The sequence below is a fragment of the Homalodisca vitripennis genome, chromosome 5 (assembly GCF_021130785.1).
Source record: "Homalodisca vitripennis isolate AUS2020 chromosome 5, UT_GWSS_2.1, whole genome shotgun sequence".
Lineage (NCBI taxonomy): Eukaryota > Metazoa > Arthropoda > Insecta > Hemiptera > Cicadellidae > Homalodisca > Homalodisca vitripennis.
The window spans coordinates 58612251-58715920 of NC_060211.1; the positions used below are offsets into that span (position 1 = coordinate 58612251).

General features: G+C 33.2%; 3 protein-coding genes across 6 annotated transcripts in view; 1 reads left to right on the forward strand and 2 right to left on the reverse strand.

Moving 5' to 3' along the window:
• Positions 1 to 72, forward strand: part of LOC124362268 (GILT-like protein 1) — a 23743-nt gene extending 23671 nt beyond the window's left edge. For both annotated transcript variants that reach the window (XM_046816621.1, XM_046816620.1), the window contains one exon: positions 1 to 72. This exon is cut by the window's left edge and continues 57 nt beyond it. In XM_046816621.1, coding sequence (XP_046672577.1) covers positions 1 to 42 — 42 coding nt within the window. In that variant the 3' untranslated portion in view covers positions 43 to 72.
• Positions 73 to 29722: 29650 nt separating this feature from the next.
• LOC124362269 (guanine nucleotide-binding protein G(I)/G(S)/G(T) subunit beta-1) lies at positions 29723 to 97716 on the reverse strand. 3 transcript variants are annotated; one of them, XM_046816622.1, is made up of 9 exons: positions 97481 to 97716; positions 58847 to 58935; positions 46948 to 47093; positions 45879 to 46055; positions 43381 to 43503; positions 40445 to 40574; positions 39184 to 39255; positions 36559 to 36775; positions 29723 to 32090 (listed from the first exon to the last, which is right to left on the reverse strand). In XM_046816622.1, the coding sequence occupies exons 2-9, from the start codon at positions 58901 to 58903 to the stop codon at positions 31984 to 31986; spliced, it is 1029 nt and encodes a 342-aa protein (XP_046672578.1). In that variant the 5' UTR covers positions 58904 to 58935; positions 97481 to 97716; the 3' UTR covers positions 29723 to 31983. The 3 variants fall into 3 exon arrangements, with proteins under 3 accessions (XP_046672578.1, XP_046672580.1, XP_046672579.1); XM_046816624.1 differs by having other exon boundaries at positions 45879 to 46049; positions 97481 to 97715; XM_046816623.1 differs by lacking the exon at positions 97481 to 97716 and adding an exon at positions 80432 to 80686.
• Positions 71964 to 72707, reverse strand: LOC124363482 (elongator complex protein 6). The gene has a single exon (XM_046818730.1). The coding sequence runs from the start codon at positions 72705 to 72707 to the stop codon at positions 71964 to 71966; it is 744 nt and encodes a 247-aa protein (XP_046674686.1).
• Positions 97717 to 103670: the final 5954 nt, after the last annotated feature.

Genomic DNA, 103670 nt, shown 5'->3' on the forward strand with positions numbered 1-103670 from the left:
TGCAGATATACAAGCAGTTCTGACATATGTTCACTTGTGTGATTTATAAAAATAAATTGTGTTTTTGTTTTACATGTGTATATTTATATAATCGTTCATCCAACCAAAGGCAGCTGCTGTTAAGTTGCAAGTTTGCACAACCACCTTAAAGGAAAAGGCAGAATGTTGGTATTAATAAAGCAATAGTGTGAAGAAAAAGTAATATAAAGCAGTTTACCCTTTTTATTTGGTGATTCTGCCCAACGCATGAAGTACTAAGTTTTAAAAAGTGCGCCTAAGGCATGATTGCAAAGCTTCTGCAACTTCCTATGACGTAATACTAATGAAGAAATTACATTGGAATGGTGAGGGCCTAAGTCATTCTTGACGCTATGGCTACCCAAAGTGATTGAAGTAGGAACAATGATGTTGCATCATGGTACTGCTCTTGCTTATGACACCTTCTGAGAGTATATATATATATATATATATATATATATATATATATATATATATATATATATATAGATTATCCTTACGGGGCGAATGTGAACAGCCTGTTTTACTGACTAAAATCATTTTAAAAATATTGACTCTGTTAAATGTTGACAAATGACGTATTTTCTAATATTTTACGTACATTATTACTGTCTCGACTTGTCTTGTTTTGTCTTACATTGTATATTGTCTTGTATGTAGATAGAACTTATATATTTCCTGTACATTGGTTTGTTTTCACTGTACTGTTAGTCTTAGGTCTTATATAGTTTATGTTTATTGCCTTTTATTATTTATATCATTACTACAAATATATTTGCTCCGAAAATCTCGTCGGTATCTTTCGCTTGTGTTAACGAGATATAAGTTTCAATCAAAAGTTAGTAAATACATATACTATTTATTTGGATTAAATAAGATAAAATAGACGTGTTTAAACCCTTAGTCCAAGATTTCTTGTATGCATGCTTACAACAAACAAACTTTGGCTATGCAGCTGTTGCTAATATTATACATTTTACAACTTACTGTTTGGAAAGGTTAAGTAAGACCCGCAATAAAATTAATATTCTAGAATTAAGCCTACAAAAATCTCAGGTGGATAGAAAACAATTAAAGAATTAGTTGTCAAAAGAAAAACAAAATTATGAGTTAATGCTTAAAAGTGCACTCGAGAAAGAAAAGCAAAGCAACAGTTTAAATTTAAAAAATATGTTAAAATATGAAATATATTCAAAACTCGAAAATGAAACCTATCCTAAATTCGCCCTTAATACTTGCTAGGTTGCATTGTTTCAGAATCTACAAATCCTGTCAGCTAAAATTGTGCAACTTTACATCTCAACCTTGGTTTGATGTAAGAAGAAATCAGGTAAACGCTATTGACATTTAAAAAAGGGGGCAAGAGTACAGTATTAAAAGACAATTCATATTGAAACTAGCAATGTTTCGTGTTTTAAGTCAGTTGTGCGAAAGGTGATATAGTCGATTCATAAAAATAATAGTGTTACACGACGGCACTCCAGCCGAACGTACAAAGAAATCCACTTGTGACCAAACAAAAACTAGCAAGACGTATCCTTTGTCACCCTTGATTTGCATGACCCTTGCTTTTCTAACCACAAGTTCTTTTTGCTATACATTGTCTGCCCAACTTATTATACAATAACAAGTATAAAGAAACCATATTATTTAGACGTGAATTAATTCAGAAAACACAAGAAACTTTGCGACAAATTTAATTCTGAGATTACACGATTTAAAAATAAACTATGAAAATGTTTTAGATCATTTACATTATTGTTTACAGAGTTTTTTCCAATGAAATCAGTCAAGGTGATGAGATCTACTTTGACAATGTCCTGGATGACTGTGAGGATTTAAAAAAAAACCTCTTTTAAACAGATGTTATGACACCCACCGAGCCTTAAACTGTCCTGAGTTCCCAGTCTATTATGAAAGATATTGTACATCCTTGAAAAATAATTCAAGTTGCTAAACGAAAGGCAAGTGACGTGTGTTTCGGGTGCGAGGAACAAGTCCAAGGTTACATGGGAGGTTGAACGCTGAGAAACGGTAATGTAGGCTATCTATCAAGTTGGCCTGATTATATCACCCTTAAAGTTATGTAATAAGGAAACTATCTCTGAACCTGTGGATGTTGCAAATAGATTTAATCACTTTTCATCAATGTAGCCACTGATCTAAAAGCAGATGACACTTCTTCAATACATGTTTTAAATAAAGTCGATCCGTCATATCCACAACAACGTTCTGTTACCAGTGTGTTCTCTCGTGGTATATCGCACAATGTTAAGTTACGAGTATAATAACACAAATTCAGTTGGTTGGGAAGGTAATTAAAGCAACATTGTAATGCAATAAAGCATTGGTTGTAATGTTGGCATTATCCAACATAATCAACCAATCATTAGGATAAGAATTTTTGCACAACTCAAACACTCCATAGTAAAGCCGCTTTTTATGGAAAATTACCTATAAAAATGGCAAACTATAGGCCAATATCCCATTTACCTGGTTTTGAAAAAATCATACATCATGTAGATAAATACAGTGTATTATATAGAAGTCAATTTGGTTTTAGGAAAGGAATGTCCACTATATTTCAGCAGTGCATGAATTAGGTGGAGCTGTAATAGCGTCAGTTGATAAGAAAAAAGAATAGGGACCATAGTTTGCGATATTTCAAAAGCTTTCTATTATATTGACCATAATTTACTTTCACAAAAAGAACTCTTACGGTCTACGTGGTCATGTGAGTAAGATTTGAAAAAGTATTATTTATTTCAGATAAAACACACAAACTTTTATGGATACCATTCATTTATTCCACACAATTCATCATGGGAATTAACCTCACGAGGTGTAGCTCAAGGTTCAGAGTTGGGACTACTATTATTTTTAATTTATGTTAATTACCACCCGTGTGGTCTAACAGAATCATTTGCAGTTTTATTCACAGACGGTACAAGTGTAAAAATTCAAAATCTTCAGCAATAAAATAATGCACTAAATGTAACACTGAATGAGGCAAACCGATGGTTCACTTCAAATGGCCTTATATTAAATGCTGCTGTATTAATTTGGCGACAGTCGACAAGAGGGATATGGAACTGAAATTATCCATGGATTTTTTTGGTCCAGATTTATAGATGGGGATGGATTTTTAAGCTTTAAAAGAGCTGGGGAATTTCCGAACACGAACACTCATGTTTATAGAGCTCCTACCGAGTAACAGGCTGCAGCTCAACTGTACCAGAGGCGTGGTCGGCATCCTCCATCTTTCGCAGGGCCCACTAGTAACCACTAGACGCATAATGCATGACGTTAAAGGCATTAGAAAGTTCTTTGGTTGCAGAAGGACTTACACCGTGCCTTGCCTATATTTATAATTTTTTTAAATCAATACAGGTGTTACTATCGGAACGTGTGACCCGCTCAATACAGGACACAAAGCCCTTTTACAAAAATTGTCGTTCTTAATTATTTAGATTCCGAGAAAACGAAGTTTTGGAGACATTGGAAGGACTTTTGGGCTTAAATGGTCGGTAAATTCTCCCACCCGATTGACACCGTCATCGGAAACAACTACTGACAATGTCTTTACAAACATTTTTAACACACGGCGTTCTTTGATCACGACGCGCAGGAAGCCACTATTGGGGATTGCCTCCTGGATAGAGAGCCTCCGGTCTTTTAAATAACAAGGGACTTATTTTACCATCTCGCAAAAGACATGTGGAACTAGTGGGGCTCATAGTTTGTGGGCGAAAGTTTTCAAAAATTGTTTACCACTTTAACATTTTATCTTGATATATGTTGTCCACTGTGAAAAAGTAAAGTTCTTAACGATCCCGGAAAATGTCAATAGGTCACACGTGGAATTCTTGTATCTTGCGAGAAATTCCAAGTGTATTCAATCATTTATAAAGAAACTGTCGATACTTTTTTTATAAAAATAGTATGGTAGCTTATAAGCTCAAAGGTTTATGCCATTTCGAAAACAATCAAAAGTTCAAATCATATTTCAAAAACTGTTTGGAAAACAGTCAATTGTAAAAAATGTTAGAACCATTAAATACAATCAAGCTTAAAATAATTAACGATGAATTCATTGGCGACTCTGAAGCGGTGGTTGAATTTAATACATTTTTTCTAATAAGTAGCGGAGGAAGGACGTCTTAACATTACAGCTCATACCATAAATATTCGAGGTCTGGTGGGCTCCATGTTCTTGGCTCCAGTCACCGAGGCGAGGAAGCCCGTGTAATCGAACAGCTTCCTTTTAAACTGGCCAATGATTCAAATTGAATCACGTTGTAGTTGATAAAGAGGTGCTTACATCATATTCTTCGTCTATTGACGGAGATTGTCAATGATTTGTTCCGTACCGGAAAGTTCTTTCGCCTCTAAAGCAGTAAAGGATATCCTATATAATCTATAAAACGGATGACATTCATTCCTTCACAAATTTTCGGCCGGTTTCAATTCTTCCGGTGCTGAGCAAACTATCTGAGAAACTTAGCTGTCAAGCTTTTTTTAGAAAGCATAGCAATCTCTTAGATGAATAACTTGGCTTCAGGCATGGACTGTCTATAACGGACGTGGTAATTAGTCTTATTTATGAGGTTGTTGAGGCCATTGAGGACAAACAAAAAAACGCTTTGTGTCTTTCTAGATGTTTCGAAGGCTTTCGACTGCGTAGATCACATTATTCTCCTTAATAAGCTCGAAATTACAGAGTTCGGGGAGTATATCTGCCATGGCCTCGAATCTGGATAACAGATCACAGTCTGTCTAAATATAAAAATCGGGCTGGCTTTTATCAAAAATTAAACTAAAGTTTGGTGTCACGCAGGGATTAATACTAAGCCCCTTGCTATTGCTAATTCAGGTGAACAAGGCTGATTCATCGCTACAGTACACAAACCTCGTGCGATAATAAGACTTTCCTTTTTAAGTCTCCGTAAATGGATTCTTTAGAGAAGCTGACGTTCATTCAACATTTTAATTAATTAAATTTTAAAATTAACAAAACCAAATAAAAACGTTTTAAACTCCGACTTAGATTGAATTTCCTCGTAATGATAGACGACACTATTCTCGATTAAATCGACTCAGGTAAGTTCCTTGGTACTCACCCTGGAGGGTTGATTTGGAACGACCATGTGGACAGTGTTTATTAAAAAACTTCGACGGTTATATACGTCTTGAGGAAGCTCTCCAAGTTCCTCTCAGACAAATAGTTTTAGCCGCTTATTTTGGGCTTATTTATACCTACCTGACATACGTAATTCCACTTTGGGGAGGCTTTTCAGACACTGCATTCGCAAGGATATTTAGACTGCAAAAAAGGATCATGGAAGCCGGCTTTCAGAAAGCTAGAACTGAGTTGACCTTATCCTGCCCCCACATACTTATAAGTACTCTATAATGTATGACTGAAGGCAGTTTCATATGAGTGGAAGGCGTACACATTCACGCTACTGTGAATTGGACAATACAAGAAGTTTACTTTGTATATGCTTGCTCTCTCAGGCCGGTGATGTCCTAATCAACAATCTCCCTAACTAACTGTGAAGATAGCATCGAAGGCGTTCAAAGCTCGGTTAAAAGGTAAATTAGCTTCTGCAGCTTTCTACTCGGTGGAGGAATTCCTTGCTAATAACTGGGAGACTGTTAATATATCTCCCGTTTGATTAGGGGAGTGAGGGATCGAATATAACATATATGTTGTCACAGTAATACGGAAGACTGACTGCCTCTCCATGTAGGACGTTGAGGCATTCGTCATCCACCGAGTTTGGGACATTATTCAAAATATCGGATTTAATTTCATTGGTGAAATTATATAGAAGATTACTTCTCTATTATCGGAGTAATATTAATTGCAATTGAAATCGGAAGGCTGGAGTTGGAGCTACGGTTAACTGCGAGTAATTCACATGTAGTCTCGACCCAGTCAAAGGTCAATGATATGCTCATGGTTACCCCGCCCAGCAATAGTAGGCTACAAGACAGTGATTGACCATAATCACTGCGAGTTAAGCAATGAGGAGACACATGAGCCAACATATTAGCCAAGGGAAAAGTGTTGGCTTAAGTCTGGCAGAATGATACCAAGCATCTCAATTTTTTTATTGACAAATAAGTGATACGAATATTGATTGGGTTTAGATCCATTTAACTTTCAGCTTAGTGCAGCATCAGAAATCTGCCAATTGTGCATTTGACGAGACAATGAGAATTAATACCTCCTCATCTAGACTACACTGGATAGCTGTTAGGTAACCAGACTGAGCTTCTTTGTAGCCTAGGTTCTCTGATGTCGTACGATTCAAGGGGTTCGTTTTGAACGTCGCGTCGTCTCTAACCTTTTGTGGATCTATTCAAACAGACGTGGACTCCAGATTCCAGGAGTCAATCTGCACCAGTGTAAGATTCACACGCTGCACTAACCGGAAAGTGAAATGAAGCTTAATTCAATATCCACATTGAATCAACCCTTCCTTCCATTGCTGATACATTTTAATCATTAGATTAAAGTGATTCGTACTCTTTTGATATGGATAATCACACTTTACTAATTGACAAATCAATCTGAACAGAACATTTATTGTCATAAACAAGGAACTGTATGGGTAAACAGTTATAAGTAATTTACATTTACAAAATAATTTACACATAACATCGCACTATGGCAATGAACAATACATTATTTCGGTAAAATTATTATAACTTAAACTAACATCTAAAAATATACCACAAACATATTTCTAATGATTGTTAAAATTTATGGACATTGTGAAAAGAACCATCAACGAGGAACATCTTTAATTTCTTCTGGAAAGTTTGTAACGGTAATTCAACATTCAAGCAAAATGTTAAAGAGTTGATCATGGTTATGCAGTTGTAAAAATATGTTTCGTTTTTGAAAGAATGCTGTTGTGTTAAAGAATTGCAACGTTATGACGAGAGCATAGTGAATAGACTGAAGAAATTTTGTTACAGTGAAAACATCACATTTCTTCAAAACAAACATCATTGACTTATAAATATAATGTTGAGAAATATAAGTACGTATGTTAGCTGCAAGAAACATTGCTTTACAAGACTGTCTTCTATTTAGTCCGTAAACCGTTCGAAGAGCTTCCTTCTGGAGACGGAAAGTATAACATGTCTGAGTACTGCCAAAATAGGAACAACACACTCCAAATAGGTATAGAAATAGCCGCAATAAAGGGTCAAAAGAATAACCGAGTTAGAATACTGAGCAAGATTATGCAGATTAAACAGGCAAAAACTAAGTTAAGCTATTACCTTTCCACTACCATTGTTAAACTGAGAATAAGGATTCAATTCAAGAAATTTGACTGACTCGAAACAACTTATCAGTGGTTTCCGAAAAATACAATGCAAAACATCACACAAGCTATCTCTAATATTAAATAATGGAAGTTGTGTGTTTTTTCTATGTTTACAACAAAATCCTGCATTTTATTCAGTACTTATGTTTATTCATAGGTCTGAGATATTATGTTAAAACGCAATTGCATAACACAGATATTTTTGTTTAAAAACCTACTTGATATTTTTATTTGATTTTTATTACAAAATGATTGGTATATATTTTATAAATGTTTACATTTACTGTTGGAGTTTGTTTTTCTTTTCTCACTACGGTCTTGATTTTAAATTTGTTATGCTGTTATTTGTTGAATTAAGACTTGTTATATTTATAGCTTATATAATATTTACTTTTTGCACTTTGGAAAAATATTCAGTATTATACATTTGTTATTAAATAATATGTTACTTTGTTAATAATACTGCCTTAGCAAAACATTGTTGTTGACCTTGATTTTATTTTATTGGCCTTGGTTTGTGAACTTTGAGGAAACACATGAATCAAAATGTATGCTACAGCAAACATTGGCTTGAGCAAACAAGTATAACATGTCTGAGTACTGCCAAAATAGGAACAACACACTCCAAATAGGTATAGAAATAGCCGCAATAAAGGGTCAAAAGAATAACCGAGTTAGAATACTGAGCAAGATTATGCAGATTAAACAGGCAAAAACTAAGTTAAGCTATTACCTTTCCACTACCATTGTTAAACTGAGAATAAGGATTCAATTCAAGAAATTTGACTGACTCGAAACAACTTATCAGTGGTTTCCGAAACATACAATGCAAAACATCACACAAGCTATCTCTAATATTAAATAATGGAAGTTGTGTTTTTTCTATGTTTACAACAAAATCCTGCATTTTATTCAGTACTTATGTTTATTCATAGGTCTGAGATATTATGTTAAAACGCAATTGCATAACACAGATATTTTTGTTTAAAAACCTACTTGATATTTTTATTTGATTTTTATTACAAAATGATTGGTATATATTTTATAAATGTTTACATTTACTGTTGGAGTTTGTTTTTCTTTTCTCACTACGGTCTTGATTTTAAATTTGTTATGCTGTTATTTGTTGAATTAAGACTTGTTATATTTATAGCTTATATAATATTTACTTTTTGCACTTTGGAAAAATATTCAGTATTATACATTTGTTATTAAATATGTTACTTTGTTAATAATACTGCCTTAGCAAAACATTGTTGTTGACCTTGATTTTATTTTATTGGCCTTGGTTTGTGAACTTTGAGGAAACACATGAATCAAAATGTATGCTACAGCAAACATTGGCTTGAGCCTAACACCATGTCACCAAGAGTTTCCATTTGCATATTTACATTTAATTTATCTTAATATGTAACATTTTTATTTAAAACGTCGCACACAAGCAGCTCAATGTATGAGCACATATTACTTCGGAAGTTGAGTGTCATGTATCAATACTACCTTGGCTGTAGTAGAGAACGTTAGGGGCCGTCCCTTAATTACGTAACGCTAAAATCGAACTTTTTAAACCCCCTCTCCCTTTGTAACGGTAACACTAGCCACCCCTCAATAATTACGTAACGCTGCCACCAATACCTTTCCATAATTTATATTACTCTAAAAATTGTAATATAATTAAGACAATTTTAAACTCCAGAATAAAGCGTGATTTCTTAACATAAAACTGGCATCCCTCAAGTGCAGATCATTATTTTGAAATTTTTGCTGTTTAATATTTAAGATTAACGATTGTTTTCCCTGTCTACGAGTGTTTTTTTAGGCAGACCGAACGCTCATCCAATTTTGTTTTTAAGTCACTATCAAAATGAATGAGGAAGAGATCGTTTTTGTATTGCATTTGCTGAGCTGTCTACACGATGTGATGGAGTTTCGATTTGTATAACTTCAGGCCAATATCTGCCCTTTTATTTATATAACTTACAATTTATCTGAATATTTGAACTTTTTTATAGTCTCTTATAATTTTAATAATTTGTTAACAGTAATTTTACTGTTAACAAACTATTAAAATTATAAGAGACTATAACAGTAATTGTTATACAATAAATATTAACAGTAATGTTACTGTTAACAAACTATTAAAATTATAAATAATACATAAATAAAATAAAGAAATAATATTTATTATGTGTTATGACTATGTTCCAAAGATTGTAATCTGTACAATAAAGTATTTATTTATTGTATTTTTATTATTATACTAGATAACACCCACGGCTTCGCCCTCGATTTCTATACAACATAACCCCCATGTATTTGAATAGCTCGAACGATTTCAGTAACACTTGAACAATTTTAGACCAATGTATAGGAATTCCTGAGTCAAAATTCTTAGCTTACTTAATAACAGCACTTATGATGTAACACGATAGGGTCCTGTGACATTTTTAAATGGAATTAGTTGTCATTAGTACATTAAGAACCCATTTTTCAGTGATCACGGTTAAGAAGATCAGAGATTAAGCGAAATGGTGGGTAGTTCTTATTTCAGGTTTTGCGCTTTTAAGAGCGCAACTGGTTTAAATTAATTATATTTCCGACGTCAAATTGGAGTTTGCTATTTTACCCCGAGAAACAATACTTATAAATCTATATATAATTTTATAGTGAGTCTAAATTTTACTGATTTAGGTATTGTTATTGAAAATTTAAAAATTATAACTAATAAATAAATAAAAATGTCTTTATTGGTCGAGAGTTCATCAAAGTACAAACTCTGCTTTTCATGACAACTCCTGTCAAAGTGTACCAAATGCATTACACATAGAACACACAATAATAAAATTACGAGTAACATTTATTACTTAAATATGCCTGTAACACATTTCTTAAATTTTAAGAGGCTGATGTTCTTTATATTGCAGTGGGCAGAGCATTATATTTTTTTTGGTCCAAAGCGTCTAAATGCCTTTTCCCTGTCTCTAAACTTGTCCTTGGTAGGTTTAATAGACCATCCTGTCGAGTACAGCGCTGACTCACCTCGTGCCTAAAAACCAGCTTTCTCCTAAGATATTCTGGCCTTCCCGTCTGAAGAACCTTATGAATCAGCTTAACGGTTTGAAGATGGGAGCAACCCTCTACCGACATCACCCCAGCACTTAATCGGTACTCGCTTATGTGATTAAACTTCCTCAAACCGTAAACAAATCTCAATGCCCTATCCTGTAAGCGGGTGAGAATCATCACATTTTCCCGTGTTAAACAAAAAGCAAAGGTTGGAAGGGCATGTGTTATTAATAGGAAAATTGTTGATCTTATAATTTCTAATTTAGAAGAGACTGGCAGTATTGTGCTTAGCTTAGATATAAATTTCAACTTGGTTCTAACATTTTTACATATGGAGTTCACGTGGTAAGAAAGTCGAGTTGGCAATCAAGAGTAACGCCAAGAACCTTTAAAGTTTTAAATGAAGTCAAAGGCTTGCCATCTACATGGATACAACCTTCAGCACTGCACTTTACATCGGCCATTCAAAGATGAGCCATTTACTGACAAAACAGAACATTTATCGGAGTTTAGCCGAAGACCATGACTATCTGACCACCTCTTCACTCTCTCCAAGTCATTGTTGACTTTACGTGCAGCTTCAGCCGACTCACCGGTTCGATAAGACAACAGCAGCTGTGAATCATCAGCATAAGAACTTAGCGAACAGTATATCAACTGATCCTTCAGATCTGCGGTATATATGAGGAAGAGAATGGGTCCCAGGCAACTGTCTTGAGGAACTCCCAACAGATCTAGGAATTGCTGATGACAATTTCCCGTCAACCTTTGTGCTCTGCGTTCGCCCAATTAAATAAGATGAGAACCATCTAACCGAAGTTTCATCAAATCGATAGAAAGCCAGCTTTGCCAGCATCAACTCAAAGTTTACCGAGTCAAAGGCCTGTGAGAAGTCCAATGCAGTCAGCAAACTCTCCAAACCGCCATCCTTAGCTGAAAGCATGTCATCCACTAGATTGATGAGTGCCGAGCATGTACTAAAACCTTTCCGAAATCCTGACTGAGACTCCGGAAGCCTGCTCCATGTCAGGGTCTGTCACTGTCTACAAGAAGCCGGTCGGCCCGCCGCAGTGCTACCTGTGCCAAGGTTTTGGCTACGGCTCCGGCAACTGCGGGAGGCCGAGAAAATGCGTCCGCTGTGGGGAAAATCATGTGAAGATGAACTGCCCCAAAGTCTCGACGGAGAAGGGTCACTGCTGCAACTGTGGCGGCGATCACAACGCCAACTATCGTGGGTGTCCAGCCTATAAGGAGGCCAGAGCGGCAGCTGTCCAGTTAGGCCGCAAGTCCCGGCCAACCAAACCAGCGGCGAGGCGACCAATGCGGGACGAGTCACCAGCGGACTCCGTATCGGAGAGTGAAGCTGAGGACGACATGCCGCAGAAGAAGAAGCGCCGGAGGAAACCCCGGAACCCAGCCAACCGACTTCCTCGCCCGCCGGCATCTGTGGCTGACCTTCCGGTCACACAGAGGCCCAGGGCGACTCCCAGGCAGAAACTAGAGTGGCCACCTACACCAGCCACTCCGCCGCAACAAACGGAGGTGCCAGCAGCTGATGCAGCAGCAGAAGCAGCCGCCCCCGCCCAGCGTAGCCTACAAGCCGTTTTGGCCGAAATAGCTGCGCAGCTGACCGCCCTCACCCGGCTCTTCAATGAAGCAGTGGACCTCAGTGGCACACCGACCAGCTGCTAGACTGCTGCAGGAGCAAATTGTTCCAGTTGACAGGCAAGTCATTGAGCTCAACTGCTCAGATACTGCCCACAGACCAGGAGGAGCGCTCAGAGGCCATCCTAGCGACCCGACTTGAAATTGGACAGTTTAAATTAGCGACCACTTCGTTCAAATTCGTCTTGGGGACGTAAAATGGCTGCTTAGAATTAAGTCACGACGTTGATTTTAGTGTCATTAAACTGTAGACGTGTATATAATTATCGAAAAAAATATAAAAAATCACTTTCGGTCGGAAAATATACTTAAAAAGCTCTACTGATAACAAGTTCCGACTACTTTGGATTTCACTGACTGAGGTATTATTTCATTTTCCTTAGTATATTCCGATCGGAAGTGATTATTTTTGTTTTTTTTCCCGATAGTTATAGGTATATTTATTAGTCGGCGTTGAATTAATACCTAAAATCAATGTCCTAACAAAATTATAAGTACCACTTTTACCTCAACCACTCAACCAGTGAAATCCAAAATCGTCAAAAGTTGAATCTGTAGAGAGCTTTTCTTCGGTATTTACCGACCGAAAGTGATTTTTTGTCGATAATTATATAGGTAGTCGAATACAGTTTAATGATAACAAAAAATCGTCGTCCTAACTCGATAAAAAATACCACGTTTACCTCAATAACTAAAGTCCGAAGTAGTTGATACAATTATACAAAAAATCGTCATTATAACTCATTCATAAATACCTCAATCAGTGAAATCCAAAGTAGCCGAACTTCTAATCAGTAGAGTTTTCCGGTGCATTTTCCGACCGTTAGTTTGATCTGTACCCGAGCAACGCTCGAAAATTGCCTTCCTTTTCCAAAGGGTTTTCGGCCGTCAGTGGCCCAATGTTCCCGAAGGGGTATTTCATTTTTTCCACAGAATATAGTTGTATCAATTATACGCTTGAGTGAAGCTCTGTTTTGTTCTTTTTCTTTCTTATCCAGTGAATCCAACATCACTTTGATGCCTTATACTCGGCCAGAATCGAACTTCGTAAAGTTTCTGTAGCTATACAAGAAAATTTGTGGTACTAGAGTTGCTGTGAGAGTTGAATTTGCCTATTACATCTTTCCACTTTCTATAAGGCGTAGTTACTAAAGCCCATATTTTTGGTATTTACCTTTTACCAGTGAACTCATTGGTAAATAACACACAAAACGTCCCCCGGATCCCCCGGTTTCGGACCCCCCCCCCCCCCCGAACGAAATTTCTGGCTACGCTACTGGCAAGAGCATTGCGTTATCCCAAGGAATACTAGAGGCAATATTTATAAACTTCTCACAATCAAAATCACTACATTTTCTATATGAAATAAACCTGGTCTTTGGCTTAGGTTTATCAAAAGGCACATCACAGAACACGAGCATGTGGTCGGTGATGCGCCTCCCACTGGGATTTATGATATTGGAAGTATCTACCAGTCCAACCTGAAATTTCTGGGTTTTGTCAACGATGATATTGTCTAACAGAGAGGATGAGCTTTCAGTGATGCGTGTTGGCTCTTTAACGATCTGTGCAAGGCCCAAGGACTGAAGAATTTTCTCAAAGTATTTAACATCTGCCTTTTTTGGGTCTAAAAGATTGACATTTAAATCACCCAACAAAATCACTGCATCAACATTTGGTGACTCGTCAATAAACAGAGCGTGGATCAAGGAACTTAAGCTGGAATACAAGACATCAGGTGGCGTGTAAGCAATACAGACGAGCAAGCTCTAAGATTGGCAATGCTGCTGATGTACACGATACGATCATTAACACTGAGGAGAGAAATACGATTAATCTCGCTATTTACATAAAGAGCGACACCACCGCCACCCTTCCCAAGTTCAATGGGTCTGTCACAACAATGAAGTGAAAAAGAATGTACATTGAAAATATGAGAGGGAGTCTTTGGAGTGAGCCATGATTCTGTAATTCGTATTACGTCAAACTGGAAATCACTTATCACCGAACACAATTCCTCAAAACCTGTATTCAGCGATCTGATATTCACATGTGCTACCCTACAACTGCCGGCAGCTTGTCGGTGTCGTTTCCCGACTGGTTATTACTTGAAGAACACAATACTGAACCATTTAAATGCGTCAACTGATGACTGGGACCCACAATATTTTGCCCAGCTGACGACTGATTACTGAGACACTCAACATTCTGCTCGGCAGGTGACTGAAGACTGGGACACCCAACATTTTTCTAAGCTGAAAACTGAAGACTGGGATACACATTATTTTTACATTTCACATCATCAATAATAATAACACATTTCAAAACTTATATTGTGACAGTTGTCATCCATTGCATACTACGATGGAGTCCTTTAAGTTATGAAATAAAGTATATCAGTGTTCAAGGTAACAGGAGAAACAATAATAATAATAAAGAATGAATATCATAAAGATTAAATTTGTCACAGCTACGTTATACATTAGGCATATATTGGTGTTAAAATAATTTCACTGAATGTCAAACTGATTTCAAGATAATTTATGGACAAACATATATACACACACGCACATAAGACCTGAACTTTTTAAACTGGTCCAATTTACTAGTAATATTTACGATTAGTTTAATTCCCTAAAAGGAAATATATGCTCTCTTTGTGGGCCACCCAGCCTGTCGACTTTTTAATCCTCAGTATTCGTTTTTCGAAAGAATGAACATCTCTAAACTCGATACCTACGTAAAGTACATGTTATGCTTCCCAATCCGTGTTCACTATATCATACTATTTCCTTGGTTCAGTCTAGGAATGTTTAGCAGTTATTAATTCAGTATATTATAATAACATGTAACTATTAAAAAATGACAGCTTATAAGTTATATTAGATTAAAATTAGAAATTATTACATATTTGAACATATAACATAGTATTTTTGTAATAAATGTCTGATTTCAAGCCGATAAAGGGCGAAATTATTAACCACTGTATTAGGAAACTAGAATGTTTAGCAGTTAACATTATCAATCTTATGAAAAATTGGTTAATTCAGTATATTAGAATAACATGTAACTATTAATAAAAGACAGCTTGTAATTTATATTACATTAAAATTTAAATATTGTTACATGTGATCATATTACATAGTATTTTTGTAATTAATATCTGATTTCAACCCGATAAAGGGTGAAATTTATATCCACTGTATTAGAAATGTATGATGAATAGCAGTTAGCTTGATCAAATGTATGATATTTTTAATATTATTTTGTTCCATAAGTGATTATAGCTCTATGTTTGAATATTTTCTTTTCCACAATTGTGTATTATGTTATATAAATGTTATTATTTAGCCTAAATCTCAAAGTATAATCGTAATAACGGGCATTTTTAAACACTTTAATGTCGAAAAAGATCTCTGATGTATCAGGAAGGCAAAATGTTTACCAATCTACATTATCAAACCTATGAAAAATTATGTCATAACATGTTATAGAATAACATGTAACTATTAATAAACGATAGCTTGTAATTTGTATTACTTTAAAATTTAAAAATTATTACATATTTAAACATATCAAAGTCTGACTTCAAGCCGATAAAGGACGAAATTAATATCCACTGTATTAGGAGAGTAGAATGTTTAGTAGTTAATATTATCAATCTTATGAAATATTAGGTAATACAGTATATTAGAATAACATGTAAGTACTAATAAAAGACAGCTTGTAATTTTATATTACATTAAAATATACAAATTATTACATATTTGAACATATTACATAGTAATTTTGTAATAAATGTCTGAATTCAAGCCGATAAAGGGCGAAATTAAATATCCACTGTAATTAGGAAAGTAGAATGTTTAGCAGTTAACATTATTAATCTTATGAAAAATTAGGTAATACATATTATTAGAATAACATGTAAATATTAATAAAAGACAGCTTGTAATTTTATATTACATTAAAATATACAAATTATTACATATTTGAACATATTACATAGTAATTTTGTAATAAATGTCTGAATTCAAGCCGATAAAGGGCGAAATAAATATCCACTGTAATACGAAGGTAGAATGTTTAGCAGTTAAAATTATCAATCTTATGAAAAATTAGGTAATACAGTATATTAGAATAACATGTAAGTATTAATAAATGACGATTTGTAATATATATTACATTAAAATATACAAATTATTACATATTTAAAACATATAACATAATATTTTCGTAATAAATGTCTGATTTCAAGCTGATAAAGGGCGAAATTAATGTCCACTTTATTAGGAAAGTAGAATGTTTAGCAGTTAACATTATCAATCTTTTGAAAAATTAGGTAATAAATTATTTTATAATAACATGTAAATAATTATAAAAAATAGCTTGTAATTTATATTACATTACAATTACAAATTATTACATATTTGAACATATACCATAGTATTTTTGTAATAAACGTCCGATTTCAAGCCGATAAAGGGCGAAATAAATATCCACTGTAATAGGAAGGTAGAATGTTTAGCAGTTAAAATTATCAATCTTATGAAAAATTAGGTAATACAGTATATTAGAATAACATGTAAGTATTAATAAATGACGATTTGTAATATATATTACATTAAAATATACAAATTATTACATATTAAAACATATAACATAATATTTTCGTAATAAATGTCTGATTTCAAGCTGATAAAGGGCGAAATTAATGTCCACTTTATTAGGAAAGTAGAATGTTTAGCAGTTAACATTATCAATCTTTTGAAAAATTAGGTAATAAATTATTTTATAATAACATGTAAATAATTACAAAAAATAGCTTGTAATTTATATTACATTACAATCACAAATTATTACATATTTGAACATATACCATAGTATTTTTGTAATAAATGTCTGATTTCAAGCTGATAAAGGGCGAAATTAATATCCACTGTATTAGGAAAGTAGAATGTTTAGCAGTTAACATTATCAAATCTTTTGAAAAATTAGGTAATAAATTATTTTATAATAACATGTAAATAATTATAAAAAATAGCTTGTAATTTATATTAAATTACAATCACGAATTATTACATATTTGAACATATACCATAGTATTTTTGTAATAAATGTCTGATTTAAAGCCGATAAAAGGCGAAATTATTGTCCACTCTATTAGGAAAGTATGATGTATAGCAGTTAGCTTGAAAAAATTTGTGGTATTTTTTAACTATATGTTGTTGTATAACCGATTATATCTCTCTGTTTGAATATGTTCTTTCACAGAATTGTGTATTAAGTTATTAAATTTGATTTAGCTAAATTACAAAGTATAATCGTAATAAAGGAGATTTTTATGCAGTTTAAGGGCAAAAAATGTCTCTGCTGTAACAGAGAGGCAGAATGTTTAGCAGTCTACATTATCAAACCTATAAAAAAATTATGTCATAACGTGTTATAGAATAACATGTAACTATTAAAAAACGATAGCTTATAATTTGTATTACTTTAAAATTTAAAAATTGTTACATATTTAAACATATTTGAGAGTATTTTTGTAATAAATTTCTGATTTTAAGCCAATAAAGTGCGAAATAAATATCTACTGTATAAGGAAAGTAGAATGTTTAGCAGTTAACATTATTAATCTTATCAAAAATTAGGTAATACATATAAGAATAACATGTAAATATTAATAAAAGACAGCTTGTAATTTATATTACATTACAATATACAAATTATTACATATTTGAACATATAACATAGTAATTTTGTAATAAATGTCTGAATTCAAGCAGATAAAGGGCGAAATTAATATCCACTGTATTAGGAAAGTAGAAAGTTTAGCAGTTAACATTATCAATCTTTTGAAAAATTAGGTAATAAATTATTTTATAATAACATGTAAATAATTATAAAAAATAGCTTGTAATTTATATTACATTACAATCACAAATTTTTACATATTTGAAACATGTTACATAGTATATTTGTAATAAATGTCTGATTTAAAGCCGATAAAAGGCGAAATTATTGTCCACTCTATTAGGAAAGTATGATGTATAGCAGTTAGCTTGAAAAAATTTGTGGTATTTTTTAATTATATGTTGTTGTATAACCGATTATATCTCTCTGTTTGAATATGTTCTTTCACAGAATTGTGTATTAAGTTATTAAATTTTATGATTTAGCTAAATTACAAAGTATAATCGTAATAAAGGAGATTTTTATGCAGTTTAAAGGCAAAAAATGTCTCTGCTGTAACAGAGAGGCAGAATGTTTAGCAGTCTACATTATCAAACCCATAAAAAATTATGTCATAACGTGTTATAGAATAACATTTAACTATTAAAAAACGATAGCTTATAATTTGTATTACTTTAAAATTTAAAAATTATTACTTATTTAAACATATTTGAGAGTATTTTTGTAATAAATTTCTGATTTTAAGCCAATAAAGTGCGAAATAAATATCTACTGCATAAGGAAAGTAGAATGTTTAGCAGTTAACATTATAATTCTTATCAAAAATTAGGTAATACAGTATATCATAATAACATGTAAACTATTAATAAAAGACAGCTTGTAATTTATATTACATTAAAATTTGTAAATTTTTACATATTTAATAGTAATTTTGTATTAAAAGTCTGATTACATAACGATAAAGGGCGAAATAAATATCCACTGTATTAGGAAAGTATGATGTATAGCAGTTAACATTATCAATCTTATGAAAAATTAGGTAAATCGGTATATTAGAATAACATTTAACTATTAATAAAAGACAGCATGCTTTTAATTTATATTACATTAAAAGTTATAAAATTTTACATATTTGAAACATGTTACATAGTATATTTGTAATAAATGTCTGATTTAAAGCCGATAAAAGGCGAAATTATTGTCCACTCTATTAGGAAAGTATGATGTATAGCAGTTAGCTTGATCAATTGTGTGGTATTTTTTAACTGTATGTTGTTGTATAACCGATGATATCTCTATGTTTGAATATTTTCTTTTACAAAAATGTGTATTAAGTTATTAAATTTTATGATTTAGCTAAATTACAAAGTATAATCGTCATAAATGGGATTTTTATGCAGTTTAAGGGCAAAAAAAGTCTCTGCTGTATCAGAGAGGCAGAATGTGTAGCAGTCTACATTACGAAACCTATAAACATTATGTCATACCGTGTTATAGAATAACATGTAACTATTAAAAAACGATAGCTTGTAATTTGTATTACTTTAAAATTTAAAAATTATTACATATTTAAACATATTTGATAGTATTTTTGTAGTAAACGTCCGATTTCAAGCCGATAAATAGAGAAATAAATATTCACCCTATCAGGAAGGTAGAATGTTTAGCAGTTACCATGATCTATCTTATGAAAAATTAGTTAATACAGTATATTAGTATAAAATGTAACTATTAATAAAAGACAGCTTGTAATTTTATATTACATTAAAATATACAAATTATTACATAATAGAACATATAACATAGTAATTTTGTAATAAATGTCTGAATTCATGCTGATAAACGGCGAAATTAATATCCACTGTATTAGGAAAGTAGAATGTTAAGCAGTTAACATTATCAATCTTATGAAAAATTAGGTAATACATTATATTATTATAATAACATGTAAATATTAATTAAAAACAGCTTGTAATTTATATTATATTACAATCACAAATTATTACATATTTGAACATATACCATAGTATTTTTGTAATAAACGTCCGATTTCAAGCCGATAAAGGGCAAAATAAATATCCACTGTAACAGGAAGGTAGAATGTTTAGCAGTTAAATTTATCAATCTCATGAAAGATTAGGTAATACATTATATTAGAATAACATGTAAACTATTAATAAAAGACAGCTTGTAGTTTATATTACATTAAAATTTACTATTTCATATTTAAAAATATTACATAATTTTTTTGTGTATAAATGTCTGATTTCAAGCCGATAAAGGGCAAAATTAATATCCACTGTATTAGGAAAGTAGAATGTTTAGCAGTTACCATAATCCATCTTATGAAAAATTAGTTAATACAGTACAATAGAATAAAATGTAACTATTAATAAAAGTCAGCTTGTAATTTTATATTACATTAAAATATACAAATTATTACATAATAGAACATATAACATAGTAATTTTGTAATAAACGTCCGATTTCATGCCGATAAAGGGCGAAATAAATATCCACCGTAACAGGAAGGTAGAATAATTAGCAGTTAAAATTATCAATCTTATGAAAAATTAGGCAATACAGTATATTAGTATAACATGTAACTATTAATAAAAGACAGCTTGTAATTTTATATTACATTAAAATATACAAATTATTACATAATAGAACATATAACATAGTAATTTTGTAATAAATGTCTGAATTCAAGCCGATAAAGGGCGAAATTAATATCCACTGTATTAGGAAAGTAGAATGTTTAGCAGTTAACATTATCAATCTTATGAAAAATTAGGTAATAAATTATATTACAATAACATGTAAATATTAATAAAAGACAGCTTGTAATTTTATATTACATTACAATCACAAATTATTACATATTTGAACATATACCATAGTATTTTTGTAATAAATGTCTAATTTCAAGCCGATAAAGGGCGAAATTAATATCCACTGTATTAAGAAAGTATGATGTTTAGCAGTTAACATTAAAAATCTTATGAAAAATTAGGTAAATCGGTATATATTACAATAACATGTAACTATTAATAAAAGACAGCTTGTAATTTATATTACATTACAATCACAAATTATTACATATTTGAACATATACCATAGTATTTTTGTAATAAATGTCTAATTTCAAGCCGATAAAGGGCAAATTAATATCCACTGTATTAGGAAAGTATGATGTATAGCAGTTAACATTATCAATCTTATGAAAAATTAGGTAAATCAGTATATTAGAATAACATTTAACTATTAATAAAAGACAGCATGCTTTTAATTTATATTACATTAAAATTTATACATTTTTACATATTTGAAACATGTTACATAGTATATTTGTAATAAATGTCTGATTTAAAGCCGATAAAAGGGGAAATTATTGTCCACTTTATTAGGAAAGTATGATGTATAGCAGTTAGCTTGATCAATTGTGTGGTATTTTTTAACTGTATGTTGTTGTATAACCGATGATATATCTATGTTTGAATATTTTCTTTTACAAAAATGTGTATTAAGTTATTAAATTTTATGATTTAGCTAAATTACAAAGTATAATCGTCATAAATGGGACTTTTATGCAGTTTAAGGGCAAAAATGTCTCTGCTGTATCAGAGAGGCAGAATGTGTAGCAATCTACATTACCAAACCTATAAACATTATGTCATACCGTGTTATAGAATAACATGTAACTATTAAAAAACGATAGCTTGTAATTTGTATTACTTTAAAATTTAAAAATTATTACATAATAGAACATATAACATGTTAATTTTGTAATAAATGTCTGAATTCAAGCCGATAAAGGGCGAAATTAATATCCACTGTATTAGGAAAGTAGAATGTTTAGCAGTTAACATTATCAATCTTATGGAAAATTAGGTAATAAATTATATTATAATAACATGTAAATAATAATAAAAAACAGCTTGTAATTTATATTACATTACAATCACAAATTATTACATATTTGAACATATACCATAGTATTTTTGTAATAAATGTCTGATTTCAAGCCGATAAAGGGCAAATTAATATCCACTGTATTAGGAAAGTATGATGTATAGCAGTTAACATTATCAATCTTATGAAAAATTAGGTAAATCGGTATATTACAATAACATGTAACTATTAATAAAAGACAGCTTGTAATTTATATTACATTAAAATTTATAACTTTTTACATATTTGAAACATGATACATAGTATTTGTAATAAATGTCTGATTTAAAGCCGATAAAAGGGGAAATTATTGTCCACTCTATTAGGAAAGTATGATGTATAGCAGTTAGCTTGAACAAATTTGTGGAATTTTTTAACTATATGTTGTTGTATAACCGATTATATCTCTATGTTTGAATATTTTCTTTTACAGAATTGTGTATTAAATTATTAAATTATATGATTTAGCTAAATTACAAAGTATAATCGTAATAAAGGAGATTTTTATGCAGTTTAAGGGCAAAAAATGTCTCTGCTGTAACAGAGAGGCAGAATGTTTAGCAGTCTACATTATCAAACCTATAAAAAATTACGTAATAATGTGTTATAGAATAACATGTAACTATTAATAAAAGATAGGTTGTAGTTTATATTACATTAAAATTTACTAACTATTTCATATATTAAAAATATTACATAATATTTTTGTGTATAAATGTCTGATTTCAAGCCGATAAAGGGCAAAATTAATATCCAATGTATTAGGAAAGTAGAATGTTTAGCAGTTATGATAATCTATCTTATGAAAAATTAGTTAATACAGTACAATAGAATAAAATGTAACTATTAATAAAAGTCAGCTTGTAATTTTATATTACATTAAAATTACAAATTATTACATATTTAAATATATTAGATAGTATTTTTGTAATAAATTTCTGATTTTAAGCCAATAAAGTGCGAAATAAATATCCACTGTATTAGGAAAGTAGAATGTTTAGCAGTTAACATTACAATCTTATCAAAAATTAGGTAATACAGTATATTATAATAACATGTAAACTATTAATAAAAGACAGCTTGTAGTTTATATTACATTAAAATTTACTAACTATTATTACATAGTTGAAAATATTACATAATAGTTTTTGTATAAATTTCTGATTTCAAGCCTATAAAAGGCAAAATTAATGTCCTCTGTATAAGGAAATTATGATGTATAGCAGATAGCTTGATCATTGTATGGTATTTTTTTAACTACATTTTGTTCTATAACTGAATATATGTATGTTCGAATATTTTCTTTTACAAAATATTAAGTTATTACATTTCATTATTTAGCCTAAATTACAAAGTAAAATCGTAATAAAGGGGATTTTTAGGCAGTTTAATGCAGTAATACAGTATATTAGAATAACATGTAAGTATTAATAAATGACGGCTTGTAATTTATATTACATAAAAATATACAAATTATTACATATTAGAACATATAACATAGTATTTTTAGAGATGTAGCCTCAAAAAGTGTTTTATAATAATTAACATAATATAAATAAACTTTTAACACTTTTTAACTTTTTATTTTTATTACACTATGTACATTTCGGAATCATTAATTCCATCTTCGTACCTGAAGATGGAATCAATGATTCCAAAATGTACATAGTGTAATAAAAATAAAAAGTTAAAAAGTGTTAAAAGTTTATTTATATTATGTTAATAGTATTTTTGTAATAAATGTCTGATTTAAAGCCGATAAAGGGCAAAATAAATATCCACCGTATTAGGAAAATAGAATGTTTAGCAGTTAACATTATCAATCTTTGAAAAATTAGTTAATACAATATATTACAATAACATGTAACTATTTATAATAGACAGCTTGTAGTTTATATTACATTACAATTTACTAACTATTACATATTTAAAAATATTACATAATATTTTTGTGTATAAATGTCTGATTTCAAGCCGATAAAGGGCGAAAGTAATGTCCTCCGTATTGGTAAAGTATGATGTATAGCAGTTAGCTTGATCAATTGTATGGTATTTTTTAACTATATTTTGTTCTATAACTGAATATATCTGTATGTTCGAATATTTTCTTTCACAAAATTGTGTATTAAGTTATGATTTAGCCTAAATTACAAAGTATCATCGTAATAAAGGGGATTTTTAAGCAGTTTAAGGGCAAAAAATGTCTCTGCTGTATCAGGGAGTTAGAATGTTTAGCAGTCTACATTATCAAACCTATGAAAAATTACGTAATAACGTGTTCTCTTCATCAGGAAGAATCCAACTTTATTCGTTAATTCAGCAAAACCACTTTCCTAACTATAGTACATGACACACTAATCTTCTCTAGTACTTAATTACTGTACAAATAAATTCTAAAATTCCCCAATATTCTGTTATTAGACTATAAAGCAAAAATTCTGAACATTTTGTCATTATTTATTATTCTCTTAAAGAGAAGTATTTAACTACTTCCTGCACTGGTATTTCTATTTTGTCATTGAATATCTTGTGAACATGTAATTACTTAACATATTTGCTACCAACTCCAAAATTAGACTTTAAAATATACCGACATCATATATTTGCGATGCATATACCGGCATCACATGTGTGATGCTCTAGGTGCAATTACAGCCCAACATCAAATATATGTGACACACCTATTCTGTTACCAAATGTTCTCTGGTTACCAGTTGGTCTATTTTTCACCCATTCATTACATGTCAGTCTATGGGAACGATCATCATATATACAAATAAGTCCCTTGGTCTCAGAGTGGGAATTTTTTGTTGTTGCAGAAATCATATCGGCAAACTTGGTTTTCTAGTCTAATAGTTCCATTCCTGCTATGTTGTCTTACCTATAATAAAGGAAGATTTTTTTATCTGCTTTTGTGGCTAACTGTATTGGTTTGTGTTTTATTGTGTGATGGATGAAAGGAAAAGACCTTTTATGTCTGTGAGTAAAATTGATGGATATGAATGAAGATGACAGTGATAAATCATTATTTAATTCTGATGGTGCCTCCAAGTATGTTCTTGACTCTGACATTATAGGTTCATCTAGTGATTGAAGGTGAGCATTAACAACCAATAAATATGTATTTTGGCTAAATAAAAATAGCCCTCTAGCAAATGGCATAGAGGTTCAATTCGAAGAAGTACATGATCTAGTGGATCTTGAAAACATTTCTAATGATCCAAACGTGATGTGTAAAATATCCAAGATGATTATCAGGTGTTCAAGATGGTCAACGAGGTGTTTAGACAGATAGAAAGAGCGATTTACTAGATGAGAACAGATACATATTCAATTGACAGACTCTGTTGTAACCTTTTGCAATACAATTTGATGGAGATCTTTAGAAGAAAATTGTAGCTTGAATAAGTATTTGTGCCTTATTTATCCAGGGAACTCAATACAACCAACCAACCATTCAAGTACGCGCTGGTGGGAAGCCTGTAAATTTAGATGGTCAAGAATTTTTTGGCCTCTGCATGCTGTTGGGAAAATATTGCACTTCCCTTCCATGAAGCACTGCTGGTCAACTTGCGACTACCTAATTTGGTAAAACCACCTTCAGAAATAGATATGAGCAATTCTTAGATGTTCATGTTTTTAACCCTGAAACATCTTTTGATCAATTTCACAAGAGCCTACAACCCTGAAAGAATTTGTAGCTTGATGAGGCTGTGGTGTTATGACAGGGAAGATTGTCTTTAGACAATACATAGAAACAAGCACCACATATATGGTATCACGCTCTTTGATCTTTGTACTCCATATGGATATACTGTCTTATTCTGTTTGATAAGATCCTCGCACAGCTCAGTGGCCCATGAGGATGGGCAGAATAAGGCTTAAAAGGTGGGATCAGCTTCTCCTTTAAAAAAAAAAAATATTTGGAATATTCTTGTGTACACATGTAAAAGTACTACATCACATCCCATAAAGGGTTTTTTTTAAATCTGTCACTCCCTTGATGCAGGTAAGTAAAGGCCATGCGTTGTTCCTAGACAACTTTTACAACAGCGTGGACCTTACAGAGCACTTGTAGTGTAAAACCAATGTTTGTGGGATTTTGCAAACAAGCCGAACAGAAAATCCACAGCATCTCATCACCACAAAACTGAAGAAGGGTATATGTACGAGCTGTATAAGCCGTAAGAAAGGAAATATAACAATAATTATGAAATGGAAGGAAAAGAATTATATTTTGACAATTTCCACAACCCTTAGTCCTGGACTAAAGAGGTGAAACCACAACTAAAATATTTTGTTCCTGAACTGTCCTCTATTTTAACACACCTCTTTAATGTTTTTTTATGTGAGGGCATATTTTCCTCTGATTTAAAGATTTTTTAAATTTTTACCTATACCCAAAAATTTTAAATCTGATCCAGATTCCTTTAGAACAATTGCCATCATTCAAACCATTGTTTGAATGATTTCCGAAAAAATCATTCAGTAAAACCTTTACAAATTTTAAGATGAAAGTTCTTACTACAGTATGAGTTGGCCTTTTCTGCAATCCAAGTAAAGCATTTGATTTAGAGAATAACGGACAATGAAAAAAAGGTTTGTATATTTCAAAGTGTACATGTAATAATGGGATGAAGGGTAAATTAAACATTCAAGAATTTACTTATTTTTTAACTTACAAAATATTGATATGAATTCAAATTTTAAAGGAATGCAGGACTTTATTTTAGAAATATTAATAATATTTATTATAACTGATTAAGTTTATATTACTTTCTTTATTCTCAAATTAAAGTATCCAGATTTCTCCTTCTTAAAATTATATTTTTATGTTAAAATTTGTTTCTTAAAAGAGTTAAATGATGTTGGAAAATTTGCATTTAAATATACAGAAGAAAATAAAAAATATATATAATTTTGAAGATATTAAAAAGAAAAGATTTTAAATTGTTTTTGATGATAATTGAAGAAATTAGTAAAAAAGGTTATTTCTATTTGATTGTTGATGGAAAAATGAGTATGAGGGAAAAAATATTCAGATAATTTTGAAGAATAAAGATATTTTATTATTTTATTCCAGTTTCATAGATTTTACATTGTTTTTATTAAACATTTTTTTATTCTAAGCAGAATTTTTAGTTGTTCTCTACAGATATTATATTTATTTTTTTCAAATAATGTTCATGATGCTGTTTTAAGACATTGCAATAATCTTTTGTAAAAATATATAAACCTCTTTTTAAATTACCCTTTTTCCCAGTCAAAAATGTCCGATTCTCTAGTCCATTTTCAAACCAAATATAAATAACTATAATGCTGTACAATTAACACTTACATGAGTGTACCGGTGACGGTTTCTCGTCACCAGCTGTATTTGCAGGAAATGCCATGAAGTTGCGGTGACCTAGTAAATTTTGTCATTGGTGGTATATGCGACAAATTCAGAGGCGATTTATTGCTACCACCCATTTTAAGCTCCTTTATTTATATCTGTTTTCAATTTTTTGACATAACTTTGTGTATACTAATAATTTTCCTTTCTGTGATGTTTGGAAAATGCATTTATCCAATTCGAAAAAATAAAGAGAACAAAGAATTACTAACCAGTGCTAACGTGGGACAGAAAATCTAGTATTACGGTTCAGTGCTATGCGGTGCACAAACTTTCGGTATGAGATCCCAATTTCGCTAGTACACATGATCAGTTCGGTATAACCAAATAACTTTCTTCTGAACTCTACTTTTAACTTTATCTTTTTTGGGAAAAGCAGCTACTGCTAATAGATACAGCAGACTCACAATAAATATAGAAAATATGAATTGTAACAAAAATATTGCATGTTAAACTACGGAAATTTGTTAATTTGTTTATATATCTAAGTGTTTTTATAGATATATTACAACATTAACACGCGTTTTCAATGAGTAATTTGAATACTAATGATTTACTGTTATCCGCAAATAGACAATTTGGATCCGTTGATTCGCTCTCTGTACAATAAGTACACACCGGTACCGAACAGTAACCTCGACAGTTACTGGCAAAAATATATTGTGCTTGATAACACAAGAAAAGGAATCACACCATCATGGAAACAAAACTACAAAAAAAAAAAAAAAATACATGACAGGCTGTAGTTCAAGTTACTGTGTTCATTATATTGTAGTTATGGACTATGAAACAACACAATGTATGGCTCCTCACGTAACATTTGGTTTGAACAGTAAGAACTGTCAGACCGATTGTTAAATCTGCGGGGAAGTTGTTCAGATGATTAGTTGATTGGAAACTGGTGGGATTTCCAATAGCTGTCGCCAAGCAATGCAGCTGAAGAAAAAATCTTATGTGTGAGGAGAATTCAACCGGCCGTTCGTCTGCTGACTGGTGACAATATTAGTTCAGATGAAGTTTGGAAATGACTGTGATATTAAATCATAACCTCACCTTCTTAGTTTTAATGTATATAATCTTACGACCAATCAGGCCATGGTGGTGCAATTCTCTCTCTTTCTGAACCTTTCCCAGGCAAAACTGAGATGATCGATCATCCGAATTTAATTGTCTAATGGATCATTGTGTGTATGGGAGCTTACGTGACATAGGGGTAGAACTAACCTAGATCAACTCCACTTCTCTGGTGAAAAGCCTTTTGGATTGACCGGCGTCAGGTGGGGCTCATGAACACATCGATGATCACACACTGACACTGAACAATTCGATGACATCATCACCCACATGTCGTCGATCTTCATTCACAGTTTTACGGATCACATAACATAAAATACCAATGTTTTGGATTTAAATCAACTCCTGATTCAAAGTATTATTGAATTATTTCTTGATTTCATAACAGACAGATACGTTTTTGACATTTTCCCGGTCTGCAGAGAGACTCCCGTCTAATTTCTGTTTGGGTGGCTACCCCATATGTACAGTTTGAGCAATAAAGAGTATAACATTTTCTGTTTCCACAGATTTATTTATTGATACTGAACAGAGATTATACATTAACTTTTGAGTGCCTCTAAAAGTATTCCAGAAGCACCATATTATAATCTACTTACATATCTATAGTTATTTCCAATTTGTCTGAAAGAGCAGAAACTACAAAATACATAAATTTAATGACAAGTGTTTTTTAAGAATTAACCGTTTTGATTATAAGAAAAAATCAAATGGTATTTCTATTGAGAACATAATTGTACCAAAGAAATACTAAAGATATATAAACCGTAATACAAATAATTTGTTCAGACACCTTTACAAAATCTATTGAATGTACATAACTCAACTTTATATAAATTTTCACCACTAATTGGGCTATATGTTTATTTTTTATTATTTTTATTATGTGGACACATAATTTGAAGCTCTATCCCGGACGGCACTATTTATCACATTACTTCATATATCACCTCACATTAACAAGCCCTGGGATGAGACACTGATCACTTACTACCAATAACAACAAAATTGGCAGCAATATACTGCCAATGCTAATCAACTTATTGTAATCAACTTCAGATATAGAAAGTGAAAAATAAGAATAAGTACATTGGCACAAAATGTATTTATATTTCTATAGTTTTTTAAAATTTAAATAACAAAAGTCCGAATACAAGGTCAATTTACAATATCTACAACAGTATTTGCCTCACCTGAATCTAGTTATTTCACTGGATGCCTACCCAAATCAATTTCGTGTATTAACATCAGAATGAACTTCGATCTAATGTTTTAATGAAAGATTGCCTTCAACAAAAATTTGTTAAGATTTGGAATTTGGATGTGTTTTGAAACTATATGCTAAACTCTGTTGCTTTTCAAATTGTCTGTATAACATTAAGAGGTTTCAGATGTCTAAATTCATTTATTGAAAATTAACACACAAAATAATACAAACGTATTGTCCAAGTCAAAACGTATTAAATACTATAAAATTAAAGATATATACAAGGAAGAAAATGAAACACTGTTGTAAAGACAAGTAGCTTTATTGGACAAGTGAGATTTTTTATAGTTTACTTTACAAGACGAATCACAATAAAACAGTCATTCATAAGCTAAACAGCATCTTGCATAATTTTGTAATCGAATGTTGTTTGTTCTTTTTTTTATTTTTATCAATCAATATACAAAAATATAACACAAAACTACACAAAGACAAGAAGTTACCACGGAATATATCCAACTATAGACGTGGTAACCCCGATTGTCCACGGGTGTGATGGTAGAGCGATGTTCTCGGTGCACATCACTTCCTGGTTCGGTTCAAGCAAATAAAACGGGCAGTCGACAGAAACTCAAGCGTCCTTTATTTGCCACAGGAACAAAATCACTTTTTAAGCAGCCCACAATGTATTAAATGACAAAAAGAAGAGAACACTCATATACAAACTTCATGTTTTGCAATAGATAGAAACAGCCGAAGACTCAGCAAATCTGTGGACAATTTGCTGAGCCTTATTATATTGTACAATGATACAAATGTCCTCACAATGGGGCAAAGGGATAACACTCTGGCCCACCTGGGAATGTTTCAAAGCTTTGGGCAGCAAACAGCGCTCATGTCGATACACCTACTTCCAAGCCTTTTTATTCTGTGATATGCCATTCGCTTACAAGAGGTGGGCTTTGAATTTTGAAGGTTTACGTGTAAAAAGACCCTGAGCCCATACGTCAAATTCGGATTATCCTGCCAAACTTGACGTATCTGATTTTTTTACACCTAAACACCGTGAGCATTTCTGCCTGCGGTAGCCCTTTTTAAAGGAGCCCAAAGATTTGAAAAAATTTTTTACATCCACACGAACTAAGGGGGAATGGGAAATGTCCATGATACAATTGTGTCACTGAAATTTAACCTAGTAAATCATTCGTACTCCCAGACAATAATATTAATGGTACGGTACACACATTAAACTCTAAACCTAAAACTCATTCTTACAAAGAAAATTACGGTAATACAGTTAGTTGAAATGTCGCAAAACGACGCACAATCGTATGTGCCTCACCCTCCACATTCACACTGTTTTTACAAACCCCAGATCTAGACTAATGCGCAATCACAAAGCTAAAGAAACTGCTCTGGCCAAATCACATCACAGGAATAAATAAGTGAATGTCCATTAAAAAAGTAAAATATTTGAAAGCCACACGTCTTGTTGTTAGTAAATATTCCATAGATATACAAAAAGGGTTTCTACGCCAGGTCGATACCTGGGGAGGGGGGATATCTAAACGATCACTTCAATAATAATTATAGTATATGTATTATTTTCTTCTCAAAATCTAGTGCGATGAAATTTGTAATAGTACACATATTTATCCTATAAGTCTCACCCACAACATGTTTATAAGCAAATGGCAGTAATTACTCATTCATGATTTCTACTTATATAAGATAAAGCACTCAGTAGGTACGGTATCACGTCCCGTGCTAACAGACAAGTTTTATCATAGAAATTAGAGATAATAATTGTTGCCCCTTTGTATCTGGTCCCTGTACAAATAGGTATGTTACTCGAGGTATGACTAGAAACATCCCCTCCAACGGAATATAAAACATCATAAATGCAGAAAGTAAACTCGGTGGTCAATAATATTGTAAACAAGTCCAAGTTTAAAATCATATGTTAAAATAAAATGTGATATAATTGTGCGGATACAAGATTTGTACGATGCCAGAAAAGTTAAAGCTAAAATTTGTTTTGTAAAGAAAATGGGAGTAAGGTCGCGCGACAATCTACTAAGAGAGTACCGTGTGCTTAAATAATCACTGGAGGCTAACAAAATATTCTTGAGTGTAAAATGTGCGTTGCGCTATTATTGTTGAAATGTAACACTGTTTTAACATAAATAAAATAATAAATACCACCGTCAAAATCTTAACAAACAAATTACATACGTAGGAGATAATAAGTAATTTTTAAAAATATATTACGATAATAATAACAATAATATTACAGTAGAACCCCAGGGTATAGCAAGCAACGTATTGGGGTTGAGTATATTGTATATATACTGAAGTAAGAAATGATCATGTGTGACCCCACTCTCTGCAGATGCAGAACTTGTACACAATTTCTCGTATTAAATCCCTCAAAAACTGGAAGACGGGGTCACGGAAGCGGGTTCTACTGTAGTGAAAACTGTGTTTCATATAATGTTAATTCATGATGCTCCAATTCTGCCTTCTGTAGGAAACGTTTTCTGTAGATTTTTTTAAAATAATGATATTTAGTTCCAGATTCGTAGGAAACTATCCCAGGATCCCGTTGCTACAGCCATTCCATCTTCTGTGACTCCTAGACAGCTCACTCGATTGTCGTGACCCGCAAGAATGCCTGAAACAGAACATGCATTGCAGGATGAAAAGGGTTAACTATTTAAAATGTTGAAAAAAAGCAGCAACAAGAATAATGTAGCCGTTCTTTTCAAACACAAATCTTACAATATAAATATATAATTTATTACAAAGCTACATTAAATTACAAAAATAAACAAATTAAAGGTATATGTTTTCCGCATTTTCTACTTTAAAGTTAATACACATCATTGCTTGTGGTTAAGCAAGAATTTCTGTTCTTTATAACAGGAGATTTTTATAACTGATAGCTCTTCAAGTAAATCGAGTTTATGTTCAAGAATTTTGAAGATTTCTGTATCAGCATATAAGGTTGTAAATTCAAATAGGTACGATTAAAGTTAGATTAAAGTTACAAGGTAAAAGAACAGCTTTCAGTGTAACGAAACAGTAGGGCATGACAGCGGTAGTGTATCTAATTAGGCCTAGTGTAAAATCTCAGTGCCCCACTGAAACTAGGTTTAGTTTCTAAACATTTTTGTAAATAAATTTTTATACAAAAACTAATGAATTCAATATTTTTTAAATGACAAACATAATATTAAAATAATTTTATGAAATAAATATTGTATCAAGGAGGAAAATAAATATTTTCTACATAAGTTGAACAATTTCCAACTGTTAGTTTAGCCTACAATCAGGAGGATCTTGTGTTTTAATTTATCATTCTATTGAGCTCTTTGTAAGAAATGGCCTTGTTTCAACAAGAAGTTTTCTTTTGAAGATTCTTATGTGGAAATTTAGTCCCTTAAGTTAGTTATTATTCTTTTAATATATAAAATTCCAGGCTATAACATATGAAAAAAACTTTTAAAAACTGTTAAGTATTTATTGTTTCACTTTTCTTAGAGATTACAAAGAAATATTATCAGATTTTCTTTGATTAATTCTACAATATTGACAAAAATATCAGTCAGTTGTATTGATAATATTCTTAACTAATATATTTGTACGACCAGCAGATCTTGTTAACATTTGTAGAAGTTATATCTGATCATAATATTCTTATTTTGTCACTGCTTTCTTCCATTAATTTTACCAATGATTTACATAAATCCAATATATACTAAAAATAAATCTATATCCATGGCACTATTTAGTAATATTTTACAAAACTACGAAATGGATGGGTCATTAGACAGCAATCATAATAGATTTTTTAATGTATAATAAATTGCATAAATGAAATATTAGTGATAATAATCAATTAATTACAAATTCTGTTGGTTAGGATGAAATTCCAAAAATATTAATACAATTTTCTGTGGAATTAACCAATAATGTAGGATGTTCCTGACAATTGAAATATTCAGAAATCAGACATATCTCGGGCATGGAACAGGGTTAACTAACTACAATCCCACTTTTGTAATTTCTCTAAAATATTTGAAAGACATTCATAGTTTATTCAATAAGATTTAGTTTATTACCTTAAAATTAATGAAATGCTGTGTTCCTCACAGCATGGTTTTAGAAAATCTATGGATTCTGGTAAGGCTTTGGTCAATTTTATAACTAAAATTACTGATGCCTTGAATATATCACAAAATGCAGTTGGAGTCTGGAGTTTGGAGCCTATCCAAGGCTTTTTACTGTTTTGTCATAGGTTCCTAAGTCAAGAACTTCAAGAACTCCTGTCAGTAAGACTTCAAAATAAAACTTCTGACTTGAGAGTTTCATTACTATTCATTGTACTGTAAATATAGAATTATTCTAATTAAAAACAATGCTAAATATTAATCAGATTGGTTGGTAATGAAATACGAAGTTCCAAAACGGCCATTCATTGATCCTATTTAGTTTCTTGTATTTATTAATGATGCTAAGATTAAACCTATCTTTAAAGAGTGGAGGTACAAAATATTTGAAAAACTAGCATCCAATTTCATTATCATCATTAGTTTTAAAATATTTGAGAAAATAATATCCATTCAATTACACAAATATTTTGAAACCAATAAACTTCTTGCTACAGAACAGCACGCTTTCGTGCAAACAGATCTGTGGTTACAGCTGCAGTAGATTATATTGAATCAATTATAAATTCCATGGAACGGGACGTTAGGCAACTGTTGGAATCTTTATGGACATGTCTAAGGCTTTTGATAGTGTATCTTACTACAAGTACTGGCTAATTTTGGTCTAGATGGTGCTTATCTTCGTTTCACTCATACCTAGCTGACAGAAAACAGTTTGTAGGAATTGATTATTTTAATAAATATTAAAAAAGTAACTTTTCAGACTACTCAGAGAAAAATAAAATAGCATTCCACAGGGATCCATATTGTGGCCATTGTTCTTTAATGTTTATTGAATTGGTTGCCAAGGTTATACACCAGTCAGCTTAAATCAATGTCTATACTGATGATATAAGTGTTCAATTATCCAGTAACGATTTAAGAAAACTCTGAATATCATAATTTACATGTTTATCGGAAATACATCAGTACCTGAATGTCAATCATTCTATTAATTAGTTTTAATAAAACCAATTACATTCACTTTTCAACTATGCACAGTAATCAAAAAAGCATCTTAAATATTGCAATTAATAAATCACATATTAGAAGAAGAACAGATCACAAAAATTCTTTGGAGTTAATATTGATAGTTCTCAAAATAATCCTCATAACACAGACATTTGTAAAAAAAATAAAATCTAGACTGTATGCAACGAGACAGATGTCAAAAATATGTAGTCAAAAACCTTATAATATAATTTTTGTTACACTCACATATAACTTTTGGACTTATTGTCTTGGGCACAACATCACACAGTAATTTAAATAAAATACTGGTAATTTTTAAAAGGGCTGTCAGAATTATCCTTAATTTACATTAGTTAGATTCTGCAAAGGACCATTCTACAGAATTAGGGATTTTATCTGTTTTTAGTCTGTACGAGTATGAAACAGTACTTGTAAAAAGATTATCAAACAACTACCTACTCTTGGTTTAACTCATCAATATAATACCAGAAGCCGGGATAAACATGATTTCTCTACTATCATAGGTTGGAACTGTTTAAAAAAAACTCCATAATATGGAGTAATTAAATTCTTTCAACAGATCACTAGTAATAATATACAAAATTATATAAATTTTAAGAAATTTAAAACAAATTTAAAAGAGGACCTAATGGATATACCATTATACTCATTTGATGAATGTTTTGTAACATAATCTGCAGGATGAAAATTGCAGATCATTTTGTCATATGTTTCAAATAGTCACTAAAAAATGTTTTAAATATGTTTCTTAGTTAGAATACTACATTTTTTCATATTTAATAAATCCTGACACCATTCATATTGTATGTAACCTACATAATATTGAATAAATAAATGCTTGATTGATGTAAGTATAAATGAACTCTCAAACAAGCTTGTATGTTCTGACAATATAACAGTTCTAGTAACAAATAACTGTTTGATCGATTTAGCTCATTTACTCCAAATTCCCTTACTCGACTTACAGAATGGTTGACAAATAATGGATTGCTGTTAAACAGTACCGATAACCTCATAAATGATATAGACAACTAAAAACCTTAATGTGGTAGATTCCCATACATTCTTTAAAAATTCACTTCAATGAGTTCCTAAAATGGGAGTGTCATGTAAAAAGCAGAGTTAATTAAGCTTTAGATATGCTATGAGTATTATTAAAGAATCTAAATTATTTGAAACTTACAATATTTTATATCATGCATAGGCTACATTGAATCAATACTTAGGTACAGAACTGTTCTATGTGAAAAAAAATAGACGGAACAAGTTTTCTTGGCTTAAAAAAGTATTTTTAGAGTTCTTGCAATTAAACATAAAAGAGAATGTCTTCTATTCTCTAGAAATTTTAATATTTTAACTGTTACATGATTACCTATATATAATGTCATGTATTGGAGAGAGATTTTTGACAATAATAATTTTACTCACACCCATAATTTATCAGTAATTCCTAAACACAGATTGAAGACATATAAACACACCTCTCATTACATGGTAGTGAAATTATTTAAGATAAAATTTCCAAAAATATGATATGCTTATCCAGAGAGAACTTCTACATAAATAAAAAAACATTCTCTTGGAGCATATTATACTATTGGACTGATGATTGGACTTCTAATTAAAATTATGGTATGTACATCAATGTTATGGATGTTTAAACAATCTTTGTGTAATGATGCATTTTCATCTAGTTGACAATGCACTTGCATTTGTATTTTGTACATTGTATATGCGTTATGTACAATAAGATATGATTTATTGATTCACAAGAACAGCTATTCAAATTGATAGTTCAAAATATCAGTGTGTGTTTGCTGAGATATTAATTTACTTGATGTGTGGTAATGCTGGTCACAACTAACATGAATGCTGTATTACAGGATTATTACATGCTGACAAAGTGTTGAACAACACTAACTATTAAGCAAACTGTACCTGCACGCTCTGTCTTCATTGAATCCCAGACATTGCAGTTGAAGTCATCATAGCCAGCAAGAAGCAGTCGCCCTGATTTTGAGAAAGCGACTGATGTGATACCGCAGATGATGTTATCATGAGAGTACATAGCTAGTTCCTGATCAGATCGGATATCAAACAGGCGACACGTCGCATCATCTGACCCCGTCGCAAATGCAAATCCATTGGGGAAGAACTGAAAATTATATTAACTAAAGTTTATCTGTAAACATATCAGTTTTAATTCTATGCCTTATCTATGACAGTGTTAGTCTTTAAAAAAATGTACATTTAGAAAAATTTCAAAGCAACCAAGTATCTGAGTTTGAATTTCATATTGTGCCTTAATTACATAAAAACTAATTTTGTATACTTCAAAATATGTTTAACAGTTCGATCAGAATCCTTTATTCTGTAATTCCCGGTATTTATCCTGTACAAGCTAAACATGACTGCTGTGACGCTCGGTAGGTCTCCATTCTCAAATAGCGTAACTTTATAACTGCTCAAGTGTGGTAAATAATAATATGTCACTCCTGGCGCGCTTTTGGGGACAAATCAATGTAAAACCTCTGCTTAATCACCATAAATGAATCTATGCAAATGAATCGGAATTCCTACAAACTGTGTTACTGGAAAAAGCTAAAAATGTATTGTTAAATTTAATAAAAAAAATGAATGTAAATCTGTTAAAAACGGAAAAATAAATACAAAATAATAGTAAATGTAAAATCTGTAAAAAGTTAATTACATTCATTCTAGAATTAAAATGTGTGAATTTTGAATAACTTATTTTAATTTTCTTAAAAGGTCACTTAGAAAATGTTTCGTTATTAAATGGGCTTAGAAGAATTAAACAAAGGGGATGATTTAAATAATATAAAAAATTAAATTAATTAGAAAAAAATAATAAGTATACAATTTTAAATTCAGGGAAAATAAAAAACTAAATTTTGTTTGAAAATTACAGATAGATGTTCAAGCGAATTTACCTCATAGACTTTAAAAGGTTTTAAATACAAAAGATTACAAAAATTTATAATAAAGATCATTTACATTTTATTTTTGTTGGACAAATAACAATGAAAGATAAAAAATGTGTAAATATAAATTTTATAGATTTTACATTCATTTTTAAACAAAATGTTTATTCATTCTCCACAGAATTTTTTTCACTCGAGACAGTATTTTATCTTTTTCTCACACATTTTACATTATTTTTTTTTACAAATTTTACAGTTATTTTTTAATCAAATTTAACCTTGCCTTTAACTGAGTAGCGCAGATTGTGAATTTTCTGTTAATTTACATAGATTCATCTATAGTGTTTAGGCAAAGATTTTACATTAATTTATTGTTGTCCCCAAAAGTGCCCCATGAGTGACATTACCATCTACTTATATGTATAATATGTGAAGGTGATTTTTTTGAATAGCCTACCAATATACTGAACCAAAATTGGCAGTCAATATTTCAAAATAAAATCGTACAATTGATATGTATACAAAGGTTTTAGATACTCAAATTTATTTTACAATTACTTTTTTTTAAACTTCCCAATATCCTATAAGAAATTCAATGGAATAAATTTTAACTTCTCTAATGTGAGTTGATCAGCTGTTGGATATAAAACGTGTTTACAATCGGTGTCCTGCAAATAATTATAAATAGAAAGAAAACAAAACAGAGACGTAAATACTACAGTGTTTTGTCATGACACTTGTAACCCACCAGTAAGTATGGTAATCTTTGCTTCTAAAATAAAGTTCTCAAATTAAATACTAAGTTTTAATATTGTTAAATGAAACCGTGATTAATGTTATAATACGTCAATAAATGTTAAGATAAGTTCTTGTTGATATTTAATCAGTAAACACAAAAACAATTTCAAATTCTTAAGGTTATGCCTTTAGAATGAGGATTTTCTTATTGCACTTATGAAACAAAATCTATAAGTTCGTTAACTGATGTAAGACTAAATGTAAGAGAAGGAGAAATTTGTAATTCGATTACCTAAAATATTAATTTAATATTAACAAATTCACTTCTAGAGCTGTGCTGCTTGGGAGTCTAAGTGTTAAGGTTGTAATTAAGTTTTAGAAAAAAACAAAATTATTAAATATTTACAATTTATTTCTATTAATTGCTTACACTACTACCAGAAAAATTGTAACTGCAATTTGTATTTTAGTTAAAAAACTAATTAAATAATTCATTTGATCTTATACAGGTCTTTAATTTTACTTGCCAGCGTTTCATGTTGTTAAAGGAGTACCTCCCCAAGCTTTATGGCGAGTAGCACAGTTTAGATATTAACCTCTCTATTTTATTTCTTCTAAATACAGTCACTTCATTTCAAATTACTCTTTATACCAAAGCGTTTACATACAAATGATTGATCACTAACATAGAATTATTAGTCTAACAACTGACATTAAAAACTATACTTAAATGAAATGGTATGATATGATACAATGTCACACTTGGATTGTTATTGCCTTCACTGAGAATGTAGCCTACAGTACGTGAAGGGGATGACTGCAACTAGATACTAGGGTTAAAAAACAATCTTTAATATAAAACAACTATTTCGGAGAGACTTACTGTTACAGCGTTAATGTCTGATTCGTGACCAGGGAAAGTTTGTTTGCACGAGCCTTCTCGAATGTCCCATAACTGAAAAATAACAACAATGTTATCTCAAATGACAAGTACTCAGAGTACATTAACTTGTAAAATTATATGACTTAAAATGTAATTCCATTAAATCAAACATCAAATGTATCCAACAAGCATTGTTCTCTGTTCAAGTTTTTAGATTATTGCTGTTTTTAGTAGAACACTAGAGGAAAAAAATATATCTGCATCTTATATTTTAAGACATGCCTAAATATTTAAAAAAATATGGGAAGATCAAACAACCAACATTTTATTTTAAAAATAAAGAAACCAGAAAAAAAATTCTTACTGAAAAAAGTTTCTTTGTAAATAATTAACAAAAAAATCTAATGACTAAAAGTTGTGAACATGATACTAAACTCACCCACAGTTGCCAGATTACAGATTATTGAGTGGTCAGTACCCATTCTCTACTCATGTTCTCAGTCTAATTTGATCAATATTTGTTATCTAATTAAGTACAATTATTATTAATGTACAATACATACTACCTATTGTTCTTAGTATGTATTCATAAGATCTTTTCTTCTGAAAATATTTTCTTTTATAAAAAGGCATTAAAAAAAAAAAAACAAAAACACAAAAGAGTTATTGGAATGTTCTATTTAAAATTTCAATAATAGAAGAGCGCCTGTCTACAACATTTGCTATCTTGTTAAAAAATTAACCCTTTCCGCTTGTATTTATTTCAGCATATTTTTGTGTTTGGTGTTATTGTGTTTTCAATGGTGTTTTTAACTCTTAAACACTAATACTATGGTTATGACATCTCGAATGTGCAGATAGTTCACTTAAGATACCTAGACGATGTCGGATACCATCCAACATACAAATTGTTATAAAAACAACTAAACAATTGCCGCGGTCAAGCTACAGGGGCTATTTATATAGTATTCCCACAGTAAAAATAGCAGTGATTCTGATTATACTAATTTTATCATTGCAAATCTGAACAGATGACCTTCGATATCAAAGGCAGACATAGCTATTTTTGACTGTTTAAAGAACTAACAGTGACAAATCTCAAGAGTAAACTCACAAAACAACCAATCTTATCTTTATATTCAACTGTGTACAGCCACATCATGAGACACAGCAAACTACACACTCTCTCCAGTCATGTGATAACAATACAAACACACCTAAAAGGGCTTAAAATTTGTTAACAGCTGTAATTATTACTCACTTTGGCAGAAGCATCACAAGCTCCAGAGACAAAGGTTCGCATGTCGGGAGCGAGGGACAAGGACATGACGTCTCCGGTGTGCCCGATGAACGACGTGCACTGTTGACCTGTTTCTATGTCCCACAACGCACTGTAACAATTATTTTATAGTGTTAAGAGTAAACTTTTATACATTTATGTTTAACTTAACATAAACTTTACTAAATTATGTTTGAATGCATGGAAAATTCTGAAATTCAAGTTAATTAAATTTTCCACATGATAATCCCATACTGACTTTTAGAATGACTGTCAAGAATATATTTTACAATATAAAAAAACTCAAGGGAAGTGTAAACTTAACTTCCAATTCTCATAAGTTTTTTTTTTATTCCAACTTACTCAAAAAATTACTTTTTGGATTCTTAGGTTTAAATAATTTTCTCTAAACTCACAGTTAAGGATTAGTGGGTAAACAAAACTTTCTTAAAGCGAAACAGTTTCGAATGAGATAGTATGAATTTCTACACAAATATCCACAGAATTTATTTAAACAATTCCTTAAATTATAGTACAAATTAGTTTTGTTTTAACATACGAAAAGTGAGATAGGGCGATTAAATGTAGATCATAGCCATATCTTAATGTGCATTTCTGAAGTAACACAAACTTAATTCCCCAAACTTAATCTTATTTTTATTTCAGTATGTTATGAAATATCAGTAGTTTCTAGCTTTCACCAATGAGGCGGAACTCTGATGCCAGATATCACAATCATTTGTAATTAATAAGAAGTTCCTCGGGAATTGTTGCAAAATTTCATATTTCTGTGGAGGTAGATATATGAGGTCACCATGGTGAGGGTGGGCACTGTGCGAATGAGGTTGAATAACTGTGGAAGGGAGGTAGACGTATGAGGTCACCATGGTGAGGGTGGGCACTGTGCGAATGAGGTTGAGTAACTGTGGAAGGGAGGTAGACGTATGAGGTCGCCATGGTGAGTGTGGGCACTGTCCGAATGAAGTTCAGTAACTGTGGAAGTGAGGTAGGCGTGTAAGGTCTCTATGGTGAGGGTGGGCACTGTGCGAATGAGGTTGAGTAACTGTGGGAAGGCATGTCACCATGGTGACGGTCATCACTGTTTAAAGGAGCTTGCCATGGACCTTGTGTATTAACCCTTTGAGTGCCAACATCCAATTTTACCGGACGACAAAAGTTGGCCGAAAAGTGCCGACGTCCGATTTTACCGGACGTTCGGGAAAAAGTCACTAAAAATTTTAACCTTTAATATTTTTAAATAATATCACATTGAAATGTTTGTGAAGAATCGTTCTTTTCAAAATAAATTGTTATAGTACACTTCCGATCAAACTTTAAATTATGAAACTCACATATAAATATTTTTGGTTGCCATAGCTACCGGAAACAATATGACAATAGTTTCTTAAAAGTTGTATAACTTACTCATTATTGAAGATAATAATATAATTTTTTCAAGATTTACAGACAATTGCATACGATTTCCAGTGATAGGGACTAAGAAAAGGATATGAATTTTTTTGGTCATAATAATTTGGTTGAAAAATGAAATTTAAAAAACTTTTTGAATTTTTTTTAGGTAAGTCCATTTTTGGTATTCCTAAATTTAGTGTTATGGTAACTTTGTTATTTTATGTTAATTAAACAGAGTTTTCAGATAAAAATAAAAAAAGAATCATGTTGATAGCTTATTAAATAATCAAACTGTGAATTTTTACTAAAACCTTGCAAAATGCCTTCAAAAGGGCTGGCACTTTTAGGTACACCCACTAGAAAAATACCTGGCACTTTTCAGTATACCCAGTCAATAAATACTTGGCACTCAAAGGGTTAAATTTAAAATTTTTGGAAAATTGTGTGTTTCTTTCAAATAAAATAATTCAGACAATAAATACAGTATTACAAGGTCACACCACAGAGAAGGGATATACAGAGATGATTCCTTCAATACCAGGCTGATGACAACAGTAACTGCCCACAAATACAGTGATGTTAGAAGTGTTTGTGTTGGCTGTGTGCTGCAGATTAGTGCCTGTACCCCCTCCTCCTTCGTCAAACATCAGTCCACATTTTTTTTTTTGTCTTAGGACAAGAAGCTTATAAATTGCACCTAGTCCAAAATAAGAACCTTTGCGCTGCTTCCGGAGTAACAGGGTATTCTGGATGGATAAGGTTGTGGGTAGGGGCCGCCTCCTATCAAGATCCATGAGGAAGGTAGTGACCATTTAGGGCACTAATCTTAAGTCATGTCCCCTCGAAAGAAAGGGGAAGCCAGCTCTGAACCAGCCTTTCAAGTCAAAGCAGGCAGGAGGTGGCACACACTTACAGTGAGACTAGCAAGAACCTTTGACACTTAGAGAATAACCCCCACCCACTCCAACAGTCACATCCCACAGTAGACTAGACCTATTGAATTACCCTTGCACACCAGAAACTCGACATTTGCCGCTCCTGAACCTCCATAAGGTTGCCCAAATTTAAGTGACACGTCAGTTTTTGCCGTGTCCAAAAACCAGGGAGAAGTGATCCCTGCTGGGTAACAGTCCTCAAACTTGTTTTCCTCACATACTCATACCACTGATAATGACTGTAATTTGCACCCCCATATGTTTTTAGCAGTCATAAAAAAACCAGGTTTATGAAAAAGGATAAGTTTTTAAAATTTCACTACAATACTAAAGAAAAACTTTAAACGTGTTAATTATTTTATTTATTTTGCAATGTTTAAAAATGAAGTATTACTATGTATGTTTATTTGTGAAATAAAATTGTAAACTGCATAATACAAAATCAAAGTTTAATTTAATTTTAAAATTTCATCTTGCCCATTTGATAAATTTTAAATAGATATCTTGATTTGAAATATCATTGCACATTTTCTGCTTACTATCAGGTATTAGGACAAAAATTCAACTCACCATGACATGTCTCCAGAACTTGTGACTATTTGGTTATCGTCAAGAAATCGACAACATGACAAATATCCTGTGTGACCAGGCAGTTCGCGGCTAACTCGAACATTACCTTCTCTCGTTTTCAAGCTGAAACAAAAATATATAAATTAACAAATATTGTTTAAAACTTACACAAATTTTGTCATATTATTTATTATTAAGATTAACGTTTAAGGCAATAGAACTTGTTAATTCAATAAATCAAAACTATTTATGTGTTTAACCAACACGGTAACAGGATTTATTATTTTTCTGCTTAAATTAATATGTTTTATTTATTAAATGCTTTCATAAATACATAAAATAATGAGAAATATAAAAATACGTGTCAAATAATAATAATACTTCATACTATGTGAAAATGTGTAAATGAGGACCAATAATAAGAGTATAATTTTATGTTAAATTTTTTATTGTTTCCAAATCAAATCACAATTATGTTTATTTATAACTGTTAAAATAAAAAATGCAATTATACCCAGCAATTATACTTCATTTTAAAGTTATCATATTATTAACATGTAACATTTTAAGTAGTAATTTAATTTTCAAATTAGAGTTTTAAACGGACAAGACGTAGCAACAATGTTGTCTTCAGTGACTTTTTCTACCAATCTATGATAGCTTTCTTTTATACATCCACAGGTGGTGGTAGGTTGGCTGGTTGCAATCATTTAACCCTTTGGATACCAACATCCAATCCGCCAGACTGTTAGAGCAAGTTGACATTTAAATACCAATAAAATAGATTTTTTTAATAATATATTTAATTTATTAACATCCTGAAATCAGGAATATTTATTATTTTCTTTAAAAAAAAAAAGAACAGGTGTCAGAACTTACAATATGGTAATGATATGAAGTTCATATGATTATGATGATGATTAAAAAAAAAATGAAATTAGTGAAAATAAACCCATGACAATTTCTATTAGTTTTCTCCGAAGAAATTTCAAGTTTGCTGAGAAACCAATTACTGCTTTGCTTTTGTTTGCTGTCAAGGAAAATCAGATTGTAATGAGTAACAAAGATGAACCACATTTGAGTTGAGTTTTAATATTTTAACTTTACTTCTAAAAGATGAGTAATTATTTCATGTACTTAGTGATGACTTCTTCTCATGTCTTCCCCTAGTAAAATTTTGTTTGATAATGGTATATTTTTCACTGGCACGATCAGATAAAAGATAGGTGTGCATGATACAGCCTCCAAGGCCCAAATGATACAGACAAGAACTTGCAGTTTCAGATTACCAAGAACAAAGCTAGAATTATGCTTTCCAACATCAACATCAAGCTTTCAGATTGCTAGAAATAATGGATTACTCAATCAAAAAACCTAACATGATTTTAATCAAATTCTGTTTTTAGTCAAAAACTATATTTGCATAATTCAAAATTATGAATGACACTTACTTTAAAAAAAAGAAGAAAAAAGTAAACTTCAGCTTACAGTTGAAATCCGCCTATATTCACTACTCTATTATCTTTTATTTGAATTGTAACAATAGCCTCATTTTATCTCTTAGACCATGATGATAACTATTTAGAATGCAATAGCATATATTTCACAATAAAGAGAGATTCCTTCAATAGTCTTAACAAAAACTTGTAACAAACTGATATCTGTCTCTTCTAATCAAAATGGCCTTCAACCAATGACCTCTTAATGAATGGTTAGCTGAAGCAACCATCATTGATCTATTCTAAAGTTTAACAAGCAACTAAAACATTTTCATATTGTTAAAATGTACTTTTTTAAATTTCTTATCCTTGACAAAAAGTTAATAAAGTAATATTTCAATGAACTAAGAATATAAATAATTATGAATATAATATAACACCATTGTTTTTATTAAAGAAAATACAAATAAAGATATTATTATATTCTATCCTAGTAACTTAACTTTTAGATACATAATTTTAGACACATTATATATTAAATTTATATCTATGAATTAAAAATAAACAAAAATGTATTTTAATAGCTATTACTTCAATCTATTCAACCCAGTAGATCCAAAAGTATGTTGTGATAATACACCCAAGAAGGGTTATATTTAATTTGTTGATTTGTATAGCACAAAACATGATGTCTAGTTTTTCCATCTTAATCACACAAAAAATCATATTAACCATTTTGTTATTTCGTTAGAGTGATAGAGTTTATAAGACCAATTTAAGAAAGACAAGTGAATGTTAGGCAGCCACAAAAAGTAAAACTAGAAGGTGAATAAAAAAGGAAAAAATTTTCCATCTTATATTGAGTCTTTTTTTAAGATATAAACTTACATATATTCCAAATTATAAGAAGTACCATGTGATAGAGATGAAACTCTCTAAATAATGAAAATCAGGACAACTCTTTTCCAATATTGGATAATTTTACAAGTATAAATCTTTAAATATTTTATAAAAAGTGTTATGGAAATTATACACAGCTTTGGAATTGAAGATGAATACCTGTATATAGAACATATGTTGTCTAGTCCACCGCAAGCTACATAGCTTCCAGATGGCGCATAGGCACAAGTCATCACCCAACTTGAACGTAAAGGAATCGCATGTACTTTGTTTGTTGTGTAGCTATCCCAGACTATGAGTTTACCATCTTGCGAAGCAGACACTAGATTCCTGGAACAATATTGAAAAGGAAAAATTAACTTTTGGCATTCTTCACTAGAACAATATTATATTTACATGAGTATTTACAACAGTATTATTGAAATATAGATTATTTTGAGTGTATATAAATTATTTTTATATAATAGTTTAACACTAACTATAATTTATAACTACCCTTAATAACACAATTATATTGCTATAAAATGTGTATCTGTGGAATTATAAATAGAGTAATATGTTCTGATCTGTTACCTGTATTTTTATCCGAAGGCATTAGCACATAAAATAATACATTAAAACATCTGATGCATTAAACAGTGATTACCAATCCTACTGCATTAAAAATAAAAATGATCATAATTTTCCTTGTAATGTACTAACAAATACATACTAATGGCCTTCATTTTGACTTCATTATTACAGTCACTTTTAAAATTGGTCAATGAAGTAAAACGTCTCAGAACTAAATATTAATATAAAATTTATAAAAATTAGTACATAATTATTGAATGGAAACTGTTTACCTCGTTCTTCAATTTTAATGTAGTTAAAGATTTTTAACTTTTTTACAGTTATGGGATAGAAACCCGTAACTTATTTCTTGAAGATTACAGGTACAATCTGTTTAGGTACAGCTTAAGTGAGATTTCCTTTATATTAAGTGCCTAGAGAAATTCACAAACAAACTATATGAGATAGAAAAAAACTTCTTGGCTGGTTTTCTATTTTATTTGTTTTAAAAGAATTAATAACATTACAATATTAATTTTATACATAATTTGCAAATTCCTATGAATGTTTCAACCTAATTAATGATCATTTGAAATTATTTGAAATTCTTTCTGACAGAGATACAGGTCCTAAATATGATACAAAACGTATTGGAAAATTAATCCGATCAAGATACCTGGAATCAGACCCCCAATGCATGGCATATATCTTTGCGAGGTGGCCACGAAGTGTCCTCCGCGTCCGCATTTGTATCCTTCCGATTGGCTCCATGTTGCTAGTGGCCTGGACCAAGCTTGTATCACATGCTGCTTTCCTGGCATCCTAGACAAAACACAACAAATCAAACTTACAGTATACAATAAACTGATGTTATTTAGATCAAGCGAACAAACATTAGTATAATTTCAATTGTGATTAAAACTATACAAAAATAATAATTGTAAACATTTTGCAACTATGTTACAAAAATAGAACACTACATTTCAAGAATTGGAATCTATAGTTAAACCGCTCACAAAGAAACCTGTGCAGAAGCAAATATCTGAACAGCCACGCGCAGGAGGGACCCTCCCCCATTGGTGGGGAGTAGGACAAGCATCTCCTTTCTCTGTTTTATCAGCTATGTGGATCGTGTCTCGCTCAAGCCATTTTGTTTACACTGCAGCTACTTTCCTATTCTATAAGTATATTGTATTTTTGTATATAGGTCTATATACATGCGTAAAATATTAATTAAACAGACTAATGTAGCCATAGACGTATCCAGGGAGCTTGCGTTTCGATGTGAGTGGCAGTGGCCAGGTCAGGGGATAGAGCAAGCGGACGAGCGCCAAACAGTGGTTGGAGATACTGGGAGAGCGCGTTATCACGGCGGCGGAGGAGTATTTATCCCATCCTGCGTGAACTAAAGTCGCGCAGTGTCTTTTGTAAATGATTCACCTATACTGGACCTATAAGTTCTAAATGGCAACACAACTTACATATACATACACCCAGAGTAGTCAGCACCAATGTGTATATAATGTTCAAAGGAATGTTGTAAGAGACACAGTAAAATGGGTGAAATGGAACCAAAGCACTATTGCATGCATACTCACAGTCCTAATGGTTAGACCATCAACCATTATTGTGTTCCCAATGTGCACTGATCAATGCAACCATCTTATAACACACACACATATATATATATATATATATATATATATATATATATATATATATATAATTTCAATAAATATTGAAATCATAAAAAGTACTTGCTCCGCCTGGAGTCCAACCCGGATCTCTCACTTGCCGGGTGAATGTGCTACCATTACACCACAGTGCCCTTACTTTTTACAATTCAATTATTTTGAATTTTTCCGTACCTGTCACATATGCATTTAAACAACCAAACTAACATACATATTATATATAAAACACATTCACTAACAAAATTTATGCCAGTGGAGTGTGTTGGCTCGTATTATCAGACATAGAGCCACTACAGTTAGAGCAGTACTGATATATACAACATATTCACTACCAGAGTGTACAGTATGTTAGAACCTAACGGTGTTCTATGTTAGGTTATGTACTAATATTTTGTTAAATCTTCTCCTGCTAGTACAACATACATTAAAAGTTACCTTAACTTTGGACAGCATTGAATTTTCTCCAACATTGTGACATTGCTGTACATGTTTTTGGGTAACAATGCACTGTACACAACTATAGATAATACTTTACTATTGCAAAATTGAAATGCATTAAGTTTGTCAACTAATTCAAGTTTTAACAGAGGAATACAAATAAGCTAAGTTACATATACTTGCATTTGTCGTAAACAAGGTTTTTTGCAGAACTGGTGGCATTGTACTCTGTATGAGCCGACGTGTACAAAAAATACATCTGAATAAAAATTCTCTGACCCACCCAATTTCTCTACAAAGAAGACAAAAAGCAGTTCAGTAGGTAAATCTGGTATGGCTGCAGAATTAACGCACTTCAACTACCTTTTGGTTTCAACAGTCGGTTATAGGTATTGGAACAATGAATAATTTTAATACCTAGATTGCTATATTTATGAACCTGTCACTTATTAGTGGTAACGAACACTAGATAGTATCAAATTTGTGTTAAATGGTATTAGGTATTCAACATCTTACACCTAACATAGATTAAGTTCAGTGTTAAGTTACATTTCAATCTTTCCATTTAACCATTTCGATGCACAAATTGATTAATGCACTCACTCTGACTGTCAGTGGCGTAGCGAAGGGGGGGGGTCCCCGGGGGGTCCGGACCCCCCCGAAATTTTAAAACATATTAAAAAATAAAGCATGGAGCAGGAGAAAAGGGAGAGTTATCATTACTTTTGTCTACAAACATTAAATTGATTGATTTAATTGATTGAAGTGGCCGTTGTTAAACATATAATTGTCCTTTGCGTTTAAATCATAAAGTATCAAACGATACTTTTGGGCTCGGCCTTTCGGATAGTGTAGTGTAATCACGGTATTTCTATAGGCGCGGTCACGTGACGTCGCAAAATAACCTGAACCGTAACACGGCGAACACTTTAAATTAGCGACCACTTCGTTCAAATTCGTCTTGGGACATATAATGACTGCTTAGAATTAAGTTACAACGTTGATTTTACGTGTGATTAAACTGTAGACGTATATATAATTATGGAAAAAAAATAAAAAATCACTTTCGGTCGGAACATACACTTGAAAAACTCTACTGATTAGAACTTCAACTAATTTGGACTTCAGTGATTGAGGTAAACGTGGTGTTTTCGATTGAGTTAGGACAACAATTTTTGTTATCAATTAAATCAAAAATGATAATTATCAAAAAATAAAACACTTTATTAATAAAGTATTTTAAGTGTTGTTTGTTTTGTTTTTTTGATTTTATATTAATTCAACGCCGACTAATACATATATAATTATCAAGAAAAAAAAGCAATAAAACACTTCCGGTCGGAAAATACTGAGGAAAAGCTCTACTGATTGAGATTTTGGATTTCACTGGTTGAGTTGTTTGAGATAAAAGTGGTACTTATAATTATGTTAGAACATTGATTTTAGGTATCAATTGAACACCGACTAATACCTATATAATTATCAAAGAAAAAATTGAAAAAAAATCACCTCCGTGTCGAATAATACACCGGAAAAACTCTGCTGATAAGAAGTTCCGACTACTTTGGATTTCACTGACTGAGGTAGGCTATTATTTCATTTTCCTTAGTATATTCCGATCAGAAGTGATTATTTTTGTTTTTTTTTCTTCATAATTATATAGGTATTAGTCGGCGTTGAATTAATTAACCTAAAACCAACGTCCTAACATAATTATAAGTACCACTTTTACCTCAACCACTCAACCAGTGAAATCCAAAAATCATAAAAACTTGAAATCTGTAGTAGAGCTTTTCTTCGGTATTTACCGACCGGAAGTGATTTTTTTTTTCTTGATAATTATATAGGTAGTCGATTACAGTTTAATGATAACAAAAAATCGTCGTCCAAAACTCAATCAACAATACTACGTTTACCTCAATAACTGAAGTCCGAAGTAGTAAGTTCTAATCATTAGAGTTTTTCAGGTGTATTTTGTTTCTGACCGAAAGTGATTTTTTTTAATTTTTCCCATAATTAGGCCCATATACTCGTCTACAGTGTAATGATACAAAAAAATCGTCATTATAACTCATTCATAAATACCTCAATCAGTGAAATCCAAAGTAGCCGAATTTCTAACCAGTAGAGTTTTTCCGGTGCATTTTCCGACCGTTAGTTTGATCTGTACCCGAGCAACGCTCGAAAATTGCCCTCCTTTTCTAAAGGGTTTTCGGCCGTCAGTGGCCAATGTCCCCGAAGGGGTATTTCATTTTCTCCACAGAATATAGTTGTGTGTCAATTATACACTTGAGTGAAGCTCCGTTTTGTTCTTTTTCTTTCTTATCCAGTGAATCCAACATCACTTTGGTGCCTTCTACTCGGCCAGAATCGAACTCCGTAAAGTTTCTGTAGCTATACAAGAAAATTTGTGGTACTAGAGTTGCTGTGAGAGTTAAATTTGCCTATTACATCTTTCCACTTTCTATAAGGCGTAGTTACTAAAGCTCCATATTTTTGGTATTTACCTTTTACCAGTGAACTCATTGGCAAATAACACACAAAACATCCCCCGGATCCCCCGGTTTCGGACCCCCCCCCCACCCGAACGAAATTTCTGGCTACGCTACTGCTGACTGTGTTGTTGGTTTGATGGGGAAATGACGACTTGATAAAGACTAAGTATCCATATTAAAATTTCATTTGATTTACATTAGCCTGAAAAATACTCATCAAAACTATAACAAGAGTTTTCCACCAACCACGAACAAGTGCTTTTTTAAATCAGCCAATAGATGTGTCATGCACATCAAGGTGCATTTACTGAACAAAGTAATACATAGAGTTGTATAAAATGGAGTGTGAGACAATCTATTAAATTCAATATGGAAAAAATGACCTAGAAAAAAGATCTAGAATTGTATGAATAACATTTTTCAGACATAATTTTGAAAAATTACACAATGTGGTGTAACATATGCATTTAAAGCTCTACTTATTTATTACTTTCAAAATTGAAAGTTACAAATAGGTTTACAATGTTCTAAAAAATGTTATTATTTGATTTTTTCCAATGGCCCAAAAAAATTATACTACAGGTCATAACACTGTGAAAAATTGCAAAGAACATATTTTTTGGACACTTTATAGGAATATAATTTCTCAAAAGCCTAATATGGCTCTGGTTAGCTTTTTACACAAAGTTAACATCAGAGATTTCTAAAGCTTTGTGCCTCCCTACTACTCTCTACTATCACCACATTCTGTGGTGAACACAAGTAGTAAAATGAATTCCAATAGTAAAGACAATATCATGTTAACAAGTGAAAGATATCAACACACATACAAGCATACAACTGAACATGTATGCTTACTTTTGCATTTTGTATAGTGTAATATCAATATAATTAAGAAAGAGCTAAGAACATGAAAATTGTGATCCAACTTAAAACAATTGTTTCCATTAACACGTTGATTGCAGGCTTCTGTCTGACTGCTGGGGCAGTTGCGATACCAGCGCTCTTGTTATTTCACCTGTCACATGCTACTATCTTCCCGCAGATCTCTGAAACTTTTCAAACATGTTCTATACAGTATGGTGTATACTTCTTTCTGTTACCTCATTTCAGCCTGATAACGTGAGACTACTGTCTGGAGTGTCAGTGAAACACATTCACATAAGGACTCTTACAATGTCCTTTACAAATAAGTGTGTGTTATTTTTCGTATTACAATTATTCAAACAAGGTTTCTCTGTGTTTTTGGTATGGAATAAAACTTGCCACAGCTCTATGCAGTGCTGATACACTGTTATATGCTACGTGACACCACCACTGTCCAGACAGTTACATTGCTTAGGGGCAGAACAATGTGAAAATTAAGGTTACCTGGAGAATTTCTGGTACGCAAATAGTAAGTTATTATCATTGTTATATATTCTTTAAAAAAAATATCTTTGCCAAAAATGCGGGTAACAATTCTGAGAGTCCCTCTGATTACTTACACATAAGAGCATATTATCATCTAACATAATGATTTTATAGCATATGAACCAAAGTAGCATGAACTGAACAAAACAGTGTCTGAATTTTGCCACATATCGGTACATAATGGGACCTTTTACCCCAGCAAACAAAAGTGTTAATACAAGAATATCACCAGCTGTTGAAAATCAGTCTCACTCCATCATGGTGAAATGTTTAGGTTTTAGTTATGCAGTAGCATTTGGTAATTGACATAATTAATGTCTCTGTATATAAACTGCCTTATGGTTATTAATTTTTTATTTTAATTTGTAAATGGAGCTGCAGATTTTAGTACCAAAAAATGACTTTATAATTTTACTGCTACATAACTGCATCTATTGTGGATAGTTTCTTGAACGTCAAAGTGCTACACAGCTCACAACATAGATTAAAATATAATCATTGCTGCAAGGACTGATAAGCGTGCAGTAGGCGATTCAGGCGGTACACGAGCGGAGCTGTGGCACTGAAGTGCGCTTTCCACTCGAGTTACTGCATGTAGGACAAGTTTTTATCTGGATATTTTGAACCTGCATCGAGATAAGACATGACGTTTGGTCAGGTTATCTCTCGCCAAATTACATAACAAATCGACTGACGGGTGTCAGCGTGAGCGTGGAGTGGAAGTTAACGTGAAGGCGTTGGTGTGGAGGGGGGGGACCCCCCCACCGAACACGACACAAGATGGCCGACAGTATATTGATCGCTGGGCCTGCTCGCTACCGCACCGCACCACATCCCCCGACCCGACGGCGACGGTGACGAAACGGAAAGTGAGCCCCTGTCTAACTCGCGCACACGCACCGCCGCCGCGATGCGCTGGCCGCGGGACACAATGAATGTACTCGACAGTGAGTGACACAAGACTTGCGGGTAGCCGACATGGAACATGGACAACCTTTCTCTGTCTCTCTCTCAATCCTACCGATATCACAGAATCGCTTTCGCTCCTTTGGATGGTGCGTCATTTAATCATTGTTCTCCAAATAAACAGATAACAGTATCAAGGTATTCCAAATTTAATTCTTTGAACACCAACGCCATATGATTAGGACGTATAGTTAATATTATTTATTAATAAAACGATTTTCCGCATTCATAATATACATATACAATTGAAGCTAACTTACAACACAACAAATAACTATGAGTACGCTCATTCTTCCTGTAACCGTAAGGTTGTTGGTTTTATATATATATATATATATATATATATATATATATATATATATATATATATATATATATATATATATATATAGCATTGGCCTTCAAAGTGAGGCCATCCAGTTAAAATTATAACATCCTAAATCACCCTTAGAATCCTTCGGATAAGTGACGTACACTGGAAGGAATCCTAAACTCTACGAACTGTATTATTTTGTTACTTCAGGATGGAATAGATTTGGCCTCCAATCGGAGGTAGCAGTAAGAAATCATAAAGCTATAATAATTTAAGTACCTGCGTTAAGTAACCAATATTTGCAGAAACACCCATCTCGGTACTCATTATTTATTGCTTAAGGACATTATGTACTTGACCTCTTGTCGGGTGTCTTAAGAACACGTTGATAAGAATATTAAAATAAAAAATGCAATACAATGTTTTAGAGTTAAAAGATTTAAATTCTGTAAAAAATTCAAGAGTGAGTTAAAGAACTTTTTGGTCTTAAATTGTTTCTACAGTGTAGAAGAATTTTTTGAATTTTGTGCAGGCACTTTACCCAACCCACCCTGACCCCTTTCCTAGGGCAGTTTGACCTGCAGAAGCCCAGTTTGGGCCAACTCCTGCGGAATTAGAATGACCAATGACCAATGAGTTTTTTTTACTTAAATGTAGTTGTTTCTGTGTACGTTATAACAAAAAATACGCATAAGTGTTTTGTTTTCGCAGAGCGATGGGTGTATATAATTTTCAATATAATAAAGTAGTTTATTTGCATATTAAAACTGTCATATGTTTTTCTTAATAGAGGAACGGAGCTGTAACATGCACCTACCCCCGAGTACGCAATACGCACCATGGGTGCTGGCGAAACGGTGGATGATGGAGAGCAGAGGACGTTGGACGGCCAAGCCTGTCAGAGACCCGAGAAATGGTCAAGCGAAAACAGAGGGAGATAAAACTATATCAAACCCAGTTTCTCACAGGCTACGAAAACTTTTGAACATATCAGTTCAATATGAGTACGTATAGGGACGCGGAGCACGATGACGCCAACCACACGGTCCTCTTTTGCAGACGGTGTGGTAACGAGAAGGGGGAGCTCGAGACTACAATTTGCCAACTCTTACAAGCCACCATTGTTCGTAAAATGGTACCTGTCATGCGGGCTTGGAACTAGAAATTAGAAGAAAGGTAATACAGCCTAACCAACGGACTGACATTGGACCGTTGGGGATTATTAGCGGGTACGAGTCCCCCAACGTAGCGGAATACGTTGTCGGTGCATTAGCATTCTCCCCTTTAAAAGTTTTTCTAACATATTCATTTAATGTACGAACATTGTGTAGGCCTTACACTAATTTAATACAAAGACACATACTTTTTTATAGATTCTGAAGATCTCGTGATGAGGTCTGACGCTCTCATTAAGGAATTGAGCTTGTTGTAGTTTTATACGTTTATTCCTCTTTGACTGTCCGGACAATTTTTCGCTACCTAACGGATAGTTTCTTTCATTACGTTCACTCATAAATTAAATATGCATTATATATTCAAGAGGGCAGCGAGATCTTGGACGCTAACCACATAACATACAGCAAAATGTAGTTATTTATTTTCATGCAACAAAACTGATTGAAGCCCAATAACATCGTAGAAGTCAGAGTAACAGCAATGTACCAACACTTAGGTTCATTCTACACGAGGGACAAAACGCGTCCGTTTGCCGCAGAGAAAAACGTTTTTGTCACAGAGCCACAGAGTTTCAATTGGGCGAACTACATGTGCAACTTCCCTGTAGCGTGTGGACGCGTTCGTTGGCGTACCGGCGTAAAAGTTGAGCACCGAATACCGGCGTGTCATTCCACGCGAAGCGACTTGCAAGCGTTCGTTAGGTTGAGCCGACTTGTTTTTGAGTACCGGTACTTCTAAACAGTCTACGAAAACAATTCGTTTTTGTGCTTTTTGTATCTTGTGTACTTAATTTTGACCCCATTAGTTCGTAAAGTGACGCTACAGACATCCGATAGTACTGAAAACACTTCATAAGATACTCCGAATATCACCCAAGGTCAGGCGATTCGCAGCAACCTATTGGGTGTATGCACCAATACCCTTTTACGACCAGCAAATGTGATTGGTGCACGGCTACACACTCAACTTGTAAAGGACCCATGGAAAATATGAGGTGTTTTGTAGATAGTCTATAGTGGGTCGCGTTTCACTCGCCGGTTTTATCTCCACAACGGCGAGGAGTCAAAACACTCGTATAGAATGTGCAAAATTGTCTAGTGACTGGGCAACTAAACGGTCGTGTTTTCATCACTGCTTAAGGTCCGAAACACACGAGCGTTTTGCAGGGCGTCGATGCAGCTGCAGCATTTGGGATTCTCGGTTCTGCTTTAACGCAGCCGCACCGCAACGCCGCATTTTGGAATAGAGGCATTGTGTTGTTTGACATTATTCGCGTACACACCGCGTTTTAGAAAGTGCAATAGTTTGTTCTCACAAGTTACATAGTTCATTACCGTGAGCAACATTGATGTAGAACTGTTCACAGAAGAAATGAAGAGGAATTCTGGCAATATAGAATCCTTGGAGTCAGGGATATCTCAATACAATAAGAAAGATAGCACCCTACTCCAGTGTATATTAAGCCTTTAATCCTCCATTGGAGGTACTGAACTCCCATCACTGAACTAATGGTTTTTGTATGGAACCCTTTAGTCTACCTAAGAAAAAACTTTTTATTGGAAAGATTGAATTAACATACTGACTGCTATGAACACAGCTTACTGCTATCCTGTTTGCAAGAGCAACTACAACATGAGTACTATTTGGCTTTTCGTGAGCTTCCAGACTAACCCTGTTTTGGTTTTAAGAAAAACATCATACACCTCCCCACACTGCCGTCGAAGCCGTAGCTCACATATTAATACGGTTTCGACTTATTATTACGTCGGCGACGCCGTCTTCACTCCGCAAGCAACGTAGCAGACGTGTCTCCTTCCCCTCTACCTCGTTTCCAATTGCTCATTTCTATTTTGTCAGGAACGTATATAAAGGGTTTCCATTGCAACGATACTTGATTAGATCCTTGTGGCGGAGCTGAGACAAAGATACCTGGACCCGGATCGATCGTAGGTCACCGGAAACCTGCCGGTGGGGCTACTCTTTGAATCGTGACTGTGTGAATGGAAGAGTGAATGGAATACCGTAAATATAAGTTTTAATTAATAAGCCTTATATTACATTATTAAGATTAATTTTTTTAAGAGTTTAAATGTAAGAAAGGATCATATGGTCCTAATTTTGCCTCAATAAAGAAGTGTTTCTTTCTTTCTTTTTACACACAAAAGAATATTAAAGATTAGAAGAGAGCGTTTAACAATAGAGTAGGGAGGTGCAGACAAGTTGTGAAAAACGCTTTCAGAATACTTGCTCAATGGTGGAAGCTGTACTTTTGACCATTGCAATGTGATATGAAATGGGTGTACAACATTATTAAGACTACAGTAATTTTTCATACCTATTTGAGCAGTAAAGGCCATGTTCTCTGAGGAAGTAAGAACCACCTACAACACATTATGGTAACCTATTCCAAGTACCCTTCTCAAGATACAAAAGAACACATTACAAACAGAAACAACCCCGCTGCCATGTGCGCATGCGCATGGTCGAGGTTGTAGTTAAAACGTATTAATACATGGCTCGTGTTACTAGCATATAAATACGCCACTGTAAATTACTGCACTTAATGTTATTGTGAGACACATCAGTAACATCTTCGAAAGCTGACTGGTGGTGTGGAGAAGCCTTTTATATTTAAATTTAATAAAGACACAGTTCAAACTTTGAAAAAGCTTTAGCTGATTACTACAATTCAAAGCTGAAATTACTAGATTATTTTTGTTGTTTGAATTGTGTAAACAATCTGTTAAAAGTAAGAAAATATACAATAGTAAAATTGTGTAGACTAATAAATTCTATATCTAATAATATTGGTATTTAATTACAGTATATAAAGAAATAAAACACAATTTAAAGATCAATTCAATAAAACAATCTGTACTGCATGCAAACAAATACAACAATCACACAAAAATCAACAATGAGCTAGTGACCTTATCTGATTCATTTATTATTTGTCGTAGCTAAGTAAACTTAATATCAAAATGTTCATATAAAAGTAATCTATATTTCACTATTATTAAACACTTTTCATGAATTATTATAGTTTTGGATTCCGAAGAACATAATTGGAGAAAATGCAAAAATTCTCCCAGAAATTTTGTTACAAGGGCAATTTTGCAATAGGCAGATTTCTATGAAATCTACTTAATATTGTGATAAAGACAATGCAAGAAGTCTTATTTATTAAACATACAAGTAAAGTTTTAATGCCTCTCTACCCACATATTGTGGTCTTGTCTATGTGGGCTGAAGACAACCCATTCCAGGGAAGCAGATACCAATAATAAATGCACTTCTTTCTGGGTGAATGTGAGAGCTGTACTTTACATGCCTTGAGAACTGTACTGTACATGTCTTAACCTATTAATGTTTTCAGACCTGACAACAGATCACAGTTCTCTCAGAGAGGTTAAAGGTAAACTCCTGTGCAGATGCCACCCGCTCCACTTAATCCAGAATTGTATGAAGATCCCTATTTTAACTAACCAAACTAGGGATAGTTCCAAGCCCATACAATTTACTTCTCGACCTACTTGAGTGGAATAGAGCTGTAACAACCTGATGATGACTTTTTTATCTGCCAAGCATTAAATCAAGATATAGTCCACCAACATGCACAGACACGTCTGGGTAGTCATAACCATTGCTATGTAGTCACATGAGCTTTTCTAATATTACTTTTACAAGCCTTCTATAAACAAATTTAGAAATATAAATTTTATAACTATTCATGTATAAATATTTACGTGCTATTTTAAATGCCTTAAATTTGAAACTTTTTAGTAGAAATATATTAAAAAAGCTTATCTTACAAAGAAAGTATTGTGGGAAAGATTTTTATTACAAGATCACCACTGTTCCTTTACTCAAGATTCACTCATACAAAAATAATTATTACAGTTTTAAATATCGGAAAATTGCATAAAATAATCACCTTACAAATAAAACTTAAAGAAAACTTTAAAATTAATATAAAACTTATTAAGTATTTTTCTATTTTTAAAACACAGTTTATTTAAGTGAACATATGTATTGATCCTTTAATTAAATTTGAATGTTAATGTAGTTAGTATAACTTACTCGGATGGCATTTTTTAATGTTTCTGCTTCCTGTCGTAAACTATCCAACTCATTCATACTTGCTCAGACGCTCTGCAAACCGACAGGAGCTGAAAACAAAACAAAACTGTATTACAATGGATGTTTAGTGTAATATACATCAACCTCTAATAGTGATTTCCCATACCTTCACTTACTATAATTACTTCACTTACTATCTCTAAATATTAGAAATTTACTTAAGAGTGAGACACAAGAGTTACTATTCTTCAGCTCAATTTACTGGAAAGTTTTACACAAGGCAAGTTATTTCTGACAGTTACTGTGTGACAGTAGAAGCTGCACTTGTCAGTTTATTGAAAAAAAGGATTAAACATCTTCATACCAGTTTTACCCATATAATTAACTACAGGTCAACATTCATGAAAAATAAACCCTCAAGAGAACAAACCCTAGTATCACAAACTCCTCTTCTTTGATTTCCACTGTAACAATATTTCTTAAATCAGTGAAGAGGAAATATTAGATTGTCCCCATTACGACTTTCCACCAATAGCCTTTTCAGCCCCTACCCCTTCTCCATCCAATATCAAGCATTGGAATCACATATTCATTCATCGATTTGCACTGCACTACAGAGGAAAGATTGGACTATGCCCATTAAGACTTTTCACCAACAAACAGCCTTTTCAGCTTCTCCTCCATCCAATATCAAGCATTGGAATCACACATTCCTATTCATCGATTTGCACTGTAACAACAAAGATTTTTCAACAGCCCACATGAAATATTCCTGAAAATGTATGTGTCATCCATCTCCCTTCTCCAATATGAAGTATTGGAAGCACATATTCCTATTCATCAGTTTGCACTATAGCTACAGATGAAATATTAGATGTGTGGAAAAAAAAATTCAGTACATTCAATTTTTTTATATCATTATAAAAGAAAGATGCCAATATTTGTATTTGGATGGTTCAGTTTCAGACACTCTTTCTGTCAACTGGGTTGTGCCCCAGGACTCACTTTTAGGGCCTATACATTCATGTTACTTATTTAATACAAAAGTCATATGAAGTTGAATTAATATGAACCTATTAATATCTACCTGTTTGCTGATCGCTTGGGTCTAAAACTAGAACAAAAACAGTCTTAGAATGTAAGTACTAAATTTGCTATAAGTCAACTGTAGTGTTTGATTGGTGTAAAGTGAACAGATTTTGTGCCTGAATCTCAGTTTACCATGTGGGCCTAATAAAAACATTGACTTTTTTAAAGATTCTTGGAATTTTTGTCCAGTTAGACCTAGTTCTTCTTCTTCTTCTATGGGGTGGCCTACTGACATGCACTTATGCCTCAAGGGCTTTTTGCACTCCCCGGGAGCACACTAAGGCCTACCAAGGTATGATTTCAGCAGTTCCACAAACCGCCGAAAACAATGTATCAGGTCCTCCTGAGGAAATTCACCACCCTTGTCCAAACTACCAAAGATGGCATACCGCTCCCTTGCTATTGTTGATATTTTCCTTTACTTACTGTTATTTATAATTTGTATAAATGTCCTTCTTAGTTTATTAGATGGGTAGTTTTTGCGTGCAGCCTCTTTCTCGAAATGTTTATGATTACTTGTATGAGGGCTGCATGATGAAGAGCAATAAAACTATGAGTAAAGTGAATAACAAGAAGCAACAACAACCTTTATTATTTGTTTGATTACATATCATTACTTTTGTATATGAACTGGTAGCTATTTATGTTTTACCTGATTTTGTTACTAATAATGTATGCAATGGCTTATACAGGGCTGGAGCCTGAGCCGCTCACCCCCAAAATTCTGTGACAATGTTCATTGAAAACCTCATATCCAAGCCAAATTTTATGTTTAATTCATTTTTACAAAATCTGTAGTCGTGAAAAAGAATCAACAGAATTGCATTGGTTAGCCCCAAGGAAGGAGACAAACCACAGCACACATTGCATTGCCAGCTCCCAATATAACAGCAGCTAGCATATTTCTCTAGAATTCCCCCTATCTTATCAATTTTTAGATAAGATAATCAGTGTTATTGTTTTTCATAGCAGCTAAATTTTAATTACACCATCCACTCTCTGTATTTTAGAGAACATTTCATAAAAGCACTTGTATCCTGTATATACTGTGGGAGTGTAAGGGTTATCCTTCTCATTAGACAAAACAGAAGGAAATCAAATCATTCAAATAAAAAATTGTTGAGGTTCTTATGGTAGCCAAAAATAAGCAAAAATAATAAATTATCAAAAGTACTTAAAAATCTATGTCAAACAAATGAAATCTGACATATGTCTATCCTTCACCATTAGTTTCTAAACTATATATATGAAAAGCCCGAAAGATGCAAGAAAAATGTGTTCTGTGTTCTATAACACAGGAAAAGTGAAGGGAGAATTTCCAGAATTGCACATGGAAAACCTCAAAACACTGATAGTAGAAACTGTGCTAAATAATATTTTTAAAGACTTGCTAGCTATGAAGAGCTCAACTTCAAGGTAAGGAGTAAGGTGTGATACTCAGAAATGTATCTAATACAGCAGTAGAATGCACTGTTGCAGACTATAATTTTTTAACTCCATCCTTATAAACTATAATGAACTACTTGGTATGCAACAAGTGCTAAGATAATGAAAATAAGAAGTAGAATCATGCATACAAAATTGAAAAACACAAAGAAGAATATCTTCAAAAAAAACCACTGTGAAGAAGACTTAAAGAAATTAAGAGTAAAACTATAAACAGACAGAGAAAACATTTGTGAGTCAAGTATTTATTCTCTAAGATCTATAATGTATATTTGTTTACTTCTTGTTCAATGAAATTTTTATTTTTCCATGTTTTGAACAATCATTACTCTACTTCTAATAAAGACTGAGATATTTATAAATTTAAGAATGGATGTGTTACTACATCTAGTATGCTACATGTTTTTAACCAGTTTTAGTGGTTTTAAGTAAAGAAAATTAAACAATTTAATGTAAATTATAAATAATTACTATAGTTTAGTTTTAATACTAGAAATTGCAAATAAATATATATTTAGTAATTTTAAAAAAAGATCTCTAGATAAAACAATTTTTATTTGTTTTATTTTATCATACTTGAACACGCTTCCTTAAAAAATAAATACAAAACACAAAATATTTAATCTTAACAGAATAACTTCAGAGCCAGTCAATAGTATCTGGAACAACAGTCTTATATAATAAGTATATCAATAAATCTCATACACAAGACTCATGTTTATTGTCCGAAATATTTGAGGCAAAAGTACTAAAAATGAACTTTCTTTTTAAATACATGAAAGTATTCTCATCTTTCACAGATAACGTAGGATTTCAATGGTATTGTTTTGAAAGAACAATGAGGTCAACAAATGATTTAAAATTCCCTCCTGTTATTAAACCATTATTCACATGAAAGTATCATCAGTTTTCACAGATAAAGAGTAGGATTTAATAGTATTGTTTTGAAATAACAACGAGGCTCGTTGTTCCTACAAATTATTTGAAATCCTCTACTATTATGTTCAACAATTTCTTTCCATCATCACCTGAAAGTATCAGCTTTCACAGATAAAGTAGGATTTAATGGTATTGTTTTGAAAGAACAATGAGGTTCGTTTACTATTATTATTATGTTCAACAATTTTTCCATCCATCAATGGCCAACTTAGATCTCGGCCATTGATCCACGTCCGGCCAACTTAGATCTCGGTTGACGTCTCAGCAGAGAACACGTGACGTGCTGGGGGGGGGGAGGAATGACTAATGTGGGGACAGCAGATGCAGGAAGTGATAGGAAGAGAGAGAGAATGATGGCATATCGAGTTCACAGACCTGTTTGCATTCTCGGACCGGTTTATGACAGTTGCTCAGGATAGCCTGGTATCTGCAGTCATTAGCGCCCCCCCCCCCACTAGTCTTTACCACGACTCTCATCACGTTTCTTACGTGCTGAGGAATTTAGCAACTCTACTTTACGGTTACCCTTTAGTTTGCTACGATCAAAAGTATTCTGGTTACGTAAAAGAAAACACCAACACGGCCTTAGATTTCCAACCAACGTTAAGCGATCCCACAAAGGGCCACAACACTCAATTCCTCTTGTTTATTTATTTAATTGGCAGTTCTACAATATACAGAAAAGCTCATGAATGGTCTTGAAAAACAGTAATTCGTAATGTTTTAATGTTATGTTTGAAGTTAAACCCCATCCAGTTTAATGAATTTACGCCCTATTGTAATATTATAAACGCGAAACTGCGAATATGTTTTAATATTTTATATCCAATCACACAACATCTAGTAGAGAGATTTAGACGAAATGTAATAAGTACATGGCTTACATTTAGCTACAATAACATTAAAACGTGCATATTTTTATTTAGAATACTGTCCATAAATACTCATAAAAATAATTAATGATTTATTTTCTGTAAAGATAGACAAAATTATGACAGCTGATTGAATTACTGAACGCAACGTGCCACGCAGTGTTCCAGAATATTTTATTCATATAAAAAAATACTAGCTGTCATAGTGTGTAGCGTATGGTAACATGTAACAGTAAATTTAGATCCAACTTTAATTATATTTGGTAGCAGTGAATCAGTGAGAATTTAGTTTATCCTAGATATTGTTTAATTAGAGATTCTATGCGAATGTTGAGTTTAGCTCCATTTCACCTTCTGCAGCTCTGAGATCCGACACTGTGGATCTGAAATGGAACACACTTAATATTCACATGGAATAATCCCTTCCCACCATGGCTGTGTTACAAGTATTAATCATTATTATAACATTCAATTTAATAAACAAAAACTATAATTGTTTTGCTTTGACAGTGTGTGACGGCATATTTACAGTAGCGGAGAGATTGCGCACTACCAAGCGAGCGCAGTGAACTCGTGACCATAGCAAATGGAATAACAAAGCGAAAGCAATAAGCCAGGCACAATGAGCATTTTCTTAAACAGATAATAGTTTATTTGAGCCAGAAGTACGCTCCGACATGCGCAGAGCTAGTCGCAATTTTGCTCAACTTCTGATTCAAATAATATTACCTCATATGCGACAAATGCCATTTACCTTTCGGAAATTATTATACGGGTCCATCAATTACATCACTAAGAAGGTGTAATATCGAATTACATCACCGATTTCGACAACATTGCCAACATTTTCCTCAACATTGATTTAAAATAAATCCAAGATTTACTAACATCCTAAGATGTACTCAAACTAATACCAAGAAATTTTGCAAAGTTGGAAATGTTGTATTTGTTTATTTCATATGGACTTATAGAAACATTTTACTCACTAACGTCAGGGTACGTTAATACGGTGCAACTATTCTAAAACATAGTACCACAGAGTTAGTGGCCTGAAAGTTTATCTAGATTATCTTCAGAAATTCTTGTTGTCCTCTGGATACAAAATCTGTATGTACCAGCAGTTCAGGACTGAGGTATCCAGTTATCGATAGTTATAGTAGTCTTGTTCAACTATGTAGAGTCACCAGTATGATATGAGACCAACACTCGAGTAGATGACATAATAATCTTGTAAAGCAGTTGGAAGTCCTTTTCCGTCTATTAACACCATTAGAAAAGAGTGGCTTTACTGCCACTAATTTGCCACTGCCACTGTAATTTGTAATAAATGTACATGTGGTCTTCGAAATAGTGCATGATCATCCCTAGATCTCTCAAGTAAAGTACCTTAACCAAAGCTTGTGTCATCCCTACGTCCAGTGTTAGTCTACAGCACCGACATGTTAAACTCTATGGCAGTTATCTTTGATTATTAAACAGTATATGAGAAAATATTGCATAAGTCATAATATCTGTTGTCATTAGAAACGTTGTGGTTTCTTGCTATCAGGCGGCAAACTGAAGAAATATAGCAGTAGAGAAATTATATATGTTATATTCAATAACTCTTACAGAAGTAAAAATACTATTAATTAATTCAAAAATGAGACCAATGCGAGAATTGTAACATGAATTACACCTTTAAACCAAATATTTAGTATGGCAGCGCTATCTATGCTTCTCTTCTGTGACGTAGCATTACCAAACAAAATTTATGGCACACAAACACCTATGGATGTACGGCCTATTCACTTTTAAAGTAATTATTGTGACACCAACATTGCTGATGCCACCAAGAGAAAGATCGTTGAAGACCTTCTTGAGACTGATAAGAATTTTCCCGTTTGAAAAAATTGATATCGTCAGCAAAGAGAAAGCAATTCTGCTATTATCAAACTGCCGATATCATTGATAAAAAAAATTGACGAGCAATAGACCCAAGTATGAGCCCTGTGTAACACCTGTAGACGCAGGGGAAGGCCGAAAAACACTATTTGTCGTCTTTAAAATAAGAGCGTGATGTCTTAAATAGCTCGTTATCCACTGCAGCATGGATTCTACTAACACCATAACCCTCCAGTTTAGCAAAAAAAGGGCGTGCGATATACACACATCCTACTCCGGCAAGATCCTTGAAACTTCTGGAACGAGAGTATTTTATTTGTGGAAGTACGACCCTTAGAAAGTCCTGCCTGCAGGTGTTGTCAAGGACAACACTCAAAACCCATAGCCAGAGCAGACTGTATAGCAACGGATTCAAGATTATGCAGTTACTGTACGCCGATATCATTTGGTTCCATCCATAATCATGCTCAGCTACGGGGAAATAATCATTACTAACTACAAATGCAAAGTGTTGTGCATAAACATTACACTGATCTGTAGGTTCGATGACTTCCTTCTTGCTTTTGTCGTGATATGAGTAGAATTATAGAGATTTTTGACATGTGACTAAAGGAGTTTAATGTATACTATTCTCGACTCACCTACAATATTCAAAATGTTATATTAAGTGTAGTGTGCTCCTTATGCTCTCTTCTAGCTTTCCGAAAATTACTGTCAGCAAATGATAGTTTAAACATTTTGTCTTCTTGATAACCTGAAGAGAATATCCTTCTATCTATATTTACAAGATAAATACATTCTGCTTTTGAGAATGAAATACTAGAATTAGATGTAAGAAAATTATTGTTATATTACCAACGTAGCTTTTATTCTCGACTTCAAGGAATGTTAATTTTGTAATGGTCCATGAGTTTAGGAAATTACTTTCTCTATAAATAAAAAGTGTCTTTCTCTAATATCAGTCATCCTACATACAATACACACCATACTTTAGCAATTTCATATTATTATCTTCAGTTGTTTTTCTATCATCCTGGTTACCACATATGCCTGAAGATTTAACGCCTGTATTTATAATAGACTCCACTCGTGTCTAACCCATAGAGTGTAGATTTGTATAACTGTGGTAATACAGGCAGCTTTTGGTACGGATATGGCAGTTACATATGCTGATTCTTAAATACGCTTGTTTTTCTTTTCATTTGTGACATTCAAAATCTGTAATTTAATTTCAAAGTTTACATCATGTTTCAAACTATCTTTGCTCTGTTACCAATGTTTTTCAAGAATTATTTGAAAGCAAATCTTGCTTGCTTCGACTTTCACTTGATTACAGAGAAAATGTAGAGGTCCTGAAATGTTAAGGGTAATTGTACACATCTCCCTTGGTCACATACAATCAATTTACCTCTTATGTATTGAGCATAATGCATGCTCTATAATGCAATTAGTCTATAATTGCTTACACAATGCTTTTGTTACTAAAACTTACATATATAACAATTTGAAAGAAAGTTGAAACGGACTTTAGTCCTTACTCATTTAATTTCATAACGCGGGCCAATCTTTATTTGAGCACGTAAAAATGTATACTTATCGCGAGTGTGATAACCTGAGCACAAGCGAGGGCGGCGAAACAAGACAAGACCGCAGCCTAGCAGTTGTTTACACAAGTATCAAGTGGTGTAACTTGATCACCTTGGCTACGGTATCATAACACTGGCTAATCTTTGTTTAAGGACGTTGGACAGTTTATTACGAATCGCGAGTGTGATAACCTGAGCACAAGATACATTTACGACTATATTTAGTAATGAAATCAGACACATCTGAAAATACTAACAGAAAAACTATCCAGATTAGTAAGCAACCAGCAATAAAAAGTCTTTTATGAGGTTGTCAACAGTCAAGATGCTCATAGGATTAGTCACTGACATCACATACCGCTTTAGGTCCAACGCCTCACTAAAATTAAATATCACATAATTACGAAAGGAGGAATACAATACATTATATAACAGTGGTAGATGGCGCGCGCATACAACCTAACCCAGTTGACTATCGATCGTTCTATGAAGGCATTACGTGAAATGGGATATTATAAAACTTGAATCAATCCACGGTAACTAGATTTAGACGGTAGTACGTGGGTAAACTCACGCGCACCGGGTTAGTGGCAGTGACTGTGACGTCAGAGACATTAAGCCGACCGGCATAGCCGCTGCAAAAGGTAGTTGCTCCCGCTCAAATACACTGCCTTGTTAATACAATTAGAGAACAAACCCATATATCATCATTTATATCACTGTAAACCGAATTCACGGACGGAGATCATGGAGTTACTTTTACATAAAACTATAGATAACAAGAGATTTCATAATTAGTTGAAAAGTTATAAAACTAAGTTTGTTATTTTAGCGGTAAGGTAGTTCAGCGGGGAAGTTACATTTAAACATCTAAATGTAGTCATATAAGCCAATAAAACGCGTGTAAGAAGTACGAATTAGTATACTGGGCAGGTGTAATTAGAAAATTGTGCAGGACGCGTCACGCCCTCTGTACCGCTGCAATTCAAAGTTTAACCAGAACACAAATTTTGTATACCATATAATTGTGCACGATAAAACATTAGTAAAAATAACGTAAGTTATTCCCTTTCTTAAATTTTCTTCATATTTAAAAAATGTCACGTCGTTTATTTTCACTCTTCTAATAATTCTAGACGGAATATCCATTCGGAGAGACAAAATTACGACTAATGAGACGTTGGCTTATCATGACGATTATACTCCCCTTCTAGTCATCCAAGACAGAATGTCCATACAGGGAGACAGAGTTCTTCTTGTTGTGTGATTTGTACTTGTATTTGTGGGTTCTTGATTTGTTTTGAAGAAACTGTTTTTCGGCAACTTGTGAAAAGAGGCTTGTAGTTTTCCGAGTCGTCTGAATGGTGTGTACAGTAAATTTAGGAGAGACACAACGAAACTTAGTACCAACCGTGGAATCAGAATATACGTGGAAATAGAAACGTAGGTTTGCGTGCGTCTAGAACTTATTCAAGCTGTCCATCGATCGGTGTACGAATACATTAGGTGAGGAGAGACACAATGAAACTTGCTACCAACCGTGGAAACAGAAACGTAGGTTCGCGTGCATCTAGAACTTATTCTATCGATCGGTGTACGAATACATTAGCTGAGAAGAGACACAATGAAACTTGCTACCAACCGTGGAAACAGAAACGTAGGTTCGCGTGCGTCTAGAACTTATTCTATCGATCGGTGTACGACTACATTAGGTGAGGAGAGACACAATGAAACTTGTTGCTACCAACCGTGGAAACAGAAACGTAGGTTCGCGTGCGTCTAGAACTTATTCTATCGATCGGTGTACGAATACATTAGCTGAGAAGAGACACAATGAAACTTGCTACCAACCGTGGAAACAGAAACGTAGGTTCGCGTGCGTCTAGAACTTATTCTATCGATCGGTGTACGAATACATTAGCTGAGAAGAGACACAATGAAACTTGCTACCAACCGTGGAAACAGAAACGTAGGTTCGCGTGCGTCTAGAACTTATTCTATCGATCGGTGTACGAATACATTAGCTGAGAAGAGACACAATGAAACTTGCTACCAACCGTGGAAACAGAAACGTAGGTTCGCGTGCGTCTAGAACTTATTCTATCGATCGGTGTACGACTACATTAGGTGAGGAGAGACACAATGAAACTTGTTGCCAACCGTGGAAACAGAAACGTAGGTTCGCGTGCGTCTAGAACTTATTCTATCGATCGGTGTACGAATACATTAGCTGAGAAGAGACACAATGAAACTTGCTACCAACCGTGGAAACAGAAACGTAGGTTCGCGTGCGTCTAGAACTTATTTTATCGATCGGTGTACGAATACATTAGCTGAGGAGAGACACAAAGAAACTTGTAGCCAACCGTGGAAAGAAACTTGAGTTCGCGTGTGTCTAGAACCTATTCTAGCTGTCTATCGATCGGTGTGTACCAATCCATCAGATAAGGAGAGACATTAAGTGACATTATTCTTGTAATAACTCACAAGAATAAACTGTGTAATAATTTTATTGATTAATATATTACAGCTGTGGTTTTTTAGCAATGTGAAGACATTTATTTAATGTAACTGAGTGGGCAGATTTCAATAATTTGACAGACATTAATAAATGGATCATATTCCTGGCATGACTTGCATGTGGTAAGAGTTGCGTGTATTACAGTTAACGACCTCGAGTATGCAAGCACATACAATCCTACTGGAGAGGTGGGCTACAACACATCAATACCTTTCACTTATCAATGGTATGAAGAACAACACACGTCACAGTTTAGCGACGTTTGTTAAGTAACAGTTTTACCTCAAGCTATGATTATGTTTATTCCAGATCACAATACTACACGACTACAATAAACTTGAACAAGCGTAGATAACACATTTAGAACTCGAGCTTGTAGTAATGCTAGAGGTAGATATACGAGTGGCTATATAATAGTTAGATATTAGAAAATGTAGGCCTCAAAAACTAGATGAGATTTTGTGTTGCTTACACACACGTCACAAACAACTATGTAAATATTAACATATTAATAATTGTAGTAATTACTTTAACTTAACTTAATTTAACGTTAACTGTAATTCATCACATTATCCAAAGCATAATAATGAGTTCTTATTGCGTGAACAATTTCACAAAATTTCAATGAATTATTGCATTTTTATATTCACTAGCCGTCACCCATAGATCCGCACGCAATTTCCGGTTGAATAGCAATGATTTCATTGGCATCTTTTCTAAATAGCAAGAGTACAAATCATTACATAAGTGATTGCCATTATTTGAATTTTTGTGCAACGTTCTGTGATTTTTCTATTCAATAAAAGATTTCAGAAGCACTTAAACTATCCTAGGCCAGGGGAGGAAATCCCTACGTCTTAGTCTGTTAGCTTTCTTTCTGTAACTTTTGATGTAATTATATGTGTTCTATATAACTTTGAAACGGAAGGCATATTTTAACGTCTCGTAAAGTACAAATACTGTACCTGTAACCCATATAAAGTAAATAGCAAGTTCTTGCCCTCTAACTTGTTCGCTACAGCTATTTCGTTTGTTCAGTCTTGGAATAATAATTATAAACTTTTGAAAACGAAATCAGTGCCGTATCCCTTATCAGTGAGAAGGATATACGGGGTATTCAGAAAAGAGAGTCACAAGCACTGTGGCTCATATTAGTCATTATTTCAAACAAAAAATTCCTATAAACATAGGCCGAGAAATGTTTTATTTAGCAGCTAGTCGCCATCTTTTTTCACAAAAAATTATAATCTCAGAACTAGTAAGGTACAGATACCACACTTTGCACATAGGTTGTGACAAATAAGAGGAAAAAAAATAATGATTAACAAAATGGGGGCTGTTGAAAGTTTTTGAAGTCAAATAATAAAAACCCAGTATTGTTATTAAACTGTACAAGATACCAAACTAATTTGCAATTTTTATTGCATTTCCAACGTTAATTTTTCAACGAAATCCGTCAACGTATAAGCGAGCACAAACAACAAACATTTTGTCGGTTTAAAGAGTCAGCTGTTTTCACATTCTTGTTTTTCCGACCAGATTTTGACCTGTATGACAAAACATTCGAAATACGCACGCACTATTAAAAAGAGCCAAACGTTGAATAAACCTCGAATATAACTAGTTTTTAACTGGCGCAACAGTGTGCATGTCACACAGTCAAAAGTTTTGGAGAAGTCAAGAAATATGCCTATCACTTGTCATCTCTCTCCAGACCATCGACAACATTATACATGTAAACAAGTTACGTTACTACAATATGGATGGTGTGGTTACAAATTGTTTTGAGGCTTTTCCGAAATATTTTCTGAAAACTTTGATAAGAAACTAGAACAATAAAAATTGAATAGTTGCTTCAGATGTGAGGATCGTCGTTTTTGTAAATCGGTACATATTGGCTATCTTTTCTATACGAAGGGATAGCCACCTAATGCAAACGAGATTAGTCAATTTTGTGAGTGGTATCAAAATATGCTTGAAGCATTCGTTAAGCATACAGACAAACCGTATGGTTCGAGATCTTCGTTATTTAAACGCTGTTTAATGATTTAGGCGTTTGTTATAGGAAAACTGCAAACGTGACAGGATTGTGAATTTGGGGCTACATTATATAGAAGGCAATGTCAATATCGGACATGTAAAAACAATAGTCCTGCTGGCGCCAAGCCAGCCAGCACGCCAACCAACACTGTCACGCTATAAATGCGTTAAAGCACTGGTCACCGCAGACTCATAATGTTACCACTTAATCTTTTGCATTATTAACATATTTATTGTCAGTTGAGAAAGTTTCGCAAAAAAATTATTAATATTGCAAACTCAAGAATTCCAAACCTCGCAAAGCAATACGGTATATTTAATAATTTACAACACCTGCAACGCGATATGTACGGGGTGCGCCGCACCACGCAGTACAAGCAGACCGGGTGCTCTGTAATCATTCATGAGGCCGCACTAACTTCGCCCATTCTACTCTGACGTGAGCTACACAAACACCAGTGACCACAGTTGGAGCAAACAGTGAGAACAAAACATGGCCAGCAGAATAACGTACATTAGCCTCATTTCGCTTGGCAATAAGACTTTCTTTACTTTATACTATTATTACTCGTATTGACGCTAAGTGACTACAATGCATATTATATAGGCCTATTTTATATGGCACAATCAGGTCGAAATTCTAATTAAATAAAAGCGCTCTCTTAATACGAAATCAAGTATTTTTATTGGGGGAATAAATGAGAGTTTGTCATTTGCTTAAGTTTTTATTGCCAGACACATCAAATGCGGATGCCCACAGTGCCCGGGGCGAACACTCGAACTTGTCTGTCCGTCAGTTTGAAGTGGAAGAGTTTATTCACGGACTGGTCGTCTTCAAGGTCGTCTACTATCTCTACGCTGCCCGTCACACTGGTGGAGAACCCCGTCTTCAGACCCGCAATCGTCATCCTGTAGTCGGCAAGGTGCGCTACCAAGTTGGCCAACAGCTTCTGGTCTTTGCTCTCGTCAGAGTAATGTGAGCCGACGACTAGGGCGAGCCCCTGGTCCGTCTCTTGCAATGCTCGACAGTACTGCAGGAACGTCACCGCCAAAGTCACGTCGGCGCCCAGACAGAGCAAGTCGCTCAGGTCATCTACAACTAAACACTTCTTTCCAGGCAAGGAGTCTAGGGCTTCTTTCACGTCGAAGAACAGTCGCTTCAGGTTATGTTCGTTACTAAAGTCGGTACTGCTGAAGTCCCCACTTTTCTCGACGTACATGTCGAACGGATCGACGACCACGGCGGTTTTATTCTCGACCGCTGTTTTCAGGTTAAATCCCAGCTTCTTTGTCACGTTCTGGTAATGTACACCTGAGTTGTGCAAGGCCAACAAGCAGACCGCTGTATCGCTCTTGTAAGCGTTCCACATTAGGATGCCTGCCATAAAACTCACATCACTACCGTGCTGTTCCACGATCTGGACCAGTTTCCCTGACAGGTCTTTGCCGGTCAATCCCAAACTTGTGCAAACTTCGTTCGCCATTTCACCTGAAACCAAACGATCATCTATGTAGGCTTCAGTATTGGGCCGTGTTGTTGCAGGCCATTTACAGGATTAATTTTATTATGACCAGGTTAGATTGTAATTTTAAAACGCATTCACCTTAGGGAAGCCCCATAGTGGAAGAAAAGGAAAGAAAGTTTTATCTTTCACCAATCACACCTCTTGCATAGCAATAATATTAATAGTTCTCACAGTTTTTATGTGTTCCACATACAATGCTACTGGCTGAGAACATATTTATATAAATTCGCTAAACGTATTCTAGAAAGCGCATTGTAAGAATTTCTCACTTTCTTCGACCTACTCTTCATGAACTTGCTCAACAATTCTTTCCTCTTAACCCGAGTTCGCTTATTTCGAATGACTGACTTGAGTAATGCGACGTTTACATATAACAGTCTACGTCACATGTTCGATGTAAAATATTTAGGTGAGAAATAATACACCATTTCAACGTCGCGAAGATAAATTCCTACTGTGGCTAACACAAAAAGGGAGTTCGACGCTCTGGAAGTCAAACAAACGTTTCCGGTTTATTTATATCGTCGCCATCTCCTGAACCCAGTTGATTGCGGGCTATAACGTGTTTGAATCCGGACATAATATGGCAACGCGGTACTCTCTATAGTACAATGGATATACCATACATTGTTGCATTCAAATATATAGTAAACAAATGTCCGTAAATATAATGCACAATTAAAGGTTCATCTCTGGTTACTGTTTTCATGGGATGTACCCAATTAAGTCGGTTAAGTCCAGCCAACTGTCAAAAGGGGGTTCCTTCCTTTTAGCTGCGAGCACAAGCTCAGGAGTACTCCGACGGTAAGGTAGTAACGGTGCTTCGTATTGGATTTGCTAAAGGCTAAACGCGCTGGATTGGTTCTAAACTGAAGTAAATTTATTTTTATGTTTATTCCGTTAATTTTCAACAGATTTTGAATTTTGAAAACTGGTCTGTAAAATAAGGTAACCATAGAATTTGATTGAAGACTTTTGGAATCATTAGAAAAAACTTTAAATAGTTTTAAATGTTAATAAAATAAAACTTTCCAGTGTGTTTTTTACGAGGCCTTTCGAAACACAAAAAGACATTGTACTTTTGTGGAGTTACCTGATGATGAAACCTTCGGTTTTGAAGGGCCTGGTCCGAAAATAAACCATATTGGAAAGTTTTGTTTTAACATTTAATACTATTTATAGAATTGTATGTATGCACACAGAAATGTTTTATTTATAACAGCAAAATTATTGTACAGACCTTGTATTTACAAATTGGAAAAGGATATTTGCAGGTGGCCATTTTGTGGCAACACATTTTTATGATTTTGAAGTTTTTACTTTTAAAGTGGGTAGAATAGTTCGGTCAGTTGTCTCCCCAACGCAGCTACACCATACCTCCAGGCATCAGCAGTCCTTGGCTCTCCGTAGCACATTACTATACTGCTCAAATAATGCGGTCGACTGTTTAATAACCAACTTTCATTGCACGCCAATCCAAGACCCAGGAACGTGTTAGCTACGTGAAGATACATATTATTATTAATTAAAAATAGCGAAAACGTATCTAATTAAAAAACAGAAAACAAATCAAATTTAGTGTTTTTTGTTTTTTTTGTTTTATCGTGTTTTGTCAGAGTAATGTGCTCAAATAAAGGATTGACGTTTTTGTTGAAATAAAAAACTGTTATCAAAAATTATTTGACATTTGAATTCTAATCAGACGAAATTTTAAATTTATAGCGCCAAACTATTTAGTAGTATATTTAGTACTAGAATATAATAATAAACCATATTTACCAATATTGGCGTATTAGGCCCTTATTGCCAATAAAAGAAACTGCTATTTCGTAATGAGAAAAGAGAGACCTGCACGTAGAAAGGATTGAAAGAGATTTCAGCTGTCACTGTATTACAGAGTACTCAGTTGAAGATTGTGCACTTCGCACTGTCTTCGAGTACCATCCCAGCCAGTGTAGGAGACTAAACTCTTAGTATTAAAGAGCTTTACATTCTGTCTCATACAAAGTACCTATATTAAACTTTAATGCCACTGTCCTTCCTTATTTTTGGTTTCGGATATTAACAAAATGTATTTTAGGTCTTAGACTTTTTAAGCATTAAATGCATTTCAAGGGCTTTGTAAAACTCCTTTAAACTTTTAGTAACACAAAATGCGTCTTGTACTTACCAACCACCTATTAAAATGAATAAATGTCCATTGATTACTATTCAGTTTTCAGTAATATATGTTCACCAAAACGGCAGCGTACAGAGTTACACTATGTAGCCCCTACACTACATTAGAGCCAAATTACTATCGTTGTTTGATGCATGTGTATGAATACTATTTGTTATAAATGGCGAATTTGAATACCATTTAGTTTTCAGTATGTAATATATTTATTACACCTAGAACGGCAGTGAAAAATAAAAATACCGAACCGGAATCGGCGATATACGTACGGTTAAATGGGTTAATCGAAGCTTATTTCTCTTCGACGGTTTACAGTTCTAATTTAATTAATAATGAGGTTATCAATACGTAGATCTTTCTTTATTTCCAAGAAACAAAGAGAACATTACATTGTCTTCTGCCATTGAGTACAGTAAAACTATATAAAGATGATTATTAAATCACAATACAAATTATAATACACATGAAAAACACTTGCGAACGGAACAGTATTTGTATAAATACAACCCGAGCTGAGGCGAACCTGTCCGAGAACACCCGATGGAAGTCGATGTCCCGTCCAGTTAGAATGGACTCGAGAGCAACCTCCGGACTACGCGACCAACGACGTGACGTTGCCGCGTAGTCCTGCGCTTAACCACCCGCATCTGATTTAATGTATAGGGTTCCATTGATGTTGGACGTGAAGATGCCGTGTAGCACCCCTTACATAAAGCCAAATTCACCCATCGAACTTTAATATGGACTATCTGTTTCTTTATTCCACATCATAATATTCACGTTCATACCTTTATAATATTACAACAGTCCAATAAGTATTTGACGATGGAAGCAGGCCAGTCTATAATGATGAATGGGACTGTTGCTGTCGTTGGGTAGTGGTAGCGTACATTTGGCAACAATGTGTCACCTTGACACCAATAGCGATTGTCGCCACTAGTCGTGTACACACTCAATGACGTTACGCGACAAGTTATGCTACCGTATTAAAACTGTAGTAAACACTGAGATTGGGTTTATCGGTAACTGCATGCAAACAAACCCCCATACGTGCCTAATCGAATCTTTCACATCACATATTACTGTACAACTGTTAAAATACGGGACTAAAGGCTCGTTAGTTTGGCAAAACCACTGGGATTAGGGTACTGGTGCGACTAGGTTAGCATTAGGGAACGGGTTTGGCAAATTCCGCTGCAGTGATAGGTGCAGAAGTGGGAGCAGTTGAACACACTGTATTGTGGCACGGTGACTTGTCTATCCTGTTGTCAATTATGGGGTTAGCAGCTGAACTGCGGGAGCACAGACTTGGCAAAACGCAAACTTGATAAATACAGTAAAATTTAATACGACCTAGATTGTTTATTGTGTCTTCGTCAAGACATACTAATTATTTTTGTAAATTTTAATTTCAACTTCCTTTCAATTTTTTTAAATATAAAAACATCAATAACGTAAGAAAGTTATAAATTTTGATAAGTAGGTGGCGTAGAGTATTGTTGACGAGTAAGCTCTGTAGAATAAAGTCTAGAACGGCCTTTTAATTAATAAAACCTAAATTAAAATAAATAAGACATGTTAATTTCTCTCAATTCCACCACTATATTTTTTGGAACACAACAATAAATTTGTCAACATTTCTCAATATCTCATATTCTTGTTACTCATATTTGTTGCTTTGTCAATTAAGTACACAAGTTTCTTTTTTGTACCTATATTTAAATAGGAACACCAAGAAATAAGTAAATGGCAAATACGAGTACAATGTTTATAAAGGACCAGTAAATAATGCCAAAGTGTTTAACTTCTAGTGTCTGTGAAGAGTTTTGTAATGTTTCCTTAGCAAAGTGACCGGATTTCAGACAAGCTTGTTGATATCAAACACCACTGGGAAGTTAAGTGTACGTTATCTGGGTTCATGCGGTTATAAAAACGCGACAGTTTCCGTCAGTGTGGACAAAGATAAACTCAACAATACCACTTGACTTTTGAACCACGGTACGAAGAAAGATGATCTTAGATAAAAAATACTTGTCTTGCACTCATATAGCGTTTTATTACTTGGTTTATTTAATAATTAAATATGCAGTTATTGTGAACCCTTCAGTTATATTTATTAAGAAAGAGGCTTATCCCACCAAGCCGAACATCGCTCCGCTAAAACACTTGAACAGCTCACGTTCAACCAGAGAAAGCGATGACGTCATAGAGACTAACCACACAGCAGAAGTGACGTCATATCGTGCCGTCGCGTCGTCTACACAAGAGCCGAGCGTATTTTTACTAACAATCCACCACTGACGTCAGAAGCCTGGCCGATCCCGCCCGACATTATAAATGACTGGACAATCGGATTCTGTAAAGAATTGCTCAACGTGATGGTGAGCAGTTACCGATTAGGAAAACAGCACAAAACACTTATTACAGCTGATTTAAAACTATGAACAGTATCCGAACACTGAACTGTAATCAAGCCTAATACAATGATACAAGCAAGAATACAATAATTAATTATTATAGTAGGCAAGTTTACAAGACCAAAATCCAATTCGTAAGCTAAGATCTAAAAAAAAAGGGAACGCCACCACCAGAACCCCTCAAAAGGAAGTTGTTACAAAGCATGTAATCTTATCTCTTATGTTATTATCTTGTGTTCTTGTTGTCTTTAGATTGTACTTTGAAAATAATGTTTTCGAGAATGTGATATTCTCAGTTCTACAGCGAAAGCAAAATGTTTACATTCCATGTTCTATAAACAAATAGAAAGACTTCCAAAAGTTGCTGTATATTTTCTTCAATATCTTTCAGTAGTGTGTGTTGACGTCTAATAAAAATTTTAATAAATTGCAGGCAGGTCTTTATCGATTTGGCTGGTAAATTACGAATTTGTATAGCATATGTTATAATCCTGAAAATAATTGGTTATCCTGGCCGTACTATTAAGTGAGCAGTTTTTGATAACATTGCATAAAATAAACGTTAAAACGCAGACGCTACCGTACCAAAACATTAAAAAGTGTTTTGATTTTAAGATGCAAAATTTCAAAAATTATCAATACGCTAATCTCAGCTTCTACTCTGGAATAAATCAATTTTAGATATTAACCGAGTTCCCACAAAGTTACCCACAAACTAACCGGTAAAGGTACAACGGCGGATGTTATATTACATATAAAGCAAACTAATTATGCACATACAATAACGTCGTTTTTTAGATAGCAACGGAAAAGGGTACTGGAATTCTGACGTTTATCAACCAAACAGAAACTTTGAATATTCATAACTGGGAAACGTGTGATCCTATTAAGTCCAAATTCTTACAATATAAGCACAAGTGTCCTGTTTTGTGTGTATATTTTAGAATTATATGAAAAAGGATCGGTATTAGATTATCATCATTGAATGGCCGGTTAAAAAAATTCTGCATTAATCACGTAATGGAGTTCATAGTCATTGCCCTGTGCGTGTAATTATACAACCCACTATTTAAAATGTTTAATACTTAAACGTAGATTAAATTGACCAGGTTTTGTTCATTTAGCGTGGCCGACGCCTGCTCGTTTGAACGCTCTTACCGCCTGGATGCCCAGGATGGTTGTGTTTTGTATTCTTAATCAGATTCACAAGTTTTCGAGTTAAGAACTATCAAGTTGCAGTTTGGCTAAGAAGCGCCAAAAACTGTAGGCTCTACTCCTTTTCGTTTAAAAAATTTCAAGATATTGTTTGTAAATTATTTGTTTAGTATTATCCGAAATAAACAAATTAGTATTATCCGGCTATCAACAGTTTTTGAAGAGCCGGGAGAAGATGCAGAAGACGGAGAGCTGACAAGGGCAGTGTCAATGTGTTTATGTTCCATTCACTCAACGCTACACCATCAATAGATCTGGAGCTTTGCCAATTAGGGGAGTGATGCGTGGATTTCTGTAAGTAGCCCGGATTACATCAGTACACGTTTTAGGTGTTTCGGGTTTAAAATTAGGGGAGAGACGTCACAAAGCCTAAAAATTCGATATTGGAGATAGGGTGACAGAAACCAAGATGAAAGTGAGTGGTGGGTGGCCACTAGGGGGAAGGGTTAGGGGTTGAAGAGCGAGTGGGAAGGGGCGCCGCTAAGCGTCAAGTGGACTCGACATTGAACACATCGGAAGGGGCCAGGGAAGACACGGAGCTCTGGATAGTGCGTCTTGATGAATCCGACCATCGTCACGTTTCATAATACTGTACACTAAAGTTACTGCAGTAAAATTTCGTCTATTAAAATCTTCAATGAGACCATTTAAACATATCGAACCTCATATAATATGTATAGAATATAAGAGAAATACATTTTTTAAGCACTAAGGAGTACTATTCATTTGCTTTTCCTATTATTTGACAATTTCGCTTAAGATTCACAGTGTAGGCCAACACCACACCTCGGATGTCTAACCAAAAACGACCGGACACAGAAATTAATCCAGAAAATCGCACATGAATGACCGATCAGATGACCTAGATGTTTGATATAAGGCCATTGTTGTTGACCTCTTATGCTGAAAGCTTTGATCACGACGTTCTAATTTAAAACAGGTAACAGTAAACACGTTGAACTGTTCTAAACGAGATAGTAGTTTTTATTTTACGCATTCTTCTAAAAACTAATTACGTAGGCTATTTCCTGAAAGATTGTCGCACAAGTTTGATACTTTCCTCAATAACGAGTAGCCGAGATGGGTTATCTGCTAGCAATCGCCATTAAATAGCAAAAAATTCCTAATCAATGTATTCCTAATAAAGTCTGCCCATTCCAAAAGACATTTGATTTTAAATTTACTTTTCTATCAATTTCTATCGGCAAAATACAAATGTTTACAGAACTTAATGAGCGTCAAATGAAGCAAAATAAAGAAACAACAGTAATTAATAGCGTATAATAAAGTACAGTATAACGCGGACATCGAAACAAACCACTGTAGAAGTAGCAGTGTACGCCACAGGCCGCGCGCCATTGCTTCTCGTACAGTCGACACGAAAACTGAAGGTGGACATACCCATTTAGTGAATGCCAAACTGTTGACTGTGTTAAAATGGAACACCGCCTGTGCCGGCGCTCTTCGCTTCTAATCTCCCTCACTCTCTCTCCCCCTACACGGCGAATCAATCAAATTGTTGATATATAAGGCGTGGTAAAATATTGGCACCAGCAGTCCGTGGTACCGTCGGCTACCGACACCTCCGGTCGAAAATAAATATCTTCTTACGGCGAATTTAATTGCAACCGGCGTGTAAAACCGAGTGGTACGTCACATCTAAGTGTATTAGATACTGTACAAGGTCGCGTTTTTCACGAAATCACAACACACTTCTTAGAAATATGGAGTCGTGAACACGGCACTACGGTACTCAATTAATTATCAACGACGTATCAACCCTAAAACGTCCGCATTATTTCTACGTCTGCTGCATAATTGAAAGCAGTAAAATCTAAACAAGTGACACACTACAACAGAATATGCTAATTCACCTGAATCAATGTGTGTGTGAGTGTGGTTCACAAGTCAGACATTCCCGATCACCACGAATATACCCCGGCACCATACACACGCACCACCGACTACACTATGATCCGGGGAAACTGCACACCGCACACAACACTATCACTGCACTCGGGGTCAAGTCAACATCACAAAATATCCCGAGATAAAGCTGCACCACGCCCAACTGTAGACTGACAGCCGAGCTTCCATCTACCAGCCGGCCAGTGCGCATGCGTCGGCACCAATTGACATGTTACGCTACTGCACTCTGCCGCCTCGACTCCCAACCAACCGTCCCTACCAATATCCTTTTAATTAATGCCCTTATCGCCTATCTCGGTAGCTATTTCACTGCAACTGTATTGGCTGCCAACTTCAGCGTTCAACACTTCCCGCAGATTTTGGCAACAGCGTGTCTTTTACCGTAGTCATCGTGATGAGGAGTATTTTCTTCTATATTATTTTTAAATCCACGTTGTAATTTGCAAACATACCAAGTGAATAAACAATACCGTAGTTGTTTTAACGTCTTTACAGACAGGATCCAATCCTTCATCATCTATACCCAACTGCAACAGGTCACAGCAACTGAACTTGGTATTAACATTACAACTACCTTGTTATTGAATTGAATATTAACCAGAATCCTGAATCATTCTACATTTTTGGTGCTATAACATATAACACAGTCAAAAACTATCTGGAGAGATATTTTAATAATTTTAACTTAATCCCTATACCAAACAAATTATGATGGCCTAGCTCCAGCTGCAGCTAACTCTGCACACCTAACTGGCCACCAACTGCTGCATTATGACAGGGGGGAAGGCGAATAAAATGAAATTACCATCAATTAAATTAAATAACCACATAAGGTCTTTAACAACCCAGGAGGGTTCACTGGCTGGCTCATGCCAATGGTTGTCCAGGATCTAACCACTAATATGGTGATAATATGTTGATTGATGGATCTAAAGTTGCTGCAGAGTATGATTGTTCCATCAGAGAGATGTGGTACTCCCTTAGTGTACTCCTGAACGTGAGGGAGAGCCTTCTCCCTAATTGCTTTCACTAGAACAAGCTGGGATAGTACTTGTTCCTGATATATGAACAAAAGAGGAGGAGAACCCAACCTCTCTCACATACACTGAATATTGTTTGAGCACAAAGGTTCTTACAGAATTAACTGTAATTAGAGCTATCCTCAGCTTCTTGTTTTAAGTTTAAAAAGGAAAGGTCGGCATTATTACTTTGTACCTTTGATGAGAAATGCTGTTAGTGGACATCAAAATGATTTTGCTACAATTAGTTTATACATTTATTCCTGCAGGCACACTTAACAGTGCTAGTAAAAAGTGTCATATCTTTTAAGCAAATAAGTACTTGTGATCAGTGTAGGCTTTTTGGTCAGCTTCACACTAAAACAATTAGTAAACTGGGGTTATCTTGTAAAACTATTGAATATTTTAAAGTTAAATATCTTGAGTTTTACCCCTTAAGAACAAAGTTAAAACTCAAACAAATTTAAGTCCGTATTTCTGGCAATAAAATTATGAGGAATGTCTCATTTAAAAATCAGGTTTAAAACGGATCTAAACCTTTTTTACTGTACTTTTTTAATAATCAAATTAAAACAAAGAAGCATAAAAATCTTGTTCTCCTTAATAAACTATTAAAATATCTGAAAATACCTAAAAAACCATTTAAATACATGCTGTAGATGGAGCTTATATTGGTCACTGTTAAATTACATGAAAAACATAAAACCAATATATATACTTTTTATTGTTTTGTGAGGCCTTTCAATATCACATCACTAGAGCACAAGCTCTGTCACGAGTGGTGTGAGTTTCCCTATTCCTTATTTGATAAATCTCGTGAGTATTAACCATTATAGATAGGTTAGAGCACAAGCTCTGTCACGAGTGGTGTCAGTTTCCCTATCCCTTATTTGATAAATCTCGTGAGTGTTAACCATTATAGATAGGTTAGAGCACAAGCTCTGTCACGAGTGGTGTCAGTTTTCCTATCCCTTATTTGATAAATCTCGTGAGTGTTAACCAGTATAGATAGGTTAGAGCACAAGCTCTGTCACGAGCGGTGTCAGTTTCCCTATCCCTTATTTGATAAATATCGTGATTGTTAACCAGTACAGATAGGTTAGAGCACAAGCTCTGTCACGAGTGGTGTCAATTTCCCTATCCCTTATTTGATAAATCTCGTGAGTGTTAACCGGTATAGATAGGTTAGAGCACAAGCTCTGTCACGAGTGGTGTCAGTTTCCCTATCCCTTATTTGATAAATCTAGTGAGTGTTAACCAGTGTAGATAGGTCATGTCGTTCTTTTACACAGCTACCTTTACTTCACTCTCAGATCTGTATTAAAATCAAATTTTTTTTAAATTGAGCTTTCTACTTATGGTAAGTTCTAAATATGTCCAGGAATATTATTCAATTTGTTGAACTTCTAAATAGAGAAAACATTATTGTAAAATTAACTAAATTTCACGTCTTAGTAAGGGAAATAGACTTTTAATGGTAAATTGAGCCAAATTGAGTTGTGATCCTTATGTTGACTTAACACTTCATATTATGTGCATTAAGGATTCGTAAATATATCTTACCCATATTCATCCCCCATTCTTAAATAAGACTTTAAAATATTCTTGTTTTAAGATTTAAAATGGGATATGTCCTATTTTATAAACACGGGAAAAGTTGATGTTTACAACTTCACTAATGAAAATAAGGCCTTGTTTATATGGTAGTTAATAAGTCATAAATTAATTATGTAAATGTATATGTGTTAGTATATATACGAGTATAAGTACAACACACACACTTGGGTGTCGATAAGTCTTGCCCCTTCCCCTTAACTTTTTAAATAAGTTTAGATAACAAGGTTTACTTCAGCGAACCTGTGTTGGATCTTAAATTATGCTTTTAGGTGATAAGAGAAATTTTACACATCTTCAAAAAAAGGGGTTTAATTTTTAAAAGTAACCCCTTAAATTATGATACCTCATTATAAAAATCTGACTAGAAAATTTTGTTTTTAACCTTGCTAAACAAAACAGGGTAATTATCATATTAACCGCCGGGGCGGAAAAATACGAGTTTTGCGTTCTTAACTTATTGGAATCGTCCTATATAAAAAAAAGTATAAGGTTTGATGGGGTGGAAATGAGAAATAACGAAGTTCTAGAAAATAAAAAATTAAATAACTTTCCAGTAATATCTCCATGTTCTACATCCACGTCTAGCGTCACGTGACCTTTTGTGGCCAATGATTGAACCTCGTGATGACGTCATCGGTTGCGCCGCCATCTTTGCAAACGTAAATGAGAAATTACAGAAATGAGCAGAATTTTGATCAAAATTAATAATGTTTTTCTTAATTTCGAGAAAAAAAATTAATTACGAGTGCCTCCGGCCATCAGCGCGGGCTTCGGCAGCACCTTCGGTGCTGCCCCGCGCTGATGTCAATAAAAGAAAAACATCCCTCGAGATAGTACCTATCAGTAAAATATAAAATTCTAGAGGGGCTGATCAAAAATATAAATTGAAATGTAATGCAAAGGCAATTATGTAAAGTTTAAAAACTAAATAAATCATTAAAAACTCAAATATATAGATGGATATTAACAGAGAACACTTACCATTAGTGTGTTGGCGGATATAGCTAAACAGCAGCAACAAAAAAGTGGTCTATCACAACGAAACGACACAGTCTCCCGGTTTAAAAACACCACTCGACCGCACGACGAACAAATACACTCATTTTTAAAAATGCCCTGTTCTATTAAAAAAGAGATAATTTCGTTCCGGTTAAAACGTAAGCTCTTTACGTGCCCTACGAAACACTCCGACAAACACAATTCACTAGGGTTGGTTGAACTAGTGGATGGTTGATTCATCATTGTAAACTCACTCACTCAATCCGACCTACTGAACACGATATCTTGTGTAGAACTGACCTATGCCCCGGACAACTCAGATAACAGGTATGCTATCAGGCTGCTATCAGTCCCGGCCGCAGATAATATTCAAGTAAACAGATTATCCAGACACAGCACACAAACTGAACATTAAAACATTAGAAACTTTACCACTTATCAATATACCCCCTAAAATCATGTTATTTGTCATTTGCACCCCATAGTACAATATATATTTTTTGTTCAGGAGGGTGAGCAGAATACGTTGGTAACGTCAAATTCGTGATTTGCCGCCCCGGCGTTTAATCTTACTGGTACCCAAAACAGTACCTTTTCTCTTAAAGAAACAAAAACAAAAATCGTATATGTAAAATGCATAAGCTTATACGCAACACATTTTAACGCTAATCTTTTGCTTTTATTCTCTACACAAGGAGTTGCCCCAGACAGTTATTGCGTACTTCAGGTGACTCTCGAAGAGAGCATAGTATGCACATTTTACTATTTCTGGGCTAGTAACTTGTTTTAAGCGCCTTAGGAAATATAAAACTTGTGCTAAGTTTCCCACATAGTTGGTCGATATGGTCACTCCAAGAAAGAGATTCATCAATTAATATTCCATGATAATTTACGTTGTCCATTCTTTCAGCGTCCGGTAATTCCAGCACTTCTTCTTTCTTCCTTCCCATTATTAGTTGCTGAGTCTTTGTTTGATTCAATACCAGGTTGTTTGCTTGACAGTATTCTATTGCCATATTTATGGCAATGTATGTGTCTATTTCCAAGGTCGAAGGTTGTTTATTTTGTAGCAGGAGTGTCGTGTCATCTGCATACTTAAGCATGGAGCAATACCTTTTTAAGTAATCAGTAAAGTCACTCACAAAGATAATGTAAAGGATAGGGCCTAGGACTGATCCTTGCGGAACATCTCTGTTAACAGGCAAAAGTCTGGAGGTAGTAGTTTTTTCTTTCCTTGGTCTGTACTTTTTATTTCTACTGACTGAGTTCTCCCTGATAAGTAGCTCCGAAACCAATCTGCAGTTTTTCCTGTGATCCCTCGGCTTTCTAGTTTTTTGTGGAGTTTGTCATGACTAAGGCAATCAAACGCTTTAGTGAAGTCTAGAAAGATAGCAGTTGTTGTGTTGCCCTTATCTAGTGCTCTTATTAGATACTCAATGATTCTAACCAGGACAGTTGATGTTCATTTACCTTCTATAAAGCCATGTTGATTATCAGTGAACAGGTTGTTTTAAAAAAAAATTTAACAGTCTAGACAGTACAATTTTCTCTATGATTTTTGAAATTGAAGGAAGTAGAGGTCTCCTTATTTTAGTTTCGGATAGATTTATGCCAGTTTTAGTTTTGATGGAAAAATTCCTTCTGCAAATGAGTTGTTGATTATAGTAGTTAGGGGGTTTAATAGGGGCTCACTGCAAGTTTTTAATAATCTTGTGGAAATGTTATCAAAGCCAGCTGAGTTTTTAGTTTTCAATGTTCTTATAGTCGTCTTCACTTCCTTTTGAGATGTTGGCCAAAGAATAAGAGAGTCATTTACTTGAAGTCTGTAATCTAGGGTAACAGGATTCCCATCGTAGACAGCTTGTGCTAGTGTTTCGTTGGCCATGTTTACAAAGTATTCATTTAGGTGTGTTGCTACGTTCAGGGGAGCCGATATTAGTGTGTCATTGGATTTCAGATGTATTGTTTCATTGGTGTTGTTGTTTTTACATCGTTCTTTATTAATAACACTCCATATTGCTTTACTTTTATTTTCAGACTTATTTATGAACTCAGATGTCATAAGTTTTCTTTGGGCCTTGAGGTGAAGGTCATAGATTTTCTTCTTCTCTGTTGCTCTAGCTTTGTTTTCTTCTGTCCCAGTCAGTAGATATTCCTCTTGAGCCGCTAGATATTGGTTGCGCTTTTCTATCGTTTCTTGGTCATTCTTTATAGGTTGTCTTTTTTTCAACTTTTTGCGAGTACGGATGTAAGGGCATGCTATCCATATGGTATGTCAAAATATTCAGAAACTTGTTATAGGATTCCTCCGCTGATCTGGGGGTTAGCACGTCACACCATGTTTTTTGTTTCACTAGGTTATTAAGAAGTGAGAGGTTCTTGTCGCTGAAATGTCTGTTTAATGTTATTTGGTCAGGTGTTTTAGTTTTGAGGTTCTGTAATATGGCTATTTGCCCTGTTTGGTCAGAGATAAATGTGTTTAGGATAGTGACTACTGGTTCCGTAGGAAGTTTGTTAGAACAGACCATGTCAATAGATGTGGAACTATATGGGGTGACACGTGTAGGTGGTAGCTGAAGTCTTGAGGTGTTATAAGACTAAGGTTTCTTGAAGTTTATATATACACTTGTGCCAATGTTTCTTCCAATCCCTGGAGCACTTCAAAAAGTCATTTTTGTGATCTTGTTCAGCTTCTCCCTCGATGCCATCAATCACAGAGTATGATTGATCTCTTGTCCTTTCATAGGCCTCTTCAATTTCCAGACAAGAGAGTCAGAGAGGGCCCGGGTCTGGGGAATATGGAGGCTACAGTATCATTAGTGTTTATTTTTTTTGCAATAAAAATGCACACAAGTAACAACGTGTGAACAGGGAGGGGCTTTATCGTGGTGCAAAAGCCAATTTTTTTCTTGCACAAATCCGGGCGTTTATGGCAGATTGCTTCATGCAATTTGCTCATAACATGTAAATATTATTCCTTATTGACAGTTCTATCCTGTGCCACAAACTCATGACGCCCATGCGTCAGTCGAAAAAAAAACTGAAAGAAATACTTTCAAATTTCACCAAACTTGCTGCGCTTTATTCCACCTTGGCTCATGTGGCAACTTCAACTGGATGACTGAGCTTTGGTTTCTATGTCATAACCATTAACCCATAATTCGTCAATGGTTATGAGCCTCTGGAGCAAATTTGAGTTATCGCGGATGGAGTACAACAGCTCATTAGCAATGGTAATGTGCTGCTGTTTTTTTTTCAAAACAGCGAAGACTTATTTAATGAAGGTCTGATTTTATTGGTCTGAAAGAGTACTATTAAATGAATGGCCTACTTTTTGAAAGGTGACACACTCTATCGTCATATCTACACATCATAAGCAATGTAGTTCTCTCGAATAGTGCTGATAAGTTGTTCACAATTTTAAAAGGCAAACAATCAAACTCACATAAATAAAACTAACAATATTTGATGTCACACGTAAAGTAGCCTACTAAAAACCAAAATAATTTACTGGACTTTCAATTGCATGAGCACAAAGCAGTTTTTACTTGATTGAATGGGACAAACGTTTTCAATGATACAACTAACTTGATGTTTGTCTAGTTAAGATTATAATTTTATTTACTTTGACTAATTCTCTCAGAGTGGCTTTGTTTGTTACATCTTCACGTGTAAACTATTCTACCAATTATACTGAAATTTTACATTCTTAGGGTTTGTGATTATCATATAAATGCCTAATTTTATTTAGAAGGTCCCAACACAACAATTTGTTTAATTAATTTAAACACTATTTTCAATTTGCTAACATTTTTAATGTAAAAACTTAGTAAGCTTGATAGTAACAACATTTCTTATTTCAACCTTTTCTGCAACTGCTACTGAGCATAGAGTAAAAAATATCCAGATTTTGAAAAAATATACTTTTAACTGTACACCTTAGCAAAAGTATGTAGTGTTTGGTCAGTACTGCAATGCAGATATAAATGACAAAATCACTATCTAGCTTTTAGTATAAATTTAAAGGCTTTATAAAACCCATCTTAGTTGTCTTTTGACAGAAGTAGTTCTCAGATCTGTGTATGTATTATATATATTTTCTTGGTCAAGAAACAAGGCAAAATGAACTACTAAGACCCGAGTAAATTACATAAATATACACTTTTTGACACATATTCTTGGTCATGCCAACAAGACAAACTCAACATTGGCGTCAGAAATATAATTCATTTGAACCATTAGTGCTCATATATGAGCAAAGCCTACAAAACTGCATGTGAATCCAAGGGTAACTGCTTACCCAGCAGGGATCACTTCTGGCTGGTTTATACCTTCCAGTTGAACCCAACACTGAGCACAGCAAAAAACCGATGTGTCACTTCAATTTGGTCAACCTTATGGATGTCAGGAGCGGCACATCACTAACCGCAAATGTCAAGATTCTGGGGTTCATGGGCAATTCAATAGGTCTAGTCTACTGTGAGAGATGACTGTTTGAGTTGGTAGGGTTTGTTCCCTAACCTCACAGGTTCTTGCTAACTTCAATAAGGGTGTGCCACCCCCTGCCTACTTTGACTGGAGAGGCTGGTTCGGAGCTAGCCTCCCCTTCTTCCGGGGAGACATGACTTTGAGATGTAGTGCCCTAATTCTTCCTCATGGATCTCGATAGGAGGCGGCCCCTACTTCCTAACCTTACCCATCCTGAATATCCTGTCACTCCGGAAGCAGCACAAAGGTTCTTACAGGACTAAGTACAATTTATAAGCTTCTTGTTCTAAGAGAAAAGAAGGTAACTGCTGGGTGTTTAATAAAATGGAAAAGTTAATTCATTAAATATATTAATACAAAGTTAATTAATAAACTATGATGATGATAATGAAAAAATATAGAAACTAAGTTTGTGTAATAGTATTGATCTATACTTTATGTTTATGTTGATAGAAGAAGCAATATGCAAAACAATCTATCCCTTATCTAAACTTTAACTAAACAAGTATTACGCAAAAACTGTATTCAGACAAAGATAAGAAATTAACAAAGACTCTAACAGATCTCTCAAAAGTGAACTGAGCAACTGAGCACCTAGTGCTCCTACAAGCTACTTCGGAAGCGATATGAGTGTTACTACTTCAATATGAATATATCACTTCAAATTACACCCTGGAGCAGCAAAGAAGTCGGTACAGCCAAAAGCGGCGTTGTGCGTCGTCTGTGTTGCCACATTGCCTGACTCCAAGCAAAAACATCTCATAATATACTTGTTTTACAGCTTTGGATTGAAAAATCAACTTAGCTTCATTCAGAAATCTATCATTAAACCTAACATGATATATTGTGAGGCATTCCATTCCTTTGTAATTAAAATATTTTACAATTATCATAAAAAACAAACATACTTGAATTTTTGGGGATTCTTGTTATATTATAACATTCAATATAAAGGGAAATTTGTTTAATATTAATAATAAATATATTCTAAAAATATGTTCACACATATTTTTGCACTCCACATGCGTATTAAGGTTTCTAATATAAAATATAAACTTACAAAAGCCTACAGCAAACAAAAATTAGCAAATCCTAAGAAATGTCTGCTTATGTAAAATTCCTTCTTTTGTTCCTACTTCCCTATTAATGTGCGCCACAATCGCATGGCACAAAGTAACGCTAACCGTGTCAACGTGCACTTCAGGAGCACGTGTGGTTTTTCTTATTGCGTGATTATAATTCTCAGCCAAATGCAATCAAATCTTGCATACTGTATCTAGGTAACACAGAGATAAAAAAAACTGATTGTCTATGAATCGTTATCATGACATTTACTTGGCGGGTTTCTTCCGTTTTTCTTCAGAGTTTCATTGTTGCTACAGTTGGTTGTTTACAAGCTATTACGTTGTATCATATTTAGCAACAGAATTATTAATTATTGAAACAATCACAAAAAACCCTGTATTTTGGTAAAAAAAATTGAAATTGTCCAAGCCATTTGGTATTAGCAGCCAAATTGTTATTAACTGACTATTTTCAATAAATTTTGTAACTAAATCTATAATGTACCTAGGTGACACATTCCTTCCAGGATGTAGTGTGTTGAGTGCATTAGCAGTTCTATTCACACACTTATTCTCGGATCCAAAGATAAAATCAATCTCCACTCTTTCTTGAAGACTGTAAACCATATTCCTTGTGAATCAAGACATACAACACGCACCACTATCACTAAACAAATGAAACTGCATTCCCAAATGTTTGGTGTGTTGAAACATGACCAGAGATAGCCGCTTGCTGGACCAGTCTCCAACAATACTGTGGATAAGAAAGATAAAGATTGCTTGTCCTGTTTACTTACAAATACTGATAGCAAAATTAGTAATTATGTTAATATTACACAAAACCTTTTGCTTTTTGGCAATACCATTGCATTCAGTAAGTAATGGTGTTGGATTATTAGCAATATTACAGTAGTTTGTAGACTAATAATTAATTGTAATGTAAGAAATTACATTATTGGCTGCTGATACCCAATGGCTTAGCCGATTTCAATTGTTTTACAAAAATACAGCATTTTTTATGAGCTTCAATTTGAGGTGTCACAAGGTATATTCTAGTTGCCATTTCAAAATGTTGGCTTTGGGTACAGGGGGGGGGGGGGGGAAATGGGGGTGAGCACCCCCATTTTGAAAATAATTTTTTTTGTTCCCCCAATTAGTAATATACTCCCAATTAGTTTACAGAATTTTTATACTTAGGCTTTAAGTCTTTTAATATGAGTTTGAAGTTTTAAAATGAACACCCTGTATATTGTAAATAAATTATCTTTGTGGTGTGAATTGCTTTTAGTATTATTTTTAGAAATTAGTTCAACCATTGAGAAACATACCAAGTGTAAATAAATGTTTCTTCATGTCAAATACATACATACTGTTGAATGTGATATTTATACCACATGTCTGGCAATAAGAGGGTTAGTAAATAAGAATAAATCATAAATCAATAATCATTTTATATATATATATATATATATATATATATTAAAATCAGTATATAATAATGCAAGGCTTTTAAAACATCCTTGGTATAAATCTGATTTATTTTCATGTCATATTTATTTTGGAAAAATATAAAATTGTGAATTGATAACAAATATGGATATTTAATTTTAATGTTGTATACAAACCTAGTCTTGCAATATAACATAAAAACAATTACAGTAAGAAAGTTAGAACATGTTTTAAATAAAAATAAATACTGTAAATACTAGTAATACAAAGTTTATATAAAAATATTGATATAATTATATTGGTTTTCGGCAAAATGAAATGATTTTATAACAAAACAGGTTTTTTCAGGCTCCTTTTTTACATAGAACCTAGATAACAACAGCTCTTACCTTAGAAACCATGCCCTCAACCATCTTCTTTGCTGCACTCTAATATTGGATTTAATAGTTACGTGCCATACAGAATTGCTCAGATTCTATTAGTTTATTTCACAAGTATCAAGTTGGTAAAACAATCACTCATTCAAAGGATTGTAAATGCAAGCAAGTTAGAACTGTTTAAATTTGGAATATTAAACTTAAGTATTTCTTAGTGCAATAGGCAATCGTAATAATAATCTTGTAATAGTCATTTTTGCAATTCCTTGTTACACAATGTTTTAAGATTAGACTACTTGGTCTCAGGAATGACCTCTTTCTAGTGTTCGGAAGGAAGTAGTTACTAGTAAAACGGGAAAGGCCATTAATATGTTGAAAATAACAATGGCATTTTCTATCCATTATTTTAAATGTCCAATGTACTAAAAACTTATCTCTTTCAACTGTTTCAATGTTCATACTCTGAGATAGTGAAAAGTATTAAAAGATGTTTGAAAAAAAAACCCAATAAAAAAATCCAGTTTTGTCATTTCTTAACTGTTATGCCCATTACTCAAGTTATTGTATTGCAATTGTCCTCATGGTAGCACCCACCAATTACTTCTGTATAACTTCACCGAACTTGACCCCCAGAGACATTTGGTTATGTTATACAGAAATTTTACTATATAACGCAGTCAAAGAATGAAGTTTCTCTATATAAAGCAGGTTATGTAAATGATAACTGTCTAAAAAAACCTAAATCTTATAAATATTTCAGTTAAGTTTATTGGGCAGATTAGTTTAAATACTTTTCATTTCAAGGGAAATATTTTAAAACTTTAATATGGAACTTTAAAAATTCAGAACTCCATTATTTATGGATCTAGAGAAAAACGTAACCTTTTTCTGAAATGCTAATAACATTATATACATATTTTTATTTTTCAAACGGTCTTCGAGGTGATACTGATTACATGTAAATTACATACCAATTTTTTCATAACAGAACTGTTGAAACAAAGTTCAACATGCTTTTTGTAATAAACCATTTATATATAGAGGAACGATTTTAGAGATATTAAGCACAAGCAAATCCCACAAGAAATAAATTAATAATTCAAAATTGTTTATTGCCTTTTAGATGTATAGCATCATCAATATAGAACTAGAAAAAATAATCATCCAAAATATAAATAAGAGGCGTGTTTTTTTAGTAAATAGGGTTTTGAAGTTCCGTCGCTGCAGCGCTATGGTCGGTGTCCCATACTTGCGCACTATATATTTATAATACGCACGTATGTACGACCTATAACAAATAGTAGATAGGGACCGAGTGGCCTCCTCACTGGCATCACTTCCTTTCAGGAGGTAAAAAACAAGGACCGAGTCCTTTTAGGATTAAGTACAATGTAGACTACTCATTTCCTTATCCTTAATGAACAAATACAAGGATTTTTATTTATGTAATGTACAGTTTTGTCATATTATAATAAAATTACATGTTTTACACCAAATCTGTGACTGCCAGTCTATAATGGCGATTTTATTGGTTGCTGTCATTTCACCAATATGTATATGTGTTTTTTCACAAAAAGATGAACTCTGTTGTAATCAATAAAGTTCATATTCCAAAGTTCAAAACCTCTTTTTACATAATGATATTCTTAACTTTCAATAACAAAATATTTTTGAACATATAAGTTAAGTTGCTGATTAAAAGCAGATAACCAAACATAGCCTTGACCAAAAAAGTCATTAAGTTTGTTCACATATGGCTGCTAGGGCTCTATTGTGTTTTTTAATAACCCGATCCTTACTGTTTGGTAATAATTTAGTCTACAAATAATAAGTTTAGTATTATAAGTTAGTGTTTTAGTTTCATTATACAAAGCTCTGTATTATGATTGTTTTTGAATATTGTGATCATACACGATGTGAATCAAATGATAATTACTAACTTGATGATGTCTAGTCTCCTAGTAACACAGTTTGTATGTATTTGTTTCAGAGCAATTTAAAATAGAATTTAGTATTTATTTATAATTATAATTTGTTTTCTCTATTTTTCATTAGTTTGTATACAGATAAAATATAAACTATATCTTATAAATGATTTTTTAGCTCTTTATACAAATATACGTTTTAATAAATATAATTTTTAGCTGTTATTCTAAACATGTATCTTTAATAGTGTAAGTGGCATGTTTTGTATGAAATGAGAATAAGTTAAGAAAAGAAATATTTGTTACAGAAAGATTATATTTCTAATTAGTTTGATAGGCAATAAGCTTTTTAACTTTTGTAAAAATAAAAATAATTTAACATCAGAAAATATCTATGTTACTTTATAAAAGTCCATTGGCCAATGAACCCTGTTGTTCTAAATTTTGCAATGCACATGTAGCTAATGTTGTCACTGAATAACCCTCTTTGTTTATGGATCGATTTCCCAGTTATTATCAGAGCCACCTTTTTTCTAATCCCTCCCTTGATCTTTGATGGCAGGGACTCTTCGGTACTTACGTATTATATCGACCACACTATTATTATTTTAAAACATCAACATATTTGGTAATTTAGAAGCATGGTTGTTGTTAAGGTAACTGCCCACAATAGACATCCAGTGTTATCTTATTGCAATACCTGTCCCTTCCCCCCTGGTCAAGGTTCAGCGACCAGCCACTCCGATAATAGAGGTATTCATAATTTATTCAGTTTTTTATTGCCTTTCCATTACAATTCAATTTATATTTCTGATCAGCCCCTCTAGAATTTGATATTTTACTGATAGGTACTATCTCGATGATGTTTTTCTTTCGTTGACATCAGCGCGGCTTCGGCTGCACCTTTGGCCGGAGGCACTCGCATTTTGGGTGGCGGAGTGTGATCAAGAAGAAAAACAAGTTTTGTGTGTTTTTTTCAATAAAGTTTAGTTTTTTTTTTTTTGTAAAGTTTTTGTTGAATTTTTGTGTTTTGAGAAATGTAGGGGTGTGGTCAATATAATACGTAGGCTAAGTACTGACTCTTCTCGTAATAGTTCACTAGCTCCATCAAGATCTATGCTCCACCAAGACCCATCCATTCTTCAACATCGCTGTGTGATGTATTTTGAATTTCATACAAAAGATTAACAATACAACACTGTTTGAAAACATCAACCGCCGGCATAAGGACATGAAAATGACGGTGACATTGATGACCCTGCCAAAATGCCGAGCTGCACAAACTACCAATCTAAGAGGTTCAGTATAACAATTTATTTATTTATCACAAAAATTAGTGAAGTGATAGCCTACAGTCAACATTTTATCAAACAACCAAATTTCTATATTTGACTTTTTTTCATAATTCACTTGCTAATTGCAATAAAACTGAAAATTTGACAGGTGGAGTAGAATATCTGGATCAATACATACATATATATATATATATTAGAAAGATCTTATCCATCAACATTGATTTATATTAACAAAAAACTTATATATTAGGTATGATTTTCATTCATATAAAAATAGGCTAAATAATTACAGTTCACTTACGAAAACTAAATGAATGTCACTTTAAAGTATGATAAACTTTGTTTATTACTGGCTTCAAGACGTTGACCAGTGACAAAAGAAGCCAATACCAGTATATATAAGCTGTAAAGTAGTCTTAGAAGTGGCCAACCTCCTCTGAGATCAATTCAGTGAATCACGGTAGGTATACCGTGCAGTGAATTAATCCTATATCCTATGTTCATATATATATATATATATATATATATATATATATATATATATATCCTGTATCCTATATCCTGTATATACAGCGTGTCCCATGAAGAGGTTTAAAAGTTTTATTTTATATTACTTGCCCATAATGAATGTGCTACCATTACACCACAGAGACCTTACTTTTTATGATTCAATTATTTTGTATCTATATATAATGTGTGTATATATATATATGTGTGTGTATATATATATATATATATATATATATATATATATATATATATATATAAATGGTAAAAGGTGGAGGAAGTGGAATATAAAAATGGTTGATGAAGCCAACAATATTAATAAAATTGACATTTCAACAACAGGATTAAAAGTTGATTGTTTGACCTACAAGACAATGTAATTAAATATTAAATTATACACAAAAGAAGTTTACGCTAACCCTTTAACTAGCAGGCTGTTTTGAGTGATTTGCAAACTATTTTTAAAAAATTCATAAAAAGTCTTTTTGATTGTATTCTACCTATTTTGACATTAGCCTATTTTGTACACAATGAACTAGTTATAGTTAAAGTGACCAGACGTCCCATTTTTCAGAGAGACCAGGACACTCATTTATGCCATTTTAGCAATATTTGGAGTTTTATCCTTTTTGTGAATAGCTTATTATTCATTATTTAATATGTTTCAACTACCTATAAAATCCTTTACTTAGGCTCTTATCTGTTCCCAAAAGTGACAGGTCATATTCATTGTAACAGTATTGAGTAAAGTTGGCTTTCAAATCCCAATGTTCTAAATAACCAAGCTAGCACGTATTGTACGTTTTCTGCATTATTCGCATATGATGGGTTAACTCCGGCACTGCATCAGGGGCCCTAACGTAATCTCTACAAAGTATTCATCTTCGTGTACCCATTTCACACTATTTATAAAAATTCCAACTTATAATAAAGGTAGGCCTAGGAGAGTAGAAAAAAAAGTAATGTAAAATTGCACGTCAAACTAAAAGTGACAAAATATCTGAACTATTCATACTAACACAATCAAACAACTTGATAGAGCACTACATAGTATATAGTTGGTAGATAAAACTACTTCACTTTTAGAAGGTAACTCCATTGTTCTAACCAAACTCAACAAAACTCGAATACAAAATGGCTAGGTTAATGGCGATAACAAAACAAAAAGAACAATGTTTATTTTAAAATGTACTGTGCAGCAAAATTTGACTAATCACGAAACAGGAAAAAATAACTTAATAAGATGATGGGTAACTTCACCATAGAGGTAGCAACTGTTGCAAAATGATGAAAAAGAGGGAAAGTACCGAAACACTCTTAAATTACCCTTATATGCAGATGCTCTACTCTGATCTCTAAAATTTCTTGTACTTTTTTCACGTGAATGTTAGTATCTCAATTATTTCCTCCACCAATGCTTACACCCTCTTTAGCTTGTTATCCCTCCCCCCAACCAAGAAACCCCATTTCCTGTCGGTCCCCTAGATTGACTATTTGAGATATAACCTAAAATTTCAAACATTATCAGTTATTGCACAGCAATAGGCTAATTATGAATCGTAACCACCTAAAAATTATTTCTGGAAATGGAAACATACCCCTACTAGGTCTAGGCTATTTAAAGAAATTAATAAAAGTGGTTTTTTATCGCTGTGGCTAATGTACAGATTATCAGAGTTGATTATTGAAATGTGCTAAATAGGCTAAATATTCTTTCAATGTTACTTTGATCTGTTGATCTGTCCTATCAGTCTAAATAGGTCCATATTTAGACTACATATACCAACACATATATTTGTGCTTGTAAACTAGCCTAGTTAATTTTTTTAATCTATAGAAAGCCTGTGTGATCTAAACAGAAATACCATTATTTGGTCCTAGTCAATTAGGTCTGATAAAATCAGTAGTTAAGACTAAACTAGCCTAGTTAGTTTTGATATTGTCTTGCTATTTGAACAGGCTGGGTCTATCTACTTACATTTATGTGCTGAACTAATAGGTCCTAGGCTATTTTACTTAATTATTTTAATTTATCAGACAATGATATACGTTTATAATAAATTATCCTACAATATAGCTCCCATACAGGCCATTTGACAACGCCTCTTGGCAGGGCCAGCCAGCCTTGTGAACTTACGCATTAAGTAAATAAAGGCTAATACTAAGAGGTTGTAAGATTTATTTCATGAATCTAACAACAAGAAAAGCAATTCAAGTAGTAAAATAATCCACTAATGGCCTATCCTAGGCCTACCTCCTATTCCCGAACACGTCAGACCGTAATCCAGCCAGCTCCTTTTTCGTCGGTTGCAAGTTGTTGCAGACCAGTCACTAACTAGTTCGAAAATATCAATGCACTGTTCTTTGGAAATAACACTAATCACATTTAAACAACTATTATAAAGTTATGGCTACGAATTCATATAAACACAATATGCTAGAATGTCTTATGCACTAATAAGTAATCTAAATTACTATTGACAAGAACCACTATCTGGGCAGGGTGCGGCTTCCCTATACTAAACTTTGCAAACCCCGTAGCAGGCAATGACGTCATTACTTTCCCGCGCTATTTAAAAGTGTTTCCACAATGCCTAACTATCTGACATATTACGAATAATTTGTGAGGATTTCCTATTTTTAAGGAATGGTAAGTGAAAGTCTATTTCATAAAAATATTTCTCCTATATATTATGAAAAGTTTTGTACTCATATAACACTTTTCTAAATCATAACAAATTGTCTATATTGTTTGGGGAGAAAACCCAACCTGTTTGTGTAGAAATCAATGATAGCCTATTGTTAATGAATAATACATAATTCCATTTAAATCTAATATTTATACGTAGCTGCAAGTATCTTCCCTACTATTTTAAAAGGGAAAATCAAATGCAAATATTTTAAAGGATGACCATTACTAAGTCTGTTGTTTGAGAATTAGCTTACATTGACCATTACTTTTACTTTGGAGATAGGGTAGTAAGTAAAATTACACCTGTTTGGACACAAAAACAAAATTTGAACTTTACAAACAGTGTCATATTGTTCCTTCACAAAGTAGTGCCTGATTTAGAAATATAGTGCTTGTATTTTTGTAAATCCAAGAAAAATATTTCTTCCTTATGTTATTTTGTAGATTTGTGTAATAAAATTAATTTGTAGTTTTTCTTTATTAGACTTCTTGTTATGAGTTTATGCTCCTTTCCATAAGATAATAAGGGGCATTATTTAATTTGACTTCCCGAATATTATTTACTTGTTGAGAAAAATATTTGGCTTACAGGCTTAACTCCTTCATAACTAGCCAAAATTGAAGATTGTCATTATTTGCAAAGAGGGATTGGTCATGACTCTCAAATATTGAGTTATATACCTGGGTTATGTGATTTGCATACCACAAAGGTGGTCCAGTAAGGGAATAATGAGATACTCAGGTTGACACTGTTTTGTAGGTACAAAATGTATGCTAATACGTAATTTGTTCCTTTCAGAGTGCAGAAGTTTAGGTCCCACAATTCATATCCTCAGGAGAATCGCCCCAAGGGTTTTCCAGGTAAAACAAGATGCTCAAAAGAATACGGAAACTGTTTAGGACCGGGCAATCATTTAAGAGTTGAATGAATTTGAAAACTGAGTAGAAATTTACAGTGAAGGAGTTAATACCATTAACAACTTCCAAACACTAGGAGAATCCAAAGTTGGCTGTAAAAGGGAATTCTGTATATACGAATTTCACTTCCAACATCATAAAGTAAGTAGTACCAAACACTTCCAGACAATAGACATAAAATTATGGAGAGTGCCAGTACAATACAAATTAAAGAATGTTTTCCTAATGCTCTGTATTTCATGTACTTACTTGTCCATGCAACTTTCATTAAAATACCTCAGTTTGCAACAAATTACAGGAATAATAATGAGTCGTTGATTATGCATTTTCACCAATTCAAGTAACTTGGCAGTCTTGGACCCAACACTTGCTGTGTTAAATGAAACAAAATTATTTGTTTTTGTTAATACTCATAATTTATTAAATTATTACTTTTCTCTTTGTGTGTACTGGAAACTATATACTATGTGGTTTTTGTTACACCTTATTGACATAACTGTCAACTCAGAATATAAATAAATAATATAATATAAATATTATAGAAAAAATATTATAGAAAAACATTACTGAAATAGCTGCCTAATAAGTTTACAATAAGAGAAATTAAAGTAAATATAAAGTTCTACAGCTTTTAAATATATTGCTAAGACAATATTTTGAAAATGTGAAGAATAATTTTAACGATTTAAGTGTGTTCAATACAAGCAAAAAAGTAAAACGGAAATTTTAGAATGAAGAAGAGCTATAGGAAGGTTACAGCTTAAATTAGAACAACGAGACTAGAAGAAAGTGTTATACATGCAGCAGGAGATTTTTAGATGATATTTCTTGGTGTAAGTGAAGATTAAATCTTTAACAGATTTTCTGAAATCTGATTTTCTTAACCACTTCCTACATTACTCAAAGACCTTTAGTACCTACTACAGGTACCATATTTTTGTGGGTTACTATGAACAGATATAGCTGCAATTTGTACTACTGAACTTTAATGTAAAAAAAAAAAACTTTACAATCAGAATGAATTGAGTATTACTCATACAGTTCTATAAGTAATCAGGATCAAAACCACAATTTATATATTACCGATTTAGTAATAGCACAATAAATAATTAAATGACAAGGAAACACCAATTAATTATATTTTTTGTGTTTAGTTTGCATTTTTGTCTACTTTTTTTATTTCCTTCAAAATATTTTTAAAAATAATTAGGACATCTAATAAAAGCATTCTGCAAGTAATATAAAAATCATAGATAATTTGAGGATACCAAAGATGATTTCATTGTGCCCTACAAAGTTATTGTAACTGTATCAGCCCCCTTAACATATTATGCTATAGCTGTTAAAGAATGAACATTGTGCACTGGCAAACAGTAGAGTAATATTAAAGTATTATGACAACTTTTTAAAAATTGGAGGGACCTGATAGTAGCAATGAGTTTGTGTAGGTAACAGCTATTAATTTTTCTCACTATGAAAGTTTTTGTTTATTTTGGAATAAAACATTGTCAGTTGTTGAAAATAAACAGTGAAATAAGTTCTTTTGTTGTTGTATTTTGTAGAATTACTGTTGGTTAATAATTATCAATGATTAATCAACCTTTATTCACTACATTGTTGACCCCTAGTTCAAAAAAATGTGATGAATAACAAAAAGTCCATTGAGTTTGTTTTTAATCAACAATATTACAACCTGGATTCAAGATGGCTCTAAAACATGATGATGATAACTTCCTGTGTTACATGATGATGATAATTCAACAATAAAAGCAAGAAAATCAAGTACCAGATCAACGAGAATGTTAACCAACCCAAAAACCAACCAAATAAAATTGATATTACTCCTAACAAGTGTAATTTAAAACTCATTTATACTATGATAAGCTTTTCTCAATAATAGCTGTTTAATTTTTCTCTCAAAGTGAAAACTATTTTGTAATTTTGTGGTAATGTATTATAAAATTAAATGCAGAGGTACTTTACCTCTGGACTATTTTAAAAGATGGTTAGTCTAAGATGTGGATATTGAAATATCTTTTTGTTTCTAATATTATAATTAAGTGAAAATAATTTTTTTTAATGCAAATCTAGTTTATCATTAAAATATATTAATGTATCATAAATAAATAAAGATGGTAGGATTCGTAACTTTAAATGTTACAAAAGTTGTTTGCAAGATGATATTGTAATTATTCTGATACATGTCTTTTGTAATTTAAAAAAACTGATCACACCCTACTGCATTTTCCCACATAATTAGTTTGTAAAAATGCAAAATTGACTGGCTATATATGCACAGTATACTGTTTTACAAACCTACGTTGAGGTACATTATGATAACATTGACTGGGCAAAACAGAGTGAGGATAGCCTTTTACAAACATAATATCCAACTTACGTTTGATCAATACAGACTCCAAGAAAAATGTAAGGCTGAAAAGTCTATTTTATTGCCATTATAGGTACACAAAATTTACAAAGCCATTTTTGGGTTTCTTTGTAAAAAAATTAATTAAACATGTTTTGGAGTAAATCATTACTAAATTATTTTTACAAACTGTTTGTCTAAGTCAGTCAAAATGTTTAATATAGCAGTCCCATTTCACTAAACTTTTTCTTGCAACTAAAGCAGTAATAAATATCATCTACAAAAAAAGTTCATTTTGAATAGTGATGGTTTGGTATGTTGTTTATATAAATAATGAAAGATTGGAACCCTGTGGAACACCAAATTTTACTTTACTCCAGGAAGAAAAGTATTTAACACCATTTTGTACCGTAGTTGTAATCATTCTGCTGAATCGCGGTAGGAAGTAGGCTCTTTGTTAACTAGACGCGGTGCGTGGACATTGTTTTGTTGGTTAGACAAATAAAACAGCTGTTAGAGATGTCAACGGTGATACGTTCCCGAGCCGGTTGGTTTGAAGGGAGGGGAGCAGTCTTCGAGTGGAGAGCAGAGCGTCCAGACGTGCAGTTTAGAAGCGATAGTACTTCCTCTAATCCTATACTTTTGGGATATAGAGTAAAGTTTTACCCGGTGTAATTTAAGTCAAGTTTTTAAATTTCTTTTCTTTCCTTAAGTGCGTAATAGTTTCTTTTCAGCCTCCATAGTCTTCAAAGTAGTAAGTCCCGTACCAGCGTTTAGTTTAACATCTTTTATTTTATACTGTTGTGTTTAAATTTCTAAAGTTTGCCATATAACAGAGTCTGATAATTAATTAAATTTTTTGAAGTATTGTAAATTAGATTTTTAAATTTCTAAAGTTTGCCATATAACAGAGTCTGATAATTAATTAAATTTTTTGAAGTATTGTAAATTAGATTTTGATCGTAAAGTTTGTTAACCAAACACAACCGATCCGTTTGTGTTGTTTTGATGTTTCAAGTTTTGTGTTATTTTGATTTTGAATATTTTGAGAAGAGAACTTTTTATTTTATTTTGTTAATTTAAACCATTTTGGAGAAGTATACATTTTTAGTTTCATTTTAATTTTGATCAGACTCTTAATTAGATTTGTCCGATTGAGAGAAATTTTGAAGAAAATCAAATAAAGATTTTGTAAACTTTGTTAAATTTTGGGTGAAGTTTAAATTCGGAATAAATTAAGTATTTCCGAAAAGTTGTTCTGATTTATAGAAAATTAGCTCCAGACTCTATAAATATATGTACTATAATAACGGTACAATTTAAACTAATATATTATGTTCTACATTATCTGTTGATAAAATATGACTAAAACTATCACAACACATTTCCCTCTATTCCCACATTTTTGAATATCATCAACAACAGACAGCTCACGTTTTACACAGCCAGGCCTTGGACATGTAACATACTACCAATAACATGTAATTTAGGTATCCATAATATTCATTTAAAGTGGTTCGAGTCATATCTATCTAAAAGAGAACAATACGTTGAAATAACTCACATAAAAAATAACAAAATACTAAAATTTCAATCCAACACCCAATTAGTAAAAAATGGAGTACCCCAGGGGTCTATTTTAGGTCCTATATTATTTATATGTTATATAAAGGATATGCCAAACTGCCTTAGTAATCTTGAAAGTTCAAAAAACCAGCTGTGCCTATTTGCAGATGACTCAAATCTCATTATATCTGCAAAAACAGAAGTCGAATTGGAGATATCTGCACATCTGCAACTCTCAAATGTACAAAAATTTTTCATTGACAACAAATTAGTTTTAAATACCGATAAAACTAATTTTATTTCTTTTAATACAAAACAAGACAGACAACGTTTAAATCCTAACATATTGATAAACGATTCCAGTTTGGATCAAGTTTCCTACACAAAATTTCTTGGTCTAACAATAGACAAAAACCTTAGCTGGAATCTTCATATTGAACAGATAATTAAGCGGATAAATTCTGGGTTATATGCTATCAAAAGACTTTCTTATTTATGCAGTTTGTCAGTACTAAAAATGGTTTTCCATGCACATATTCAATCCCACATTGCATATGGGATAGGAGTGTATGGAGGAACCACAAACCAAAACCTAAATAAAATTCTAATTTTGCAAAAAAAAGCACTACGAATAATGTTGAAAATGAAGAAGGATGAGTCAGTGAAAAATAATTTCACTGAACTAAATATTTTAACAGTGCATAGCCTTTATATTTTAGAATGTGTTATGTATGTTAGGACCTATCAATCTAAATTTAAAATTCATTGTGAAACCCATACTTACAATACTAGGAACAAGAGGGAATTAGTAATACCACGACACAATTTAGAATTTTATACAAAAAAAACTTCTTATGCAGGAATAAAATTTTTTAAGTAAATTCCAAAAACAATAACAAG

Bases quoted from the DNA above. Each gene is read 5' to 3' on its own strand.
- LOC124363482 (XM_046818730.1), bottom strand. From the start codon at position 72,707: ATGGCGAACGAAGTTTGCACAAGTTTGGGATTGACCGGCAAAGACCTG.
- LOC124362269 (XM_046816622.1), bottom strand. From the start codon at position 58,903: ATGAATGAGTTGGATAGTTTACGACAGGAAGCAGAAACATTAAAAAAT. The intron at 43,504-45,878 runs GTATTCATCTTC...TTTTTGTTTCAG, and splicing joins AACATATGTTCTATATACAG to CTTGAAAACGAGAGAAGGTA. The intron at 39,256-40,444 runs GTGAGTAATAAT...GTTATTTTTCAG, and splicing joins CTTGTGATGCTTCTGCCAAA to TTATGGGACATTCGAGAAGG.